The sequence below is a fragment of the Molothrus aeneus genome, chromosome 16 (assembly GCF_037042795.1).
Source record: "Molothrus aeneus isolate 106 chromosome 16, BPBGC_Maene_1.0, whole genome shotgun sequence".
Taxonomy (NCBI): Eukaryota; Metazoa; Chordata; class Aves; order Passeriformes; family Icteridae; genus Molothrus; species Molothrus aeneus.
In genome coordinates this window covers 6,410,549-6,550,813 of record NC_089661.1, presented here as the reverse complement: position 1 = coordinate 6,550,813, position 140,265 = coordinate 6,410,549, and the positions used below count along the sequence as shown (strand labels likewise).

The 140,265-nt window shown below is 40.6% G+C and overlaps 3 protein-coding genes across 4 annotated transcripts; 2 read left to right on the top strand and 1 right to left on the bottom strand.

The window, feature by feature from the left end:
• The first annotated feature begins 29,713 nt into the window (after positions 1-29,713).
• On the top strand, positions 29,714-39,734 carry LITAF (lipopolysaccharide induced TNF factor). 2 transcript variants are annotated; one of them, XM_066560885.1, is made up of 4 exons: positions 29,714-29,925; positions 36,077-36,256; positions 36,644-36,800; positions 37,100-39,734. In XM_066560885.1, the coding sequence occupies exons 1-4, from the start codon at positions 29,766-29,768 to the stop codon at positions 37,206-37,208; spliced, it is 606 nt and encodes a 201-aa protein (XP_066416982.1). In that variant the 5' UTR covers positions 29,714-29,765; the 3' UTR covers positions 37,209-39,734. The 2 variants fall into 2 exon arrangements, with proteins under 2 accessions (XP_066416982.1, XP_066416983.1); XM_066560886.1 differs by lacking the exon at positions 29,714-29,925 and adding an exon at positions 31,935-32,029.
• Positions 39,735-45,821: 6,087 nt separating this feature from the next.
• LOC136563648 (uncharacterized) lies at positions 45,822-114,486 on the top strand. Its single transcript, XM_066561139.1, has 66 exons — positions 45,822-45,867; positions 47,805-47,970; positions 48,529-48,666; positions 49,454-49,643; positions 50,656-50,783; positions 55,773-55,876; positions 57,181-57,346; positions 57,578-57,760; positions 58,477-58,629; positions 59,882-60,026; positions 61,469-61,627; positions 62,366-62,484; positions 63,485-63,766; positions 64,786-64,941; positions 65,385-65,569; positions 66,319-66,501; positions 66,636-66,727; positions 66,909-67,078; positions 67,347-67,506; positions 67,851-67,934; positions 68,475-68,651; positions 69,321-69,476; positions 70,681-70,814; positions 70,923-71,081; positions 71,662-71,842; positions 72,312-72,523; positions 73,048-73,236; positions 74,184-74,254; positions 75,530-75,692; positions 75,804-75,890; positions 76,913-77,032; positions 77,554-77,771; positions 79,428-79,621; positions 80,816-81,118; positions 81,832-82,061; positions 83,075-83,236; positions 83,886-84,236; positions 86,140-86,490; positions 86,978-87,109; positions 87,751-87,900; positions 88,370-88,486; positions 89,143-89,316; positions 90,013-90,220; positions 91,264-91,430; positions 94,017-94,154; positions 94,816-94,978; positions 95,647-95,768; positions 97,143-97,283; positions 98,168-98,281; positions 98,664-98,792; positions 99,220-99,381; positions 101,030-101,194; positions 102,109-102,274; positions 103,538-103,722; positions 104,260-104,352; positions 104,646-104,850; positions 105,681-105,868; positions 106,553-106,650; positions 107,036-107,220; positions 108,281-108,483; positions 108,906-109,095; positions 109,747-109,856; positions 110,067-110,074; positions 111,667-111,856; positions 112,229-112,368; positions 113,610-114,486. Exons 1-66 carry the CDS (start codon positions 45,848-45,850, stop codon positions 113,623-113,625), a joined length of 10,500 nt encoding a protein of 3,499 aa, XP_066417236.1. The 5' UTR covers positions 45,822-45,847; the 3' UTR covers positions 113,626-114,486.
• A 3,616-nt stretch (positions 114,487-118,102) lies between these two features.
• On the bottom strand, positions 118,103-120,385 carry RMI2 (RecQ mediated genome instability 2). The gene is given in 4 exon segments (XM_066561138.1): positions 118,103-118,510; positions 119,047-119,336; positions 119,338-119,470; positions 120,379-120,385. Coding segments are annotated over 4 exon segments (579 nt in total). The 3' UTR covers positions 118,103-118,361.
• Between the last annotated feature and the right edge of the window lie 19,880 nt (positions 120,386-140,265).

Sequence of the window (140,265 nt, the reverse complement as noted above, 5' to 3'; positions counted from 1 at the left end):
AACAGTGTAAGAGCAGTGACACAAATCAGTGTCCCCCAGTGCATTGCATTTACTGTGACAGATTGCATTGCAGTGAAACATCTCTCCAGATAAAGCCAAGTTTGAACCTTCCCTACTGTAGCAAAGAGAAAAAGAAATCCCTTGTTATCTCAACATTTGTGCCAATTTGCCTGACTTAGCTTTGAATTTTAGGAGCACTTCTGCAAACAAATCACAGTAAACAGCTCAAACTGGAAGTGTCAGCTCTTGGGGAGACCAGAAGACACTACATGGCTGATACCTACCCAGAATAGAAATCTAATGAAACATTTGCTTCTGCACTTTAGGATGAACTGCCTGGTGCTGGGAGAGAAGGTAGGGATGGTTTAGAGACAGAATGGGGGTTTGAGTGATGTAAAAAGGGAAGATGGAAATAATCTGAAAAACTAAACCCAAACTGACAAATCAACTCAGCTTCATCTAGTCTCTTGATAACTCTGGTCATCATTTTTTTTTTGCAAGTTTCCTGATAAATTTTGCCTGGATGTTGTTTACACCTCCTGTTTTCCTGGGAGTAAACACAACCTACGAAACCAGGATAGGAATATTGCACCAGAGCAATCAGAACATTTAATATAAGCAATATTTAACACATGAAGGAGCTGTTTTATCTACTACTAGGGAAGACTATTACAGCAGTCTGATTATGAGTAATTGTTTGAGTTGCAATTAAGATCTTCAGATTAATTTCCTGAATACCAGCAATAACTCACTATACTGCAGGCTGAGCCATAAACTGTTCTGATGGTGCTGTTTAAAGGTGTTCACTCTCCTTCAGATTCCTGCAACTTAATCTATCTGTAACTTTCCCCTCTTCCATTTACTTCCATTGTTTCAAGTGTCAAGTAAAGATTTTTTTCTCTTCATTAGGATTAGGTGTACTCTCCCTCTCAATATCTGCAGCTGGACATAATTTGGGTTGATTCTGCTACAGTAGCTGCATTATGCTGTGTCAAATCCTAAATGTCAGAGTATGTGCTTTTTGCTACATTTTAATTGTTGGTAGCATTCTGTGACCAGTTTAGACAGGGGTAGCAGAGATGAAGAGGGTATGAAATGGAAGTTTGTAGGGTAGAGAATGCACTGGTCACCGTGTGAGGATCACATCTGAAGAAGGCCACAAAGCTGCAAGGATCAGAGTTCAGGGTGTGCATCTTGGGGGAGTACCACAGCTAGCAACATATGCAAATCCTTAGGGAAGGGGGACTTTGAAGACCAAGGAGTTCAAGGTGTTAACCCTGCATGGTGAGCAGTGCACAAGAAGTGCATTGGTGCTTGAGTAGTTTGCAAGTAAAATTTTACATCCTTGTTTCATCAGCTACAATGCCTATTTGAGCAGTGCCAAGTCCCTCCTGGGAGGGCAGAGTTATGAGTGCCTGTAGACTGTGGAAGGATCAGAACAGCCTTTTCTCTAGTGACCTGACTGTTTTGTTGACTCAGCTTTTAGAAAATTCTGGTTTTATAATTTTTTATCCTGAGAAATGTGGGTTAAGTTGTATATGTCAAAAGTTCAGTATAAATATGATTTTTGTGGTGCTTTTGTTTGGAATAGCTCTAGTTTAGAAAACTTTATTGCAGAATTTATGCAATGCTAAAGCTGTTCCTACAAAACAGTTTACAGTAGCTGTCAGCATCAGCTGAAGCAAAACCAAATCTGCATTTGTATTCTGATTACCTAATACATAGCCTAATAAAAATAAACACCACCACCTGTCACTGTCTACCCAGCAGCAGCCATTGACAGAAACTGTGGCCCACACTCATATGTTAGCTAATTTGCTGTACTGAAAAAGAAAATCCATTGGTGGAAGTCATGAGAGGGTATTCCAGTGAAATATTTAAAACTAGCTAGTATAAACCTGGTTTTCTTTCTGTCTTCCCCCCCCCCCCCTCCTTTTTCCCTTTCCTTAACCAAAACCTTTGCCCTGACTTTGTGAGGCTAAGGTAATGGTGGCCATGCAAACAGTAGAAAGAATTCAAAGCTTGTTTGACTGAGGAGCAGTGGGTTTTTTGCTCTCACTTTTGCACTGTCTAGGTCACTGCTTGTGGCCCAGTTTTGTTCAGCTCGAGGTGCTGAACGTGATGCTGCTTCAGGTGGTGTGTGCAGTGCTCTCTAAACCCCAGCTGCCAACTGGAACCTTGGAGCTATGTTTAAGTAAAGCTGCAACCAAGAGATTCCTTAGCAGCATGGAAGAGTCAGCTTGAAACACTTTAGCTGCACTTACTATGCAGCCAGCCATCCTAGCCTGGTGTACCCAGAAATTTATACACTTTTATCAGTTCAATTAGGGTGTTTTTGTGAAAATTAAACTCTTCTGTAGGAGGAAGCTTGCTCCTACTCTGTTGCACTCTTTTCAGGGCATATTTATGTTCTAAATGAGTTTTTTTGCCCTCTTTAATTTCCAAGTTCTAAAGGGACTTTGTCATGCCAATGCACTTAAGACATTTTCACTCTTTGCAGACATTACATACATTTGCCTTTCCTTCCAGTTTTTGCATCACTTCTCCCTTCCAATACGCAGAGAAGTGCCTATAAAAAAAAGGGAAAGAGCTGTAATTAGGACACCAAATTACTGGATACACTTAACAGCAGAATTAGAGATCAAGAACTTGGCACCTTAAATCCATCTTGGCTCAGCTTTCTTGGTTGTTGCTGAATCAGCTTAGGGCACAGCTTTAAAATTCAATCAGCACCCTTATTATTATAAAAGGGAAATTTTGTTGGGCTTTTCATTTGGTGTTCCCTCACAAAGACCCATCTCTTCTGGAAAATACCTTGTACAACACCCACATTTTCTGCTCTTGATGTGTTCTTTATGAACAGTTCTTTTGTGAGCTAAAGGAGTCACATGAACTGTACCAATGGCTGGAATCATCACAACTTTACAAAGCAGTGCTGGCAGAACTCGTCAGAAAGTCTTCAAATGCTTGTTTCTCCTCACAGCATGAAAGACTCTGCATGATGTGACCCATTCAAATACAGATGATAACTGGGTTTTTTGCATAAAATAACAGAAATATCCAACTTCCATGTCCTGTAACAGTGACCTTGCCTTTACCTTGTGCCAAATGTTAAAGGTGTCCAAGCTTCTCTGTGAAAAACTTTAGTGATTTGCTGCTACAGGAACTTGAAATAACTCAGCCATTTCCAGCCATGAGTGCATCACCAGAGTCTGGAGTGGTGACACAGGCAGAACAAAGAGGTGAGAGAGGAGAGCATATCAGGACTAAGTGCAGTGACAGGAGTTCCCTTTGGGATCCAGAGAACTCAAGACTCAGATTCAGATCATAGTGTGGAACCATCAGTTCAGTTATTATTGCACAGATTAATATGAATGAAATGGCTTGACTGTTTAATTCTACAGACCCCAACCCTCTTCATTTTTGGAGCTGCTGAGCTCTCTTAGCTGCCCAGGCAGCTGCTGAGATCTCTGTGTGCTCAAATCTTCAAGAAATCCATCCCACTGCAATATAATTCTAAACCAGAATACATCTCTGTTCTGCATGATATCAGTTGTTTTGCCTCAGCTAGAAGAATACACACAAAACTGTCCCAGCCATTGCCCTTTTTTACATCTTCAAAGCAAGTTATTTTTCTTCTCTAACATGGAGCATAAAAATAACACTGAACTCTCTCATATGCTACTAAAAAGAGTGAGAGAGAAGATTAAATGTAAGGAAAGTAATTGGCTCCATAGGAAATGCCTCAATTCCTACAGCATGACAGGCCTTGCACAATCAGGAAAGCAAACACCAACATACAGAGGGAAAAAAGTTGAAAACCAAGATTAGTATTTTGTGGAGGGGAGGGAAATGCAACTTACTGTTTTCATTTCACCACAGTTGTTTAAACAAAATGGAAACACAAAGAAACTGTGAAATTTTTATATTTCTAAAATGTGCAATAGGATTCAAAGTGAATAGTGTCAGATTACTATCATGAGGAATGAACTTGTGTGCTGCTGTGCCTCACAGATATGGTAGACTGCTGACATCAAACGAAGAAATGCAGTGAAAATATAGCATTTATGTGCTGGATGAAAAATGATTAATTTATGACTCTGCAGCTTTGAATGTCCTGACTCTCTTTGAACTGTCAGTTTTCAAAATGCTTTCCAGAGTGCCTCTTTTATTTATCCTCTCTGCACTGAGCAGAGTGTGGAAGTGCTTTCCCTTTTCCCTGTAACTTGCATCTGATTGGAGGTGTGAAGACCAAAGAGAAGCAAAACTGTTTGAAAGAGTCTGTAGCAGCCCGGGAAATGCCACAAGGGCACTTCAGACACTTCTGCAACCTCTTCATCCTGATAAGCCAAAGAAGAAAAGCCAACTCAGAAGCTTTAAATTCAAACTTTTCAATCTATCTTTCTCTTCATGTAAATAATTGTTTCTTGACACTTCTACCCAGTAGTCTGGATTTACCTCCACAGACAGCTCAAATTAAGTTTATAGTTCTTAAGCACCTTATTTCAAAATAACCTAGATAGTGGAACAATGCAGAGACATTGTCTTCCATATGATGACCAAATTATTTTTTCTCATCATTTGATATCTACATAACAAAAGGACAGATTTCAGAAAACTTGTAGTGTTTGGATTTGGTTTAGATTGAATGTCTTTTCAGGTGGAAGCAGCAGAACAGGGCATTTTAGGGTATCCTCAGTGACATAATGCAGCAGGCTGTATATATAAAAGAGTATCATAAATCAGACATTGGAGGTGGTTCCTTCACTCAATAACAGACATAGAGTGGCAATCATTCATGCTGTGAGGTAGCTCAGAAAGTCTCTGGTCCAATCCACTGCTGAGAGCAGGGCACATTGCTCAAGGCCTTGTCCAGTCAAATTTTGAATATCTGCCAGGCTGGAGATTGCACAGCCTCACTTTTAATATGTTCCAATGTTTCCCCCTCACTGTGAAAAATTCTTTTTAATGATTTAACAGAAATTTTCCTTGCTGCAACTTGTTAATTCTTATATATCTGTTTTTTCAGCCACTCTCACAGCTGAATGGAGTGGTTTACCTTGGTAGCATGTCACAGCTCTGTGACATAAGTAGCTCTGTGCAAGCAAGCAGCCTATCTCCAGGTAATATGTGCACTGCAAACCCTTAATTTTTATTAATCTTACTTACCATGATCCTTTAAAAGAATGCAAAACAGGAGGGAATAATGGACTCAATAGGTTTTCAGAAGTCTGCTAATTCATTTCAAAGACTGAGTATGGCAGTTATTATTTTGACAGATGTTTCCTTGTTTTGTCCCAGACTAACCATTTGATTGCTAATTTTAAAAGATTCTCAAGTTAATAGTGTGCTGACAACCTCAAGGGAGGAAGTGAGAATTGTGCTTTCTTTTTCTTTGACAGGAAATTAGTCAAGGTTGACACACTGGCAGTTCAATATGGCACATGTTCTGGCTAAAAATTGCTGCTTATTTCTGTTTCTCCCTTGCATGCTTCTGTCAAAGGCCCCAGCAAGTATACAACACTGATGTTCTCAATAACCCTGCAGTTATTAGTAAGCATTTAACTGATTTGGCTCCCTCTTTGGAAGTGAAGTACACATTTATGAGAATAATTTGGAGGTTTGAACTCTTGTTCAGCTGTCTCTGAACTCAGGTGGAAAGGCAGAAGAAGCTGGTTTGAGATTCTGTTCAAAAGCATGTCTTGTTTAATCTAATATTAACTTCTTCTGTACCAAGAAGTAATAGCAGGGTTATTCTGTCCTGCTAATAGTGTTATTTGCTGTGTTTCTGGTGGCTTCAGAAGGTCCAGACATGAATCTTAAATGCTGTAAACTCATGGCTGCCCCAGCTTCTTGAAGGCAGGAGGCAACAGAGGATGGTGAGAAAAGAAAGATCAGTGCAATAGGCAGTGGTGAGTGCAACAGCAGCAGCTGTATAGACTGGCTCTGGTTTAAAACCACATGTTAGAATTTTAAGTAAATGTTTGGCAATATCCATTGAAGAATTTTTTAAGAATCCTTTCTGTTCATGATAAACACAATGAAGGAAACAGTAGGCTGCAGAGGTGAACAGTGAAACTTGCTGAACAGCTCAATATGAGCAAACTGCAGATCAGCTCTAGGAGCACATAAATTGAGAGTATGAGCTGAAAATAAGGTAGGGGTAGATTAGGAAATGGTTTGGAGAATGAAGGGAGGAGAATCAAAAAAAGATCTTTCAGGCAGGTTTTGACTGAATCATTTAAAAGATAACCAGGGTAAAAAGTGTTGTTGAAGGAAGTCAGTAGCATAAAGAGACTGAAATTACAGGTTTAATTATACCCCTAATATTACGGGAAAAACAAAAGTAAAGAAAAATTCTGTAAATAAACTAAGTCCAGAATGTTTTAAGACCACTGTTCATGGGAAGTTTTTATAGTGCTGCTACAAGGGACAAGGAAAAGAAAGTGGGAGAAATGAAAACATTTGGAGCAAGGTGATTTCAGTGTCATGGGTTTATCAGTAGGAGCTGAATAGTGAGATCACCTTAGAGAAACTGTGGAAGCTCCTGTAGCAACAAAACAACTGCTAGAAGCAATTGAAAATGAAATTGATTGCACAGAAAAAAAATCAATGCACAGAAGAAGGACTGAGTAGTGAGGGGGAAAAAATCTACACATTCCTCTAGACCTCATTAATCAATTTCCTTCTTTGAGTTATACACATAAAATGTTATGCACTTTTCTCTAGGGCTGTAGCAGTGCTTGCTGAAGGAAATAAAGGCAGCATCTGGCCTTGTATATCCAACACTCGTGGTGGTGTATAAGGGAGTACTGAAGAAAACTTGTTTACCAGCATTTCATCTCCCTTTCCATTACCTTTTTTTCCCCAGGAGGTAAGTCAGTGTAAGTTTGACCTTTCTTCTCAGTGGCTGGTTCCAGCCAGTCCACCACAGGAGTTGGAGTGCTTTCATGATTTCCTGCTGAACAATACCTGGTGATCTGATTACCAAGTATCCAAAGCAATCTGATTAACATGTATCAAAAGCAGCAATTTTGAATGATAAACAAGTAATAGCCAATACAAAAACATTCACTGCCAACAATTCTAGTATTATCTTTGAAGCCTGAAGAATTTCCTCAAGATTTAAATTTATTAATGACATTTCTTTCTGCTGATCCAACTGGATTCAGTTTGTCATGATCAAAGCTCTCTGGGTAAAAAGAGAATGAAAAATGAAGAGAAGCAAGCAAACACTTTTTCTTTCCAGAAATCTGATCTATGTATCTAATTTGTTTAATGTATCCTTCAAAAATGTTTATAGGCTTTTCTCATTCCCCTCTGTAGACTTTTTACAATGAAGGATTTCTCTGTCCTTATTAAAATAACAGCAAATTTATTTAAAAAAATAGGAAAGTCTTTGTCATGGTTTGACATCTTCAGGGGGAGCAGACTTATCCTAGGAAAAGCAGCTGCTTTGCAATCTGTACATCATCATCAGAAAGGCAGAAATTTATTGTATGAACAGTGAAGTTTTGTCTAGAAAAATATACTATGTCAGAGTATCTGAGTGTTATTTCTGGTCAGAGTCTTCTGAGAGTGTAGGATTTCTCTGGACACTTCCTCTACACTGAGGGAGGGTAATGAGAGGCTCTTCTCTTAAATAATGCCGTTCACTGGTTTGATCAGGTTTTTGCTTTCTTTAATTTGGGTTGTAGTGGACACTGTAGAAACTGCATGCTTGGGTCAGACAGGGTGAAGCAATGAGGACTTCAGGTCCAATGAGTGCTTATGCAGGATTTTGGCTGCTGGTCCCAGGCTGCTGGTGTTTGTGCAGAGACACTGCCAGGATCCCCCAAACACACACAGAGAACACAAAAGCTTGAGGCATTAGCTCTACATTCCACGTGCCCCACTAAGAAATCCTGAGCTCAAACTGCTCAGGTCAGTCCCTATGTGCAGCAGGAGTCAGGTTTGGAAAAGCCCAGGGAAAATGATTTCCCAAAGGACCAATGGTTTGGGTACCTCTGTTTCCAGAAGTGAATGTGTTGTACCTGAAAGGAACTCATCTTTCAGCACAGCATTCCTCATCCCTGGCCACAGGCACTGGGGGTTATGGTATTGACCCAGGCAGGGTCACTGTGGAAGCCTGGGTGGCCCACAGAGGTGTGGATCTCACACCTGGATTTCAGAGGATGCTTTCCTGAGGAGTGTGTGTGAATTCCCTTGGGTCCAGTGGGCTCAGCCATCCCCTCCCAAGTCCCTGTGCACCCACAGCTTCCTCACTGGTGAGGAGGTACAAGAATAGAAAAGATTGTTGCTCCTGCTGTAATGTTGGAGAACAGTGTGATCCTTCCTTGGGGCCTGAAATAAATGTGGAAGTAGGTCACTTCTCTTCATTTGGATAGCTACTCATAGGCACATTATCCAATTAAATTATTCTCTTATTAAATATTTCCAGAAATTGTGACCTAAATGGGTCTCATTCATAGATAACTGGCAAAAAAGCCTCCCTTTTGATGTATCCAAGAGATGTTTTAACTTGACTCTCTTACAAGTGTGGCAAAAGGCAAGGAAATCCCCTTCCCTTCTGCTGGAGGCATCACTCTTGGCTCTTGTCTAACACTGAGGCAGAACAGGTGTTCTCATTTTGCTCCTAACACAATCTCTATGTGACCATCCATGAATTTAGCTGAAATCAGGTGATCCATCAGTGCTGCCCTTTCCTGGAGTTGTTGTGAGGTATTAGTAAACAGGTATGTTTATTTGCATTGAAATTAGAAATTGCAAAACACTTTGTTAAAATATACTGATGATAAAATAATGCTTTTTTTCAAAGTTTCAGATTAAAAGTACAAAGTATAGGTTTACTGGTTTTGTCTTGTCAGTCCAACAACACTAACAGATGCATGAAATGTGAAAGGTGTATTTCTACTGCTTTACAGTAATATCAGTGAACGTGTATCTGGTGTTTCTTGTGTATATTAAGAATATCTTGAAACTCAAATGCTGATTTCATAGGTATCATGAGGTAACATGCTCTTATGAGCACATAATGACCATTACGACCACATAAAATGTGAATAATCTAAATTGTTGTAAGCATCAGAACACTCTTATTCCTTAATGATCAGCAGATCTGAATAAATGTATTATATTGAGCAGCTCTTTATTATAAACCTACCTATGGGAATTAAAACCCAAGGTGAATAGAGGAAAAATGTCATCCAAATAGATGTGAAGATAATAGTTCAGTCCTGAGCACAGTAGATTCATATTTGTTAAATATTCTGCCTTATAATGCATCATTTCATTTGTTTTTAAGCCAATTGCACTTCAGTTTTTCAGAATATTTGGTGCAAGAAGGGAACTGGATTGGACTTGGAATCCAATAAATATTGAGCTGTGCTGTTCTAATGTGCTTTCTGGTTGTATTCCCTCTACCCTACACACAGAGGGTAGGCCAAGCTATATTGGCTCTACCAATATAGATATTGTGCTCAATAGACCATGCACTCAGGCAATGGAGAGGTTTTTAATTAAAACATATGATGATTCAAATCAAAGATAAACTTGTAAAATAAAATGCAAATTTCAAACACAATTCTGTAGTTTTGTTAGTTCTTTTTCAAGAATGTATTTTAATTCCATCTTTTACAGGACTTTGCCTTTTTGAACAACATATCTCAAAGGTTAACTATTTTTCCTTTTCCTCTCTTGTCTATATAATGTTTAATTCCAAATGTACTGAGAAGTCCAGATCACAAAGAACTTGTATGAGATCTAAAATTCTGTAATTTACTGAAAAATAACTACTTGCTTCCTAATGGTTAGATCTACCCCTCCTGTCATATTATCCTTCAGTTGTAAAGATTTATTTTGCCTGAACCAGTTCCAAACTAAACCTTAGTGCTGCAGTCTCAACAGATGCTGATATTTTCAAATAAAAATGATTAATTTGTATTTTTAGAGAGCATCTATCTCTAGATTTAATATCTAAGTTTGTAAATTTGGAAGGAAGACTTATGATGATAAGTTTCTAAAATACTGCACTGGATCTGACAATTCATTTGCAGAGTGCAGCTCTTGGTCATTCGGGTCAGGTCAGAACTGTAAATACAATCTGCACTAACACAGTGAAAGAGCAGATCTGAACCATTGTTAATCAGTCTGTGACTGAAGACATCATCACTACCTTAAACTTGATGGAGGGGAGGGAAGGGCAGCAGAAAGGAGGGGGAAGGAGCAACATGGAATCTACTGCTAACATTGTCTATGTGACACAGGAAAAAGTCTGATTGTTCCATAAGATTCCTAGAAAATTTGGACTTGGTCAGTGTAAAAGAATTGGCTTTCCTGTGAAGGGCATTACTTGCCAGACTAACCTTAAAATATGTATCAAACCCAAAAGAAGTTACAAAAAAATAGGTGTGAAAGAAAAAGGATTTCATTTTTTAAATTTATCTACAGAACTTTTTAAAGCCTGCTGTATGTCACTTTCACCTTTCAAGGACTGGGATAATAAAGCTATTTTTATTGTCTTGCCTCTCTCCTCCACTGCCTAAAATATCCCAGCCAGCAATGGATTAGCATTTTCTGCTCCACAGAACTCGATAAGAGAGCGTTCGGTCTGCAGAAGGTGCTGAGAACTTGCCTGGCCCTGCTTTACAGGAATCAGAAGTTTAGGGCTAGGGGATTAGGCAGCAGAATCAATATACTTGTTCTATTTTTGCCATGCTATAAAGGACTCTAGAGTCTTTTAAATCAAGGGGAAAATTTGCCATATATTTTTGGTACTATCACTGTGTAGTTTGCTTTCTGTGAAAAGCAACATCAGCCCTGCACTTAGCTTTCAATCAGTGCCTAAAGGGACAATATCTTCATCTGCTCCTTTCTATTTATGGCATTGCCAAGGGCAGCCCTTTGACCACTTGCCAAATTGTTTCTAAAGATCACAAAAGACCTGCTCAGCTTGTTGAAGTTTCATTTATGAGTTTCTAATTTTTTGAGATGTGGAAAGAAAATTTAAAATTGAGTCCACTGTATTATATCTTCAGCGAAATAACTTCTTGGGGTAGATTTTCAACATTTTTTCCATTAAAAACATTTTAAAAGTATCTTTTCATTTAAATGAGGCTTTCATTTTTAAATTATGTGCATAAATCCATCATCATATGTATTGCTTTTAAAAAGTTCTCAGGACATGCCACCTGTAATGGTGCTTCAGGTGCAAATGGACTTAGGAGCTTGCCAAGGTATATCCAGGATGGGCATCTGCTTGAGAGCCTGTGGCATTCAAACTGGGAAGTGTTTGGAGGCTGTTTTGGGACACAGTACCTGGAGTAAAGATAAATGCACACTGAGTTTGGAAAGCCTCATCTCCAGTCTGACTGTCCAAGATCAGGGTGAAGCCATCTTGAACTTCAGATTTCTGACAAAACTTTTATAAATGATGAGTAGATATCAGAAGTGCTGGTGCATTATGGTATCAACTTCATTGACATTTGAAATATTTTTGCATCCAAACGATCATAACCAGGTTGTTGTGCTTAAAGTATAAATATGAACCATATTAAAATAGATGTATTGATATCAATTTACTCCTCAGATAAAATGAAGAACCACAGCTCATTTAATGCAAGAGAGAAAAATGAATTGGTAGTTCTTTATGGCTCCCAAGTGGCAGCTAATTTCAGCTGATGCAAGCAGATAGTGGGTATCTCACAGATGGGCAAAGGGTATGAAAGTTGCTTCCCCTTTTGAAGAGGATAACCCTCACACTCACAGCTGGAAATAACTAACTTTTGGCATTGCTTTATTTCAGTGAATAAATCTTTGTAGGAATGCAACAGACCAAATCACAATGAACAACTCTAAATTAGACACTTTGTACTCTACACTGAACATGTAATTACAAATAATAACTCTGCTGCTGTTTGAATCTTTCTCTGATAATGTGCATGTGCACACATTGTCATGGGATAATTACATATAACATTGTAAATGGCAGCTGCTTGAGGGATATTCTTCCATTTTCCAGTCTGTTTCTCCTCAATCTCCACCAAAAACTTCAGTTTACGTGTGGTACAAGCATGTTATGCAGCATCTGTACACAGCCAATGCCACTTTGGCCATCTTGTACTGTGGAGAATATATTTCACTGCTTTGGTTTAATCCACTACTCTGTGGGGAAAAATGTAAAGCCAGAAAAAAAAATAGCATTTGCCCTTGAATACAATTCTTACACTTCCTTTGTATATGGAAAACTGCATTTCAGGCTGGGTAAAACAATTGTCTTAGTTTCGTAATTATCTTGAACTGATTGCAACATTTTTTAAATTAAAGTGTAGTTGCTTTTCTTCATTTTTTTAAGTGTCCTTGTTCCACTCCTAGAGGGAGATTTTCTTTTCTCAACAAGCCTTAAAAAAACTATTTCCAGAATAGGATTGTTGAAGATAACCAGTAAATGGCAGCGTGTGTAGCTGCAGCCTGCAGTGCCCAGGGAGCCCAGGCTGCTGTGTTTGTGCTGCACTCACAGACTGCCTGAGGCAGAAGCACAATTGTCTCTTTGACCCAAAGACTAGATTAGTTTTTCATTTTCTATCCTGCCTATTTTTGCTGTCTGGCACTAGCCCCAATGGCTGGAGCAGTTTATCATCACAATGTCTCAAACTCAGGTTCTGATGTTAGTTCTCAGCACTTTTAAAATCTTCTGCCTCCTGAGTTTGTCACTTCTTCCTGTATTTGCATCAACATTCTGGAGTTACTGCACAGATCATGAGGCACATAGCTAGCTGCCTCCTTTAGGCAGGGCAAAGTTTATCTTGTGCTGGCAGGTCTGATGCTGGCTGCAGCTGCAGATTTGGCTCTTGTCTTCAAGAGAAGGAATCCTGAGTACAATTTATAATAATAATTTCTGAAGCACGAGAATCTACCAGCTGGTGTAGTGCAATAAGGTCTGTGCTCACAAGATTTTGTTAATCTCTTAAAGACTGCATTAGCATTCTGTTCTAGTGTGTGAGGACTTTCACCTGACAGGTACTGAAAGTGCTTTGTCAGAGTAAAACCAAATTAAAGGGGAAAGAGGGGAAGCTCTGTCAACTTCACCTGTACTTAGTGTGAAGCTTCTAAAGCTTCTTGCTTGGAAAGAAATTAAGAAAAACTCCACAAACATAAGGATAAAATGATATCAAACAGCTAAGTGCAGGGGATGAAAGTTCATTAGTTTTTTCACAGCATTTTGAAGGAACTCTGAGGCAGGCTGCCACTAATACCATCTCTTTGCTAATACTCCTGTCATTATGGCATCAAGCTGAAGATCTGAGCAGTTGTGCAGGAGCTCCTCAGGGAGAGGAGGTGCAAGACCCCATTTCCCAGCCTCTCTTTTCAATAGGTAGCAGAGATTGAGGCTTAATTTAGTGCACATTGTCATTGAACTAAACTGCTGGTTTAGTACTGATTTCAGTGGAGCAAAAGAAGGCCTAGCAGTTCTGACTGCAGTTATAATATATGGAAACAGAATAGATACAGCTGAGGGCAAAATTAATTCCACTCTTTGGAGAGAGGGAGAAAGTTGTACATTTGCAATTACGAGGAACCAAAACTATTTTGAATTCGTCACAGGACATTCGATAGCACAATTTAAGACTCTAACATAAATAAACTCTGCTTGTTCAGAAATTTGTATGCAAGACAGCAGTAAATAGGCTGAGCTAGCAGTCCTGTAGAAATATTTGCATTCCCACCAGTTTCAAAGCATCAGTCTTCTACCATTATGTGCTTGTAATAAACCACTATTGAAGGCTGAATTTGAAAAATAAAGTAGAAGATTATTTCACTGCTGATGCAGGACTAGTTGTTTATCCAAAACAACATCTACTTTCTGTAAGTGCATCAAGTATCACTGCTTTAGTAAGAAAGGTATAGAGAAGTTTGGTACTTTGAGCAAACCCTCAGCAGCATTCCATGGCTGATTTCTGCTTTTGTCATACACTTTCAAGCACAAGATGCAAGAAATACTTCTGAATTCAAAAGTACTCTTATCAGAAGAGAGCCGTGTTTGTTCTATTCATCACACAGTTCTTGTGTAAGGGGAAAACTCATGCTGCAGTTTTGTGGAGCTCCAAACACAATTATTTGAGAAAACTATTCCCAGCATAGTGACTTTCTTGCACAGAACTGATGTTTATTTATTTACTTTTATGATTTTGTAGATATTCAAAATTTCTGCAATTTTGAAACAGCTCCAAGCTATTTCTCCAATTTTTCAATCGCAATCTCTACATTTAGGCACTAATGCTTAATTGAGCATCTTGTGGTGGTACTTCAGAGATTTAAATAATTCACACAGATTGTCAGCATGCTGCAATTGCTTTGAAATTCACTTCCCATTAATGTTTTTGCAGCTAAATAGAGTTCTTGGTCTTGCATCTGTATTCGAAGGACACACAGTCTTCCTATAGCTTGTGACATAGAACTCCAGCTGAATAGTCAAGGAATTATTTAAAAATAATTATTTGAGCAATCCATTGTATGATGGAGCACAAAATAGGATCAGATCAAGAACTGAATGTGCAGTTCCCCAGTGTCCTGAGAGCCCTAACTACCAGCAATTAGAAACTCTGGCAGCAGCAAATTGCAAATGTGATTAACCTTAAATGGAAACAATTTTATTAAACTAAAGATCTGATTAACAACTGAACTGCACAATGCAGATTTTCCAGCAGGGGTTACAATACTACCAAAACCTACAATTTAATGCTGATATGAGTTAATTTGTTTCTTTGCATAAGTGCTGTGGTAAAGAATTTTTTTTTTTAAACCAGACATGTCCATCCTTAAAATAATTCCTAGTGGATCTATTGTTGCTAGTCAGTGGGCTGTGTTGGAAATGACTTACAGACCATTAGAAAAAAAAGGAAGATGTGAACTTCTTCCCACTGATGGGCATCTCTTGCTTTCTGGGGCAGGTATAGCAACAGGTATTGCTGCCTCCCTTCCACTCTCTGTAGTGATACTACAAAATGTCCACAGTTTATTTCCAGCATCTTTCCTTTCTGCCCAGCAGAATAAGGGAACAGTCCCTGTTTGAAAGCTGTAAGAAATTCTGAGGTGATGTACAATACTGTTCCATAAATTCCTTGCCTTGTTTTTTATAAAGCCGTTTTTACATTCAGAACTACCCAGCCAAAGTGTGAAAAACAGAGAGAGATAATATCTTAGCCAATGTCTAGTGCAGTCATTGCTTTTATTTGTTCAGTCTGTATATTAGGCTTCTCCAGAGAACTCATGACACACCTGGAATCAAGATTTTATGTAAGAATCCCCACAGATCTAAACCTGCCATGCTCAGTTTTATGGAACAGGGAATGAAGGCACAGCTCGTGGGCAGGGGAACACCACAGTCTATGTATAAATACCAGTAAGAGGAGACCACCTTCATTTGTAATTTCTAGGGATGTTATTCAAGTCTTCTTCCTAATAGCCATATTCTATACAGTTGAAGAACTCTAAAAAGAAAAGATTTTACCATAAATTGGTACATCCTCACTTTTCCTATAGCATTTGGCCAGTTTTCTGTGGAGTTTAGGTAGCACAACATTACCAGTGTTTATGAATGTGTGTGTGTGGGTGGAAGCAAAGTCCTGTTTAGCATTTCATGTAGAAAGTGAAATCTTTCTGCAATCCATCAGCAGAATAAAATGTATGTGCCTTTTGATACTTCAAGGCTTGTTATCACAGTGCAGTGATGTAGATTTTGACATACACTGAGCTTTTCTTGTGGGGAATCCAATTTTTGTTTTGTGTCTGGGTGAGAGTAGTTGATTCCTTCCAGAGGAATGAATGGAGCACTGTGTGTGTGGTGCAGGGATGTCCAATCCTCACTTGTGAGACTTCTGGCATTATAAGAGCCTCTTTTGTGAGGGGAACAATGTCCCTGTGCCACTGCTTTCCCAGTCCCCTGGGCAGTGCTGCAGTCCATGCAGTCCTTCTGCCACTGCTGCCATGTGTCTGCTGCCTCTCCATTCCCCAGCTTTTTCTATGGGAAAGGAATCTTGTTCCTCATTCAGAAAGCTGGGAATGCAGCTCATTAGAATCTTGGCAGCATGAATGAAGCTTGTCATTTAACATCAGATCTCATTATGGCTCAACAGAAGATATAAATTGTCAGATAGGGAGCAAACCCAGAACATTATGGATTTAGTAGTCTCTTTTTTTTCTCCCATTTTCATCTTTGGATATGAAATAGAAGAGCTTAAACCTCTCACTGAAGTGTTTTTGAAAGTGATCTAATTTCTTCTAGATCTCCAACATTACTGTGCTGCCCTCTTTCTGCCAGAGAATCCAAAGGGCTTAAGGAAATTAAGTGCTACAGATATGATGCAAGAGTTGCTGAATAGCAACTCCCTTAACTCCCTTAAGGAGAAATGAGTAATATTTATACATTTTCCTTCAATTCCCAGAGAGTGTGTCCTGGACATCACATAAAGGATGCCACACTTCCTACCAATTCTGGGATGAAATTCTTTGAGCCTTAAGTATTGTGCAAAATCCTCCTGTCAAAATCCTGTGCACATTCTGGAAAAAGGCACAATTTGCTCACTTCCCAACTGATAATCCTCTCTAGCATGTTACTGTTGAATTCCTTAGATTTTGAATTATTCCATGTTATAGTTTTAGGCCTGTTTTACACCTCTGTGTGATGTCATCCCTACCCACATACTCCCAATCCTGTAGTCAGACTTGCTGCTCTACTTCTTTTTTGCCATCTTTTCTAAAGGCACACATTCTCTGTATATATAACTATATATATATATGCAGTTACAGTTGGAGAAAATGCTTTGCTGGCTTCTGTGTAGTACTTCTTCCTGATGAAAGCTAAGAAGACTGCAGTTGGGTGAGATATTGTTCCTGGCAGAAGATTCTTATTCATTCCCTTCCTCAATCCATGCAGATCTCCAGGACAGGCTGGCCCTCATTCCCCAACAATTCCTGCCTCTGCTGGGGGCAGGCAGCTACTGCCTTGCATGAGTCCTGCACATGGGAGGGAAGGTCTTTTGGGCATTCCTTTAGTCTTCAAGGCCTTGCAGGGGGAAATCTGCAGTAATACTGTCAGTACTAGGAGAGCTATCATTGCACATTGATGCAATCAGGCACAATCTTTCTCTTCATTCCCAAAATGAAGGAATGAGGAGAGAAAAGAATCCTGACACAATCTGCTATGACCATTAGGCACTGGTAGAAGGAAGAAGGTGCTCACTACCCCTTTTAGTCTCTGTTGTAGCCAGTTCACTGAGTTTTAATTAATATAAAGAAACAAAATCAGAATCAAGTAAAAACCAAAAACATGGCGAAAACTAGCAAGCTGAGGTTATATTAGAGAGAGAGAAGCTTTATCCCCACAGTTCAAGTTGCAGATACAGCTATGTCATCTATATATAGATTTTAATTTCCTGTTAACTGTGTCCATTTCTGCAATACCTTCTATTTTAATAGGTATTCTTCTGCAATTATGCTGTATATGAGGTGTACTCATGTCATCCATACTCACAGGGGCAAAGTTCAGCTTTCACAGTAAATTGAAATACTGAATGTCTGTGAGTCAAGTGACAGAGCTTCACTAGATGTGTTTAAGCCAGTGTTGTCAGAAAAACTGGAAGATCTTTTAATGAAAAAACACCAGTTATGATTTTAGTTATTACAAGGAATAAGCTGTTTACACTTGTTCAGCTTGTAATTTTTGAGCATTTTGAGTACCAGAAGGTGTATTGATATCTATAGCTTAGAATAAATAGAATTTTGAAATTACTCAAATCATACTGAAATAAAATTTTTAAGACTCTGAAGCAGCTTTTAATGTTTAACCATGAGTATCTGCAGTAGCTGGGCTGCAATGAGACAATCTGTAGAAATTAAATTTGTATCCTTGAAGTGATTTCCACTGATTTAACTAGATTGGATATGATTAATTTTGTTTTAATTAAAACTGCAGTTTAGACTCTGTAGCTTTCCTGTGTGAGTGAGGCCTCAGAACTGAAGGTACACCAGAATGCAAATCTCACCCAGCCCAGACATTCAACATCACTTGTTTTTAAATCTCATCGTTCTTCTTACAGGATGAGGAGGTGTTAAAGAAGTGCCAAGTCACAACACAAGACCCATGGTTAAGTCATCTCTACAGTCCTGCAGGACTGAAACTGGCAGTGTCATCTGTCTTGCTCTGTTTCTTGCAGACACACTCTGGTTTTTCCCTGAAGCAAACTGTGCTCTGAGCATAAGGCTGGCTGTGCTCTCTTCAGGGCACCTGTGTTTTGTTGGAGCACAGACTTCAAGTGCTTTTCACACCTGCCAGTCATTAATTAATGCAGTAAGTTGTGACTGCAAAGAATGGAACTGCTGTAGAAAGGTGTGGCTTCCCTCCTTTATTAAACAAAACACAGAAGAACAGAGTTTGTTAAAGGAAATAACAAATTACAAAACCGAGCGCTTGCTACAGGATCCTGTCTCTGGGCACCTGTTCTGTGTAGTTTGGGTGATTGTATTAACAGTTCAGATGCCTTAGATGCCTGAAATTAGGTGGGATGAATAGGGGTCTAAACCTGTTTCAGCCAATGACCTGATTTGCTATGGCTTCTGCAGCTATTAACACATAAAATAACTGTAGCAAAGAGAGAAGCTCCAACAAATAAGCCGACGCTTAAGGTTTATGTCAAATCAAGAGTCACTGCCATTTTCCCTGCATGCTGGATCATTGCCTGAGGTCCAAGTGTTGGTGCAGTGTGAGCACTGCAGCAAGTTCTGTACTGTCAGCACTGATTGCTGTGCAAGGGGAATGAACAGTGAGTTCTGACTGAACAGGTACTTGAACTGGCTGAGGAGGGAAGCAGAGCCCTGCCATTACCATGGGTTCTGTAAGTAGGTAAGTAAGTACTGGTGCTTTATACAAGTGCCTGTACTTACAGCAGAACTCAATCTATCTTTGCAGTGGTGGTGGTTGTGTGAATGGGGACTGACATCAGAAAAGCTTCACCCTTTTTATGAAAAGCTTAAGTAATTTCTCTAATCTGAAAAGTACACCAAGCCACTAATGCAGCCTTGTGATTTCATTATATACCATGCTGCCTAGCTATTTTGGGCAGAATCAAAAATGTTTGCAGGCCATAACTATGACGTGGTTTATACAAATAATCTGATCATTAAAAAAAATATCTGTAAGACTTAAATTGATTTCATCAATGGTGGTCCAAGCTGAATTGCCAGCATCTGTTTTTGTTAGAACATCACTAAAAAAGCCATGCCAGTAATTCCCTATGGTCACCAACCACTTAGTAGAAAGGATAGGTTATTAGAAGAGGTTATTTTAGCTATTTAGGCTTGGGTACTGGGTTTGGAAGGGAAGCTCTTCCTTCTGCTTTCAAATGTTTTGTCGGCCTGTTTCATGGAGTATTAGTATTCTCTAACTCCTGTGTTCAGAAAATGCATATGAAAACGTTCATTTTATGACTAAACCTCTAGAAAGGGTAAGGTATTAACCTGTATACAACCAGCCTAGTTGTATGAAACATAACAGAGAGGTATATGAGATGTCTCTGTAGTGTTCTTTCTGGTTTTTGTATTTGACAGTGTCAGCTGAATGCTATGGGTATGAAAAGAAACAACTCTTCAGGGCTTTGAAGTTCTTTTTGAAAATTTTGTCAAGTTTTCCTAATACCAAGCAAGCCTAGTAGCAGATGTTGCTTTTCTAGGCTAATACATATCCAGTGTACATTTTTGTCACTACTGATGGCAGCAGAGATCCCTCATGGTGTGCTGCTTTCAGTGAGGTAGGGACAAAGGACAGGATCTGATAGCCCTGCTGTAGGGTTGACTCATCCACACTCCTTGAGGTCCTGGAGATTTCTGCCCTGGGATTTGCTAGCACAGCTCATTCAATCCAGTGTTGTCTCCTGTGGGAGGAAAGCAACGCAGGATCTGAAATTTATCATATCCACTATAACATATTCAGAGGAAAGGTATTTGCCAATGTTTTGGTAAATTTCAAAAAGATTGTGGCTCTCTGGAATTTTAAGTTTAAAGAGGCTTTTAAAACATTAAGCCTAGTTTTCACATTATGGAGGGGTTTAAATGTTATTTAAAACATTGCTAAGCAATTATGTCCTAGATACAAACTACCCAGATCTCCCCTTGCATGTAAGCTCAGCAAAGCTCAGTATGTTGTGGTGCTGCTGGCTGCAAGGCATTACCTGGGCATGTTTGATGGGGAATTACACGCCCTAGAAAGAAAATTAATAAAGATATCTGCTCTCAACTCCTCAATTCTCTATCTACTTCTTCCAGTGATTAAAAAGCACATATTTCAATATATGCAATCCTAACACTTAAAATGACACAGTCCATTTTTTTTGTTGCGTCCAGGACTTCAATAACTCAAGCAATTCATGGGAGAGTGGCAACATTTGTATTATCTCTTCCAGATGAGCTGAAGCAGAGTAAATAGGCTGTACCCAGCTCTGAGAAAGCAGCTCGTTTCAAAGGGGTCCTTTCAGCTGCAGGCCATTATGTCATCCCCTCTGAAGAGCTGCCCAGGCCTGCAGCTCTGGGGGAGCTCAGAGTGTGTCCTGGGCTGGCTGCACAGACTCCAGGGTTTGCCTGCAGCTTAGACTGCTGGGTCAGTGGCACATTCACACTGGAGCTGCAGGTGAGAAGCAGAATTGTTAGAGATGCTGGCAAGGTGGCTGTGAAAAAAAGCATTTCTATTGCATCCTTTAAGAATTCAAGGTGGTTTTATGCAGCTGTTCTTTGTGGCAATACAAACAAAGTTCCATAGAATGCTGTGTTCTTGTGACTCGAAATGCATCTCCTGCAGTCATTTGGCTGAGGACTCACCACTGGAGTGTAAAGCTTGCTAATATTAAGATCTGTGATGAAATGTTACTTCCATTACTTTTGATACATGGGCTTCATCCGCTTTGTTCACTGTGGCATGGTACTGGTAAACATCCATCTGTGTCTGATACACAAATTCCTTCCTAATTGCAAAATATGCAGAAGCAAACTTAAGGATTTTTCACCCCTATGTTTCTTAACCCTTTCTTGTATCTCTTTGAGTAAAACTTGCTTTTTTTTTCATGAGCATCTTTTTTCATCTTCATTTTAACTGGTGATTTCTCTTTCATCTACTACTGTTATGTGGCACTTCCATGATAATTTTAAGGTTCAAAACATTAGCAATTTTTTTTTCTTTTGGACAAAAGTTTAGTTTATGAGAATGTGTAATTTTAGTATCTCTTTAACAATGAAGTTTCTCCATATTGCTGTGTCTGTGGGTCTGGTGTCCAGACTACCCTATAGACTTCTAAAGGGAAAGAAGGAGGAAGATATTTGTAGGTGGTTTCAGGAGAATCTAAGTAAAAGATTAACAAACTGAGATTGAATGCCCTTGGTAAACAACTGGGCACTACCATGGTTAAGCCTACTTGTGACTATGTTACATTCCCTTTCAAACTACTTATTTTTTATCTGCTGGAGGTTAATCACTGAATTAATGTTCAGTTATATGCTAATGAAGAGAAAAGCAAGGCTATAAATTAGCACTGAGTTTAGATATGGTCAAGCAGCATGCTGAATTACTCAGAAGCATTATCTGATGAGCTTCAACCACTTTGGAGGATAACATTCTGTATTACTGGCAATCATGAATGCCTTTGTGTGTTTACTTTATATATATATATATATATATATAATTTCATGGTCTTAAAGCAGATCTTGAACTTTGGTGTATTTAGTGTCACTTTGAGAGAAGACTGGGGAGCTGTCAGAGTAATTACTGTGCAGGAGTCACACAGTAATTTTCTGCAAATAGGTTCTTTAACTTGCAACCTGTGAAAATCCTGTTGACAGCAGGGATCCTTGAAAGCATAAATTCCCTTCAGAGCACGCATTTAATGGTTTGAAGAAACAACAGTACCTTGTGTAGCTCAGGGCAGGCCCTGTGTAATGGAAACAGAAGATTGGTGCTGTGAGATGAAGCAGAACAAGGCTGCAGAGCCAGAGGCTGTCCCTCCTGTGGTCCCACAGCTCTCCCACAGCCAGCCAGGGAAGAGCTGCTGTGCTTCCAGAGGTGGGATGGCATGGAAGCACAAAGTGGAAGAGAAAGATGACTGGAGAAGCTGGAGTTGATGAAAGATCTTGTCAGGAGTAGGAATAATATCTCATGGATAGTGAAAGCACTGAAGTGGAATTAGGTTCACTTTTCTTGCCATAGTCTAATTATTAATAGTTGTTATACACTTGTGTCTGATTAATAAAGGAGCTAAAGAGGGTGATGGTAGTTCTGCCATGCTGATGCAGATGGAAAGAAGGAAAACATAACCAAGTTCACATAGAGGGAATAGCTTGGAACATCTGGAATTACTCTATTTGTAGAAGTTTAAAAGATCAAAAAGGAGCATGGATGATATGGAGGAGAACAATGTTTTGCAGCAAGGTAGCTATAAATTGCTCTTGCTGCTGTGGAAAAACATAGATCACATTCAACTTGGAAAGGAGAGAGAAATTGATTTTAAGAGTAATGTGTGTAGTAAAGAAATAGTTGCAGGAGTCCAATGAAATACTGTCTGTCCTAATAAATCTTTGCTGTCTATAGGTAGTATTTTGTTTGTCTTTCTTTTGGAAGTTCATTTCAAATGCAGAAATAACTGCAAGTTTCTGTTATGAAATGAACTTTTGCCCTTTTCTGGTGCTTTTTAAAATTTTTTTTGTGAACCTGAAAAACCTGGATCTATTTCCCAGTTTCCTTTTGCACAGCTGCTGAAAGAGCAGAATTGCAACTGCAGCATTGTCAGTTACAATCCTGGCAGGGTTGTTATCACCCATCCAGCTTTCCCTGTGTAATTGGGAATTCAGTGCAGCTCTTGCTGAAGAAAGTTGGAGTTTTTTGAGTTTCATTGAGATTTCACAGGTGCTTCAGATAATCACAGCTAAAAGCATCCAGTGTGCTTGTACTGAAGCAAAGACAAGCAGATTTTTCCCTTTTTCAGGTCAGTGGTCCTCAGAATAATAATGTATGAACACACAGTCTCAATTCCAGAAGGATGACATTGCAAGCTTGAATGTCTGCTGTTGAATTCTAGCCTCAAATAAACAAATTCTAGCCTGCACATAGGGTTTGAACTGGAATAAATGCAATATTTTGGTCTATGCCTTGCATTCAGAACCTGAAAATTGATTCATTACTATAATAAAAAGATAAGCTTTAATTTCTTAGAATGTTCATTTTAGGGCACTGAGAATAAAAATTAAATGTCAGCAGGAGTTTAACCAATTTGCCCACTGTAATTCCATTTTATTGGGTATATTTGACATTCATAACTTATCTGAAAAATATCGACAGGCTGACATTTAATTAAAAAGTTGTCACATTCCTCTGCATGGGCAAATTAGATGCTGATTTCACACTGATTTAGCATTGCTCTTCTAGGCTGCTCTTGCTGCTGACACTTGTGTCATTCCTCTGGGTATCCAAACCCAGTGTCTGAACCAATCAGCAATGGCTGAACATTTAATAGTTTCTTCTGGAGTGCTATTAATTTTATCTTCCTATGAAGCACTGTTGCCTTCACTCTGAGTTTTTCAGGTTTGGTCAGTCCTTTAAACCCTCAGCCCTTTCCACTCTTGCCTGCTTCTCCTGGGCAGTAGGCTGGTAAAAACCAGATGTTTGGTAAGGTTGTAATATTTCTCCCTGCAATGCCTTTGCCTCTTATGTGTGACTTAACCTGGCTCCAGCCACCTGAAATCTCAAAGAGAAAAAGGAGTTCCCCTGGATGACAGGCATTTTCTGTTTTCTATCTAAACTGAAATCTGCTTATCTCTGAAGCAAGCAGATTTTTGGATTATATAAACAAACCAAGAAAATAATTACAGACATGTTTTCTTCTGTGCTTGCCTAGAAGGACAAAGAAATTAAGAAGGATAATTACCATGAAGGTTTTTTGCCCCACAGATGTTACAAAGCACATTTCTGTGTCTGCATCTTCTGGACACAGTGCCTGCCCTCTTGTGGACAAGCCACACTCTGAATCCTTGAGATGAATATGTAAAGACCATAATATTTTGTGTATGTGATATTTATAGCTCCATGCAAACAATCTTTCTTCCTGGGGACTTATTTTTCAGTTGAAGTTACTTGAGTTTGCTTGGTTCCCTTACTTTTGAGGATGCTTGATTTCCTCTGCTCCACTTGTTAAAACTATCAAATGTAAAATTCTCTGCAGTTTTCTATTTAAGTAAGTTTGAGTCAATAACCTAAAATTTTTATCTGAGAACCAATCAGAAGTAATTCTGAGAAATCTATCAAAGCAGCATAATTGCTACATGCCAACAATAAGGAGAAAATAATTTTAGAAATTCCCTTACTTCAAATCTGAAAGCAAAAATATTCCTCTTACTACAGACATAAACAACTTGTACAAATATTATTTGAAATTAAGATATCTATATTCTTTATTGACCTCTTCTAGCTTGATATTTTCTTGGTAGAATTCAAGTGACAACTCTTACATCATTCTTTAGTGAGTGAAAAATCCTTTCCAAATGCAATAAGGATTCATTTTATGGGGAAGGCTCTAAAACCCCCAGTATTTGTCAAAATATTACGCTTGCTGAATGAGATAATTTCCCTTTTGTAAAAGTCCTTTGGAAACAGCCCACTGCCTGTTTTTCTAAAATTTGTGGTAAACATTCCCAAAAACAAGTATGCAAAAGTTTAAAAAAATTGTTACAAAGGTGATGCTTTTGCTGTTAGATTGAAAGTACAGTTCTTACAAGAAACAGCTTCAGCTGTTGGTCTGACTTAAAATCTAATTTGGACTCAATTTTTTGTTTAAAATAAAAAATACTGTAATTCAAATTTGATTAAATGAATAAAAGTTAGTGGATGGATTGTCACTATTGTCACTCCCATCTGATTAAAGAAACATTAAGGTTCATTGTGCTGGTAGCTGTGTCTGCCCTGCAGGTGGTCAGAGCCATTCCTGGCTTTAGGGCAGATTTCTGAATGCAGTTCTGAACTGCTCTTGCAGAGACACTGGCAAGTGGCTGATTGCCAAGCCCTCCCAGCACCCAGGTGTAACAGAATTAGTGCCACAGAGGTGGCAGCTCCTTACAATGGATTTGTGAGGCAGCTCTGGGGTGCTGAAAGCTATCGAGGAAGTGGTAAAGCAGCTGGGTCAGATTGAGAAATGAGGGTAACACAAGCTGCTCAGAGAACTGATGACTTACTAAACAATCATCTGGGACTAAACGCATGTGTTGCAAGTGTTTGAAGGTTCTAAAAGAGCTGGCTCTAATGACAATTCATGAGGCTGTGGACAATGTGATAATCATAAGGAACTGTGTTTGCTGACCAGTGCTGGACAGTTATTTATAAGCTGGACTAAACTGAGCCATAAATTTGCAGAGAAGCAGTTTATTTTTAGTTACTGTAGATTCTGTTGTGATTGTGTCACAGACCACATGATTTTGCTGCAGGGCAAATTCAAGAGGAGCTGTGCATACAATCAAGACTTGCAAAATCTCTGCACCCAGCAGATCAGCCCGCTCTCCTCAGCCTACCTGAGGCTTTCTAGTTCACTTATCTTTATTCCAAGTCTTTGTAAGCATGTTCAGTTGTTTACTGATTGCTTTGTTCATCACAAAGGATCAGTCTGAAAAGACAAAGGTTTCATTTCAAACAAGGCGTGTCCCAACATTTGGCATCCAGTGTAACAAGGCACTCAAGGCTGCGCAGCAAATTTGGAGAAGTGTTTTCTTACTGAGTAGCAATGGCTGCCGAGATTGCATTTCACCAAGATTAGTCATCTGTTTGGTAAATGGCTGTCAATGCTCACACTGCTGTTGCTGTTTGAGCTCTGTAGCTGTGACATTTGTACCCAGATGATGATAAGCTTCCTGGCTTGCTGTTTCCTACAGACAATCAAGTGACAAGATACAACATATAATGTGTGAGCTTCTGAAACAGGAACTGAGCCTTTCCAAGCTGAGACTTGAGAGATTCACTGAAGTGGCTTCAATGAAGGCAGTCCTGCAGAGGTGGGCAACTGAAATGCTAAACACGATGTCAAACCTATCCTTAAATCATAGAACCTAGTAAAAATAAGAAATTATACCCCAATACATAAATCAGTATCGATAACTCATAAAGTGAGCGAAGCGCAAGAAAATAAATGCTTACAGGCATCTGGCTTTGCACATAATGTGTGAGGGATGCTAGAAACAGACTTTAAGAGAAGGGGGTATTTGAGGCCTGAAGGAAAGCCTTATTGGATAACTATGAATTTTTAGTAATATGGTCTCAATCTTTATGCATATTTCGGTATTTCTTGCCTATATCCCAACTAGATCACAATAATCCTGGATTCCAGACAACAGCTGTGTGAATATTCTATCAGAATTAAGGACAAGAGAATACTGTATCACTCCTTACTCACCTTAGATCCACAGAGTTGGATTAAAGCACTTCATGAAAACATGTCTGGCTGCTGCCTCAAGCAAAATAGCAGGAAGCTTCACTGTAAGATTTAGATCAGCGATTTCAGGGTCAGATACAAGAGCTGGCAAGGCTGATTTATGCCAAGATTATACCACAGCTTGGCCAAACAGCAGGTCAGGCATTATTCTGGAGGAAGGGTAAGAAGAAAGGATTTTTTCACCACTTCATTCAGCAATGACATCAGAGCAGTGGAAATCATGTTTCAGTTCTGTCTACAGGAAAAATGATCAGACAGCTTTAGTTTTTAAATCACATCATTCCTGTACCCTGTCAAGGGAGTAGGAAGATGAATTTGAAGGGTAAATGGTTGGAGAATCATAATTTTCCTCTCTGTTTTGTCATGGCATTAATAGATAATCCATCAAATAATGGATAACTTAATCAAGACAGACCTGCTGTTTTTAAAGCTGAAGCTTTTCTATCATAACCATTTCTTTTTGGTTGTTCATACTAGGAGAACCATTACTGGCAGTGAGTGGTTATTCTCCTCATAGTCCTTTACACGAAGTGCCAAGTGTTCTGAGAAAAAGAAATCTGTCATTACCTCTTTTGACACCACACTTCTGTCTCACTGTCTAGGGGAGATAATATGATTTACATACTTAAATATTTTGCTGTTGTTTTGCAGTCTGGCAAACTATGTTTTGGCAAACTATGCAAAACTATGTTTTGCAGTCTGGCAGCTGATATCAGTTGTTATGATGGTCAAATAATGCTACAGGAGTTGGTAATTAAGAAGGAAGCAGTACTAGAAGGACAGCAAAGTACTAATATTCAGGTTTGGATTAATTTCACAATTCTGTCAATCAATTGCATTCCTGGGAAATCATCTGCAGTTTTAGACTAGATATACTGCTTCTGTTTAATGTGATAAACGACACTGATGTGTGGGATCCTGTTGTCATCTTTGAGGTTTCTCATGTGAACTTCAACACTTGTATCATTGTACCAACTGTTGAAATTGTGGTGGAGTTTTTGTTCTGTTTGCTTAGCAACTTGAATCAGCCATTGCAGCAGTGAAGAAAAAAACAAACATGCTTTCAGATTATTTGACTTGATATATCTACCTTCCTTCTCTTTAAATCTCTTTGTAGATTGATTATTGCTCTGAAATTGCATTCTAGTACAACTCCATAAGTATCTAGTATTGCTGAAATGATCAAAAGTCATAGAAATTCTTATCTACCTTCAACAAATCAGTATATGCAAAATGGCATACGCACATAAAAAAAGATTTATTTGTATGTGTGCAAGTCCTGTGATTTCCAGGCAGGAGAAATTAAAGGTGAGATGAAGGTTTACTTATTTTACACGTTATTGAGACCATATTATAGTATGCAAAATATGGCTAGCAGGCTTTTAAATGTACATCAACTTTTAAACTTCAATTAGCTTCATTTACAGAAGCCTACTGCTGTAAAAGCAAAGGCTAGTAAATCCAGCATGCAATTATTTCTGGGGTTAAACTGACATCTGCTGGTGTTCTGCAACAGTGTGTGTGCAGTCAGTGTGATGACAAAACATCCACTACATGCTTTGTACATTTCCACGGTGCTGTTAGCAGCCCTGGTGATGACTCAGTACAGCAGAGAGAAGCTGAACAGTGAATAGAGCAGGTGGGGCTGCTGATCACACCGTGCCACGGGACTGGGATGGAGCAGAACTCTCGTGGTTACATCCTGCTGCATTTGTGTGTCAGGCTTCTGAAACTGCCACGGGGCCCTTTTTACTTAGGATTTTTTAAAAACAAGTTATGTTTATAATCTTCAGGTACACAGCTCATGGGGAAGCCGGGCTGGGGGTGAGATAAAAAGCTGTATCAGTTTCTAGCCACATTTCTTCCTGCATGCCTTGAGCGGGCACTGGCCGTGTCCCCCCCAGTCACCCAGTGTGCCACAGGAAGGGAACTTCTGTGGGTGCCAACACACAGGCACAGCAGCTTTAGGGGAGCTCTGTGGGCTTCCTGGGCCTCACCCAGGTTGATTGTTGGGCTGCACTTCTGTTCCATTAGACTATGAAATTTGGCACAAAATAACCCCACTTGTGCTGGAGATCAGAGGGGCTGAACGCAGCTGGCCTTAATTTCTGATTATTATCAATTTGGCATTCTAGTCTGGTTGTGTTTAATAAGAACATCCACAATCACAGATTCACGAATAGTGCTACTTATTGAAGCAACAGGAATACAGATTTGGGATTGCTGTTGATAAATGCTGTTAGTGCACTAGCACCAGCCAATGGTTAATTAAGCTAAATTAGCTTCAAGCTAAATTAAAAATTCCGTTTTTCATTACATTTCACAGTTATTTAAGCTTAGTTTCACCCATGTATGGTCTGACACAGAAACATGAAACTTACTAAAGAGGCATCTCTCCTTTGGGGAGGAGAGAGGAGCAAAACCATCCACTTTATGGAATGGGGTCATATTCTCATCCTCTACATGGAGAACTCCAAATATCAATTTTATATTTTCAGATAAATAGAGGTGAGACTGTAGTCAAATATAATTGGTTACCTGTTGCTTCCATCTTAGATAGTGGGGAGGAAGGCACTTTCTCAGTTGCATGCTGGTGGATGTTTCATAGCTAAATGAGGGATAATGAGGATTTCAGTTACCTTTGGTCAGGCTGAGTGAGGATTAATGGTTGAATCAAAGGCAGAACAGAGGCATGATATTTCAGTATTGCTTCCTCCTCCACTCAGCTGAGGCAGCAGTAAAGGTCATCCCACCTTTGCTTGATCATCTTCATTCCCATCAGCATTTTACAACTGCACATCATCATCACAGAATCATAGAACAGTGTGGGTTGGAAGGGACCTTTAAATATCATTTAAAGTCCAAGGCCCCTGCAATGAGCCTGCATCTTTCAGTAGACCAGGTTGCTCAGAGCCCTGTCCAACCTGGCCTTGAACTGTGACAATTGTTTACCACCCACATTATAAGTCTCCTTTTTTAATATCTAATCTAAACTGACCCCTCCTTCCATTTAAAATCATAATGTCTTTTCCTGTTGCAACAGGCCCTGCTAAAGTTTGTCTCCAATTTTCTTATAGGTCCCCTTCAAGTACTGAAGTAACAGTAAAGCCACTCTGAAGCCTTCTCCAGGCTGAACATCTCCAGCTCTCCCAGCCTGTCTCCACAGCAGAGGTGCTGCAGCCCTTGGCACATCTTCATGGCCACCTCTGGACGTGCTTCAGCAGCTCCATGCCCTTGTTCTGCTGGGGGCCACAGACCTGAATGCAGCCCTGCAGGTGGAGTTTCATGAGAGTGGAGCAGGAGACAGAATCCCCTTCCTTGACCAGCTGGCCACACATCTCCTCACAGGACCAGATTTCTACTGCTAATACAGCCTGCTGTGTGTGGATAAGGGGGCTGAGGCCCTGTCTCCATACCATGTGTGAGTACACTCTCTAGTTCACTGAGGCACTGGGCTGGGAGCTCTACACTTTAGCCCAGACACCATGAAGGGCTTAAGCCTCACTCAAGTCAGGTGTAATACAAGCAAGTGCCTCAGTTCATCCTTGCCCAACCAGCCTCATCAATTCTCCATAGCAAACCTGCCAATTTTCCACAAGCTTGTCACTGAGAATCAGGAATAAAACTCCTTAACACCAATGTAGTATTAAGAGGCAGGGCTTTACTTTTGGTACCTGATGGACAGGATAACTCTGCCTAAGGTGCACGCTTGGCTCAAGGTGGTACAAGTATTTATTAGCAAGGATATACATATTCCTCAGGAAAGTGTTACAGTTTGTTACTTTAGGTGGCCACAGAGCCCACTGTCTGTGTTGGGCTGATTTGTTCCACTGAGCACTACGCAACATTCCATTAATTGTGACTTCTGTGTAATTGTCCACACACTCACAAGTGCTGTGGTGGCCTGGTCAGCCACAGGCTGGCTAAAGCTGATGCTTCTTTCACCTAGTACCTTCCAGCAAAAGGACAGAATTAGCAAATGGTGAGAAGGAGGCTGGATAGTGAGAGGAAATACACTCACTTACCAGTAAATGGATGCCAACTGCCTACTTGGACATTTGGGGGAAACAGTAGTAGGGCAAAAAGGAGAAATGTTACTGGGGTCCCCAAGAAGGAGCATGGGCCAGCCTAGACTAGATACAAAACACAACACATGAGAGAGCATGGCAGCTGGAGTGAGAAGGCTTTCAGTTGAAGGCCATGCCTTATTTCACCCTGGGAGATGTGTTCAGTCATGGCTTCTCTCTTTTGTGGCTCCTAAGCTGCTCATAGCCACCTGGGGAAGGGGGTTTAGTTAGTAAGAGAACAATTATTCCAACTTTAGTTAATCCAGGCCAACAAAGCCCAAATTACTCAGGTTCTGCTCCTGAGAAAAATAATGTATTATGTGATTTCTTGGAAATGGTGTAAATTTATTCACCTATATGTCTAGTTCTAATCTCAGTGCTGGTGAATCACACTCCACACTCGTGTCCCTAAATCGGGGGGATTGGAGCATTCATGCCCTCAATACTCTCAACATCTGATGACATCCCCAAGCACCCATACTTGCAGGTGAATCAATAGATTACTGTGACTGCAGAGTTTCCTGTTGGGTTTATTGTCACTTTGGGTAAACTTTCATCCTATAAAACCTGACTCCTTGCTCCAGGATTTGAATTGAAGTTTTATGCGTGTTCCTTAGGGCAAGGTTCAAGAAGAGATTTAAATACAAAACTAGGACTTTGATGGATTTTGGATGTTTTCAGCCAAAAGGCCTTATGAACTGTCCCTGCTGATAACCCGCAGAGGTTATCAAGTCCCTTCAGTCTAAGGTAGATTCACACAAACCAGCGTGTGAAGCAGTCCCTTTTGAAGCCCGTTTAGGGATCTGGCCATAATTTACTTTTGTATTATCCTGGAGCTGGATAGAGGAAGGATTGACATACTCTCGTGTTTTCCAAAGACTGAATCCAATTCAATTGCTTGTAAAGGCACTACCTAAAATCACTGAATCTTGAACTTGAAAGTTTTGTTCATCATTTTATGCGTTCTTGTATGTTGTCTGAAATATCTGATCTGGTAAGGTAAAGGGCACTGTAGAATTAGTGATTTCCTTGCCGTGTTACAGAACGCGGTGCTTGGCTGCGCTGCTGACGGGGCAGTTGAAGATGACTGGTTTAATCTGAGCGAGCTCTTGGCGAAAGCCGCGGAGTTCCCGATGGCCGTGACTGCGAAATGCGCCAGGAGTGCCTGTACTTCCACAGGCTTTCCCCGTTCCCTTCCCGTCCTGCCCAGACACGCCGCTGCCGGGAGCCGATGGCTCGGGGGAAGCGGCCGAAGCGGCTGCCGGGCAGGGCCCGGCCGGGGCCAGCGGAGCGCCCTTCCGAGCAACCCCCGCGGCGCCTGCTCGCGGCTCTAGGGGGAAGGGGAGGAGGAAACGCGGGTGGGGACGGGACGGGACAAGCCCTGCTGACGGTGGCCGCGCCCGGGCGAGCGGAGACGAGCGGAGAGGCGAGGAGGGCTGGCGGGCACGGCTCGGCACGGTAAGGGCTGCCCGGAGCCTGGCGGTGCAGCGGGCAGGGCAGAGCGGGGCGCCGGGGGGGCTTTGCTGCTCCGCCGGGGCCGCTCCCGGGCCCGAGCGCTGCCCTCCCCGGGCCGCTCCCAGTGCTCCGGTGCTCCGGCCCGGCTGCGGGGAGGGGGAGAAGCCGCGGCTCTGAGGCTGGTCCCGCCCCGCAGGAGCCCCCGGGGCACCGAGGGCAGGTTGGGGCTTCGCGGGCCAGCCATGTCCCGAGCGGTGCAGTCCCGGTCTCGGTCCCGGGACGGTCCGGGAGAGGCCGTGGGCGACGCCTCCTGCCCTCGGCGATGCGGGCGGGGGCCGAGCGAGGCCGGAGTTTCGCTTTCCCGAGTGTGGCAGGCGGAAGGTGGCCCTTTCCTTAGGGAATGCTCCTCTCGGAGCGGCCCTGCCCTGCCCCGTCCCGGGGAGGGGGTTACTCACAGGATGAAGCCACTCGCAGCATTATTCCAAAACTATTGATTACTTGATAAAAGTAATACTCTAGCCTCTGAAATCGCTCCTGCCGGTGGAACACACCGTGCTTCTTCTTTTACTACTTTTACTTCTACTTTTATTACTGTACTTCGCCAGTATAGAATTCAATGTGACCACAGTGCCGTTGGTTCTTCCTGAAATAATATGTCATAGTCTTTTTTTGTTGTGATTACTGGATTTTATTCTCTCAGAAATGACTGGGAGATTTAAACAACTTTGAGATAGTATTTCTCAGCAGGTTGATAAACTCGGAAGTTGTCCAGAGTTCAGACGAAGTTGGTGGTCCAAGAAGGTGCTGTGTTAGGGCTTTGCACTGCAAATATCCGAGTGCTCTGATAAACCTGTATATCCTGTTGGGTTGTTAAAAGCTTCAACCTGTATTTCATTCTCGGTGTTGCTGACCGGTAGCTGTCTTAGACTCTGATGTGCAGGGAGCCCTCTAAACCACCCCTGGTGTTGGAGGGCAGCTTGGGATTTCTAGTGAAGAGGACTGCGTAGGAATTGTTTAATTTAAGGATTAAATTATGTCAAATTTTAGCAAGAGATTAAGGGAAGAGCATCAACAGATTTGTTTGGCCAGACTAGGTTAGGATAGCTGTAATTGTAAGCAGTTTTTTACTGGTGGGGTTTTTGGTTGGTTGGTTGGTTTTTTACATACCAAGCAGAGAGGTGGGCTATTATCTTCTTTTTCCCTTGTCCCCTGCCTAATTTTCCAGACCTGGAGTGTGAAACACACTTGCACATTTGCACCGGCTGTATGAAGTGATGGTTCAAATATCTCTTCAGAGTTGACATTTAAAGCAGAAGGGATATTAAAAAAATGAAATTGAAAAGCTGAAGTTGTGGTTACATCTACAATATTCAGTAATTTGAAGAGGCTTTTTTGTAGTCCCAATGTCATCTTGATGTTTATTAGGAATTTTTGTTTCAATAGGTAACTTCAAGGAATTCATACATGATTTTAGTTTTTTACCATTCACTGTAGTACATTTTACATGTTATTTGTGCTACAGATGTGAAACTTTGAAAAAAAAAGAAAAGGGATTCCACAAAGTGCTGTGAGGACCTGAAACCTGTTCATGTTTGCCTACAGAAATAGGAAAAAAAAAAGTGAAAGTGCAGAAAAAGCACTGTGATCGCTTTTAAACTGAAATGGTTGTTCAAAACCATTTGGTGGTAAGAAATGAGCATGCAATGTAATTTAAAATCAGTAAATATCAAGACTTGAAGTGTTCATGCTGGAAGTTATATAATTTTGAAATCTGTGAAAGGGCATCATTCAATTTCTTACAACTTGCTTGTCAGTGAAGCAGAGCTGAGGAGCTGAAGTAGCTGTGTGTTTAACCCCACCTGGCAACTGAGCACCACACAGCTGCTCACTCACTGCACCCCTGAAGAAACTGGATTGCTGTGAGAAAACTCAGGGGTTGAGATAAGAACTGTTACATAATTGAAATAAAGTAATAAGAAAAGTAATAATTTAATAGTTGTAATGAAGAGGAAACTAACAGAGAGAAATACAATCCAGCAAGTGAAGCAAATGAGAGCAATTGCTCACCAGCAACCAACCACTGCCCAGCCAGTCACTGAGTCGTATTTCCCTACCAAAAACCTTCCCAGTTTTATTGCTGAGTGTGATGCGTTATGGTCTGGAATATCCCTTTGGTCAGCTGTTCTGGCAGTGTCCCCTCCTGGCTTCCTGTACACCCCCAGCCAACACCAGCACACCAAGTGGGGCCAGTGGATTGTGATTCAGCTCGGTAGCTTAGTCACAAGGAGAAAACTTCTCTTTTCTAAAGAAATCAGATCAGTGTTTTTTTTAAGGTATAGCTGTGAAATACTTGTTGCTACAAAAACTTACTGAGTTTCAACACCTTGGACTGCTGTCCTGTTTCCTCTTCAGTCTGCCAAAGCTGCAGTGTGAGTATGAGAATAGTGGGAAGGAGCAATGTTTGTCCCAGGCTTAGCACAGTTACTGCTCCAGCACCTGTAGGCATGTCTGTTCTTCTGTACCACTCCTGGCCACAGGGCTGTAATACCCACACTTGATTGAGTACACAATTCCCTTTGTAATACACCTTTCCACATTTCTTCTCAATCTGCTGGGAAGACTGTGGGACTCCTGAAATATATAAACATTGGTGTTTGCTGGTGTATTCCCATGCCTCCAGTGCAGCTGATTAGTCCTGTGTAACCTGGAAGAGTGAACAAACCTGTGACAAGTTCTTTATGGAAGAGTTTATAGACTTCACTGAAATCCTGATGAAAGCTGTATTGTGGGAGGAAGGTAATCAACAGTATTCCAGGACTTTTCCATGCTCTGGGAGAGTGGAATGGCTTGTGTCATTGTTGGGGACTTGTGTCCTCGGTCTCACCCAACCTTTGTGTGGATGGAGTGACACCAGTCCTAAACAGACACACCCGAAATTCTTTCTCTTTGCATATTGTCTTTCATACCTGCAAATTGCATCAGTGCAATTTCCCTTCTTTTATTCATAGTAGTAGTGCTGTGGGTAATTGGAGCTCCTATATAACTTTCATAGCACCATAGAATTAGTATTCCAAGTACAGGTTGCCCTTTCCCAGACAGTACTGAGTGAAAAGACCGGCATGTATCCAGAGGGATCGTGTGTGCAGCAACAGAATGGAGTGTGGCTCTTGGAGACTTGTCTGATGGTCCTTAGGAGGAAGGGGGAAAGGGAGATGCTTGCTCAACCTTGATGCCATGAGACCTTGTTCCACAAAGAAAATGGTGGGCAGGCTACAGGAAGTGGGTAGGTGGGGAGGAGGAGAGGAAGTCTGCATTGAACCCACAGTAGTTTCTTGGCAGTGGTCAGCAGTCCTATCCTCTGCAACAAAATAACAATTGGTGGAGGAAAATTTGCCCTACAAACTCATTAAAACATTGCTAAGAAGCAAAAGTGGCAAGGGTGGATATATTAGATATATTTAATGGTTGTAAAAGCTTTGAGTTCAGTTGGATATGCTTAATTGTTTGGGTTTTTTTTTTTCCTTCAGAATAATTACTTCTTTCAAATTACAGCAGAGGTAAATGGTATTTTTTAAATATTAAAGTTTCACCACAAACCAGGCTCATGTTGGTTAGCAACTACCATGTGGCCTATCATACTGCTCTGTTTTTCAGGTGAACAAGAGAGATTAGAAATTGTGTTCTTGGAGAATTGTGAGACTTAGATTGTTTAGTATACTAATAAAGATGCCCCACCTCCCTGCTTTGGTAACTAATAAAGATGCCCCACCTCCCTGCTTTGGTATTTTTAATTTACAAAGGAAGAATTGGTGTTGGGGCAAAGTGTAAACAATTCCCAGTGAAAAAGAATTGGGAAGTAGGCAACAACAACAGTGAAATCAAGATTAACATTTAATACTATCAGAAACAAATACCAGCCAATAATTTTATGCTGGTAAAAGTCCCTTTTAATCTAGTTATCTTCTTGCTGTTGAGTTGAGCCTCATTATTTGTCAATTGCCATTAATAAATAATACCTTTTGTTATGATTTTCTCTCTTTTATGTTTTAGATATGTCTGCTGCCAGTGCCAATCCTGTCCCATCTGCACCACCTTCTTATGAGGAAGCTGTAGGAATCAATGTGAACTATCCTCAGCCCTATCCTGTCCCTGGCCCGGGACAGAAGCCAGATGGGAAGGGAACGAACCTTCCCCCACACGTGGGACAGCCTCCACCAGCAAATAACCCCAGTAAGCCTCCAGAACTCTTCTGTACCTCATGTTAAGGTGGTGTCAAAGTGGTTGTATAATAGGTGTTGTTAGAAGAAGAAAAATTGGGGTTCGCAGGTGTTCAATGCCTGCCAAAAGTACTTTTGAAGAGAATAAGATGAATCAATTATTGTGAATCCCTCAGTGTGCAGTGATATCAGTAACATAATTTGGCTTTCTGCAGTTTTTAGTGCAGCTTTATTTTTAAGACAGTGTATTTCTGCATTAGGAAATGCCATGGTTATTTCTGTCATTGTGTATTTCATTGTTCTGAGCCCTGAATATTTCAGTTATAGATGGTTTAGAGGAAGTTGATTGCTACTCTTTTTTCCTGTTCCTCGTGGAGTAACCAGCCATTCCTCTGCTCAGTTACTGTTCAGACGGTGTACGTGCAGCAGCCAGTAGTGTTCTATGACCGCCCAGTTCAGATGGTCTGCCCTTCCTGTAACCAGGTGATAGTGACACGTCTCTCGTACGACTCAGGAGCTTTGACCTGGCTGTCATGTGGTGGCCTCTGCCTGCTGGGGTAAGTCAACTCCAATTTGCCCTTTTACCTTGACTTTTTTTTAGCTCTAACATGTAACAGAGCTCTGAGCTTTCTCTGTGTGGGACCTGAGCCTTCAATTAGCCTACATCTGCATCTGTGTCCCATCGGCCCTTAAAGCAGTTCTGGAACATTACAGTAATGGGCTCCATAGCCATGTGTGTTCTTCCCAAAGCTAATGGCACCAGTTGTACTGATTGCTTTTGAACAAAATACATTTTACCTTCTTGTGTGTAGAAAAAGTGGTAAAGCAGTGTTTTTCTCTTTTTTTGCCTTTGCAGGTGTATAGCAGGCTGCTGCTTAATTCCCTTCTGCATTGATGCCCTAAAGGATGTGGATCACACCTGTCCGAAATGCAGTGCTCTTGTTGGCTCTTACAAACGTTTATAGCCAGAGTTTGTACATTGATTGATGAAGTTGTTTAGCACCTCTACAAGCCGTCTCTGAAGCTTTATGGAGACTTTCCATTTTTCTGTGCATCCTGTCACTGGAAAAGAATAAAAATAATGTTTATTGCTAGATGGTTTGAATACACAATTGCTTGAGAGGAGTCTCACTTAGGTCTGTGTAAAGCATACCTAATCTGTATGGGCCACTCAGTCCAGCACCAGTGGAGAGCAATGGAGTGTTTCCCTTTTTGCTTAATACAGAACAGGTTGGTGATATTCTTCAGTTAATCTTGTCTCGGGCATGATGCACATTGTGCTTGCATTGAGACTGTAAAGTCTCAGCACAGAAGAAGAGGACATGTATGGAGAACTATTTAGGCTCATGCTTTGGCAGCAGCACTGTTTACAAACTTGCAGGGAGTTGCCTCAGGGACAGGTGTTCCTCTTTGAAAAAAGAAATCTTTTGTTGTCATCTTTTCATGAGCACTAGCATTCATTTTAAAACTTTTGTAGTTTGAAGAGAACCAAACCTGAAGGCTTCTTCCTTCTTGGAGGTAGCTTTTCCAAATGGACAATTCAGGTGGTTGTGCAAAAACAGTGAATGAATCTAGTATCTGAATTTTCTTGCCAGTTTCAATTCTACTCATGTTTCTAATCTGAAGTAAAGATGTTCATATAGAAGATATTTGTTCAGTGGTTTTTGTTAGGCTGCTGATTGAAAGTGTGTGAAGTGTTTTCTTCACACCAGTGGAATTGCCCAGAGAGCCTTGGTTAGAGCATTGGAAAACTTCCTTGTACATTTACGTAAGTCAGCTGACTGACCATAAACAAACCTCAGCCTTATCTTAAGGCTCAAATTCCACCTGAAACACATAAATAAAACACAGACTTTTAGTTGTTGATCTGCTCATTAATTATTCTTTCTTTATTAAGAAGGTAAAGTGTGTGATAAGGAGTTTCTCTGATTTTTCTAAATTAAATGAAAGATGAGTTCTGCTTTTAGAAACTTAAGCTGGATATGCTTATTTAAGATGATAATCACAAAAAATTAGGGAATGAGGCTCTGAGGGTTATAGTAATTTCTGTGTTATAAGCAACTGGATCAAACAATATTTTGATGCATATCACAGAATCCAAACTACAAAATCAACTGGGTTAGAAAAGACCTTTGAGGTCATCATATCCAACCTGTGTCCTAATGCCACCTTATCAACCATACTGTGGTGCTGGATACCACACACAAGCTTTTCTGAAATACCTCCAGGGACAGTGACCCCACCATCTCCCTAGGCAGCCCATTCCAAAGTCTGATCACCCTTTCTGGAAAAATCTTCTTCCTAATGTCCAACCTAAATGATACCTGTCCAGAAAAGGCAGACAGGTGTTTAAACAAGGCTGTGTTGGTATTAATAGCTGTAAAAGTAAAAAACTAAAATAAATACAAATAAAAAATACTGCAATTACTGTTCTTGCCAAATGTGCCTTCTGTATATATTTGGTATAAGTTAGTTTTTCAAAAGTCTTTCAACACTTTATGTTTGAAATCCAGTAATTTTGTAGATCGTGTACAATCTCTAGTCCTTGTCTTAATTAGGTTTTGTAAACTGATGCTGCTTGTGAGCCAGTCTGCAAGTGATTTAAGAGCTTCCTTGTGTATTTGGAAAAGGTTTCTGGTCTCCTCATGCCATAAGAATGTACATCAGGAGCTACTCACTGGCAAGAGTATGATGGAGATAAAAAGCTGGTGGTTTTGTAGCTTTCCATGCTGATGATGTGGTACCAACAAGTGCTTTTGTCTGCTGGTGCACCACCATAGTGCTCACTCTCTGTATTCTGAAGGGCTTGGGTGATGCTACATTGAATTTTCTGTTCTGGTGACATGAGCAAGTCCTGTGCCTTACTGGGTGTCACAGAAAATGTGCTTCTTGTCAGTTTATTGTCAGAGCAACACAGAAAGAAGCAGTGAAGCTCGCAGTGTTTCCAAAATTGGGATTTGCTTGCAAGGTGGAAAGGATTTTTAATTCTTTTAGTACCTTGTCAGTCTGATCTGGATAATCCTGCTATATATTCATTTGGCAAGTCTTCCAATTGTTATTACCTTAGCTCCCCTTTTCTCTTCAAAGTGATGATTGGAAAATCTGAGGTGGTGGCACCAGAATGCAAAACACCAAAAAAAAAATTTTTTTTTGATTTATGTGGACGGTCCATTGATTCTCTTTAAGTTCCTTGTATGGATTGAGAATAGGACACACAATGTTGGCAGCTCTTCCTTCCAATTCAGCATTTTGCAAGGCTTTCTGCTGCCCCTTCTGTAGCTGTGTTTCCTTAAATGCAAAGCCTGTGTTTGTTCTCTTGTGTATGAAATAATCTACAGACTGTGCCAAAGTAACCTGCTTTGTTAAACCTACCTTGGACAAACAAGTGCAGGATATAACTTGCTTTGTGTGAAAGCACTTTGTGTTTGATTATGTTGAAATTACAGTTTATTTTTAAAACTGACTCTAAAATAAAAGCTTTGTCTTTCCTATCTAGTGCTTGTAATTGGAAAATTATAATATTTGGAATGTTTCCAAACACATGGATGGCTGAAATGTTAAAAGAAGAAACGTAATTACAGGGAGAAATTTTTCAGAGTCTCACCTGGGCCAAGTCTCTGATAAATGGCACCATGTGCCATGCAGACCAACTGTCCCACACAGAGCCACACTGAAAATGTGTTGTTTTCCTGCAACTCGGGCCTAGAAATATTTTTTCAATTAAAACTTTTGGGTAAAACTTCCACTTGCAATGCTGAGATTGCAAGCTGAGAGGGCAAGGTCGCTCCTGAGACTCCCTTTTCTCCAGGCTGAGGCCCCCCAGCTCCCTCAGCTGTTGCTCATCAGAGTTGATGATGAGCTCCACTGCACGTCTTGGTCAGCAGCAGCAGCTCAACGTCCTTCTTGGTGCGAGAGGTCCGAAACTGGACAGCGGACTGGAGGTGCGGCTCCATCACCCCGTTTCCCCGCAGCCATCCCTGACCCATTCGCTCTGCCCGGCTGTGCCTCGGGCTCCTCGGCTGCTCCTCGGAGCTCGGAGGGCGAGTTTGGGGCCGGTCCGCCGGGGAGCGGCCGCTGCCAGAGCCCTGGGGCGGACAGGTGGCCCCTCCATCGCTTAACTGCGGCTGGGAAAGCGCCCTGGAAAGTGGTGGTGCCTCGCAGCGCTTCGCGGCGTTTTCCCCACAGGGGTGGCGGGCGTTCGTGCTGCTGCCTCAGGCCGTGCCCGGCGCTGTGAGGGGCCCCTGGCCGCGGGCTCCAGGCGGTGCCCGGTGCTGTGAGGGGGCTCAGGGACACACCCGGCGCTGTGAGGGGGGCCCCCCGCCGTGGGCTCCAGGCGGTGCCCGGTGCTGTCGGGGGGGCTCTGGGCCGTGCCCGGCGCTGTGAGGGGCCCCTGGCCGCGGGCTCCCAGCGGTGCCCGGCGCTGTGAGGGCTCCGCGGGCTCGGTTCGGGGCCGTAACCAGGCGGAGCTCCCGGCCATGGGAGGGCTGCGAGCGCAGGGAGGCGGAGGTGCGGCGAGCACACAGGTGGGTGTGGGACCCTGGCCAAGGGCACTTCCCTCCTGCTTTCGGCTTTTAGGGCTAACGTCAGTGTTACAATAGTATTAATTTAATATTATTTGTGGGGCTTATGCAAAGCGGACTTTGCCAGTTTGTTGTAAAAGCTCAGGCTTTCTTGGCAATAATGGTGAACAGTTCTCTGGTGTCCAGGACAGGCTTACATTGTGTGACAGACGGTACTTTTTATTAAATTCATTTTCCAAACTTGAGTACCGTATCCATTAAAATGAATGAATACTTTTCTGAGACTTACAGCCAGAGTGGGTCTCTAGTGTGTCATAAAACCAGTGTGTTTCCAGCACGTGTCAGATTTTCTTCCATTTTTTACGATTATCTAGGACAGTAATGTGCTGGAAATTTCTCTTCAGGAGGTTCTTTTTCTGCGTGTTTTGGGGGTGGTGTTTTGATTTTTTAGAAAAGCTCACCTGGTGTTAGGTAGGAAAAAATCCTTACAAGATGTTGAATCTTGGGCTCCATCCTGCACTTGCCAATCACTACATGAGGGATGTCACCTGAGTCAAGTGCACAGGACACTTATGTGATATTTTATCTTGAAGGTTTGACTTCAGTCTTCATTTAGATCCTAGCTGCTATTCAGGCATTTTATTCCATATTTAGATGTTTCAATAAAAACTGCCCTAAATCTGTGATCTGCTGAAAACAGCTGTTTGAAATATTTTTATCAAAAAAGCCTTAGAGTTTTGTTTGTAAATTTCTTTGTTCTTGGGCCTATGAAATCGTCAAGATTCAAGCAAGCTCAAACTTATAAATTCTTGACTGTTCTCATAGTCCTCCCATAAGATATTTTTCTTCTATTTTTATTAGTATAGTTTCTTCCCTAAGAAATGGGAAGCTACAAAGCTAAAACTTGAGATTAAAATGTAAATTAGTTTATTTTAGAAAGCCCAAGTTGCTCTCTGCACTGGAACCAGTGTCAAGATGAAGCAGAAATTCTCTTTAATTTCAGTGTTGATGTTCCTAGTGAGTTTGATGAAAATTTTATGCTTTAAAGGTTTTTTTTTCAATAGCTATGTGAAATATGTTGAAAAATCTTATTATATACAGTTAAAAGTCAGACTGGTGTGGAAACTGGGTAATAGTAGTGATTCAAGAAAAGAATTGTCACAATATAGCAATTTTCTGGTAAATTCATCATGTTTTTATGTTCCTGCCCAGTTATTAACTTTCCTGCTTCTATCCTTATTGCTGATAGTAGACCAAGAGCTAGATGACTGCTTACATGGAGTACATATTATGCCCAGATGAGATGTAGTCCTAAATTAAACATTAGAATGAGTACCAGACTGAGTAGCTTAGCAGAGTAAAAATGGCAAACTCAGCAAGTAAATTTCCACAAATAAATCTCTGAAGCAGTTTAAGAATAAGAATATTCTGAAAAATCACTGTGAAGGCAGAGGAATGCTTTCAGTTAGTGCTTTGGGCTGGTTCTAGGAAATTTGAGCTGCTGTGTGAAATACGTAGAGTTTTGGTTTTGTTTGTTTTTTTTTTTTTTATTTTTAAATTGCGTTTCAAACCTAGACTGACTCTGACTTTAGCATTTGGCAGGTCAGGGACTTTGATAGAGGGGCCCAGATTACATCATGGAGTACTTTATTAACTCTTTAGACTGGAGTTGCTCGCTCTCACCTTCTTTAGTAATTGATATTTGCAAAGCATGCTTGAGAAGTTCCTTTCCCTTTAACAATTGTAAGCATTTCAAGAGCAAATGTTACATGATGGAGGAGCAAGTGCAGGCAAGAGGATGTAGAAGCACAAACCTAGCGGGGGAGAGTAGTGCCAGTGACTGGGATTATTATTGAAATTTCTCCTTGTGACTCTGGCTGGCAGGGAGCAGTAGCTCAGCCTAGACCAGAGGGTTTGCAGCAGGAGGGAAGGAGCATTTGCCTGCCCACAGGCTTTCCTTGGGAGGGGCAGGCACACAGGCACAGCTGAGCTGTGGCCGTGGCTCAGGGCTGCGTGGGCTCAGAGTGCATGGGCAGGGTGGGAAGAGCCCTGGGCCAGGAAGAGGGGTCTGCCTGGGAGGCCTGTGTCTGATGTGTTCTACCAACCTGATTGGTACCAGAAGGATGGTGGTTCTGTGGTTTTGTGTTATTCACACACAGTTTCACTCATTTGAGGTTTGGGACTTCGGCGGGATGAGCTGCCTCCAATGAACTTGCTCGCTCCCAATGGAAACACCTTCCCTTTACTCCCAAAGCTTTGGCTTTCATCCTATGTGCTTTTTGATTGATTAATTGTCAAGAGTGATTGCTAGGGTGGCTTTTACATTTGTTAATTTAGGTTAAACTCACTGCATGGGATTGTTCTGAGCATTTGCTCCATTATGATGCCATATACCTATTTTATTTTCCTTGCAGTTTTGTGGGATTTCTAATAGATTAACTTCTCTTTCTCTTCTTTTGCAAAAAGGCTGAAATGCTGTTGGGGATGGGATCAATGGTGATGTATCTGTCTCTGCCCCTTACCACAACCTCCCCCTCCCCTCTGCAGGCTGCCCCTGCCAGAGCCCCTCCTCTGGCAGGAAGGGGAGTTGAAATAGTCAGCTCCTGCTTTGTGAAGGAAATTTTCTTTCAGTGCCTTGCTCAGAGGTGCCTTTGAGAGCAGAACTGATGTGTTTTTGTTTACTTCTGGTCTGAGGAGGTGATTTCGATGGCCACAGGGTTGCTCGCCATCATTTTACTCTGTGCTGTTGTGGCTGGAGCTTCAGGGAGTAAGTAGAAGAATTTTTTTTCCTCTGCTAAGATTGATCTCACAATGCAGAATACTTCTACTAAGAAATGTTCTCACTGGCAAAACTTCAGAGAATTATGTTACAGCTTGTAGGTTTGTAGTAATTCTTGTAGCAGCTTTGTCTGGATTTTGAGTGTAGTGTAGCAGTTTGCTTTGCTGAGCTCTGTGGGTGGTACTGGGCAGGTGGGAGAGCACCCTCCTTGGAGAGGATGCATTAAATAGTGCACCTTCCCCAAGCATTCTGGGGAAAGCAACAGAAACAGTGAGATTGTGTCAGTCTCTATACTTGATAGAAAAACTCTCTTGGATTTATTAATTTTTTTGAGGACCATGCTTTGATTTCAGTAATTTCACTGAAGTTCAGAAGCAGCAGGTCTGTGTTGAGCTGCACACAAATTTGCAGCACTTCTCTGTTCTGTTACTGTCATTGCAGGATCCTCAGAGAGGTTAAGTTATGGAGCTTCCTGTTTTGCAGAATGTCCAGGTGAGTAAAACAAGAAAAGAGGAATTTGAAAACTTGCACAGGGATATTATGTTCTGAGAAGAATGATATTTATCTCTGAGTGATCAGCATTCATGGAAGTAGCAGAGAAGTTCCACCAAGGTTTACCAGGTCCACACCTGCCTGTAGTTTGCATTCTGTGAACTCTGAAAAACTCCTAAGCATTAGAGCTGAGCAAAGGACTAAACCAGTGTGGGACTAAGCCCAGCCATGAGTGTGAAGAGCAGATCTATTTCATCCTGCTGTGGTGAAAGTCCTGCTTTGCTGCTCTCTGAAAGGTGCTGGAAGAGCATCGTGCTGTAAATGCTTTACATTTCTGCTCTGCCCTTGGAAATCAACTTCTTGCCTTGAAGGAAATTGTGAGGTTAGTGCTTGGGAGAGGGGAAGTCCTTTCACCCTCTCTACAGGAGCTATGGCTGGCAGGCAGGGTGTTTTCAGAAACCCAGTTCTTTCAATTGAAAGTGCAAGTGGGAGCAATCTACATATCCATCCCTTTACTTAGCTGATTTCCATGGCTGAAAGATTAAAAGATAGAAAAAAAATAGAAAGAGGGGGAAGTTTAATAGGCTAAAATAACACCCCCTTTTTTTGTTTATTTCCTAGGACACAGTGCATTATACTTCCACAAAAGAGGTAGATACAGCTACAGGTATTCAGCAGTCACCAACACATTCCTGCAGGGAAATAGTTACAAAAGTAGTGGCATCTCTCTGGACAGCACAGTGATCATTGAAGTATTGGGGAATTGCCAGATGGTTTTGAAAGTAAGTATTGTCATAATTGTTTGAGTGATTGAAATAAACTGATGTGGAATCTTATTTTTCTTTGGGATTATTGCTACATTTCAAACATTTGTTTTTCTTGTAATTAAAAGCCAGTTTGATTCTGGATCTCATAATTAGAGTTGCAGTATTTCTTTGATGCACCACAACTTGAAATTAGGTATTTGCCAGTTTTAAAAGGCAGATTAAGAAATAATTGTTTTCTTTTCTAAGTGATACAACAGTTTCACAGTTTTGTTATATGAAGTACAGAACTGGAAGTGAAGCCAATCCTTGAAAGGAACTTGGTTTACTTTAAAGCACTTTGATATCTGTAGGAATAATTTTAAAATAGCAAGCATTTTAAAGAGAACTTGAGAAACTTTTATGATGTGCTGGATTGGTGCCATTCCTAGCCCAGTGTAAAATTCAGTCTTGTACCACTCCATTCATCACAACAGGAGATCTGTCTCCCAGTGACAAGAGCAGCAGGAGTTTCAAACTGCAGAGCTTCTCCTAGGGTTAGCCCTGTGGTAGGCCAGGTGGAGAACTATAGGGGCAGCAGGGAAAATCAACTTCTCAGCTGCCTGGGTTTTCCTTCAGGTTAACAGAGGGGGTAATTCACTGGTTTTGCTGGGGGCTTGACATGTGTCTACTAAATACACACACGTGAGGCCAACAAAGAAGAGCACAGTTATCCCTGTCCTAGCACATGGATAAAAATTAACTGGTTAGTGATTTGATGGTAAAAGGGATATAACACTGCTGTATAAAATGGGTTTAATAGTGAATGAAACTTCTTCACAGAAGAACTTTCTGGAAACTGCCTCAGATATGCCACCTGAAGATAGGGCTAATGCAGTTTGGTTGCAACACTGAACCTTTGTTCATAGTCTGTGATGTTTGGTGGGGATATCGCTATGTGATAAATCCACAAGTTCCTCTTGACAATGAAATATGTTGCCTATAATCTTTGCTTCTAGGTGCAAGATGTACAGATTAAGAAAAGTTTTGCATCCAGAGAGGAGTCTCTGATGGAAATGGACAGTCTAAGGTAGAAAACCTTCTAATTGGTCTGTTTTTTGGGGTTTTTTGAAACTATGTGGCTTAGGAGCAGCTTGACTGGACACTGCTCACTCTGCTTTGTACTCTGCTTAGTTTTAGGGGTTTTCTTTTTTTTTTTTTTAGATGAGGATCCAGATATGAGCACCATAAGCAAAAATGAGAGAATGAGAGGCATTGGTGCAAACAGGTTTTTCTTCAGCATAACTTTCATCCCTTTGTTCCAATTATTTTGAGTGCAAATTACTAGGCCTCTAGCAGCATGTGTGGATCACAGCTCTCAGAGCTGGAGATGTTACTTCTACAGGCTCTAGAGTGTTGTAGTACATTTCAGAAGTTCTTGGTTTAAAAGATTCCTGTAAGGCAAAACTTTGTGGTTTTTTCTTCCAAGGTATTTATAGTTCATTTATTTGTCCAATGAGATTTTCTTCCTTTTCTGTTTTTGGGTTTAGTAGCTCATTCATAACATATGTCAGTGTTTCTCATTGACTTGCCAAGGTATAGTCTCTAGTATAGATGGCTATACAAAAAGATCTCAAACTGTGGAAGTCTGGCATTTTCCCAGAGAGCTGATGCTTCTTGTCTCATCAAAAAAAGCGCAGTTCTGTTGTCTGATTAAGCTCAGCCTTGTAATCTTCCTCTTTGTCCTGCCACTTGGATTCTCAGCCTTTAAAGAACACTGAGAGCTGAGGTAATTGACTCAATTCAAAGGGTCAAAAAGAGCAAGCTTGGGGTAAATGCATTGCTTTTTATATTCATCAGGAAGAACTTTGTGTTCTCCCTATGGGCAGTGGTATCAGAGTTCAAATGAGTGTACAGGCACATCTTCTGTCAAGTTATTTGCAAGATTTTCATAGCAGTAAGAGCAGTTGTGTATTGTTTGCAGAGAAGCCAAAAAAGAGAGGTAGGAAAGAAAGCATTCAGTGAAGCTTGGCTAATCAGAATAATTATTCAGACAAGTGAGCCTTATTAGCATTTGCCTCAGCCTATTGTGAATATACAGTAGTCTAGCTTGTCCTCTGAACATGCATGTAATCTCCACAGATAGTAGCAAAAACAGGCTCAGTTGCCTGGGAGTTCAGAAACCCTTATCTTACATGCCCAGTCTCTTCTGGAAGGACTTTATCCAGATGTTGTATATTAAAGTTTTACTTTGTGACTGATTGACTAGATGAACAGTTAGTGTCCCAGTTAATGTGCTGATGAACTGTCTGGCTCCTTGTATGGGAGCTGACCATTGGGCTACAATAAAATTCTTCCTTTGGATGTTTTTTTTCCCCATTTAGAGGGAATATATATGACTAAAGTATGTTACATTAGGAGTGAAAATCAATGTTAAAATTGATCCCTTGCAAAGGTAGAAAATACTGTACTCTCAATCTGGGATAGTAAAAGCCATTAGGAAGTGTACTAACGGCAGGGATTGGGGAATAAGTTTGGGATAGAGCCTGAGTATTCACACCTAGCAGAGCAGGAAGACATGGGTTAATTGGGAAGCAAAGTTCTTGTGTGCATCACAGCTGAAGAGGCGTGGTGCAGTTACTTTGCAATTCAGACATGCCTACCAAAGCTAAAGGCACTTTAAATAATAAAATGGATTTTCTCTCTTAATTAAACAAGAATCATTGCCATTAAGTACATTTACTTATAAATAATTTGCCAGGACTGCTTTTATTACGCGTTGCAGTGATTTTGAGAATGATGTAATTATCTTGAGCAGATTTGTTTTTAGGGTTTCACAGGGTTTTTTTAAGGACTCCTTGGGTTAGGCTGAGTTTATGAAGAATAGAGGCTTGCTGTAAAGAATAGAGATACAGAGTGAGACAGATGCATTGTGGAAGAACAGCTCTGTTGAGGAAAATCTGAGTCTAATGTCACAAATCGACTCGCACTCTTTGAAGCAAGAAATGATAAACTTTTTCATCACAGAGAAATACTGGAACAGCATCCTCTTCATTTTTCTTTCCATGATGGGAAAGTTCTGAAGCTCTGTCCTGTGAGGAGTGAACAGACCTGGGCACTGAACATCAAGCGAGGCATTCTCAGTGTGCTGCAGACAGCACCAGAATTCTCTGCTGGTGCTGTTGTTGAGGAGGTGAGTCTGTCAGTCATGCTCTGAGGTGACTTCTAGCTCTTGTACATGTTAAGTCTACTCCACTTGTAAATAAATTAAGGGTTTTGTCACTTGGTTCAGCAGATAGTGGCAGTCATCTGATTGCTTCTTGTGACTGTTCTAAAATTATCTCGGGCTACTGCTGCGTGTCAGTGCTTAGAGATGTTCTGTAGCAGGGCTTGGCACACCCATACATAATTGAAGTTACTCTGCCTAGTAATGCTCTTCTGAATTAATGCTTCCCTGCATGCCCACAACATTTTAAATGGAAAAGCATATGTCTGTAATTGTCTGATTCAGAAAAACGCAGTGAAAGTAAACAAACCAATAGAGCCTGGCTACTACAGACTTGACCAAGGCCTTTAAAATTATTTCCCTTTTCATGGCTTTTGTGGCAAAACTAGTCTTCTGCAATGGAGAATTTAGATCTCTGTTGTTATTACAAAAAAGGTAATTATTAAAACTAATTGCAATAACCTACACTATCTCCTTGTATTTTCTGTGTGCATGTGTGACTCAACAGTGTATGTTTGTTACTAGGTGGATGTCCTGGGAATATGCCCAACCAGGTATCAGCAAAAGGGTCCCATTCTTGTAAAGACAAAGGACTTAAACCTCTGCTCCCATCGCTCTTCTGGTTTGACTTCTGTGCAGTCTGTTGTTCTTCCACATGTGTCAGTAAGTTTTGGAGAATGACACTGACTCTTGCTTTTGACTCATTTGAAGAGAATGTCTGCCCAAACTCGGGTTCTTAGCAAAGAAATGGTGAATATTATTTTCCCTGTAATGTCTGTTATTCACAGAATTTGTTTCAATGCAAATTTGCATTGTAGTTGATGAATGTTAAAGTATAAATGCAAGAGGCTGTTAGCGCCTGAGTTAAACTCTCATTAGACTACTTTACAGTGGTAAACTGAAAATAGTCTGTGGAAGGGAGGAATTGAGAGCTGTAAGAAAAAATACATCAGAAAAATAAGGTTATTATTTGTAGAAAACTTTGGAAAAATAGAAGATTTTCTAAATATCAGACTGCAACTTTCCACTGTGGACAGAAAATACAGTCAATGTTTGGATCTTGTGCTATTTTTGTTAGGTGAATATCACCTGTTTCTTGTGTTGTAGTAGCTATTCATAATTTATCAGACTTTTACTTTTTTCTACTTTGCTGACCAAAAATCTCTGATTAACTTTGAGGCTTTGTGAATTGAAATGAATTGACACCATTTGATCCTGGTGTCAATTAACAGCAGTTAAAAAACTTCTTAATAGCAGTTTTTTTCAGTGTTGAAAAACTAGGCTAAAATTAGGAGTGCATTAACCTCCACAGGCTGGGCATTGTCACAGGTGTGGACAAGAGACTTCCCACTATCCCAGAACTGGAATCCTCTGTGTAGTTGGGAGAGGAAGGCTTGGGTAGGCTGACACAGGTCATCAAAAATCTTCCTGAAGTATCTGTTTTTCTCAGTCTGAACAGCAGATTGTGTCCTCCCAGCTGGAATGTGTCCAGAGCATTAGGGATGGGGTCCTGGAGGAGGCCAAATGCACCGAGTCCGACCGCGCGACGCTGCTCCCTCAGCAGGGCAGCGGGGCAGAGACACAGACCCGGTGTGCACTCAAACTCTTGCACGTGGAAACAGAGACACTCTACAGTAAAGGTAACTGTGCTTCTGCTAAAGTAAAGTAAATTCTTTTCCTAGAAAAATATTGTGACTTTGTCTTGCCTGTGAGAACTCTTTGCACCCATGATTTTCACCTTTAATGGATTAAACTGCTTTAATGAGGATGCTTTTACAGGCTGGCCTGAGCTGTCCCTTCTTTGGGGGCTTGGGCCTGCCATAACAAAACTGTGTGGATCTCCAAAACTGGGTAGGTTTCCAGCAGCGATGGTCTGTACTGGCTAGCTCCCCGTTACCTGCTTTACATACCTAGTCCCCTTGTATGCAGAGCATCAGCCTTCCCAGGTCTGTGGACAATTCCTAGTTTTTATATAAATGGAGACTAAATAATTTTAAGTCCTAATGGAACTAAGGACATGCTATGTCTGAGAACTGTTTTAATTTTTGCTCCTTCTTTGCCCTATATGTTTCTCCTTAGGAAAATTATTTTACTGAAGTCAACAAGTGGCTTGCCTGAGGAATGATTTCCAAGTTGAACTCTAAATGTTGAGGAACATGTCTTTTGTCTGTTTCTAAATAATTGCTTGGTTCTTTTTTTAAAGGAACCCCCAAATTTCCAGAACACTTTGTAATTATACAAACGTAAGATGATAGAATTTTTCCTCAGGAAGAGGTTCAGAGCCAAGCCATTTATTTTTCTTTGCATTTAGATCTCCTGTTCACTTTTTGGGGGGTTGAAGTGTGGGACTAATGATTAGATGATGTTGGAAAAGGTGACAAATGTCAGGGCCATACTAAGAGATGGATGGGTGAAAAATAGGGCTTTTTTTAATGTGTATCTTTGTCTTGTTTCCCTCACTCTTTCTTTTGGGTTACACTTGTCTTTGTTTTGTTGTGTTCTTAAATTCAAGCTGACTGCACTCATGTTAATATTCATACAGGGAGAAATAAAGGCTCAGAGAGGAAGTTTCCCCTTGCATAAAGGGTTAATGATAGCAAATGGCCAACAATCACCAGAGATGGGATTTTTCCTTTATGTTCCTTATTCCAGGGGACTCTGAGGATCTGTATGTGACTGACATTCTCTATGAAAGGGAGGTAACTAAGAGGGAGGTCACTGGAGCAGAAGTGACTGAACTGGTGTGGAAGCTTTGCTTAGCACACAGTGCAAGTTATGAGGTAAGCTGTACAGCCTCTGCTTCCTTGGGAGGCTCTTTGTGGGCTGAGAATTCTCCTGCACAGATAAGAGGTGACCAGGAGAGCAGCAATTTTCAAATACTGAAGCCTTCCATTGTTTTGGACATTTTTAAATGTGGAATTAGAAAAGAGAAAATGCTTTGAAATGTTGCTTTCTTATATAAACAGTAAATCACACTGAGGAGTTAAAACATACTGTAGCCCTCTGATTAGGCTAAAGCAATTTTGACCTATATTCTAAATGAATCTGAAGGAAAATGTCCCAAGTTTTTGTTTTGCTGTGAAAAAACAAAAGCATAGAAAGTATCTGGTTTGGGTTGTCACTGGTGGTTTTGATACTTTATAGTAATACACATCTTTTACAGTTTTGGTGTGTAATACTGCCCCTGGCAGTGCTGTTGTTCCATGTTTGTTGGAGTTCTGCCATCCTTATATTGCCTCATCCCCTCAAAACAGTTGGCACATGAAGCCCTTGCCTCTTGGTCTTGGCTGGCAGGTTCCTTGTGCTTCTGATGAACTCTGCTAACAACCATGGTGTTTTCTGGGGCTGCTGCTTGGGTCCAGAGGGAATCTCTGCCCCCTTGACCATTTTCATTGGTGAATGCTGCTAAGATAGGGTGGAATCTTCTGGTCATGTGGAACAGGCAGTGGCTTAAATATTTTTCATGATGACCATCATTCTAGATGAGGGTCTGCCTGTCTCCTTAGCTCACTTGGGTGTTGTATTTGGCAGCAGCTGAATCAGTCAGTAATTTTCTCTGTGTTTGAAATGAAGATCCCCATCTCTGAAATTCAGAGGTTATCAAGAACACCTGCTATGTACAATACAGAAAGATCAATGGATGATGGTGCTTAATCACTGTTCACCTGAGATCAGCTGAGGGCAAACACAGGACACTTCATATCCCATATCCTTCAAATAGAGTGGTTCTTGCTAGTAGTAAAGCTCCTACAGAGAAAAATAAGGGAAAAAATGTAAATGTGAAAACAGAAGAAAACACTCTTTAAGTAATTTTTGGTCAGGATATTACTAGAAAAGAGGTATGGTCTAATGGTAAAGGCACTAAACAGGGCATTGATGGCTCCATGAATTTGCCACTGATGAGTTTAGTCATCTCATTGCTGATATATTTCCTGTCCTCTGAGCTTCTTGTCAGACTGTTTTACTTTGGAGCAGGGTTATTTCCTGTGCAGAGAGACTGAGATCTCTCCTGTGAATGCACATAGGTACAAGTGATGTTAACAGAAAGCTTCAGACCCAGCGTGGAAGGCACTCACCTTCCTTGTTTAGATAAATCCTATGTCAAAGAACAGAAGCTCTTCCTGTCATTCCCCTGGGCTGGACACAGATACTGAGGGATGGAGGAGAGGCTTTATGGGGACTGGAGACAAGTGCAGTGCTGGATTGCAGCTCTGCAGTGATGTCCTGGGTGTGTTCATCCTTCTCTTAGTGTCCCCTGTGATTCATGAGCACAGGTAGGTGTTCATGTTTTGTGTGTGAGACTTCAGGGCAAGGCACAGGGTGGAGCAGGATAAGTCACAGCTGCTGAAACCATCGCCTTCAATCAGCTGTGATAAATTCCAGCCCCAGACCTTACTCCCAATGTGTTAGGAGTTGGGAGTAAGGTCATAGCTGACCTGGTATCACAGCCTGACTAGAGCCTGGGCATGGGGCTGAGCAGAAAGCAGCAGGTGGCCTTTGTGGGTGTTGCAATATTTGGGATAAGCTTTTGTCTCTGACTTATAAGCAGGTCTGCCATCTCTTTTAGCTGCATGCTGTGGAGACTGGGGCTGTGGAGGGCTAAGACAGTCATACAATAATGGTTGGTGCTAATATAGAATAAGAGCAGACCTTCCTCTTGGGAAAGGATAATGCTTAATTCCATGTGATTGTCACTGTACAGCAGTATGAAATAGCATTTAGGCACAGACTAGAAGGTCTAGTCACATACTGCCTGGAAAATGTTGAAGAAAGAAATTACTCCTGGAGATCTGAGAAACTGTGTAAATCCTACCTTCTATGGAACATTCCTAATTCAGTGTCTCTGAAAGAATGGGAGATGATTTTCCCCAGTAACAGTGGGATGTCACTTCTGCCTCCAGAAAGGCTGACTGGCTTCATGTGTGGGAAATTTGGTTTTTCAGTCACTAAGATTAGCACAAGTGGCTGCTGTCTGTGCCACTGCCTAAAAGAGAAGTGAATTATTCATCATGTGCCTGTCCCAGCACAGGGTTTGATTGGTTGTCAACCATTTTCACTGTTTCAGGGTGTTCTTTCTGTGTGACCAGACATTTCAAAGAGAATCTTTATCATCCCTCATTTCAACCAATGAAATGTCCTTTGGGCCAAGAAAGAAGTTATGGGAATGCCCACAGTGTTGCTTGGGAGACAGCTGCACTGTTATGCATGTAGAGCTTGTTTGTCCCTTTATTGTTTGACTCTGAATGAAGTGAGATTATGCATTTCTTTCAGGACACAAAACCAAGAATAAATGGAAGGGAAAACCTCCAACTCTGGGGAAAACAGTGAAGGGATGAGAAAATGGAGGTGGAGATGGTGTCAGTTCCAAGGAAGCAAAGTTGTTGTTTAATTTTTTAATGCTATTATGAGACAAGATTGAATTTCAATGTGGATGTAGATTAGCTAATGGACCATTAAGTGAACAAGCTGCCTGCTGACAAAGAATGGAAAAAGAGATGGGGAGAAGGGACCCTCTTGAGAGAGGCTGGAGAGAAGCCTGTCACACCACTTCTGCAGGGGCTGCATTTCCAGTGCCTGGCTGGGATTTGGTGCTTGGTCAGTAGCTCTGGTGAATGTGGCTGTGTATGCAAGAGTATGTCAGATTTGCTTTGCCTTGCTCCTGGACCCCAGACTGACCCAAAAAAGTTTACTCTCAGGGCATGATCTTTCATTTTTGTTTGGTTCTGGTTTTTGGGGTTTTTTCCTTGTAGGGCATTCTAACTGCTTGCTTTTACCTAGTTTATTATTTTAAAATACAGCAGGTCTGAAGGTAGAAGGATAATCAAGCTTCTATGTAGAATAAAAGCCAGGCTTTCTTATGTTTCTTTCAGAGGTGGGAACAGGAGTCAGATTTGAACGTAGTTTGTTATTATGATACTACAAAGAGAGGAATTTGCAATGACAGCTCAATTTCAATGCAGCCAACCTTAAAAAATGAAAACAGCCCACCTGGTCAGAGAGTTCATTCTAAAGATTTATTAATAGAGAGTAAAAATAGCTGCTTCTCTGCAAAATTTTGCATGGAGTTATTAGATGAGAGCTTGTCTAGTCAGCAGGTGTGAAGCAGAATGAAGTCAGTTTACAGTCTAAAATTGTATCACCTGAAAGTAAATCAGTCTGGCAGTTTTATCTTGACCTGTGCTGCAGCTCCAGCTGATGGGCCACCTGGGCTCAGCAACAGCAGCTGCACACACAGCTCCTTGTGATGAGATCTGTGGGGATCCCCTGCCCCCCAGTAGATTTGCCTGTGGAAAAATGCACTAGGGCCCATGCTTTAGAAATGCTTTCAAAAAATTATTATTATTCACTAGCTCTATAGTGTCCAGGCTTGGAATTTCTTTTTAAAATAGATCTCAGTGGTAATGAGGGAATGGAATGGAAGGGAATGTATGTGGATCTATCTGAATTCTACGTATGGAATTATGAATGTTAACAGAATTAATACGTAGGTGGGGCTTCACATACAAGAACAGGTTTTAATTTGATTAAATTATATATTATTTCTAAGAATAATATAAATCCTAAGAGATAAAAACATAAACTATATCTTTATTGGAATCTGACAAATTGCTCCCTCAGCCTATCAAATGAAAGAATAAGAAATTACTCAGCCTTCTTACTGAAAGACAGCTTCTTGTTACTGAAAATGGCATGGCAGTCTTAAATTAAGATTGAATGCTGGCACTGGGTTATTCCATGTTTTCATTGTTTTTGGGAGTGGCTCCTGGAAGGAAGTTCAGAAGGTGAAATTAGGTCTGTCCCCAAACCTTTGGAAATGTGACTTAGTGAAATTAGACTTTGTTTGTATGATTTTTATGTAAAGAAAAATGTTTTCTTTGGAACCATAAATTTAGTCCTATGTCTAGGCCTTTCACATCTGAGGTGAATAAAGCATTGAAGTGAATCTGACATGGATCACGTTTAAAACTTCCACATTATAAAGTTCAGTTAACATGAACATACAGGATATTCTATTGAACATTCTGCTAATTTTTCAAGTAATGAGACCCTATCTTCTTTCTTCAACTTTGGATCAGGTCTCAGAGGAATACATCCATGAGCTATTTGGCATTTAAAATGCCCGGAAAAATAGCTGCTGTATGATGTAACAATTCCTCTTAGTGAGAAAGAACAGTTTTTCTGTCTCTATTTTTTCAGCTAATTCTATGCTGCATGCAGAGGTAAGGACACTTCTCCCTGGGCTTTTCCCCAGTAAGATGGAATCATTTCTCACAGCCCAAGGGTTCTCAACTGAAACTCCTAAGTGTTGCCCAAACCTCAGTTAAATGATCTTTCACATAAACCTAAGATTAATATACAGTTAGCTTGACCATTTTTTCATTTGTGTCAAAGCTGTCAGCAGTTGCGGTCATAAATCAGGATCTTGCCATACAGTCTCAGAGAAGATTGACTTTCTCTTCTGGATTGTAGCCACACTGTTGCATTTTGGCTTATTATTAATTTGTATGCCAGTGGTTTGTGTGGTGGTCACTGAGAGCTGTTGTCTGAGGGACTGACTGACATCCAAAGCAAAAGCCCTTCTCCATATACATTTGCAGTCTGGAGAGAAAAGCAAATGAGGAAGGATTGTAAGGACACAGGGAAGAAAGAGGGTTCAGTCTCAGGTTACATTGCAAATCAATGGCAATGCCAGCATAACCTCGTGCTCTGTTCTCTGAAGCTGGTTTCTGCACAGCAGGAATATTACACTTGTTGTTGTGCACTTACAGACTGCAGACCTTTTCATGACTCTCGTGTTTGAGCTTCGACACCTTTCGCTTGAGGCCTTAAGAGCACTATGGCAAAGATCATCATTCAAGTGCAGAGACAATTGGTAAGTCTTCTTTAGTAATTGCATTCAAAAACATACAGGAAAAAAATGTTTTGCAAATATTTAAATGTTTTTAATCTGTGCCCAAATGTTGGATTTAAATTTGGAGCATTTTAAAGGAATAATTTGTATTGCAGATCTTGTTTCTGTGGTGGGATGACATTCTCTCCTCACTGAACGAATGTTATGCACAAAATAGATTTGTCTATTCCCACAGCCAGATTTCCTGTTTCCGAAGCAATGTGAATGGGAAACCTGAGTCATGGCTTGGATGGCAATTGTAGAACTGTGGCTTTGAAGATCAAGACCTGACTCCTCTGCCTAGTCAGGAATAGTTCTGATCTAATGTTTTGAGATTATCAGAAATACTAATCCAGTATTATTAAAATCAGTACATTCCCTTCATAAAATTGAAAATAATGCTGCAATTCTTTTACTTGGTTTCAGTACAAAATGTCATCAGCCTGTTTGCAATTAATCTATTGAGAAGGTTTATGTTCACTACAATATCTTTACTTGATGCACAAGGAGCAAATTTTATTTTGGGTTAGGTTTGTTCTCATCCTTTGATAAATAGTCAAGCTAATATTCTTCAGTATTAGATAGTAATTAAACTACTTTGCCTCTTTTATATTACCTTTAGACTAATTTTACTCAGGACATGGTTATTAAATTTAGGAGTGAAAGAGAATCCCATGCAGATCCCACTCTGATTCTTCTACTCCATCTAGTTTAACTACTTTCTAGTTAATGCAAAAGTGTCCTTCCATCAGTATAGGAGGCAGGTACAGAATATTTACAGAAGGACTCTTAAGACCTGAAATATATATTGTCTGTCATGCTGGTGGAAGCTTTCCCCTTAGATAAGGTCTGAAAAAGCTCAGGAAGTAAAAGCTGGTCAATTCAGTTTTAATGTTTTAATATTTTAATTGTTACTTATGCTACAGAAGAAATGAAAGGTAAAAACCACCTTAATAAAAAGTCAGTGCTTTAAGGTACCTCAGTCTTTAGAAGTCAAAGCTGGGATATGATGTGACTTAATTCTCAGGGAAAGAAACTGAATATTTTCTTGAAAATCTGGTTAGGTACTATTGAAACACCAATGCACTTCCATCACATCCTGTCTGAAACATATTTCTATAAGGCCACTATACCAGAAGTTAATTTTGATTTCTGTGGAATCTGGAATTTGCTAAGCCACTGGACACTTATTTACTTTGAAAGAAGCCCATCTCAATGTACTTGTTATGTGATTCTTAAGTATTTTGGTCATTTTAAGTTTCCTGTACTTTTTTCTTGTGTTACAGGCAACCATTAATAGATGCTCTCCCATCTTGTGCCACAGAGGCATGTGTTGTCCTAATGAAAGACCTCATAGCTTCTGGAGAAGTTGAAGAAGACAAAGTAGAATATTTCTTCTGGTCATTTGCATTCATTCCTAATCCCACCTCGGGCATGATTGAATCTCTTGCTGTGAGTGGATGTTGTTTTTTCAATTTGTAATTACTCTAGGTGACTCATAGTTTTTGTGTTTTACAGGAACAGTCTTTTTCACAGATTTATACAAAGCTCTGTCCAGGTAATTTTGTTGAGGTTGAATTTGAGTATGTAAATATTTTGATACATTTATAATCTGTGGTATGTCACAATAGTCATTCTTATTATTTTTCTGAAACACCTTGTTCTTTTTGTGGTTGTTTACAGCCTTTGCTGAAGTCACCTAGAGCAAGCCAGAGCTGCTTCTTGGGAGTAACTGCTCTTGTACATCGGTTTTGTTCAGCTCACAGCTCCTGTGGTGTTGTACCTGCTGTGCAGAGTGTGATGAGGACTCTTGGGAAATTTTTGGGAGGAAACTGTACTGTGCAAGATGCAGAACATCTCAGCAAGGTATTGGTTGTACAGAGGCACATGATAAAGGGCTTTACTTTTCTGTTCCCTTTATGGTCTAGAACCTGTTTGATGAAAATGGTATTCATTGGATTTCCAGACAGCCATGAATACAAGCTTAGTAAATGAATATTCCTTGCTAGAATGAGCTGATAAAACTTTGTAATCTGACAAGTAGAACGTATCAGTATGGGTATTCTTGTGTGTGGAAATAAAGAAAAGCCTTGGATTTCCTGATGAAGCAAACTTCATACCATTGAGCAATGTGAAGAACACATATCTGTTGACAAATTATTATTTTAATTTAATTATTCTGTCCAGAATTCTATGTTGAATCACTAAAATGTCAAAGTATCTGTGATCAAAAGGGACAAAATATCAAAGTACTTGAAAAACCTTTCCAGTATGTAAAATTTGTGACTTTTGCTTTTCTGTTGCAAAATATTTAAAAAATATTTTTGTATTCCCCCAGGTCTAAGGCAGGTTCTACTTACAAGTGCCACATGGTGTCAGAATAGAACTGTGGTCCATATGGGTCTTGTCCTCCCAGCAAAGCCAGGGTATAGGTGGTACAATAGGGGCTGCAGTAAACTCCCCAAATCACTATTAATCATTTTAAACAGATTTTTGCACAGAAAATGCTAGTGCCATGAAATTCAATGTACAGCTGCCAGCACTTGCAGAGCTCTCTGTTCTACCTTGCTCTGCATTTCCAGATGCAGCTGGTGTTGAAAGCCATCGGGAATGCGGGGCTGGCAGCGGCTGCGCTGGCTCCTGCTCTGAGCTCGTGCGCTGCCCTCCAGAGCCATCCCATGGAAATCCGCCTCGCCGCTGTCCAGGCCTTCCGGCGCATTCCCTGCTCACTCAGGGTGAGTGATTTACTGCCACACATTTGGGACTTGTTGGAATAGTTACAAAATGCACAGATGGATAAGGAACAAGTGTAGACATGTTCCAGCAGAGCCCCTCTGCTGTTGGAGAAGAGGGTAGAACCACCCAGATGAGCAAACCTATAACGAGCTTTGCTACAGTTGAGGTAACACATCCAGTGTTTGGGACTTCTTAATTAGGCACTGCAGTTGGGTGCCTTCTGTCTGCAAGGATTATGGCTGAGAACCCACAGGACTAGATTTTCCCCATAGTCTGTTTCACTGTTTCATTCTCTGAAACATAAAGTATTAATGTGAGAAGCTCGTTGTGATTTGCAATACACTGCCATAGTTAGAACATTTTGTTAAGTGGTTTAATGGAAGAAAGTTCAAGACTCGTTTATCTCTAATACCTTGATACTTCGAAGAATGGCAATGCCAGGAGTGCTGGCCTGGGCAAAGTGGGCAGCCCTGCTCCAGAAGAACAAGAAGCTCCACATGGACTTGCACTTGGAGAAGCACCTTTCTATGGCTTTTCAAAATTTAATTTCAACATGGATTGGTGCGATTCACTTGTTCTGCTGTTATGAAGCTTGGTGTTGCTCATTAGACATGTTCAAAGTATCAAGTCTGTATGTTGTCATATACCCCCACCATTGTCTAGCTGAACTGAGTGGACTGGGGCTGTTAAATGCTAATAAACATGTTAGTAGTATCAGTCACTGATTTCTTAATTCCTGGCAGTTCACAAAAGAAGTTATCTTGGTTGATACTGGGGAAATATTGAACAGAATAAATTTGTTGCTAGCCTGCTCTTTGATTGAGACCAAAAATAATGATCTTCATAGACTGTGAACAAGGCCATGGCCATTGTTGTCTGTGTATTGGCTGTAGCATGAGAGATACAACAGACAGGTCTCCCATGTGGTGGAATGAAACCATCCTTAACAGTTGTGCTTGCAGGGGAGGCTCTGTGTTGCAGAGTCCTGTATAGATTTGTCTGTGTAGGATCCAAGGTCATAATGACAATTTATTCAGGAAATTTATTTTGTGGATAAGGTAGTATAGACAATATGTACATACATTTGTATCCATGTTACACAAAGTGGCTTTGTCAGATATGAGGCTGTTTAAGGTATAAATGTAGCAATAACTCATTGAGAACAAAAAACCCACCAGGACCTGAAAGTGCATGAGGTGTTGCAGGGGAGTGAATCATAATTGTCTTTATCTTTTTGTATTTTTCTCTTAGAATGCTATATTAGTTCAGCTGTATCAAGCAACCAGTGAAGATGTGGAAATAAGAATTGCTGCTTATTATATAGCAATGAAATGTCCACATGAAGAGTTATTTAAAGAAGTACAAAAGACTTTGCTGAAAGAAACATCCAGCCAAGGTCAGCCAAGCATTTTCTGAAGTCTTACATGTTCCTAATTGATACTTCAATGTGACATTCACTTTGCAGGTGTAATGGTACCAATCTGTGTCAATTTTTATTTAATCTCAATGCTTTGTAGATTGTTTCTAAATAATTGTTTGTATGATTGTGACATTTTATATTGAAATTGTGATACTGGTGGTTTAGAAATAGTAAGGACTGACTTTTCATAGAATTAGTTCCTTCTACTGGCAACATTTTATTCACTGAAGGCTCCTGAGGAGGATGTATGGATGCTCAGTGCATTAGAAATACAAATTCATGACTGCAAATTGCATTTTGTTGAGAAAGAATCAAGTGGCATAAAAAAAATGTTATGATATTCTAAAATGGTATCACCGCGTTCAGTGAAGGGTACCTCTAGAATAATCCTTGCATTTACATCTGTCAAGAAGGAGCAAACATGAGAAGGGTATCTGTAAGATTGTTTGCAAGCAGATGAAAGCAGGCTCTGTCTGCACTGTGTCTGGATCCTGGCCAGCTCTGCCTTGGAGCTGGGATCCAATTCCCAGGATGTTATGTCCAGACCCGTGTCTCCTGCAGTGATTGTGAGTTCAGGCTCAGCATTGTGTTCACCTGCTGATGTGGCTTGTGGTTTGGAGGGCACTCATTCCTCTCTGTTCAGAGAGAGAGATATTGCATCCACCTCCAAAATCCTGTCAAGGTGTACCCTCAGTGACTCCTCCTGGTGACTTCATGCAGAAAATTTAATTTGTGTGATTTATGAAGGAGCTGTACAAGTCCATCCAAAATGTTGTGTGTTTCAAACAATTTAATGCAGTACTCATGAATATTCTTAATTTCCTTCCTTTGTCTTTTGTTGATGTGACAGCTAAATAATTTATTATATAAACTTTTGAATAAAGTTTCTATAATATAAATAATAAATAATATCAAGTGATTTTGAAGGCATGGGGCACATGCTATCTTTTAGTTCCACATTCAGAAAATGAAATTTGAAAAGAAGTTGTGTTGTGAAAAATGCAGTTACATCAGTATTCAGTGTCTGTGCATTGAACTACCACTGGAGCCTAATATCTTTTATCTTTGGGAGACAAAAAAGCCTCTATTTAGGAACCACACTCTAGAACATATGGGAAATATTTGCCCCCATGACACAGCACATACATGGCTGAGCTGGGACTCCACAGTGTCATACAGAAATACTAATTCTGAATCACAATTGTTTGATTGTATGTGCCTTTTTTTATTTAAGGGGCTGTTGCAATAGATGCATCAGACTGATTTTAATCATGCTGAAAATGAATGGATTCTGTTGTGGTCAGGGGAATGGCTTAGAATTAATGGTGGTGTATATATATAAAAAATTCCTGTATCTGTTTTTAAGACTCCTGTAATTTTTCTCTGATTTCCACATCCTTTTCTTTGTTGAATTTTAGTGGGCTCCTTTGTTTGGAGTCATCTCTCTCAGCTCCTGGAGACAGATGACCCATTGAAGGAGCACCTTCGAGATTCTATTCCTGATGAAATCCTTAGCAAAGATTTTGACTGGGAGACATGGAAATACTCCTCATACTCTGATGTCACATTTCACTCAGGTATGTGGAGTTTTAGAACTTAATACTTTGTAGCATATGGATTGTTAACATCCCACATGGCTTTTCTGACCCTTTACATATTGTTCCAGAGAACTTTGATTTTTATGATTTAATACTATCCAAATATGCAAATGTAAGCTTGATTCTGTTTGACCGTAATTGGAGCATATGAAATATATTTCCTGCAAACCAGATACCATACACCTTTGCATCTTGTGAGAGAGGAGACTAAGAACCAATGAACACTTAAGATTATTTTTGTGAACATCAACTTTTAATTCCTTTCTAAGTTAACTTCCTTTGCAGCAACAGGGGACTGGGATGTTTTTTCTTCTCCTGATCCATGTGCTGTCCTTGGTATAAGAAAAGAGTCAAACACTAGTTCCTTTCTGTTTTACTATCTGTTCATTTATTTTTAGTGCAAATGCTAGATGATGTTTTTCAGAGTTACGTTTTGATTTTCTGTCCATTTCCTCCAGTGTATTATAGATACTTTCCTTTTGATGTTAGTGAGATAATACCCAGTAATATCCAGTAAATATGGAATTCCAATAACTGGAAGTTACTTACAGTAATGCCTTTGCTGTATTAAAAAGTTAAATATTTTCACCTGTTGACAATGTTTCATTCACCATCTTCTTATTTAGTGGAGTAACAGTTTTCCAAAGAATTATGAATTTTGCAAAATATTTGAGAACAGCTGATCTCCAGCTGACAGACATCTATTTTCCATTGCAGCTGGTGCAGGTGCAAATATGGAAGCATCAGTGGTCTTTTCTCCTACATCTTTTCTACCACGATCAGTCATGACAAATTTGACTGTTCACTTCATGGGACAGGCTATAAATCTCCTGGAGGCAAGTTTATGGATTTTTTAATTGTGGGAGTTTTTTATCCCCCTCCTCAAGTGACACTTGGAATATTGAAGTACAAAGAATTTTCTGCTTTCCTGTTGTAGTTCCTTTAGCAAAATGTGCTTTTCACTGCTGTAGCACAGTTGCCTCAGACTGGTGAGTCCTTTGTGTAATGGGCTTAGTCAAAATAAAAGCACTATTTGCTAGTGCCATGCACTAGGAAAGTGACTAATACTCAGTTCCTGTTGATTCAAATGAAACATTAAAGTCAGTGCTTCCTGAGACACTGCTCCTGTTTAGGATGGTAAGATTTCTTTTCCTGATGTACAGTGGAAAATGGATTGCCTTGGGACACCATTGCTTTAACAGATAGATACAATTGTACTTAGCTGAAGTTACTGTTCTAGTGCCATTGACCTTCCAGTGCTTGGCACATTTCAATGAGCTGCCTGCGACCTCATCATCTTTACCTGCTGTGCCAGGTAACAATGTGCACATGAAAGAAAGAAAGTATTTAATGTAGCCTGCAGGTCTCAAGTTTAAGCTTGCAAGAGAACAAAACTTTTTTTCAGTGCCACATACCCTGGATTTATGTATGTTAGTCATTCTGTTTTAAGCAAACTTCCAAACAGAATCTTATTTCAGAGCATGAAAAGGATGTGTTAGTGTTTTCCAGCCAAAATACAGTTTTTAACATGCCAAAATAGCAGTATCCCCTTTTGGCCCATTATGGTGTAAATGGACCTCAATACCTGAAGGAAAAAGGATTTTTATTTTGGACTAAGCTTTACATATCTAATTTTTTGGGGAAGATTTAATACTGGAATATCCAGTATTGAATGCTGAAGGAGGTAGAATGCCAAACTTTGTAGGCTGTGATCTTGCTTGGCAAATCTTTTGTGTTGGTTATATCTGGTTGTATATTTGATTTTTCTGCTTTAGAACTGGCCATGGCCTGTACGTGTCACTGTTAGGCTTTTCACTGCTGCATGCTTTTCACTAGGTTGGTGTACGATTGGAGAATGCTGAAACTCTCATAGAGAAGGGTTTTGGGCCGAAATCTTCTACTTTCAGTGACTATTTTTTTGGAAACGCTAATGAAGGAAACCACAAGTCAGAAACTCCAGTGGAGACAGCAGAGAAAGTCAAGCAGAGGAACCCGACTTTGAAGCAATATAGCCCCAGTGATCATCTTGTGAACAAGTCTGGCAAGCCAAAGCTGAGAAAAACAAGCCAAAACTGTCTTGGTAGAAAATACAGTAGGATGAATGAGTTAGTCAAAAAGGTAACTGAATCTATAGGTCTTGGAAAAATTAATGACATTTCCCAGTCTAACACAGGGCCCCATCTCACATCAGACAAGTGCTCTGGATTACTGTGACTCCTTTCCATAAGCACATGTAACTCGTCCTGCTTACTTGCAGAGAACTTAACAGCTGCAGAAAGTATGGAGCAGCAAAGAGCCAGATCTTTAGGGTTTTTTCAGATTGTTTTATTGTCTCAAAACAATGACAGTCAGCCATGGGATTATATTGCCTGTGTTTTGGGCTTCCTCTCATTATTTTGAGCTCTGCTCCCTTTATGCTGATGTCCTTTTGTCAATTGACTGCTGTGGCACTGTAAACAGCTGCTTGATGTTGAGTTCCTGAGTCCTGTTATTTGCAATCTGACTTCCCAGTTTGATCTCAGATGTTACATTGACACCTTGTGAATTTACTCATTTTTGGAGAGAGCTCTGTTTTATGTACACAACAGGGAAGCTCTGAGAATTGACTTCAGTTGTTGATGTATTAGCTGGAAAAATCAGGGACTGTGATTCATTTAGTTTGTCTTAGATCATCTCTCTTCTTGGACTCGTCTTCATAGGGTTTCTTCTTAGAGAGTAAGCTCATGATATTGTGTTGCTGTGCTATCATAGAATTGTAAGGACAGAAAATGTAAAAGTTTTACATCCTAGCAGTTTATTTAGCAATCAAGGCATCCCTAATGTTGTTTTGAGATTGATTTTTCAAAGCTTCATCTGTTTGTGGGTATGTATTGTAATACTTCTCCTTTGGATGTCCTCTTAAGACTGGACATGACCAGTGTTCATAGTGGCAGGCAGCTTGTGTGCTGTGGAGCTGAAGTGTAGCTGGAAAGAACAGCTACTAATCCAGGCTCTTAAGTGGTCTCCAAAGTACTTGTAAAAGGGAGCATAATGTTTCTTTACTGATAGCATAGGCTGCATTGAGGAATTGTTAATTGTGAGTTTGAAAGGAAATTATAACACCCTTCTTTTTGATTTCTTTTTTTTTATCATGTCAGTTCACTGAGAGAACAGTAAGAAAGGAGGCGTTGAAATGTGAGCTAAGCATGAAAATCTTTGGAAATGAACTTAGCTTCTTAAATTGTGAGGATTTCAGAAAACAAATGAAACATTATTCCTTAAATCTGGCTGAGTTGGCCGTCAAACTTCTGAAGGTAAAAGGAACCTTTTTTCTATCTGAAAGTAAATATCTTGAGAAACTGCCTTCTGACAGATATGTTAAAGATAAAAAATATTACTTGTTATTTCTCTAAATTGAACTCTAAAAGACACCAGCGTATATTTGGTTTAAACAGCATTCAGTACATTAGGCCAAAATTTGTTCTGCTGTTTAATGGTTCTTACTTCTCTCATTCAAATCCATCCATGCTTAAATGCAAATTCTTTTTTTAACTAGAGTAGGACTGGTGTCTGACTCATGCCATGGCCATAGCCAGGCTTTGGGCTGCTTTCTTCTTTATGTCCCAGATCAGCTCAGGTAAAAACATTTCTACAATAGACAGATGCAGTCAAAAGTTATATCTGACAAATTTATTGAATGCTAACTCTATTATGCAAAATAATATTCTGGGTTTTGTTTGGGTTTTGTTCACCACAGGGTCAGGAGGTCCAGTTTAATAAAAGGATGAGCTTGGCCACTGAAGAGCTGCAGTTTCCAGCAATTTCAGGCTTTCCTGTTCAACTGGCAGTCAATGCCTCAGCAGCAATCAACATAAAAATCAAAGGGAATGCCGATTTCAAACAACAGTCCAACTTCTTTCTAAATGGATATATCAAGCCAAGGTATTAAATGCTGCAAATGTATCCCTTCACATGTCCCTGATGTAAAGTAGCAATTCCTGATGTGAAAGTTTTGTGCATATTAATTAATTAGGAGATTCCTGAAGAACAAAAGCAGTCATCATCTTTCTGTTGCTGAATGGTTGCCATGGTGTAAGGGCAGCAGTGCTTTCCTGTCCTGCCTGTCTGATTTTGAACTCTCACTGTGTTATTCCAGTACTGGTTTAAGCTGACTATTCCTCTCTGTCTCTAGATCAAACTCCTGAATTGTTGCATGCAAATGATTTTTTGGAATGTTCTACATGTGACAAATGGATTTTTCTTGATCAAATAATGCTGTTACAGGTTATGGATGCACAAACCAGTGGAGGATTTAACCCTGTGTTTCCTTACATGGCTATTTTAGCTTTTATACATACTGAATAGGTTACTAAACTTTACTAAGTGCTGTACAGACAGAGAGAAACTTGCCCTGTGATACTCAGTTCTAATTGTTTTCCCTTCCTTAATATTTCATGCTGAAAGCTGCATTCAAATCCCCTCCTTATGAGACACAGTAAAACCATAATCCATGTTTAAAGTGTGTGTTGGTGTACATGCAATCTTTTCAGTTATTTCCTGAAAAAAAATAGTTCATGATTTTAATCATAGAATATACTGTGTTACAGCATCAAATGCTGTATTTATTAAAAAGGTTTAAATTAAGCGCTTTAAAAAGAAACTGCATTTCATGTACATGAATCTTTCAACAGTGCATTTGTTCAGCTTTCTGTCCAAATGGGAATTGTGGGGACTCTGGGACAAGCTGGCCTAAAGTGGTTAACAGGAATGAGGACATCTACTAGTCTTGATGGGGGGATCCAGGTGAAGAAAGGGAAAGAGCTCAAAGTTTTCTTGAACACTCCAGAAGAATCTATGGAGATAATTAATTTCAGGTAAGATTAAGCACGGGCATCTTCAAAAACAGTAACTGTTAACTTTCTTAAATATAACTGACAATTTTGTTTAAATATTGCTGTAACTTCAGCATAATTGCTTTTAAGTTATTGTTCAAAATTCTTGGTTGTAGCTCTAAACTCTACTTCAGAATTGTGGATGAGACAGAAGATATAGATGTCTTCCAAGACCACACAGAGACCAGGTCTTGCACTTGGGAGGAAGGTGAGTCCAGCTATTATGTTTTTCTTACAAAGACATTCTGAAATATCCATAACAGATTGTTTTATTCACTAGAGTTTCTTTTTTCACATATTATTTCTAAAAGGTCTACAGTGCAATGCTCATTTTCGTGTTTCCTTTGTTTGCTTTTCTAATTGAATGTTCAACTGTTGTCTTCCACTAGTATCTGAGATTATTGGCTGGCAGCTGTGTTCTGCAATGTCCTATCCTGACCCAGCCAGTGGTTTGGTTTTCCCCCTCAGTGGACCTTTGAGAGTGGCTGTGATATTAACTAAGCAAGACAGAGGCCTGCAGCAGTACGTGGTGGAAGCTGCCTATGACCACATAGCTCAGGTACCACTGGCACGTTGGACTCTGCAGTTTGCTATTCTGGTGGATCTCAGCACTGCACATTCAACCCTCTGCATTCCAAGCTCTGTGTTATTATTCATTCCATTCCCAATATATGGGAAGATGGACACAAGTTACTGATGCTGATAGGAGGCGTATACTCTTTTTATCTACAAAACAGCACACACAAACAATCTGTTGTCTCAGTGTGAGAGATTGTTTTGTAAATGGTGTGCCAATGAATAATGTGATTATCCTTTTTTTCTTTCAGGAGAATTCATGGATCCCTAGTGAAGCTGTCTTTCACTTCTTCCTTGGGACTCCAAAGTCAGACTTGAAAAGAGATATTGGTGTTGACCTAAGTTTTAGTGTCCCACAGAAGAAATTCAGAATCCAATTTATACAACCTAAGAAAAAAATTGAGATCGATGGTAGGTTTTTGAACTAAGAGCCTGATCATCAGCTAATGTCAGTTAGGAGAACTTCATTACAATTAACTGAGAAGTATCAGCATATTTCACTCACTAATCTAATGCTGGAACTGCATTATTATGTGATAACTGTCAGCTTGCTGTTTTAGGTAGCAGCCATTCCCAATGGGGTTTGCATCTTGGTTTAGACTATATTTTGCACAGTCAGAGGTTGAGCTGATATTTATGTTTTTAATCTCTCTGTATCTATTGTTTATAACAAGAAGAGCTATCATTTCAAGTACAGTCTTATGAAGCATCACTGAACAGTAAAGAAAATGTAAAGAGTTTTCTTTTTCTCCAAGGGAGGATTGAGTTTTCTAAAAATTCCCGAGTTGGACACCTGGAGCTGATAGTGGATGAGCGAGATGTGTATTACATTAAGGTATGTTTGCATTTCATGAGGCCTCCTTGCAGCATGAATACTTACATAAAAGCACAGAAAAGAAAGGCAGGGAAAATACACAGATTGAAAAACAGTTTTGTGGGCAATCCATCAGAGGAATTACCAGTTCTCCTTATTACATATTTTTGAGATAGACTCAGTGCTAAATTTCAACCTAAATCTCTGTGAGACTGCCAGTATTTTCAGTAACACCCTATTAATTTCTGGCCTGGTATTGTAACATTCATAGTGATTTCAGTCCTAAAACCAGCAGAAGCTGAAGGAAGTAGCATCTTGCACCACTGTGACCTCTGTGTAACTGGAAAAACAAATCCATCCTTCCTCTCCAGTATTTATCAATAGCAAGTTTTAGGCTTTGTGGGGTGTGGGAAGGTTTATTGTTAGATGTATAGGAAAACATGTCTTTTCTTCCTCCTCTCATCTCATTTCTGAAACACCCAAGTCTATACTATTGCTTTCTTAAAACTTATGTTGCTGAGCGGCTTGGGGTTTGCTTTTTGATTTGTTTGTTTGTTCTAGGTAGTGGCAGATTTGCAGATGCTGAGTGGAGAGCAGAGATACATGACCCAGCTGGAGGTAAAGCTGATAAAGCAAAGCAGTCCTATCGTTTTGTCAGGAAACATCACTAAACAGCTTGGCAAGAAGATAGCTTTTTCAGTGTCTCTGAATAATTTGTTGAAGGATGCTGCCTTTCTTTCAGGTTAGAGGACAGTAAGTATTTGCCATATAAATGCAAGTTCTGGAGCTGTTATTTGTTAAGGTTGAATGGTTTTGGACATTTATTCCTTCAATTTCTTTCAAGTCCATAAAGACTGCTTTTTAAAATTACTGTCCTGCATAAATTAATAAAATATATGTATTTCAGGATAAAAGAAATTTTAAAATAAGTCTGTTTGGAATTACTGTTGGAAAGGGTAGAGGAAATAAGATGAAAGGAATTACTTGATAAAAACATGCCAAAAAATAACAGCTGTTTTTCACTTTTGTTAGTACAAAACAATGCAGACACATATTTGTAGCTGAATGTCTCTTAAGACCTGATGTTCGAAAAATCTTGAAGACTTTTTTCATAAATGAGCTGAGGAAAATACAAGAGAAAGTATCAGAAAGAGAGCCTTAATATTTGTATAACATCACTACATTAAAATTAAAATAATACAGTGAAATAAACCAGTAATTTATGTCTAAAGCTCTCATTTTTGACTGAAATGTATAGGGTTACATAGTACTTTCAAACAGAACTAACTAACAGAACTAAGAAATGCAGAAGGCAGTTTGACCTTTTGGTTTCCCCACTGTAGTATTCCTTTAACTAGCTGAAGTAACTTCAAGTTCTATCACTGCATAATCATTTATCTTCTTTCTGTAGCACTTCTGGAGAAAAAGGTTGATGATAAGGTGAGACAATACTCGTTGGAAGGGGAGACTCACCTGCCAGGTGTTCTTGGAGCTCACGCCGTCGCTCTTCTCCAGCAGCGTGAGGGATTGTGGTCCCATGGTCTGCAGATTAAATATGGACTCCTAGGTACACTGAAAAACAGGGAAAGTAAAAGTACTCTGTATTACTCATTTTTCCTACAAGATTTTCCTCTGTGTTTAGAACACAGTAGAAAGAGTTCAGTTAATTTTTAAACTGTGATCTGAAATTTGGAACAAGTTGCTTTTTTCAGTTGGATATACTTTACTCTTTGAGTCTGCATATAAAAACATATATTTTTAATGGGCTTTTCACAAGCATATCCATCATTAGATTAAAAATCACTTTTTCAGTGAGAATTGCTCCTAATTAATTTGTGTTTTCAGATTGCATGCATGCACTCAATAATATGAGGGGTGGTTTCTAGGAAGCAGCTGGCTTTGCTCCCTTGGTTGCAATGTAGGAATTGTGTTAATTCTGTGAGACAAAGCAGGTGGCCATCAGTGCAGTTATATCAAAGTATTGAATCCTTGTATTAGCTAATCATGCTAAATGTGATAGGGGGATTGTTTATGCTAACTCTGTTGCACCTTCAGAGAGTATGTAGCAATATGAGTAATAAAGTTTTCTTAAACCTATGCAGGCATGACCCCATAATTTTGCTAAAAATGGCATGCTGATCACAATGTTTTATAAACAGCAATCAAAACATACCTGAACACTTGAACACAACCTTAAGATGCCTGGCTATAGCTATGTAATTGTGCAGTTAGATACTTGGAGCATAGTTACACTTCAGTTTAAACCTAGTTTGACAGCTATTCCACCTGAAGTGTTCAGCAAATACTTCCTTGCACAAGTACTGGATTTTTCATTTTAAGAAGTATTCCTACTTACTAGTTGGAACTTCAAATTCATTATTTTAATTTTCTTCTCAGTGTCCAGAAGGGCTGGAAGTTTTGGGGTTTTTTTAAGATGAAATGTCCTGTAATGTCATGATGTTGGGAGCTAGGTGGTAACAGAAAATCATCAAATATTGTGTGATACCAAGAAAGCTGCAAAGCTTGATCGTGAGTAGTTTGTAGTTCTTTTACTTCAACCGGGTAAAATTCTGCTTAAGTAATGAAGTTTGTGCTTTCCTTTGGATTTATAGGATAAATCAACAAGTGTATGGCTGTAAAAATAAACAAATCTCACTTTGATGTCTGAAAAGTAGAAGTCTTGAAGCCAGTGCCAGATTTATACTGTTAACATTTTGAAGGATTAATTCTGATTTACTTGAATAAGTAACTTTGTGATTTAACCTGAGCAGGAGAGGCAAAAACCCCTTGCCACGAGTGCAGCACGCAGCAGAAAGTTCAAGTGGAGACAGGAGCACGGGGCTTCTACAGCCTGGAGCTGGGCCATGAGTTTCACTGTGTGCAGGCTCCCTCCTACAGCCACCAGGTGGGTGCTGAGCCAGGCTCTCTGTGCTGGGCACCCCGTGGCACCTGTGCTCAGGGCTCTCAACATGAGCAAGAGATCACAGCAAAAAAGCAATGCTCTCCTCTTTAGGTTCACCTGAAACATGAAGTGACTGCGTCTTGGATTTCCTCCCAGATGGAAGTGAACTATGGGAAACATTGGGATGAAATAAACAACAAGAAGAAAGTGCTGATCAGCCAAGCCTTTAAGAACAGTTCCAGTTCATCTGTAGTCAGCTATTTCATGGAGGTAATAGTGATGGTTTTAAAGTAAGAACTTCACTTCAAATATTTAACAGACAGACAAAGAATAAATTTTGATTTTTTTTATTACAACCTTTTTTTTTTGTAAGTATGATGTGTACTAATAATATAAGGCAAGTACCCAGACCTAATAATTTTGAGCTAGGTGAGGTCTTAGCTCAGAGACACTCAATCTCTGACATTTGCTAGAAGATAAATTTTGCAAATACTGGAAAAGTTGGGGTGTAATTTGCGCTGAGGTTTTTGCATTATTAACTCATATAAAATGATTGTAGAGATTTATGAAAGCTGCTTTGGTGACACAATGTGGAAGGAGGGCACAGGTTATAACAACTCAGAATATTACAGCATTTTTCTTTTTTAATCTCCTGTAGTTGTAACAAATGCATATTAAAGAAACCTCAGTCTATAATTGGTGAGAATGCATGAAAATCCATAGAGTGAATGGCAAATGTGCAAAGGCAGAAGCTGTGACCTTCCTGCTTCTGTGTGTGTGTGTGAGTAACTTAAACAGCCCTGAAAATGGGATCTTGTTTTTATTTAAATTTGCTTCACTTCTTTTCCAGTTTACCATGCAAGTCCTGGAAAAACAGATGAATTACAGAACCCAGCTGCAGCACTTGCACACCTCTCAGGTGTATTTGCAGAGCAGCACCAACTTTGAGGTGCAGTATAATGACCATGTACCATTTGTGGCTGGGCTGCAGTGGAAGGATGCATCCAGAAATGGCCTGAAGAAGTGGGAAGGTGAAGTACCACAAACCATTTCCAGTCTGTGATTAGAAAAGCAGGCATTGGAAGCTGCTGCCCGGTTTTTCTGAGCAGTTTTGCGTGAGTGCAACAGAATGATAAAGGTATTTGTTGGAAGAGAGAGACCCTGGAGATTGTCCAGCCCAGCTTCCTGCTCCAATCAGGACTGTTTCTAGCAGTAGATCACATCTGTTGTGGCTTTGTCTAGCTGAGTTTTCAAAATCTCCAATTTATCACAGCCTGGCTGGCTGGCTGGCCTCTTCTAGCAGTTCCATTTACACTAGTGAAGGACATGAATTTCATTATATCCAACCCAGAGATTTTAGCAAATGGAAGAGAAAGGGTTGATAGTAGCATTTTAGCTTCATTGTGGAACCCCTGGATCTTATCATCCTTGAAGTGGAGTTAGAATCCAGGTAGTTTGAAATCTCATGTTTCTGTCAGCTTTAATATATGTCCCTTGCAGGTGGGTTCAGTATAGACACCCCGTGGCTCTACCTGTACACAGCTCACAAACTGCACCAGCCTCAGCATTCTGCTTATTCACTGACATCCCAGCTGACAGCTGCAAGAGCTCTCTCCATTAAAGACCTTGTACTGGATCTATTCTATAAAGATCAAGGCAATGAGAAGGAAGGAAAAGTTCACATCTACACACCAGCTACCACATACCTGCAGGTGGGTGACATGGTGCACAGGGTGTATGGCTTTGGGGACAGGGCTCTGTGTATCACTATGCCCTGACTCTGTGGTTTCTAAGCTTCCTCCTAATTTATTTTAGACTGTGCTATGCAGTAGAGGTTTAAAACTGATTTAATCATAATTGCTGTTCATTAGGCAATGTGGTAGACTTCTGTCGCTATGCAATTTGACTTATGTTTATGATTAGGATGTTCCTTTATCAGCTTTTCCTCCTTAGGTCGCTACTGCTTCAGGCACAGTCATGGAGAAATGTGAGAAACATTCTCGAATGAGAAAAATGTGTTCATCAACTATTTAGCTTTTTGTCTCTCCCTTTTTTGGAGGAGATAAAATAAACTTTGAACTCTGTATGGTAATTTGGAGTATTTTGATAATGGAAAAGATGGCACACATTTCTAATAGTTCTTGTAAATGATCGTTCTGTCCCCTCTGTGCTGTGCTGCTGCACAGTGGAATGCTGTCTGTCCTGGCTCAGCCAGACTAATGTCTTTGTTTTTCAGGCATCCACAGTTAATCATCTTGGGAGGAATGTTCTGCATAGCTATAGTGAAATGGTCTCTCTGTGGAATCAGCTCGTGAAGAATGAGATTCATTTGGAGAATAACGAACGAGCCAAACTTCTCTGCTTTAAGATAAAAAGTACGAAACAGGAATTTAACTTCACAGCCAGCTATCAGAATCTGCCAATGGTGAGAAAGAGAAACAAAAGCAATTTTTTTGACTCAGCACTCTCTTCCTGAAAGATGTTATTGCTAGTGTTGAAACTTAAACCCTTCCAGTACTGCATTTATTTCTGTCTGTTTTGAGAGGCTGCAGTGTAAATCTAGGTTCAAAAAGAAAACAAAAACTTGTGTGGCATAGTTTGGGGTACTTCTCACCTATTAGAGACCCCAGACAGTCAGGGAGGAGAGGGTGAAGAGAGACAGTGTGACTAAAAAGAGAGCTGGAGATGTGGTTGCTCTCAACTTGCTGAAGATGTATGAGAGGTGTAGAAGATTCTACTGTCCTGGAGAATCAGAATCTCTTGCCTGCTAGTGAGCATGGTAACAACCCAGGTTTATAAGCTATTTTAATCTCTACATCCCTTCTAGTCTTAAAATAATTTTTGCTTTGCTTGATGTCTGTGGCACAGGAAGGATAATCAGCAGTTTCTCCTCAAAAGAGGTTCTTTGATCAGTTACTTTGGTCCATTCACACCTTACAGGAAGTCTTAAAAAGTTTTTTTCTAAACATAGCTTTGAAAAGACTTTTTCCATGCTTTGAAAATCCAGTTCTGTTTTTTATGTGCCAGAGCTTGCTTATGTTGCAAGTAGGTGCCACTCAAGTGACACATTAATGGGCATTTGTCTTCTGCTGGAGTCAGTTTTCTACTGATGGCATTTTTAATCCTCTGAGAGATTAATGGAGACCTGGACTTAAACTGCAGCAGAAATGGTTTGTCTGTGAAGTGACAGCCTTGCTGCAGCTTGTTGAACAACATAGTTTCCATATTGAGGTTCCTGAATATGAATGCAGTCCATCTGATGCAATTGTCCTTTCCTGTTCTGGTCTCATGATCTGAGAGCAGCCTAAGAAGACAAACTTTTCTGTGAAGATTGTATGGAGAGATTATAAAAGTCTGCCTGTTGTACTGCAGTGTGAAGGTCAGATAAAAGAGCTGAGGAAGGAGAAGATGCTCTATCAAAAACGTGCAACACTCCATTTCAGGTTTAGTATTCTTATTTCTATCTTTTAAGAATGTTTTGGCCTAAATTTAATGTGCATCTTGATGCTCTTGGGAAATGTTGTGGGCTTTACAAAGTGAGAGTGCCACATGGACAGAGTCTGTTCTTTGTCCCATTTGGTTCCCTGAACTTGCTCAAATACAGCAGCTTCATGGGCTGTTTTTTTGCATCCATTAGGTTTTGGTCTCTGTTGAAATGACAGTGAACAAAGCTGTCTCAGGCAACAGCCCATGTGTGCTGTGACATGTTTGCTGGCAGGTCAGCCAGGCATATAGCCTCCTTTCCTGAAAACAGCAGGATTTATGGTGTGTCCAAACTTGTATGTGGTGAGAAGTTCCAAAATCCATATCTGATTCTCTGGGCCATCCATGTGCCTTTTTCCTAGTCCTTAGGTGTTATATAGTCATTCTAAAGCCAGAGGTAGCCTCTTAAAACATGAAACAAATGGTCTTGTTTAGATTTTGGAGCATATTTCCATTTTCTGATGAGAATGAGTATGCTGCTCCTACATATTGGCTGTCCCTGAAATTTCTCTCTTCATTATCCATTACTAAAGCCCAGCCTGAAGGCCTCAGTAAAAACGTGTGCTCAGATTAGAGATATCTGGATAATTTCTGGGGAAATCTCAGCTTTCTTAAGGCAAGAGCTGTACCAGGTATTCTAATATGTATAAAGGTTGTTCAGTGTCTGCTTATAAAGGTTTGTGCATGCTTCCAAGAGGTCTAAGTAAAAGTGCAGAAATATTTAATAAAGTTCATAAACCATTACACTGAAGTAGTAAACTACACCTAGAGCTGTGGAGTGCTGAACATCTGTTGCACAGGATTCTTGGCATGAATATTACTGTTTCAACAGAAAGCATAAAATGTGGACAGGTGAGATTTTCAAACCTGCCAGGAGCTTTTGGACACTCCCTATTTGAAATGAAGTCTTGGCCATGCAGGTATAGAAGGTGTATGTGCTGCTTATGCATGTCAGAACTTTATAGAGCAGCACCTTCTCCCATGCCCTTCCAAGCATTTACCCAATCCAGGATAGAAACTCTATCAAAAATTCAGGTTAGTGTGTGGAGTTTGTATCAAGTTGTCATTATGCTTTGTAGTTTCCTAAATGTCCAGTCCCATGTGTTTTGCTTCTGTACCTGACACCCTGGTGGTAACTGATAATTTTGGAGTTCAAGCTGAACTCCACATGATTTCTTTTTGTAGTTGTCTATTAAGATCTTTTACACTATGTTTATTTCTTGGGTTTTTTCCAGGCATCCTTTTAAAGTGCCTTTTCTGCAGAGCTTCTTTCTGCAGGAGACATTTACTGTTGACAAAAAGCAAAAGCACTATTTCATGGAAACAAAAGTTTTGATAAATGGTCTGGAGGAAACAGTTCAGACTCTCATACTTGGCTACCAACCTGAAAACCCCTATGTGAGTTATCCAAAAACTTCCTTTAGTCTCATATACCAAAACAACCTGCAAATGAGTGGTTTACTGCATATTACTTATGTTCCTTGCATTTTCTCTCAAACTTCTTTTTAGATTTGTGCTGGCTTAACTCATCCTTATAACTACAGGATGTTTCCCAAAGATGTTGAAATGTGTGTTTTAACTCTAAGTCATCAAAATGTGAGTAAATTTCCCATTAGATTCAGTTAGGAGACATTCATTACCTGTTTATTTACACTTTATTGTCTTTTCAGACCTCACTTGCTATAGGTCTTTAGTTTCTCACCACAGAACTGCTGCAACCAAAATGTTCAGAGGGTGATTATGTCCTTGGTACCGCCTTAATTCTGTATAATAATATGTTGTGTAGTAATCCGTGATAAGAATACTTCGTATATTATTTTTTAGATTATTATTATGCATGACTGTTAATAATAAAACAAGTACTGGGACAGAATGGATTCAGGGTTCTCACCCTTATCTAGCTGTATCTATTCATCTTTCTTACCAAATGTAGCTGGTTTTCCTCATTCTCTTGTTTTTCATTCTGAGCCAAAATGTAATAGCTTGAAACTCTTTCATTTTTCGTGATGTGCAGGGATGACTTCTCTGATCTTTCGTTATACACAGGGTTAATACTCAGTGCACTTTGCTTACTCCCATTCTTAACACACAGGTGAAGCATGAACTTGAGACTGTCTTAAAGGTGAATAAGGAAGATGTTCTCAGTTTTCTAGGCAGATATCAGGACAAATCCAGTGAGGCAGATTTTAGACATCTTTTACACATGGATGTGACACACTCATTCCAGGTACTGGGTGGGTTTAATTTTTGGTATTTTTAATGTCTTGCTGACTGTTTTACTGTGTTGTCTTTAGAATTATAATTGTTTGATGCTGGTAAATGTCCTAATCCAATCAAGTCCTGGCCCTGACAAATAACTGTAGGTACCTCAGCAGGTTCAGTTATGTATCAATAATTTGTGTCAATAATGCCTTGTAAGGCACACATTGACCTTTTTCATGCTTTTTTTACTGCTTTCAATATATTTTTCAGTATCCTGGGATATAACTGGTAAAATTTGATACACACATTTGCTTATATGCATCACCCACTTCATGCTAGAAGTTCAGACATTAAATCACATGAGGCAACTGGGGGGAGTGCAATGTTCTGTTCTGATACTTTACTTTGTCAAATAGCTTGAGTTTCCACAAGCAATGGCCCTAAGTGGGGAGCTGTTCTCCAGGCAGACTAAACTGGAACACTTGGACTGTGGTGCGAGTGTAAAAGTAATCACCAACAAGAACATGACTTCACAGGTCAGTCCCCTGTCATCACAGTCTTGTTGCTTGAAGCTTTTGCAGTTTGTACACTCAATGACTATAGTGGAGAGGTGTAAATTGTTAGGGGAACAGTTGACTTTTGATGGTTAGATTTTGTTCTGGCTAGATAGCTACATGGGGTTGGAATAGTTGGCTTGTATTTTGGCTGAAATTCAGAAAACTCTTAATGTCTAATTAAATTGTACTTAAAATTCAATGTAGCTCATATTTTGTTTTGACAGGGTTGGGATAAAAACAGGGAGATCACTTACCCATTACCTTCATAGACAAAACAGGCTCAACTTGGGCAATATTAATTTAATTTATTGCCAAATAAAATTAGTTAGATTATGAGAAACAAAGATGAGAACTAAAGGCTCTTTTCCCCCTTTGCTCCCCTCTCTGCTTTTGTCCAGTCCCAACTTGTCTGCAGCCTCATTGCTCAGACTGATGTTTCAGTATTGTGTATGATAATCTGAGATCCTTAATGTCCTGCTCTCCTTTTTCTCTGTGTGCAGGCCCATGCAGCCCTGAAGAGTGATGGTGAAAACAATGTCAATGGCTCCCTTCACCTTCATTCCAATGGAAGGGAAATGCTGATGCTGGAGGTTGATGTGAACAATGAAAAGAGGAGGAATGCCAGAATTGTTGAATTGAGGGCTTTTCTCCATCAGACAGTCCTGACAAATCCAGAATCAGTACAGTTCCAGCTCGTGGGCAAAATATTTCCATCAAGGTAGAGAAATTGGAATGTTGGTTAACTGGGGAACTGAGGAGTGTTCTGGGATACAAATTTAAATGTAATTACTTTCCTATGGCTGCAGCAAGGCTACCGAGTAATTGCCAGTTCATTTGTTACCCCTATTATTGAAATACTTCTGCTCCTTATGTTTCATAAGTTGGTATAAGTTGTGTTAACGTGTTCTAGATGCTTTTGAAGGACTTTGTATAGAGAACTTTGAGTGAACAGATAGTACAAGTTATGCCAGTGGAAAAGGGAACTTCCCAGTGTTTATTATAAGATTTTTAAAGTATTGGACAAACCTCTGAGCTGGCAGAGATGGGAAATAGAAATTTGGCCCTCCAAGTTTCAGCTGATTTTTCAAATTTCACAAATGTGAAAGTATGCAATGAAGAATTTTAGAATTTCTGCAGAGGTCCCAGTGTTTACCAATTGGATGGGATAAGGAGAATGAGAAAATAAGAGTTAAAGAAATCAGAAGTTACTACAATTTAGATGAAGGACATTAGATTTACTAGTAATACTAAAAATAGATAAAATATTCCAAGAAGGGTATTTCATGTTGTTCTGCAGTATGCTTGCAGTTCTGGGCTTCCAAAAGCGCATTAATTTGTTTAAATACCAGAGTAAGCCGTAAGAGAGAAATTTATTGCAGTTCACAGGAAAGAAAACAGAGCGCTTAAAATTTTTGGAATGACAGTTTGTTTAGGGTTTGTTTTACAGGGAGAATACAAACAAAAATAAACTGTTAAATGTTTCTGGAGAACAGCTAAAAGGGTGCAATCTGTACAGACTTCAGTTGCTGACTGATGGAATGAATCTTACTTCCCTGAACTATGTAGTTTTGTTCTTCCCATGGAGTGGATTTTCACTGAAGTTTTACTTGTCATCAGTCTTTCAACAGGGTTCCAATTTCTAGGAGGGATGTCTAACACTATGAAAATTGGAGTGATTGCCTCACTTTTAGGTATTTTGTGTACTATACTTGAGTCTAGAAAGTCAGGCAGTTTAGTGGATATTTTGTTGAAGGCCATGTGAAAATTGTGTCTCAGTCTTATACTTACAACACTGAAAATGGAGCTCTTTGTTGCTCCAGCAGGTTTCCCTAAAAAGCTGTGCCTATTTCTCCAACACTGTTCAATTCAGGGCCAAGATGCAAAGAAATATTGTTGGTTCATTTACCAAACTCAAATGATGGTGACACTTATAATTATTTTTTAAACTGGATTCTCAAATGCTGCTTTTAAATCAGCACCAAAGAGATATTTCATATTGTGACAGAGAAGGCTTCATTTCCAACTCAAAATCTCTTCAGCTCTTTCTTTTATTAGGAACCATAACCAAAGCATTCAAGAAATTTAAAGAAAAATTAGTCTGCCGATCTGTGAACCTTTACTGAGGAATTTATAAAACATCTGGTGGATAGTGTGTGCTGACTGCAAGGCTTCTGATTGCCTGATTCACAGCACTGGAACGAGTGTCCAGAGAGTCTGTGGAGTCTCCATCCTTGGAGATACTCCAAACCTGACCACACACACTCCTGAGCACCCTGCTCTCATTGATCCTGCTTTGAGTGAGGAGGGGTGTCTTGACAATCCTGAATCAAACATAAAAATATCTTACTAGTGATTTTTATGTCTGTCTTTTTAGACTTCTGTTGTCTTCTGACTTGAAGCTTAATGAAAATAGTCTTCACATGGATTTCATGGGAGCCAGGGAGCAGAAAGTTGGTTTTGTTTTGTCCCTAAATGGAAGAGTCCAACACACTTTTACTGGATTAAAGGCCATACCTCATCTCCTTTCTCTGGATGGATTGCTGAAGTGCAAAGGCAACGTTCACGATGGTACTCTTTTCCTTTGTGTTTTGTTCTAACCTGCAGCTATCTAAGGATGCTGTTTAATTTTAATGGAATCCTTCCTGGGCTGCACAATGTATTCAGCTCTGGGGCCCCCAACAGAAGAGCAATGTGTGCCTGTGTACCACAGAGATGATCAGAGGGCTGGAGCCCCTCTGCTCTGCAGCCAGGCTGGAGAGTTGAGGTTGTCAGCCTGGAGAAGAAAAGGCTCCAGGGAGACCTTAGAGCCCTTCCAGTACCTAAAGGGGCTCCAAGAGAGCTGGAGAAGCACTTTGGACAAGGGGGAATGTCTTCAAACTGACAGATTGGATATTAGAAAGAAATTAGGTTTAGATTGGATATTAGAAAGAAATTCTTGTGTGGATGATCAGACAATGGAACAGGTTGCCCAGAGAAGCTGTGGATGCCCCATCCCTGGAAGTGCTCAGGGCCAGGCTGGACAGGGCTTTGAACAACCTGGGACAGTGGAAGGTGTCCCTGCCCATGGCAGAGGGGTTGGAACAAGATGGGCTTAAAGCTCTCTTCTATCCTGAACCATTCTGTGATTCTGTATAATGCAAAGCAGAGTACTTAGCTCTGCATTATTATTTCATTCATCATTCATTTCATTATTATTTCCTTTCATGCAAAATGAACCATGGGTCATTGGGTTGAGAGTATTTTTCAGTGAACTAACATAATTTGGATTTTTCATGTTTTCCTGGATTGAAGGAAATAGTGGGTGGCCACTTTCCTCTTCTGAAATGTGGGGGCTGACTTGAGAGTTCCACTCCTTTGAATGGCTCCATGGGTGGAGTAGGTCACTGCAGAGCTCTGGAGGGATTGTTTAGCCTGCAATTACACAAGTACTAGGTCACAATCCATCTGTAAATTTTCCTTCAGAGGGAGTGCAGTATAGTACAGGGCCTAAGGGCACAAGAAGCTTGGTGAATAAAAAGGAACAGCTGCCAGAAATACTACAATGCAATTTATTTTAAACACAGACACTCACTAGTAGAAAAACCCTCAACACTGAACTGCTTTGCTCTCTAGATTAGGCAAAATAATCTAGTGTAATAAATGGAAATTTTTCTACTTCCTCCTGGTATTAAAGTAATGGTTAATTTATACATTACTTCTAAAACTGTGGCTATTTCTGTCCCAAGAATCTCTCTCCACAGTAATAATTTCTGCCTGTTACAGGTAACATCAATGTGATGGTCAATCAAAGACTGTATGGACTGCATGTCAGGAACAGGAATGTGTTTGGGAATACCACTGTGCACAATCTCACTGTTGCCATGGTTCAGAATGGCAGTCAGGCAATCCCAGGGGAGGCAAGACTGAAAGGACACCTGGAACTGAGTAAAGAGAAGAAAAGGGGGCTAGCTAGCTTCCAGGTGGATGAGAAGGCTCTTTCTGTAGATTTTTTCAATATCATGGATCATGGGCACAGCAGAGTCAGCGGGACTTTCACACATAATGTCGACTTTTTAAAAGTTGCAGGTAGGAACAAAATCTGACTTGATGGTGTGGTCTAACAAGGTGAATTTATCTAAAAGACTTCTGATCAGTGGAAACAGATGAGTTGTGTTTGCTCACACCAGAACAAAATGTGTTCTGGACTTAGCAGCATTCTCTTTAATGTTGTTGATAAAATACCATAAAATGGACATAGAAATATTTCAAAGAGTTTTGAAATACTTCAGAGTAAATTATTTCTCTCTTGTACATCTGTGTTCTTGCACAGCATCTAAGCTGACCAATTCCTCTAAGTGTAGTTTTATGCCAAGTGTTGTTTCCTAAGCAAAGCTGTTGATTTTCATAAACTGAAGTTATCAGTAATTTTGCATGGGTTCCTTTGGACAGAATAATGCATGGGTTCCTTTGGACAGAATAAATATTTTCTGAATTTTCTGACAGCTGACTACTGGAGTTGGACACAATACCAACTGGTAAATATCCTTTATTAAGAAAAGAAAACTTCTTGATTTCCAGAGTGCATGCCACATTTTAATTTAGCAATCCCTTTTTAATATGATTTTCACCTGATAGGTAATAAACTTCTATAAATATCAGTAAAGTGATCATGCTTTATATAAAGGTGTCTTTTCTCATGAAAAATTACAGAAGGCTTCTTTTGATCTGTAATAGATTTTTGTAGTCTGTAATGACAACCCAGAAGTGCTGTGTTGATTTTACTTCCTCCCTGTCAATAGGGTTGCCTTTGGACGGCATTCTTACAGCCACGTGTGAGCATGGCACAGGAAATCACACCATTGCCATAGCCCTGCAGAGTGGCAGTGAAAGGATGGTTGCTGTGTTTGAGGGGCACAGAGTGGCCACAGAGCCTCCAACATCCCAGCTGTCTGTGAGCTTAAAGCACAACATCTCAAAGATAAAGGAACATGGGATCCCTTTTGTTTTAGAAGCTGCTGGCTATTATGAGGTAAGAAGAGTTCTGCCTGTGAAAGTTTAATTTCTGGCAGGACCATTTGTGTATATATAATAACTCTAGGCTTTTTCTGTGCACTCTATATATTTATTTTCGAAGCTGCTCTGTTTTTGAGATGTACTAAATTACTGAGTGAAAGAAAGTTATTGTCTGGCTCCTTGTCATACTGTGGACCTCTCATCTGAGCTCTTAGAGCTGAATCTAGACTAAATGAGATACTCCATTCAGTTCTCATTTAAGTGAAATGCTTTGCTGCATATGAACATATGTCTTGTCCAATTTTATCTTTCCCCTATAAATGGGAAGTTGACCAGCAGGCCTAAGGCTTGCATCTGGTACTGGATTTAACTGGTCCTGGTGTCATCCTTTGGATGGCTGCTGAAGAGCAGAACAGTGTTTAACATGGCTTTCCCTTTGGAAATTCCTACCCACAGAAGCATTGTGGACCATGATTCCTGATACAGTGTTGCTTGGCCACTGTTCTCTGTATCTGCATTTCTGCTATAGATCTGTGAATGTTACAGCTCTCTTGCATTGCAGATTATCTTTTCATAAAAGAAGGGTTCAAATACTTTGCTATCTCAGACATCCTCTGAAAGGCTCAAGTCACTCACATGCTTATATTTGGGTGGCTTCAACCACTGTGGTAGGGTGAGACACAGAGGTGTGCAAAGAATTCTAAAGAGTTCCTTTGCCTTGCTTTTTAATAGTTCCAGTGCTTTAATTGTGCCTGAGGGGTCAAATCCTTCAGGGTGCTGAATGCTCTCAATATGTTTTGGAGCCAGAAGGAATTACTGATACACTGCATTTAGAAGGTCTGGCATAACACTACAATCTCTATTTGAAATGAGGCTGCCTTGATGAATTTGCACTTTTATTTTACCAGTGCTGCCTCCCTGACACGGGCTGTGACGTTTAAGCACAGTGTAACACATTCTGCCTTTCCCAGTTGTTGCTGGGATGTTGTTGTTTGTTTCTTTCCATGATTTGGTTTCTTTTGTGCCTAGAATTTCTCCAGAAAGATTGCTGCAGGGATAACAACCACAGTGGAGACAGAGCAGCTCAAGATTGAAATAGAGAAGGAAACCACTGACACTGCTATGGAAATTTCTCTTTCACTTCACCATGACGTGGGAGGACTGATGGACATTGTTCCATATGTACTAGAGGTTTGCAGAAATCCTGCCATTTATTGTAATGTATTTAGTGCACTAAACACTAAACTGGTTATCTTTTTGAAACAGAACTCTAACTTTTAATCTATGTTTTGGTGCCTTCATCCATTTGATCCTTAAAGCAGCCTTGTAACTTGCTCCTTTGAATTTTAGTCCTACCTGCTTTTCTTCATTTTCTGAATGTGCTTTGTTGACAACATCAACAGGTTGCTTGCAGTGGAGAATCTGCTAACAAACAACTTTCTGGCCTTTGCAATGGTGCAATTGCATTTCATCATTTTGAGGTATTTGCTTCATTTATAAACTTTGCTCTCAACAGCATAGTGTCTTAACTACTATGGAAGGAATAAGTACTGAAAGTGTCAGATATGTAGAAATGGATTTGAGCTTCCTGGAAGTTTTGTGTGCACTTTCAAATATTTTCATTAATAAGTGCTTTGGGTTTTCCTCCTGTTATTTCTATTATGGAACTCCAAAATAAAGATTTGAGTCCATCTCTCTGTTGGTTTCAGCATTTATAATTATGTAAGATGAATACAAAGTGGTGTAGGGAACAGTTCTCTTCAAGTAATATGAGCTTTTAAAAACAGTATGTGACCTGACAGGAAAGCAAACTTGACCACAGTTTTCTGTAATTTTTCAGACTCCAGCAAGAATTTCACTGAATGGGTCAATATTTACCAGCAACTTTACTGTCATCCTCTTGGGACATGTTTCCTTTCATGGTATATTTGCCTGCCTACAACTCTATGCCACCAGTAACACCCATCCTCATTTAGAAATCGACTTCCAGCATTCTTTGCCTTCACTTCATTCTCTGGGAATTGCCAGAGAGAACCAACTGAAGGTGTCAGCCATGAGAAGTGACAAGTACAAGGGCATCCTTGGTATTGTCCTTGGGCCTTGCACTTTGGAAGCTGATGGGGAAGTGAGCCTGGCAGGCAATGAGACAGGATGGGCACTTGCCTTTACAAACAAGTGCGTCAGTCTAGAGGTAAGCCCAGATTGTTGTTTTCTGCATGCCCTTCCAGTCTGTGTATTTCAGATCACTGAGTCACAGAAAACTGTCTCCTGATACATTTATGGATAGGCCAAATTTGGTCATTAAAGTTCTTACAGAGCAATGAGTCAGAGCATTTGCAGGGGGAAGTGGTAATTTGGAGTAATACAGTGGTAGGTGTTGCCATCAAAATGTTGCTTAATAATAGTTTATTGATTAAAAAAAACCTTTTGTCCTAAAATCTAGTGAAACACATGTCCTTTCAGTTTGGAATTGTGGAGGTTAAGATTTTTCTTCTACATTAGTTATGAGAAGATTATTCGAGGATTTATTCTTCTTTCCCCCCTCCCCCCATTTAGCTTTTTTTCAGGTTTTTTACAGAGAAATTTCTGATTTCTCTCTGAATCAATCTGTCTTGTATGGTCCTTTCCAAACACAGATTGTTTCAGAAAGAAGGAATGCTTTCTCATGAATTAGGAACAAATGAGCAGACAGTTGCTTTGCTTTTTGTGTTTTAAATTGTGTAATCTTTTCTGTTGCAGAGGGTGGGATTGCCTCGTGCTGCAGTCTTGGGGGGCTCATTTCAACAGAACATCTGCAACGTGGGCTTGTTAATGAACCTGCAGTGTGATGGCAGAGCAGTGGATGTGCAGATAGACACCTCCTGCCAGCATGAATACACACTCCAAGGGATGCTCAGGCATTCATTTCCCTGGCTCAGCCAGCTTGGGCTGCCTTCTGAAAACTCAGTCCTGTTCTCTGCAGCCACAGACTCCACCACAGAGGGCATTTTCCTGCTGCAGGCTGGCAGATGCAGACTGAGGGCTAGAGGAGATCTCTGTATTCAGAATAAAGCTGACTGGACACTGGAAACAGAAACAGAATGTCAACTTCTGCAGGTAGCTCTGGGAAGCTTTTAACGAGAGTTTGGGGATCAAATGAAAGCCCTGTGGGTTTTAGCTAACATGACACTGCTGGAGTGTTGGGAAGGCACTCTAAGGGCACGCCTGTCCCACAGCATTAGGCAAAGGCAGTGCCACACATCCTGCTCCAGGTGCTCTCTGGGACTGAGATCAGTTCAGCCTTTGCTGATTGTTGCCTTGGCAGGCCGACACTGCCCTCTAAGGCTGAACAGTAATATCAGCCTGAACTCTGCCAGAAATACATTCCCTGGTCTGTGAGCATTCTATCAAAAGAGAACTTCCTTGGTTTTTACAGTTAGCCTCACTGACTACATTGGAAAGAATGACTATTGCAAAATCTGGGTTTTTTCCTAGATGTTCATAGGCATTTATATTTTGCTTTCAAATCCTCAAACTGAGTAACTTCCTCAACTACAAAGTGGCAACGTAAAAATGACAGCAAAGTTGTTGAGAAAAAGGAATGAAAACCCCTTAAAGTATTAAAAATACTAGAATTTTCAGTGTTTGTAGAAATCCTTTGACAGAATGGGAAGAAACCTTTCATTTGGGATGTTGCACAAGACAAGCTGGAAGTTTAATTATTAAAAAAAACAAACCTTCTACAACCAGGTGCAAGAATGTCTGTTAGGCCTATGATTTTTTGTACATTAATTTGTTTGAAAACTGAGATTGGTGTGGTCTGGATGAAGCATAGAATGTTTAGTAAACTTTGCCAATCTGAAGAAACAGGTATTTTGTGTTTTTTTTGTAAATGTAAAACTTGATAAACATGCAGAAGTTGTGAATTCTGCAGGACAGTCCTTAAATCTTCCATCAGGTCCTATTCATGAAAAATCACCATCTTTCTTGTTTAGGGGGAGAAAAATGGCAGCTTGGGAGATTGTAGGTTTTGTCTCTGATATAGTATCATATAATATACACTTGTCTTAAAGTGTTTGTATATTGCAAAGGATTTTTTGTTTAAATCTTGATAGGATCTCAGTTTCCCAACTCAGTCCCGGCTCACAGGATCCATTCAGAAGGACAAGTGCCAGGCAGAGCTGCTCTCTGTCCTGGAAACAGGAGGCAAAACCGCCCGTCTTGAAGTGAGAGCAGAGTGCAAGCCAAAGCTGGCTCTGGAAATTCAGTTCAGGCATGACCTCCCCCAGCTGAGGGAAATCCCAAGGGAAAATGAGCTGTCCATCACTGCACGGAAACACTTAAAATATCTCATTGGAGCTGGAATGAAACTGGGGGCCTGTGAGCTTCAAATGAATGGGGACTTTGACCCTGAAAAGAACCTGCAGTGGAAAATGCTTATAGAAAACAAATGCCAAACAATTCAGGTATGGAAAAGAATTTTCTCCTTTAATGTTGAATTTATACATCTAAGCTAGTATAATGCTTTATATCTGCTAAAGTCAAAAGACAATAATCTAGGTACTTCAAAGAGGTAGCAGAGAAATAATAAAAACATTGTCTTTAAATGTTGCATCTTACTTCTGGAGCCAGTCATTCACTGTTTTTTCATATGGCATAAACCAAATTTTCTGTTAATCGGTACCTGCAGATAATGGACTTTCTTGTACTAGCTCTGATGTATTTTCTAAAAGATGGTGGAGAACTCTGAAAGGTTTTTCTGTTCAGAAATTATGATTATTCAAAGCTGTCTCCCAAGATTTCTGAAACATCCTGTATCTATGCTGCCTGATATACTTGATTTTACAGCTAGGTGATTAAAGTTACTATTAGGAATTAAGTTTCAGAGCTATAATGCATTTGTAGTTAAGTGCTAAAGTGGTGATTTTTAAAAGTTTTTTCTTTCTTTTACAGGATCTTGGAGCACCAATGAAAATTGATGGCTCAGGCTATCTCTTGATGGATAAAATGAACCTAGACTCACAGACACTGATCACTGTTGATGAAAGTAAATTCCGAGGACTCTTTATACTAAAAGTCACTGATGTGAGTACCCTGCAGGCTGTTGGAGTGTGTGAACAAAGCACTCAGTAATGTACTCTAACCTGTGTTATTTGGAACAAAGAGTCAAGCCTAAGTAATAAATGCCAGAATAAAAATGAAATAATAAAATCTTTGAAAATCTGGCACCTTCAATGTGCAGTAACTGATGCATAGGATAATAGGATATAGGCTCTTCCTGAATAATTTCCTTGTTATGCTCTTTATGTGTAAATTTTTGTTGTTTGTATTCTACTGTTGGATGTTCTTTACATCACTGTGATTTAGCCTGCAAAATAATAGGCAGTGATTAATGGAGACACTGCTGTTTGTTTATTCAGTGAGACAGCAACACAGGGAAGGCTGTGAATCTCTTGCTTTTCTGTTGACAATTACAAGTTTGGATTCTTTTGTCATCAGAGCAAGAGAGCAGAGAACAACACAAGTACCTGTTTCCTCAGGTGCTTCACTTTCCTGCCATAACTGGTAATTCCTGCATGTTTCTGTGCCATAGAGAAACAGCATAGCTAGTGGGAGTTTAATTCATGTAAAATGTAGGACAGACAGATTTCTGGTCTGAGCTCTGTACTGCAGTGATCTTTGGGTTCGACATGTGCTTTGCTCTCTGTGCTGTGAAATGTTAACAGGAAAGGCAAGAGCTGGATGCAGTGCTAACCCATAACATCCAAGGAGCTGCTGACATTGGCATTCCCGTGAGGATGTTACTTGATGTGATATCAGAAAAAACCAGTGACTTCTATAAAGGATTTATTCATTTCTGTGTGAACAATAAGCAAGTAAGTGTCTTCTCCATATGAGTCATATGTGAAATAGAAGTTGAAGTGAGGTAATTGATTTGGTAAATATTGTTTCTGCAGACAATCCAAATGCAATACTTAGCTGGGGCTGGGTTAGTTCTAAAGGCTTTAATTAAATGAAGGCAGTATCTTTCAGCCAGTCCTTTTGTCCTTCTGTGCAATTGCTCCTTGCAACAAATTTGACATCAGCAATGATCCTTGACTCTCGTTCGTAAATGATCTCAAACCTTCCTTATCAAGAATCTTCACTTGGTGCAGCATATTCCCTTTTACAGTATAAAGCTGTGACTTCTACAAAAATTAGATAATTCTTCACCATAAAGTTTTCATTGTTTTCGTAATTTTACTCTAACGTGTAATTAGTCCAATGATTATGGTTATTCAGAGAAGTCTCCATGTCAGAGATGTGCCACAGTTAACTTTTGTCATATTTACTTGAACTGAGCAGATTACAGAAGAACTGAACTTTGTCCAGAAGTTGGATGTTGTGTCTCTTAACTACAAACTTACTCATAACATAGACACATTGAAGACTTTGCAAATAAAAGACAGGATTGAGTTGCAGGTAGGTTATGAACCTGGAGCCATGGCACGAGGGGGACAGCAGCTGGGGGAGTGAGATGGCAAAGGGCAGCAGGTGCAGATGGGACTTTACATGTTTGCTGTTTTGGTGAAGGGGAGTCCAGGTGCTCCCTTTGTTCTTGAGGGGAGTCCAGAAGCTCAGTTTGTTCTCATGGGAGAAAAGTTTAGACCAGGACTTTCCACAGGCCTGGGGCTGGAGGTTGCTCCCAGTGTGGAGTGAGAGGAGGGCACTGCATCTGTGGGTCTGACAGAGCTGCAGTGTCCCCTGGACACACAGGGCAGAGGGGAGCATTGCTGGGATTTCACTGGGTCCTTTCCAAATGGTATTTTCCTTCTGAAATTCCTATTGCCATTGCCATTACCTGGCATATTTTCTAATCTGATAAACACAAGGCTTATTATCCATGTAACTGAATAGCATTAAAGCATGGCCATACTTGAGAATACATGTTAAATGGTTGAATTCTAAAATAAAAGGGACACTTATAATTATGTTGTGTTGTGTTATAAAATGATACAAGATGCATCTTTGACACCTCTTTGGGGTTATACTGTCTCAACCAAAGAAAGAACCCTGACCAGCAGGAGCTTTAACTTCTACAATTCTGTCTCTTCACAATTTACTTTTGTTGCATGCAGGCTATCTTGAACCTCAAAGTCACCAGGAGCTTTAGTTTAAAAGTGCTTTATGGTGCTCACCTAACAGCTCTTGAAGGACAAATTCAGGAGTTTGACACAAGTACCAATATAACAGGGAATTTCCATCACTCTTTGCCATGGCTGCTACAAGCCAGAGTCCCATCATCTTTACAGGTAATTTTGGGGTTTTGTTGTTTTGTTTGTTTGTTTTTAATTATAATTATTGTCTTGTATAAGGATGTAATTCAAGTTCATGGCTTGAATGAAAACTCCCATTTTGTATGGTACAGGATGGAAGCTGAGATTTTCTCATATTTACAAACTGTGGATGCCTAAAACCTGAACTACTTAAAAAGCAAGTTTCTCCTTGACTGCTTTCTGAACGAGATTCTTCCATTGTGATCAGTGGTAGTAGAGTGGGTACTGTTGATATTGTAACTCTACAGGACAGCTTGAGCACATTGCACCAGGGACTGGAGTATTGCTCCTGTGCTCTTTAATGGGAATTTTATACTGAAAGAAGTATTTCTTTGGGTGCTATTTTGAGAGAAGTATTGGAGTAGCTACTATCTGTAAATATTGTCACTAGGTGTATTTTAAGTATCCTTTATAAGAAGGAAGTTGTGTTTGTGGGATAAAAAAGAACTTAATGAAAATTTGCCATAGATCAGTAAGGCTGGCATGGCTTGACATTCATTCAGTTGAATGAGCTTCATACTTGAAAGATGATTAATGAAAGACCAAGAGACATTTTGTGAATGTAGACATAAGTGCAGACTAGACAGAACTTTCTTTCACTTCCATTTATTCCTGTCTTAAAACTAAATACTATATAAATATTGAGGACTTATATTTACATGTCATTTTTAGATAGATGTGGTTTTTCAAGGGAGAAACACTACTCAAGAGAGATATGTGCACATTGCAGCTGGAGAAACATCAATCACATACATAATAAACTCCTATTATGTTGGCCACCAAATGGATCTGTTCTGCCAGAGTGTGCACAGCAGTGAGGTACTCCAGGCTTCTGGCTACCCTAAGGCAATCAACTTGATTTTCAGTTTACAGAAATCAGGTGGGTACCTGCCATTCCTGGCTGGGTTTTTATTCTATAATAGCTCTATGAGGATGTTTCAGCTCTTCCTTCAACAGGTTACAGACTGACTAAGATTTGCTGGTAGTACCTAAAAAGAGGCTTTATCTTGTTTGTAAGTGAACTTGTCATCCTGAAACTGCATCTGTGATTAGCTGATGGAGCCAGCCTACCCTCAAAGCTTGCCCTGGCATAAATCCTGTCTGCATATCTCTCTCACACTGTGATCAGATACCTTAAGTGCTCCCATAGGGAATATGGAATATATTCATGGGAGTATATTCATGTTGAAGAAAACAACTGTGAGAGCACCAAAGGGCAGGAATTACTGAGGTTATCAGGCACTGAATCAATACTGATGTGAGTGGCATCAGATCCTTTCACCCATTCAGAAAAAAACAACAGGACAAGAGGTTGTTCTCAGGACAGCCACAGTCACCATGTGATTTCCACCACAAACCCACCATTTCTGTGGGTTTTGTCTTACCTTAAAGAATTTGCAGGGTTGCATGTCCCTTATCTCACTTTGATCTTTTAGCAGTTTTGTATTTTCCTTTTCAAAAATGAAAAGCTGGTAGGACAATGGGGAAAGGTCTTCAGGTCATGCTCTTTGGGCATTGTTGAGCTGCTGCAGCTGGAACCAAAGGAGTCACTGGAGGTCAGAACAGCTCAGAGCTCTTCCCTGGAAGAAGCTGTTCCAGGCCAGGGATGCAGTTGGCTGTATGGATTAGTCAGCTCTAGCTGCACAAACACATTCCTGACAGGAACTAACTTGTCACTTAACACTGGATGTGGGTACACAAACTCTGTTACCACAAGACTTTGTAAGGACAAAGTTCAAGGACATCCAGAAAAACTCTGCCCTCCTCCAACCACTGGCTGAAGTTCTTATAATCCTGAATGATGACTTTGTTTTGATGAATGTATTAAGCTAAAAGCTGGCTGGGTTGATGTTATGCAGGCAGTACTGAAATTTCTCAAAAATTAGCTGCTCAAATTGGCCCTATTTTGTCCCTTCTATATAGGAAACAAAGCCAAGACTGTCTGTGAAATCCAGTATGATGAGAAAGATATAACTGTGACTGTGGATGTTGACACAGACTTGGAACTCTTTGGTATATTTGTGTTCATGGCAGAGGTGAAGCATTCAATATCACTTCTCCATCACCTGGGACTTCCCTTCTTTTTTAAGGTAATGCACCTCAAAACTTTTGCTGTGCTTTGATGAAAGCTGTCACTTGAGTTACATTTGCATTAATCCAGAGCACTTCCAGTGGCCTCAGTGAAATTACTCCAGGTTTATATATAAGTGCAGCTGAGAGCTGACTTGGCCCAATTTATCTGAATCCTCATTTAACTTAAGTACAAAGCTAGTGGTCTGTTTCTAAGGAGCCTGGTCAGGTACCTGAAATCCCCATTTCCAGGGTTAATCATTTCAGGAAGGCATGTATTTACTGTCACTTTGCAGCTGATAGGGCTCATAAAAGTAGAAAGAACTTTTGGTAGAAAACATTTCTCCTCCATACCTAGAGAACTCCTTGCCTTGGCTAAACCACTTGTAGCACAAATACCTAAAATGCTTCAGTGTTGAATAAACAGAAGTAGATTTATATTCCAAACTACTTGATAGGATCAACAAAGGCTGTGTCTGTTTATCCCTTGGGAAAAAGAAGCATTAGTTGAAATGTCCCCTTTCCTTGTGAAGGGTAGTACACAGAAAAACATTTCCAAGTGATCCACCACCTTCTCTTCAAATAACAGGACATGTAGCTAGGATGCAAGAGTAAAGGTCAACTTTCCTGAACATAAACATTAGATCAATATTAAACCTGCACATTAAGTATCAGTGTTTCAAGGGAATATTTACTGCCAACCTTTTATTGTAAGGTATAAGAAATTTTCACTGCTTCTTCCTCATTAATATTTAGTGAAATGTCTTTTCTCCTCTAAATGTTTGAATGAAAAAAAAGAAAAGCAGAGATGGTAATTTCTTGAGGTGCCTTATTCGTTTATGAGTATAACCAGGGGACTTCAGAAATTCCTGTTCCCACAGACTTTGGAAAATACCAGTGTTGCTATTGAAATGTGGGAAATGGTCCTCATCTCTCCCAGAGAAGTTCTTTAGCATTTTCAGGATGAGGCTGCAGATGATGCAGCAGCTGTGGGAGGAATGCCCTGGAGCAAAAAAAATGGTGGAGCCTGATCTGTTTATTTAAGAAGAAAATAAGCACAATTTCTTTCTGGTAGATGAAACATGAGATTATGGGAGACATAAACAAGAACATAAACAAGCTTTAGACTTAAACCAGATAAGGGTACATCAAAAGTAACACTAATATTTGTCAATAATGCAAATGAGTAGCTATGGAAACACACACAAAAAAAGGAAAACCTCTCATGAGGCTCTTGGTTTACATCTAGGAAGCATCCAGAAGGCCTGTCTGGAAGATAAACTTCAGTCAAGATGATGGTTTTGAGTCAAGACATTGTGCTCAGTTGAATGATGGGTAGAAGTTATGGCATGTGATTTGTTTATTTTCCCCTTCCACAGATGACAATTCAAGAAGTCATGACTGAGAATGAAACTGAGGGTGCTCTGAGGCTGACCTATGAACAAAACAAAAACTTCTCCTTTTCCATCAGTAGAAAAAAAGACCAGCAAGGGTAAAAGGGTCATTCTGAGCACTATAAAAATGTCATTAGGCCACTGGTTTCCATGGAATACAGTTATTGTATTCATCACCAAATCACTGATGAAATGGGTAACAAAACTTGGATAAAGTGAGTAGTCACACCAAACACTCTGTAAACCTCAGGGAGTTTCTGAAGGGCAGCAGACAGATTCTTCCCCTCCCAGCTTGGGACCTGTCTCTGCCTGCCCACACAGAATCCAAGTAGCAGACAGTGAAAGAGTCATAAAACTCTAGGCCTGGACCAGACAAGTACTTAAAAATATAACTTAACTTGACATAAATATTTAAATCTTATTAAATTGTCTTGGCACAGTTGAAACTTGTAAAATTATGTTGACTTGGTTTTCTAAGTTGGTGTCAGTATGGCTGTATCTGCACAAGATTGTAGGCTTTTAAGGGTGTTTAGAGGTGTGATATTTTGAGCCTTGGGGTATTTCATATTTTTCTTAAGTTTCTAGCAAAAGACCTTTGCACTGAAAAGTCTTGTAAGTTCTGTTAAAATCTGTAATCATTGTAAATTCTAAGTTTATAAACCGTGACAGTGCTTGCAAAGTCAGATTCCAAAATCCATTTCTCATTTTTAAAAAGCTGATGAATTTGCTATGGCAAAATGATTTCTGGCTCATTTTGTGTGAATGTATCAAAAACTGGGAGCTGGGTAAGTGTTCAGTGGCAGGTGCTGCCGTTTTAACTCTAAAAGCTGTGGCAGACTTGGATGAACTAACTCAGATGAACTTGTGCTGCCAGCAAGAGTGGATTTTGTAAAATATTGTTGAACAAGAAAACATTTCTTCCCTTTAGTGAAGAGTTGAATATAAAAGCACTCCAGACTCATCCCTTCTTTCTACAGTACTTCCCCTGTGCAGCACAACTGTCTTCTAAGGTAACTATCTGCAAGTAATCCCTTGCATACATCACTGCAAAGTAGACTTGTCTAATGTATTAGGAGTCCAGCTGCTTCATTTCTAGTACTAGTATCTCTAACATTTTTTTATTATTGAGGATGTTCCTGTTTTTAAAGATGTCAACAATTCCAGTCTTTCCTTTTTCTTTTTTTTTTTTTAATTTAATGGGAACTTGAAAAGGTAAATTATGATATGAGTGAAGCAAAAGGCAAACTCTCCGTCAGGATGGAAAAAAGGGATTTCAACGTTTCAGCAAAGCTAACTTTGACTGGAAGCAGCTACACCAATGCCATTGAGGTGGCACAGACCATGGCCCAGGTTGGTACCATCCACTGCTAGCAAAGGCAGGCTGTGACAGGAGGGCACTCAGGGGGTGGCTGCCAAGCAGGGAAGGACAAATGCAGCTCCTGCTGTGTGAGGTGTTCTGCCCTTGATTTCTCCAGTAGCATGAGCAAACATTTGACTGTGGATTACTTTGAGTTTATATTTGTTTGCTCCTATAGATGGAGCACTCGTATAGGATTTATAGGAAATAAGAAAAATAATGTGCTACAAACTGAACCAGTTTTTGTAATGCAGGTACCACACATCTCTTTCTCTAAATAAGAAAAGACATCACAAGTACCTATTGTTGTTTGTGCTATCTGCTGGATTTATTTTGTAATAGTAGGACTCCTGATGGTTTATTCTGTGACATAAAAGAAAATCAAACTGAATAATAATCAAAGACTGTTGTAAAGGGAATACTCAGCTGTTTATGTATGTTTCATTATTTGCAAAGACAATTTTCTGTAGAAATGAAGACAAATAGAAATGAATAGTTTCTTGTACAAGAGCAGTGGGCTTAGAGTATCATTGTACTAGACCTTTAAAAACACATTCCTACAGACCCCATAGGACTTTGGGGTACCAAAATTACACTCAGATTTTACCTTCTCAGAGAAACTGGGGTTTAATGTTTGCCCTCTTTTAATTTTAGTTAAAAATTCTTCCAAGGCAACTTGTGTTTATGACAATTTACCAAAAAGGCAACAGAACTCATCTGCTGAGGCACATTGCCCTGTGGGATGGCAAAGAGATGAAGCTAACAGGCACTTACACTGGACTCTTCCCAAAGCTGCCTGGAGGCCATGGCATTCAGGGTAGGTTTCTCAAGTCTTTTACAAATGTTCAAAGCAGACTATAAAATAAACTACATAAATCTGATTTCAAAATGCATGTCCATAGGGTTTCAATCCTGGTTTCAATTTAGGTCTTCTAAGGTCTTATTTGCTTTAAATTCTTTATAAGTCTGGCTGTTAGAAATATCCACTTCAGAATTCTCTTTCTGCTTTGTAAATATGGAACATAAAATTTGAGTACTGGGTGCTGGAGGGAGCACTGGTCAGACTGGCTGCTACCTTGAGGTGTTAAACCTTTATGTTGAGACTTGATGATGTGAAAATAGAGAAGATAACTGCACTTACCTGTTAGAGTGCTGTAAGCTGTTCCTCTTCCAGTGTAAGGCCATCTCAGTTTCACACAGATTATTTCCCTGGTGGTTGTTGCTGAAGTTGCTCTGGGTGTAGCTGTCAGTCTTTTGCAGGTAACCACTGTTCTGCTGGTCGATAGAGAGAGGATTCTGTTCTCACATTTCCTCATGTTGAGCACACATCAGCACACTGAATTCCCTGTGGCTGCTGGGTAGGGGTGTGTGTGTGAGCAGAGACCACATTTTCCTGGGAGCCAAGGGATGTCCTGCTGCTTGTGGGAAAATGTCCTGGGAAGGGTCATGATTCCTGGTGGGAAATGTTGTTTGTTTTCCTTGTAGTGGAACTTCTCCATCCTCTCTCCATCCCTTTTCCACGGCATGCTTGGGCCAACTTATATGTGAAACATTCAGCACGCAGTCACCAGGATGTCCTTACTGTCATTTGGAATGAGAAGGACAAGGTACAGTGGCCCACAGCAAATAAATGTCAGGAGGGTATCAAGAGGGTTTTTTGGTTTTTTTGGGTTTTTTTGTTTTTTAATTAAAAAAGGCACTAAGCAAGCCAGGGAACTTGACTATAAGGCAAACTGTCCCCCTTCTTGGATGTATAAAAAGTTCTGCCTGTGAAAGCTGAGTAGCTGATATTCTTGTAGGAAGTATTTTCAGGCCATAGATTTTTTTGTTTGCAGTAACTCCACACCTTGCTGCTTAACCAAAGGTAATGAAATGCATCAGCTTCAAAGCACTGGGTGAGGGCCTCTGAGAGTAAGTGGGAATAATAGCACAAATGTCATGCTTAAAGCAGCTTATGGACAAAGAAATAAAATCTAGGACAAGTGAGCAAGTGTGAGCATTAGTTGAGATTGAGAAGGATGAAGAACTCCTTGCATGAGTATAATACTGGGTTTACCCACACAGAAGAGGACACATACCTTGCTTAGCATTTTCAGCTTTATTGATTCAGTCAAAGCTCTTTTGTATTTCATTCTTTCACTCTCCTCCTTATTAGCAAGACTTACAAATGTGGAACAGTTGTAACCAGTCTCTGTTTTCATAAAGTAAGTCATCACTGTTTTTTAAAAATATAAAAAGTGAAAAAAAAAAAAAAGAACTTGGAGAACATAGGGTAGGTTGATTTCCAGATGTAGTTAATTTGGGACACTTTCCTGACTTGCTGCTAACTGTGCTATCTTTATATGTACATCTGAAATGCAACAGCTTGGCTGAGTATTACATTATTTTCTGAATAATGGAAAGAGAGAAGGCAATGTATAAAGTATGCTACCACACATAAATGTGCCTGCAAAGAGCACAGAATTTTTTGATTCCTTTAATAAATGTTAAAATTCCAAAATTTACTTTAGCAGTTGTACAGAATATATTTTTTTACTACTTCTTAAATTACCACAACTATTAAAATCCCACCGCTATCTAAATTACCACAAAAATATTTTGCTCTGAAAAACATAGCAGAATTTAGTTCCTGATGAAGCAAATGCTTTTTCTTGGGCTTTAACTTTGCAAGCCATGTCCAATGATTCTGTGGCAGTGCAGCCTGCAGTGCCTAAAGATGAGATCAAAATTAAGCTTCAACAAACTTAAGCATTGTTCATTATTCTAGTAAAATACAGAGAGTAGTTCTGCTTTGAATTCAAGCAGCAAAAATTGTTCTAATTTTACCATTAATTTGCCTCACTTCTTCAGAAAGGACTTTACTGTGCATGTAATTAATCTGAGGACAAGGTACAGGGAAATCTGACTGGGTGCATGTTTGAGGTCAGTATGTGAGAGGTGTTTCATTTGACAAGTTCCTTTCCATCTGTTATGTGGAGCAGATATCAGTGTCATCTTCTCTGAAGATTGGAAGGCACCGGACAAGCTACAGAGCCACTGTTGCCCACCCATTTAATTACACTCTGAAGGAACTGGAGGTGCATTCCCTGTCAGAAAGAAGGGGCAGAAAGTACAACCAGCAGGTGAGATCATGAGGCTGGGCTGCAAAACTCACAGCTGTGATGCTGCATTGACTGTGAGTGTGCCTTTCATCCCTGAGAACTGCAGAACCACCAATCATCCTGAAAAATGTAGAGAGCACTGAGTTCTGTTATCTCCTTGTGTCCAAACCAGCAGCATTGTTTCCTAGCCAACAGTCTTGCACTTTTAGTATTGACTCATTTTGGATGGGAGGAACCCAGAAGTGCCCAGGAACCTGCCAAGCAATGAAAATGATGCAATTTTTGTCCATAAAGCAATGAACAAACTTCTATTGTGCACATACAAGAAAAACAAAACAAAAAACCCCCAACCTTTACAATAAAACCAAACCAGAAACCCTTTGATACCCCTGTGAAGAAAATGTAAATTTTTACATTGTATAGGAAATTGCAACACGAATGTAAAAATGTGCAAGACTAGAAAGGCTTTAAACTATAGTTTTGAAATGCACTTGCAAAGCATATATAGGGAAAAAGAGGAGGAACAACTCCACAAATCATCCTTCCAGATCAAATGCTACAGTATAATTTCTGTCTGACAATGCACAATACTCAGTATGGTTCCAGAACCATATTCAGAGGAATAAATTCTCTTGTAGTGTCATTATTACAGTTGTGCCATTGGTTGCTTGGCATGACAGACCCCAGGGAGCTTCCAGAGAGGGTGACAAAGCCTTCCATGGCCTTGGCTGTAGAAATGCAGCTTCCCTGGGTTTGTCTCAGACCTGGAGCTTCCAGACCACTGAGTTCCACAGTCTGGACATGGCTCTGTGGCACCTTTCACAGTGGCTCTGTTTGCCTCCATTTCATGGGGATCATTCTGCTGGTTCTAGTTTGCTGCTGGACAAATCCTTCTCTGCTTTCAGCTGCAGGTCTCAGGGAATGCTGGGCAGGCTGCTCACCTCCAGCTGGGGCTGGAGGATAAATCCAAGATGGACATCACCGCCTGGGGTGGCTGTGTGACACTCTCTGCAGGCCAGGTATGAGTTTTACATGCTGTGGAAGGGATGAGTGTAGCTGAATTTCTGTGTTTGATCCTTGATGATTTTTTTTCTGTACTTGTTACCATATGAAAGCCTTGAAGTAAACCTTTTTGTGTCTCAGAGGAAGAAAAATAAATGCTGTGAAAAATTCTGTTTCATGATGCCAGACATGGTTGTACTTGGACTGCAGCTTTCCCTCAGGACAGAGCTGTCGGCCCCTTGTGTTTCCTGGCAGAGCCTGAAGCAGGGTTTCATGGGTACAGACCATCCAGGGTTCTCACAGGGTGTGTTTCTGTCCAGGAAACCCACTGCCCAAGGATATACTGAACACTTTTTTAAAAAAATTACTTATATGTGTCAATTTTTTCCACTTTTCCAGCTTCAGAGAATATTAAGCATGGACCACCTGCACGCATGTGGATCTCTAGAGCAAAGACCAACATTGTTTAATGAATACCTAGATCTGAACTGGGATGACAAAAAATTCAAACACAATTTCACATATGAGGTAAGAGAAGGCAGTTGTATCTGTTGACTCACCAGTTTTGTGGAAGCCGTTCTCAGTAAATGAGGAATTATTCTGGTTTTAGATGTAATGTTGAGTGGATTTTAAGAAGAGTATCATTATTTTGCTTTACCTCTTACATTTTTCTCTACACAGGAAGAAAGCTAAATGGAGCATGGTTAAGAAAGAAAGGGTTCTTCCAAACTAGAGGCCTCACCTGTGCCCTAAATTTGCAAAACTTGTAGGATGGGGACTGGTAACAAGGCTGATAGGCCAAAACATTGTCAAATGGAAATTTTATGTTCTGGAAATGTTACATTAAAATCCTGAAACTACTGGAATAACAAAACCAGCCCAGGGATGGGATGAGTGGGCTCCAAGGAGTGTCTAAGATCTTGCTGTCATCTTTTGTTTTCTTGGTTCATTGCAGAGAAATCAACTCTTGTATCCTGATAAGTTTCAGTTAGAAGCTGTTCTGGAAAATATTTTCCTGACCCCATGTGCCAAACAGAAGATTCTGGGTAAAATAGAAACAAACTACTACTCTTGCCTGGATTACTATTCGAGCTTTAAGTTCTGTGACCTTCCACATGTAAGTCTGACTTAAACACACTGAACCTATTTCAGTTTAAATGTAATTACTCATTTGGAAACTTAGTTCTCCTCAGCTGTAACTCTTCAGAAGACTTACCATACTTCTGTAGCTTAAATAAATAAACAGTGTCATTTGATGGACTGAGATAGACCGGTTCTGTTTGCTACTATAGTGTATTCTATAGGTCCTTTTATGGTTGTAAACTCTCACTTCCTCCATGTTCTTTCTTTCCTGTTCCTCTTTCAGAGGTATCTTAATTTTATGTTTCTGGAGAATACCAAAACAGGCTCATAAGTCATCAAAAAGGAGACTAGAGAGGAGTAAAAGTGCTTTCCTTCCCCTGTGGGTAAACGTCTGCTGCTTTTTATGATTGTTGTGCTGGTAGTGATGGATTTTTGAATCATAATGTAACCTTATTTTTCTATTACACACATAAAGTGAAGGCCCACCCATGATCTTCCTTAGGTGCATGCTGGTCCTCACAGTTGCTTGTAGACACTCACACAGAACTTGGAACCTGCAATAAATGTCTCTCTCCAGTCCCCAGTGGCTGAAACACATCTTGGCTTCCTTATTTAGTGTCAGAGCAGCTCATGCTCTGTTAACAACAGGAAAACTTTTTCCCAGACCAAGGTGTGATAGAACCTGTTTACAATGCAAAGGATCTATATACCTGTCACTCCAAAAGCAGGTACCTCTGTACTTTTGGATCATTCTCTTCAAAGGTATCATGGTTTAAGCCTAGCTGGAAATTAAGCACCACAGCCACTCATTCAACTCCCTCTCTCCCTACCCTCTCCCTGTGCAATGGGGAGGACAATCAAAAGTAAAACTTGTAAGTTGAGATAAGAACAGTTTAATAATTGAAAACAAAGTAAAATACAATAATAATAGTTACTACTACTAGTGAAAAGGAAAAAAAAACCTAAATGAAGTGATGCACAAAAGAATTGCTCATCACTCTCTGGCCAATGCCAGACCCCCCTTCCCAAACCCAGGTTTGCCTGTTCCAGGTAACTCCCCCCAGTTGATGTCCTGGACATTATGTTCTGGGGGGTGGAAAATCCCTTTGGCCATGTTGGGCCATCTGTCCCAGGTGGATTTTTGTGCACCTCCTCACTGGCACAGCAGGAGAGACACACACACACACACACGAAAGTCCTTGACTCAGGATAAACAACTGAGCAAAACCAAAACATCAGTGTGTAACCAACCCCATTCCCATTCCAAATCCCAAACTGTACCAGCTGTTGAGAAGAAATTAACTCTATCCCAGTAGAAACAGGACAGTATTCACCTCACTTCCCATGTATCCCCAGCTTTATCAAAATCTCTGGCTAGAGTAGCTGAGAAGTGTAGGAGGAAAAAAACATTGGACATTTTAACAAGACATAGTTCTCTGCAGCTGTTCCTCTGGTCTTGGGGTGTAGTCACTGAAGTGCTTTGTTAGAGCACAGAAACTGAAGATGTAAGGAAGACAGTGCTGTGAGGAGCAGGGAGGTGTGCTGGTTTCTGAAACGACAAGTTCTGTTTGTGGTGTAATTTAATGAGAATGCTGCCACTGTACAACTTCTTGCTACACAAAGCAGAGTCCATTTGTTTGGAAGAATTTGGAAGCTTTAACACCTTTTTTGTGCATACATAGGTAATTGTTTTATCTGGAAAGCACCAGCTCAACAAAGATGACATCATTTTGCAGTCAGAGGGCAGATTCCACCTTGCTGATCATGGGAGAGATGAGGGGTTGATTGGAATATCCATAAAGAATCAGAGCACTGCTAATGTGAAGAACTATTCTCTGGAAATTGAAGTGAGTTTCTATTTTATTTTACTGGCACTGGGGTTTGGTTTTCAAAGGCCTGCTGCCATCTATTTCCCAAGGAGATCAGGTGCAGGCAGTGACTGTAAAACAGCAGGCAACAAAACACTCCCGGTTTCTGTAGTGCTCTCTAAAGGAGCAGTTAGGCAGCCTTCATGCGGTGTGACCGACAGACAAAGGAAGGCACCGACAGGAGTTCTCTGTAGAGCTGCCACAAATAAAGCAAGTGTGTTTCTAGTGGAGTGTGTCAATTTTAAGAGGCACAAAACAGCTCATATGATGCTCATTCTGAGACAAATCTCTTCTTTTTCTCTCCCCTCCCCCCAGTTTTGCATTTGCTTTTAATTTCCTATGAAATTAAAATGGTGGGGAGACAGATGGAGACAATGGAGTGAGGCAAAAAAACTAACGGGGTTGGGACCATCCTAACTTCATTAGTAGGAATGTAGGTAGTCAGGCACTGAGACAATAGATCATCCCTTAACAAAATTATGATGATGATTTAATCAGTAACAAATACTAAATTATTTTTCCATTCCTCTCTCTTTAGAGAGGAGGGAGATAAAATGAGTATCAGCTGCTGTGCATGAGCTTGCTTCATTCTGTGCTTTGGAATAAATGGCACAAATCAGCAGCTTCACAGAGAACTGACTGGGACATTATGTTTCTTTCATTGCTTCCATTAAAATTTTGTCCACAAGTCTTGTGCTATCCAATCATCCAGCTCCTGGGCCAATCACTCCTGTGCTTGTGCCTCTCTCAGTGAAACTCCTGCATAGTGCACAAGCATTGGGAAACATTTCCCTCACCACTTGTGGGAAGCACTGATATTTGAGCACCATCTCTGAATGATCATTAATTCTGTGTGGTGGCTTTGAATAAATGTTTTTCCTTTATGGCTGCAGTTAAAAGCCTTCGAAGATATTTGGCTAGGCCTGACAGGAACTGCTGCTTCCTCATCTGCCCAGAGCCAAATCCTGGTGGAGGGAATTATTGATCAGAAAGAGAAAGTAAAAGTAGCTGCTTCAAAAGGAAAGGAGTGTTTTCAGTACTACATGGGGTATCTGCAAGGTATGTACCTCACTGACCATGCTCTCAGCCACAGGACTTTGTTTTAGGCCATCCTGCAAACACAAACACCAGGGAGCTGGACTTGATGATCCTGCTGGGTCCTTTCCAATCTGCAACTCCCAGTGTCACTGCTCTGAAGAGACAGGAAGAAAGTCGTGTCTCTAGCACTGAGCTACTAATTTCATTCAAGCTATGGTCTTTCAGATAAAGAAAAGCTGAAGTTTAAAATTTGTTACAAAGCTCTCTGTGTGGGACACATTTTTGTACTATTAGAATAGATGGTAATAAAAGATAGAATTAATTTCATCTTGATTTAACCATCTTAAAGTTTTGTGCATTAAGATAATCATTGCATTCCAAATTCAATAAAGGAAATGAGAGAGGCACCTCCAGAGACAGACTGTACCACATGCTGTATGAACTGGGATGTGTGCGATCCCTGCCTGCAGGGGACTGAATCACAGCAGTCAGCTCTGACTGACAACAGAGAGGAAAAAAGGCTGTTGTTTCAAGTTATGCCTGAAATTTAGATGAGTAAAGTGAGCTGCAAGAGGTGAGGCTCATCCACATTTCAGCTGCAGTTAGAGTCGAGTGCAAACCAAATAGGTTTGGTGGTATCCCAGTTGTCTCAAACTCATGTTGCTGACAATCCCAGCCCTAGTTTCACTTATGGATTTGTTATTCCACACTTCTGCATGGGAGTTTCTCTCAGGTTCAGGTCCTCACCTGTATGTGCTATGATGTTTTGGAGATTAGGACCATTAGTTTGTGAATCACTGAAGTCAGAAGTTTGTAGAAATGACTCAACCCATTTCTCTCAACCCAGATTCTACGTGTACCCTGCCAACCACTTGTTTATGCTCATTTTAGTGCTTCTGTAGAAACGACTTGTGTGTGGTGGGTGGAACTGACAGGCTTTCATTTAAGGGCTGAGCAGTTTTGAAACATCTGCAACAAAGGACACTAAAGTAGAAAAAAAGGCCTTGCAAACCAGTATGACCGAGAGATTTAGATTTACATTAATCCAGTGCTTCCTTTGCAGTAGCAAATCTATGTAATTCATTAACAAGCACACAGAAGAGATCAAATCCTGACACTGATCTAATTGTCTCTTGTTTATCTCTTCTGTTTTGTTTTAGTTTTTTCCTCCACACCTAACACACTCAAGCTCTGATTGATCACTTAAGTAATTAAAAACTGGCTTTGAAACAATGTCTGTCAATGTCGTTCCTGTAAATGAAGGTTCTTTTTTCATTCCTTAAGGGGATTTGGAAGAAGGAGTGGAAATCAGTGCTTGTTCTGATGGGAAACAGATGGCTGCCATTAACACCTATCTCAGCATCAATGGTAAAAGGCAGGAAAACGTGGGACAAGTAACTCTAGCAGCTGCTAATGGAAGCTTGAGTTTTCTGGCCCGTGGATGTGCGGATCCAGTTCTTAAGGCTGAGGTGAGACCCTTGAGTGGCTGTTAACTGCAGCGTGATTTTCCCAGAATTTTATTTGTTATTTTGATGGAGCACCTTCCATGCATGCGAGTTTAGTGAGTAACCAGGCAAAATTATGCTATGTTTTAATTATTTTCACGTTGATGTGAGAAGTTACCACGGTGAGAACTAAGAAATTCAGCCGTGCCTAGAGATAGAAAATACAGGACCCTCTTCTAACGGCGGATCCTCTGAGGAGGGTAAGTAAATCAAGTGAGAGCAGCAGTAACTGCTCAGCCTGTTGGTTACAAGACTAATGATCAGAATCCTGAACGTACTTTCACTTTTAGTATGGCAGGGTTTCACATACTCTCTGCTTGGGGAAGGCTTTTTACCGTTTGCCTTTTCTGTTCTCTTGTCTGCATTGAATAATGCAGAAGTAGTTTCTCCTAAGAAATGTGAGGCCACTGTGGGTGTTTGCCGGCCTTTAAACTAGTACAAACGTTGAATGATTTGGATCTCGCACAAGCAATTTTAAGTAATGAATTCAACTCCTCACAGAACAAGCTTAATGAAATTGGGAGCCTTTTGAAAGCCACACTGAGTGAGAAGATAAAGAAGTTTGATGGATACCTGTGGAGATTCAGGAGATCAGTAAGTATCTGTACATGAGCTGTGAAAACACCATGAAGTGTTCATGCAGTGTTAGTTAAACATTATGATATTGCCTGCAGCTGTTTTGTTTTGCTCATACATTTCAGTGATTACTCCTGTGCTGACCTGTACACAGAGACAAAAAGCGTTTAATGGTGGAGATCGTGTATCTCTGCACCAATTCAGACTTGCCTCGCAATTCTGCGCCAAGTCAGAATTGCCTCGCAATGAAGTCAAAACTTTGCTTGAGATCACTGTGTTTTTAAATTGCTTCTTTTTTGGAACCCCTGTAGGTGCAGCATGTTGGTTTCCTGTCTGAAGCAGCTGGCTGGCCTTCAATGGCCTTGCAAAGGGCAGCAGGATTCCTGCACAGCGGGGCTACAGCTGTCACCCAGGTGTGGAAGCAAAGTGGAATTGGGCACATTCTGAGAAGCAGGATCCCACTTTACCTGGAGAAAATTCAAGATGTTGTCCAGCAAATGCAGAATGAATTACAAAGTAAGCAAAACAGTGCAAAACAAGAAGAGGGACAATGTCAGTGCAGGTCAAACCAAACTTCAGTGCAAACTATAAAACATAGTGGATAACACAAAGGTTTCTATTTTGATCTAGCAAGAAGTGCTGAGCTTGGCTCTTAGTGTACAGAGTGGGAGCCTTGATGCAATAAGCTCTAAGAAGGCTCTCTGTGACCACCTTTCTAATGAAATCAGTGGTGAGGCTCTTTCTTGGTCACAGGAGGCTGGGTTCAGTTGGATGAGAAGAGAGTCCTTAATTCCTAAGCTGAAGTATTTCTGCTAACAGTTCCCTGGCAAGCCTTTCCTCCCAAAGGGCTGTTCATATCCCTCCTTGAGTTTTTAATGCTTGTACTAATTGGATTTCACTTGATCTGTTTTTTTCCAAGCCTATCCAGTAGCCACTAATTCACTGTTCAGCTGGACTGTGGCCCATACTGAAACCTTTGAGAAATGTGGTCAGCTGGAATTAGCTGTGAGAACCTTCAGCTCTCACAAGGGTAAAACTTCACTTAGCCCTAGGCTATTCCCTCTCAGAAGTTGAATTTGGTTGATATACCATGCTTGAAATCAGTTGTGACCAAACTGTCCCGTTGCTCAGCAGCAATGTATTTATAAGGGGTCAGGGTCAGAGCTGAATGGCTCTTTCAGTTCACAGCTGTACAACGTGCCTGACTGCCTTGGAAACACAGCTGCCTCTTGTGCTTTTCTGTGCTCCCCCTTCACTTCTGCTGCAAGTTGGGTGGAAACAAACAAGCAAACAGCCACTTGGTACCAAACCAGCTAAGGTTTGTCTCATTAATGTGCTTGCTTCAGAGCCATTAGCAACTCTGAAAGACGCCTACTATGATGTAACCTTGAAGCCGCTGGATGAAGTCTGGAAAGAGAAGACAGAAGAGCATATGAAGAAAATCCTGGCTTTCTTACCCAAGATTGTAAAAGATGTGTGGCTAATGAAACCAATTCAGATGGCACTAAAGGTTGTGAAAGCAGGCTTGGATGTGGTTGGTATAACTCTGTTCTCCATTTCCAATTCAAGGCCTACAAATTTAAGTCTCAGCTTTGAACTATGGATACACAAAAATAGTTAACCATTTTTGTTTATGGAAATAGTGCAGTTGTCTTTCCACATAATAAGCTTGTGCACAGCTGATTTACTGTTCTTGCAGTATTTGTCCTGCTTTGAAAGAGTACTTTTTCCAGCTAGAAGAGAGGTTGTTTTACTAATTCTGGTTGAAATCACAGCAGGAGTAATCTCTCATTCATGTAGCTTTTACTTTTCTTACATAGAGAGGAGGAATTGTGATTCCAATAAACAAGTGTACAAATATATCTAGGCTCTTCTAGTTGAAATGAAAAGCCTAAAAGATATATCATGAGGCTAATTTATATTATTAAAGATACCAGTCCTTTCTAAACTACTGAAGCACATTAACTTAGTGAAGCATTGCTACACTTTAAGTCATGTTATTTAGGAGGAATATATTTCTGTCCATTGGTGTTGTGACTAGAGTCTGTCCTCTGGATATTATTAACCTCTACATGACAAGAGGCTGTCAGACAGGAGGCAAATGCAAGAGACACTGAAGTAGTATTTTGCATTTCTTGATTTAAAACTCATTTGCAAGTACTGACCCTGCCCTGAAGTCACACTGAAATTGCTTTTACAATCTGTGACTCTCCAACAGGCCACCCAGCAGGCGCTCAGGGGGGCAGAGGCCACGTTCTCCAGAGCTGTGAGCAAGATCCGGAAGCCCTTGCTGCACCTGTACAGTTTTTCACCCAGGTAACCGATGGCTCTGCAGGATCCCTGCTCTGGGCAGTGTTCTAAAAGGATGTGTGCATCTTCCTGTCAGTGTGCAGCTGAGGGTTCTGGACAGCCACCCAGCCACTCCTTGCTTTGGTCACATCACATCCTAATGTTTATTTCTGTTGGCTGCCAGACCCACTGTGTTTGAAGGGAGCTACTGGGCAGCAGGCAGGGTATCAGTAACTGGTAACTGGCCAGAGGTGACCTGGGGAAGTGCAGCTCCTGACCAGAGGAGGGTTGTGTTTTGTTGTTCTAACCAGACTACAGTTCTTATGAATATTTCACTTCAACATTTCTAATAATAAAACAACAGCATTTCATCAGTTCAGCAGATAAGGAGTGTTCTCTTTGTATTCTACAGGAACTGTTCAGTGGCAGGAAAGCTGCCAGTACTACCTAAAGCAGACCTGTCCCTGCAGCTGGCAAATGTTACCACTTACCTCATTGGAGAAAAACTAATGAGGCCTCTGCAAGACCTCTATAATCTCAACATCCTTGCAGAGTACTATAGAATCAAAAGGAGGATGATGGAGAGCCCCTTTGAATGTAAGCCCTTTCAAATTGCTGCTTTGTTTTATACCTGGGTCTATTTCCACTGTATAGTACTGTATTCTAAAAATTGTATCTGGAATAGGAGTTTACATAGAGATGGTCACTAATTAATAATTTTCTTATCAACTTACATATAGTCTTTCTTGTAAGATAGTGATGATATGTATAAGATCAACACTGGGCAAAGCTGGCATGCAGTAACACTGTTCTACTTAATATTCATGCAAATTTTGTAACTCTACACCTCCTACTCTGGAGACTGAAACAGCAGGTGGTATTTATCTGCCTTATCCATATGCTCTTGTGAGCTGATACTATGGTTCACTGCCACTCTCACCTGCTGGCTCTGTGTCCTTGGCACAAAGGCTTGGAAACTGGTGACTCCACCTCTGCTGCCTCTAGGATGAGCAAGCTCAGCCCTACCAAAGCTTCATCCACAGTACTGCCTGTAAAAGTATTGCTAAATGCTAAAGGAATGCACTAGCAGTCCTAACTGTCCCTTAGAGAGAATGGCTTTTCCAGAAATCCCTTTTTAATGGTTTCCTCCCAGTACAGAGAGACCCAACAAAGGCCTGTGAAAGCAGCTCCTAGTGACCCAATAATCTGAGTCATCTATCAGCAGGGTTTCCTGGATTGCAGCTGTTTGATGCACTGATTTGGAAGGGTCATTTTTGGAGACAATTTTTGAGAATTAATATTCTTGTGTTTTCTGCATAAGAATGTATAATGTGTGTTTATAAATATGACTGTCAAGTAGTACAATGACAAATCAAGATGAGCTCTGAATCCCAGTTCAAGTTTATCAGAGTTTTATGGTACTCAGGTAAATCTATAACAAAAAATTAATCATTAAATTGTTTTGTTTCTGAGAAAAGTCTTTTTGCAGAGCAACTACATTGTAACTAATTAAAATATAAGTGTAGTAATGTCACTGTAATAAGTTGAGAAATTATTTTAAGAGTATGACAACAAGAAGCTGTGTGTTGCAGTATGTGCAGCCTTTACTGCTCTGTGGAAAACTCACTGATGTTTCTTCTGAAATACCATTCTCCAGATCATGCTATGATAGTTGGGAGCAAGCATCTTGTGACTTTTGATGGAAAAATGTATGATTTGGCATCAAAGTGCAGTGTTCTTCTTGCCAAGGATTTTGTTCACAGTGCTTTCACTATAATACTAAATGAGGAAACTAGGAACTCAAGATCACTGTATGTGGAGATGAATCAGACTGTGATCACCATCTACCCACGACTAAAGGTAGGACGATCAAGTCAAACATTTTTTATTTTTGGCGAAAATTTTCTTCAACTGACAAAAAAATTTTTAAAATATTAATGCTCAAAATATAGATCAGAAGCACTCTCAGCCAATGGCTTTAAAGTAACAGCTTCTTAAAAAGAAAATACCTCTCCAAAACAAAACCAGTTTACCTCAAGGGCTGCCTCTTTGCTCTCTGTATATGACAGAAACTTCTCAACTTTTCTCTGACATGGTCTAAGCGAATGGCACTGAGAGGGAGACTTTGTGCTTTTTGCTCTTGCAGAAGTTTAACACTACCCTGTTCTTATTCCCTTAATTCTGGGCTAAGTAGGCCTCATTGCACCTGCAAATCCACTGTGCTTGCCTGTGACTGAACTTTCCCTGTGACAGGTGTGAAACTGCATTTTCATTTAAAACAGATATCCAAGATGTATAACTTCTCCTTTACGGAAGAGAACTGCCAAGTCCTGGATCAATCCCTTGAAAACAGTACCATGAATGCGAAGCAAGGAATCAACAAAATAGAAGTATCTGATCAGAAAGGAGTTTCTGTCTCTTGTGACTTTCAGTATGATCTCTGTACTGTCACTCTGGCTGGGTGGCACCATGGTGAGCATCAATCATGCAGCTGTTGTCAGCTGTTAGTCATTTTGCTATCTCTCTAAATTATCTGTATTACTGGTAGTACCAGCATCTGTGCTTTCACTTTTTTTTCCCCCTCTTCATTTATAGACACCCTGGAAATGGCCCTAGGCATTCCCAGTAATTGCCAAATAGAGCATGGAATGCACCATTCCAGGGAGAAGAGCAAGTTCTGGGTTACTGTTGAGTCAATGCTATAAGGCAGACAGAAATCAGAGGCAGAGGTACTGCAGTCAGCCCAGCCCCAAAATGTCACTGAAATCTGCTCTAGAGCAGGCTTAGCATGTCAGACCTGCAAGACAACTACAGAGGGAGGCCCAAAACCTCACAGAGGTTTTGGTATACTTGGAATGCATTCATGTAGCATCCATGTAGCCTACATTATTCTAAAATTCACCCTCCACAGATCAGCAGAGAATGGATGTGATGCTGTGATGTGCTCAGGAGCCCATGAGCAGCTGAGACTCGAGATGGCAATGCAGGCTGGGCAGCTTCCCCTCTTCCACAAGAGAGCTGAACCTGCTGGACAGAATAATCAGAGCCCAGAGACAGCTGCTGTAATAGTCCTGCACCTACCCCTGACAATTCCTATTTTACTCCATTTCAATTTTCTCCCAGGTGTTTCAGCTGGGCTTTTTGGTACCAATGATAATGAAGCTGGGAATGAATGGATGGTGCCTAATGGTTCCTTCACTGACAACGTGAAAGAGTTCACGCAGAGCTGGCAGGTAAGGAGCTCAGGGGCTCCTGTGTGCAGGGCTGCTGCCAGAGGGCACTGTCTGACACGCTGGGCTGCCTTACACGAACCAAAGCTCGAGAGTGAAAACAGCAGCACACTCCATTGTTTTGCTGTGTCTAAGCAAGGAAAAGGTTGCACATATTTGCTAAAAACTTTTCAAGAAATCCCTATAAGTAGGCATTGAATATTTTTGGCCTAGGTGGTAAGGTAAAACATAGAGGTGGCTGTTGCTGATTTTAGAAGAAACTGATATTGGAGCTAAGTATCTTTGATGTTTTCCTCCTTAGAGCACCTTTCCCTGGAATGCAAGGACAGGTGCTACTAGGTCTGGGCCAAATCTGTACGTTCATCACTGAAGATTTCTTTAGAGCTGTTAGTTCTAGCTGGGTATGTTGAGCCTCTTAATTTTCTTTGTTCTCATGCTTCACATCTCATCAATAAACAAAACTTTAGAAACAAATCTGTAAGTATTTGAAAGTAAATTTGTTCTCCATCCCCACAGCACTAAGTATTCAGACCTTTCTGGAAGGTTACCTGCTGCTGTCAGTTACTGACTTGCATAAAAAGACTCCTATAACTACCATAAATAAATGTTGTAACAATTTTATACCAGTACCGTTATAGCTCTGCTTAATTCATGTATTCTGTCATCAGCTGCAAATCATCTAAATACACAAATGTGCAGTTGTACAGAACCATTTGTGAGTGCAACCTACCAAGAAAAGTAGCCTTAACATGCTCTCAAGCCATGTTGACAGGAGGCTCTAAAGCCCTTCCAAATCTAATTTTAAGAATCTATTACCAAAAAGAAAAGGAACCAGCATCTTACTACCACAAAGATTTTGTGACTCTTCCATCTATCCTGTCTCACAGATGTCTGAGTTCTGGAAGCAGAAATCTCATTTTCAGTCAGTACCTTACTGTAAAACAGAGAATTGCTTCATGTATCTTCTTGCTGTTGCAGAGATACAATTAATGAGCTTGCAGCCTATATTTATGTTAATAATGGGGCAGGATCCCAATGTGACTGACCATAGGCACGATTTTCTTTATTGCTACAAATATTAACTTCTAATATACTCATAAAATGCAAAACTCCCCAGAGACATTGAACAAAAGAATCAGTTAAAAGCAATAAATAAGAAACTTAGGGTGATACAGAAGTAGGGCAGTCCCGAGTGCCCTTTAGGGGCAGAATGGCTGCCCTTGCACTATTGATTGGAAGGGCTCACACTGAACTGTGAACTCTGACTGCAGCTTGTTCCCAGGAGCTTTATCACAGCCTTTGTCATGCACTGACCTTGCAAAGGACGTCAGCAGAGCTCCACCATCACAGGGCCAAGGCTGCACAACAGGAAGGGACAGTGTCTGACTCCTTCAGGATGAGGGTTAGCACAGTGTAAACTGCCAGTTCATTTTCCTTAGGAAGTAAAGTAACTACAGTTTACACTTGCTTAAAGAACTTCTTGGTGGTGTGGTTTTATTGTTCTTTTTTTTTAAAGCCACCTTTACCTATGAATAATCCAGCAAGGGTATGAAGCTTTTCTTTTCTCCATGAGAAAGATCTAGTAAAAGCATAAGTTTGACCTGTCAGATCTATATAAAAGAGAACTAGCCAACTACCTGCTATGTCAGCAACTACACACCAAAATCCTTCAGTGAATAACAGAATCAATAGCAAAAGGAAACAAGATCTAATCTGTGAGGTGCCTCTCAATATTAATGAACAATAAACATTAGAGCAGGGTACTGAGCTGCCCATATTGCCCTTCAAACCAGCTCACACTGGAAATCTGAAGAACTCATCCTACCCTGATGTGCAAAAAAAAACCCCAAAATACACCAACTTCAGTAATTCTGTTTTCCCAGGTGAATAAGTGCAGTCTTGTACAGAAGAAAGAGAAGCCATGCCCAATTACAGCTAAGCAAAACATCTGCAAAGTGTTCTTTGAAGAACCACATTCACTTCTTAGGAACTGCTTCAAAGTAGTAAGTAGAACTTCAGCCAGAAGCACTGTCTTAATTATGTGTCATACTTCCAAGGAGGTCACATAACCATTGCAAGGATTTAGAAGTTTAGTTGCAGAGAACTTTAGAAGTAATCGAAACAGCAATCCAGACAGAAAAGGTGTTTTTATCATCATAAATAAAAATGGTGTTTTTTGGCATCCACAGAGTAGTGGCATGACTGCATTGCTCTTTAGGATACGGGTCTAGAATTTGGAAACAGAAATAACCTCTTCACCATTAGGAAGGAAATAAAGGTTTATGAATGGTCCTAACCAGGCAGGGGGGAGGGGACACAACCCAAACCTCTGGGTTTTCCTGCACATCCCCCCTAACTCCTCCCTTTGTGCCCAGGTGGAGCCCGAGCCATTCTACACCATGTGCACACAGGACACCTGTGACTCCCCGGCCTTGGGGGCTGCCTGCAGCTTAGCAGCAGCTTTTGTTCATTTGTGCAACCGGAATTTTGTCCCCGTGGAAATCCCTCCACAGTGGTAAGTGTCATTTCTTTTACCACCCTGAATATTCTGACTGCATTGCTCCAGTACTTACATGTCTGTGACGCAAGAACACATGAGAAAATAAAACTAATTACCTGATTTCTTACCCATTAAGGAACGGACTAGTATTTGCAGATGGGTTTGTTGGCCATAAAATAAAAGCCTAGAATAAGAACACTCACTGTGTCTGTAAGTGCATCACATCACACTCCCACACACTGAAACAATGTTGCCTGAGCTGTTCAGGTCACTCAGCTCTTAAGCAGTGGATGATCAGGACATTTCTGGGCAGTGTCTTGTAGGCAGCAAGTGGTTTTAGCTCCAGCAGTTACAAAAACTCTTCAACATATAAATATGAAATACTGAGACAAATTTTGTTAAATCTGACAGAATATTCAGTTGAAAATAAAGTTTTAGAATAGCTTGGTAGCTGAATGATTGCAGTCAGTGTGTGCTGCTAGTTTGTCTTATCCCATTTCTGAGGAAAAGGATTGGAATGAAGGTGGACCACAAGCTCAGTTGACGAGAACATGCTAATAAAGAAGCAAAATACATTGGGGACGTACACATGAATCACCATACTGAAGACAAGAAATACTTTTTATCTATTTAGCTAATTTTATATATCCAGTTTTGGACACCATGTTTTACTTAAATTGTGAACCAGTTGAGAACAGTCCTGGGGAAAAAACTGAAGGGTTGAGGAAAGACATGAGTTAAATCTCTAAACATGTATACACTCTAAAGAGAAGGAAGTTGAACAGACCAAACTAAGGGAGAATTAGGTTTAACACAGTGAAAGAGTCTGGTTGGGTTACTCACACACAATAACTGATAACCAGCAACAGTCATGACAGCAAAACAGAAAGTGGCTGTCAGCAGAAACAACCTCTGCACTATTTCCTAGAAATTCATACTTGTCAAGGATCTTCCACTGAAACAGCTGAACTACTCAGCCCTCATAAACTTTAGAAATAATGCTGCCTTTTTCCTCCTAAATGTGAATTTATCAAACATGAGAGAACCTTACATCTCTATTTCGGTTTAGCGATCTAAGATAAAACCGCATCTAAAATGCTGGAGTACTTTCCCCACAGTGTTTTGATGTCATAAATATATCTGATGCTATTTTCCCTTCAGAGATTTTTTTGTATTTCACTGTAATGAGAGCTTGCATTACATGTGATTTGTACTTACTTATCACTTACCTGGAGTTCATCTCTTCTTCATTTCAGCTCGAGCCAGTTCTGAATGGCAGATAGCAGCCCTGAAGATGGAAGAACCCTTTCAGCACCCAAACCAGAACAGTTATTTTAGGCAGACAAGCTAGAGGCAAGAACAGGGAGAGAACAGTAGAAGTGTGAATGCATTAGTGTTACCTGTGAATATAGTGAAGTATATATGGTATAAAAGGAAAGATTTCCACCCAGAACCCCTGAGGGCAAGAGGAATTATTTCAGTATATTGACAAGAAAATATAATCAACCAGAAGAAATCTGACAGGAAAGTATCAGTTACTTTAAAAAAATTCTCCCATTCGGTGGCAAAATTGCCTCTCCACAAGCCTTGAACCATAGCACAAATACACTGAAAAGCTGAGAAAAGCTCTCTTCCAGCTCAGATTAGTACAAGTGGACTACTTTGTAAAAGTAGCATCATCAGCTTAGAATCAGCAGAGATGCTGACTTCTTTTTTCTCCAGAAATGAAACTCCACTGTTCAGCAGTTCTGGAGAAAGTTATCTATCTTTTCCAGGGAAGTGCTCCAACACACAAGAAGGCTAAGATAGAAATAAGATGGGTAAATAATGGAAAGCAGTTAATATTTTTTTATTTTTATGCTGGTTGATTTTTCTCTTATTAATGTACACACTGTTAAATGAGAAACAGCCTTCTTGGTTTCTGTGCACCAGTTTCACATTTTCCCTTTGTGTCTTTAGAAACCCCTTGTCAGCAGTGAGTTGATGTGTTGGGAAAAGGTGACCAATATCTACCCTACCCATGAAGTAACCTTAGGGTGTTATTGCTGCTGTTGTGTGAGTGTCTCACACATGATGAATCCCCTTCTGTGTTGTAGGTCACTTGATTTAAAAATTGCATCACCTTTCTCCACACAGTGCCTGGAATGCAGCTATTCCTTGGTGAAAGGTAACGCTGCAAATGCAATGTTTGTGTAATATGCAAACATTGAAATAATGGTGTTTGGTACTATGACATCATGCTAATAAACATTTGACTGCTTATTTTTACGCTGGAGTACATTTTTATTGATTATTTGTAACAACAAAGTTGCACTGACCTCTGCAGAGAGTTGGCAGTGGCTGGGTTTGGCTCACAGAAAAAGCAAGCAGCTGCCTCTTATCTCGTGTGTGCTGCTTGCAGCTGCACTCGCTTTCTGAACACTTACTCTCTAGCTTGGTACAAATGAAAACATGATTCCTACACTAGTCAGGAAAAAATCCTGCAATTTTTAGGATTCCCACACACATCAGATGCTAGAAATCAAATCTTCCTCTGTAATAATTTTATACCTGCACCCTTGTAAAAAGCCAAAATAGTAATAAATATTTCTGGAAGCTACAGAATATTTATACCAGTTACTGATTAAAAAAACCATATAATTTTCTCCCCAGTCACTGAATGTCACTTCACCCCCCCAGCTAAGCACAGCAAGAATCTCTGAAAAATGTCCTGTGGTGACAGTTTCAGAAACAAAAAAAAAATATCAGCAAGTAGAGGAAAAGATTGAGAAAAGCTCAGTCAGCAATACAGAAATACAGGAATTTAACTAAATGCTAACTGCTGATAACAACACTGAGCTGACTGCAGACACCAGATCTCTAAAAGCTGCATATAACTTATCACTGGTAATAAAGAAGCCATTTAACTACCAAAAAACATTTTTAACTGCAGCCATGTCACTCAGTCCAGTTGTTTGGTATCTCTGAGCTGTTCCTATGTTCTCCACATGCACAGTTCCTGTCTAGATACTCTTCAGAGTCAGGAACTTGTACAGGCCCTGGACACACCTCAAACCCTGAAGCTCAGCAGGAGCCAGACCCAGGCTCACTCCAACCCTAGAGCCACAGGCCAGCTGGAAACCCTGCTGACCCCTGGGCTGGGCTGGACTCCCTGCTGACCCAGGGCACTTGCCTGCACACAGGGCATGTATGAGACACCACCGGAACTGAGCAGGGCTAACAGAGCCACCATCAGGGGTGAGAGAAGAAGAAAAGAAAAAAAAAACTCCAAAAGACCCCACACTTAAATGAAGTGCTCAGGTCATGTTCATAATTGGAGTTTAGCACTGATTTATAGCTGTCATGAATAAAACCTTATCTCCATGTTTCTGCACTGGCAGCTGTGCCTCTCCTCCCTGTCTGACTCTGCTGTTAATGCAAAGGCAAGGGCTCTGTCACACCTGTTCACCAAATACCTGCCACAAACACAGCAGTGTCACAGGCCATGAGATTCTTCAACTGTGTAAACCTTTTCATGAACCACTAAAACCATCCATCCAGACTGTTTTTAAGTATGCCTTATTTGCTGCATGGTAATGTCTCACCTGGGGAATTAAAAAATGGAGCCCACACATCACCCTCCTGCCTAACAGGGGAGAGAGAGATGGCAGCCCCTATCAGCAAACACAACAGCAGAGACAGGGGGGTTGGGGAAGCCCCTTCAAGGCGTCCCTGGAGGGAGGGACAGCAGTGTCTGGGCAGGGCAGTGTGCCAGCTCCACACCAAACAGCCCTCGGGCCAACTGAGACACCTTTGTGATTTCTCATGGATGAGAACCTCTGGAGAAGAATCACCTTGGAAAGGTTTGACTGAAGCATTTATCAGATCAATCCATCAGCTTCAGTACTTCAAAACTGGCTTTTATCTCTGCACTAGGCCTGGCTTTACCAGGAGTAACCTTTCAGTAGATAACTACTGGCAACACTGCACATTATTGAACACCTTGACTGAAGTAATCCAAACTATGCCCTGCATAGCTCAGGGGTCTCCCCACCACACCACACCCAGGAATTCCTGCCTGTAACTGCTGCTGTGAGGGCACTTTGAACACACCTGCCCACAGCAGCTGTCCCTGCAGAGCACACACAGCTTCAGTGGTGCTTCCCAGTGCAGTTTTAGTGCTTACAACTCACCTCCAAGATGTTCTTTAGAGAGAACCCCACAATCTATAAAGGTCACAGAATTTCTACATATTACACCAACCCCAAAACAGATGTAACAAGAGCTCAGCTTTGACCTCCTCCTCAACACAGGGCTACAGAAGCCCCTTATCCTCTAACTCCTCAGTTACATATTCTGCTATGTAACAACAACAAAAATCACAAACTCATGTTCTAACTGCAGAATTTGAGACACAAGGTGAGGAAAAGGGAGAATTCCCAGTACCCAGTAAAGCCCCACAATGCTTAACTGTGGAAACCCAGAAGCAAGGCCCTTCAGCCCAGCCTTAAAACAGCCACCATCAGCCTCTCATTAGGTGAAGTACAACAGAGCTGGGAGTCAAAGCAATCTCCAGCAGCCTATTTAGAAATACAACACTCACACTGGCTAAAAGAGTCTTTTGCTTTGAACTCCTAGGAAAATAATTTTAATATGAACTAGTTACCAGCCAATATGGCAGTCACATGGATTATTTCTAAAGGCTACAGCACTCCACAAACAGATTTTTTCCAGAATTACAAAGAAATAAACCCAGACTGCCAAAAGTCTTTATCTTTGTATGTCTTGGCATTTCATCAGCAGGATCTCAAAAGCACAGGACTTCCACTATCCAACTGCCTATGATGTGGTCTGGTTTGGAACACCAAACTCAACACTGGAATTGCACTCTGAAATCCAGTCCTTAGTCTGCAAAGAACTCAAATCTTTAAAGGGTGCTAGTTAGTTTCCACATGTTTTGAAAACCTAGTCCCACAATTAAAAAATTTAATTAGTACCATTTGATTTTCATCTTAAATTGTAGAGCATTCAATCAGAGAGGCTCTTCTCTTCCAATATGCATTCCTAATTAACATAACTCTATTGCTGGACAATACAGTCCCCAGTCACAAAGCCATTGCACACAGATATTGCAATGCATTTGTCAGGACCCAAATTCTCTTTAGACAAGATGGAAAATAAAGAGTAGTAACATTTCTACCTTTTAAGTTTCTTGATGTGATTTCATAGTTTGATTTTTTCAGAAAAGGAATTATAAGAATAGAATATAATTTAGAATTATTTAAACAATTAAAAATAGCATACACTGGAAGAAAAAAACCTTCAAAAAGAAAAATGCACTTAGGGACAGAACACTTGTTTCTGGAGGTAAAAAGTATTTACATCCTGCACCTGAAGAGCCTATTCCAAGGAATCCAGCATCACATCTTTTCATTAACTTCACTTCACTGGAACAGAGGGGTCATTACCACTTTCAGTATTTCAGAAACTAGAGAGGTATTTTAAGTACAAGACACTGCTAATTGTTACCAAGAGACACCTGTCTTACAAGCAGTTTACAACCACAGTGATTACTGAAATAGAAAACACAGGTGAAAACAATTATTTCCAAGCACAGCCTAAATGGATTGAAACACATTTTGCCTTGATGCCAGGTACTGAGTTCACCCTGATAACAGGGGTCCTGTGCAGCCCTTGCTGCCATGAACACCCTGCTGTAGAACAACTGCCTCAACATGAGCCCCCCTAAACAGCAGCTAACACACACAGAAACAAACATACAGGCTTTTTAATAGCATGGACATCTTAATCAAAACATCCAATAGGCACTGCTCAAATATGTTGGTATGAAAACACTGGGAGACATAAACTGTGATTTTTGTCAGATAAGCATTGGTCCCTACGCTTCACTGAGCCCAACTTCTCACTTTGGTTTACTCCAGGAGTGGCTACACAGAATAGTCCAATGTTCTGCACCAAAAAGCAAAAGAAAACAAATTTCCAGTTCTTTTAGGCAGAAAGTAAAAGTATTAGGGGATGACTCTGTGCAAATCCTCCACTTCAAGGTTCCACATATTCTTATGAATGGGGTTTTCAGAGAGATCTGTCATCTTTATTGCTCGAAGAATGGGCTCGGGACTGCAGGACCGCACCACACCCATCACCATTACATACTTCCCTAAAAAACAAGTAAGCATTAAATTTAATTAACCTTTGTATTATCATTTAAATTCATAAACCAAATTACTTAAAGCCAAGTAAACAGTGCAAATTGAAGATGCTGATATTTGTATGAAAACTCAATGAATGAAGATTGCTTAGAACTAAATTTCAGAAAAAGGCTTCATTATCTGTACAGTCACTTCTACGGCATATTTAACTACATTTCCACATACAGTAAGAGCTAAACACAAAGTTGTCGTGCTGTGTGAGTGGACTGAGGATAGGTCAGAAGGCTGAAGTTTTAAGCAATGGGCCTTTTTTGTACTACAATTCCTGCAATACTGCAGACCAACACTTCTCCATTTGAACTGGCAGTTCTGATGAAGGGAAGAGAAGGAAAATAAAGCAAGAAAGTGAAAAGAAAAATCGGAGAAGAAATCTCTCTCCTGGTTCAGGGCCTCCTGCAGGGGGCCAGGCACGGCCGCGGGGCCTGGCCGGGCGAAGGGGATGAGCCGAACCACGTTAGAGCGGGGGTCCCCCCGCCCGCGGTACCTGCGCTGAGGCACGGCCGGCCCTGCGGCACCTGCTCCACGCCCAGCACGGTGAAGGCGCCGCTGCCGTCCTGCAGGCGGGCCGTGCCGCCTTCGGTGCCACGCTGCACCTCCAGCACGGTGCCCTGCATCCACACGGCCCGCAGGGACAGCGGTGCCCGGCCCGCCGCCGCCCGCCGCAGCTCCCAGGTGCCGCCCGCGCCGCGCTCCGCCCGCCGCAGCTGCGCTGCCAGCACCTTCACCGGCGGGCCCGGCGGGCCCAGCGCCGCCCCGGCCATGCTGAGGGCGCCTGAGGGCGCGCAGCCGCTGAGGGCGGGAAGCGCGCGGGCCGACCCGCCCCTGAGCGGCGGCAGCGCTGCAGCTGCGCAACGGCCTGCGCGGAACGGGAGCTGCCGGGCGGGGCGGGCGGCCCACGCACGGCGGGGCTGGGAGCGTGCGGAGCGCAGGGGGTGCCCCCGCTGGTTCAGCCGCCCGTCAGTGCAGAGCGCAGGGGGTGGCCCCGCTGGTTCAGCCGCCCGTCAGTGCAGAGCGCAGGCGGAGCCCCCGCTGGTTCAGCCGCCCGTCGCCCTCGGCTGCACCGTGTGCCAGCCCCCCGAGCCAGCGCCCCTCACCTGGATCAGCCCAGAGCCTGACTGGCCGTCATTTTACCTGGCTTCAGTTCAGGAGCGGCCCCTTTCGTGCAAAAGACCGTGTGAGCTGTGCTCGGTGCTCTGGTTCGAGCCGAGGGTGCCGCTGAGCGCTGCCCCTGGCCCCTGCCGGAGCCAGCCCGGCTCCCCCCCTGCTTAGCGGCACCGGGACACGGTGCTCACTTGCGAGTTGATGGAGCTCCGGTTTCGTGAGAAAACAGGAAAATGCACATGCTGATTTTCCCAGGGATGCTCTTCTGGCGAAATCCGGAGCATAATGCACTGAAACCATGGGCAGTTTTAATATGGGAGACTTGAATTCCAAATCTTTAACCAATTTATATACTGTCTGTTTATATTACCGACAGGCAGGTTCACTTTGCTGTAGTCTGGTATTCTTGAAATGTTATGTTTTCTTTTGGGTGGGTGGGTTGATATTTAATTTAGAAAATAAGCCAAGAAATAAGCTAATGAAGAAACAGGAGGATGGAGCAAAGACAAGAATCAGGAAAACCAAAGGCATGGGTTAATTACTTTCACAAGTCCTATTACCTACAAAAGTGCAGAATTGGTAAAAATACACTGATTGCAATCATTCTTCTTTAGAAGAGCTTTTGTTCTCCATTAAAATAGGCAGTTACTTTATTTTAAAAATCTGTTTTTTCCTGAGTAGCAAAATACATCAAAAGACCTTTTTACCTACTCACCCATCATGTTGTGAATTATTTATTCAGGTTTTTTTTTTTCCAAATATATTTTCTGTTTGGAGACATTCTGTAAATGGGACCGTATTCTTTTTATAGTGTAAGGAAGCAGTTAATTTTTTGTTACCACTTACAGTAAGAATAAAACATAATATTGGTAATAACAATAAAAACACTGACATCTAAGCACAATACAGAACCATGTAATCTGGCAATCAAATCATATAGCTTACAGGAATAGAAAGACATTAGATGGTTACTGTATATGAATGCACGATTTGAGCAAGGCTCACAGGAGAATATTTGTAATTTATGCCCTTAAGCTGCAGTCACTGGACAGCATCAATATTTAGTTTCACATAAAAAAAATCAATTGTGCCAAATATTGATAAAAGTATTGTATTCCTATTTGTTACTGCATAATAGGAGTGTCTAATGCTTATTAAGCCATTAAATCTACAGATCAAGTCAAGACCCCTACAAGAGTGTAATCTTCAGGAGAGACTAAAAGGTCCCTTTTAAAAGATTTGCCTTCAAGAAATGGTGTTGTAAAAAGGGCAAAAGCACTGGCAACCTGCATCAAGAAATGGATTTGTTTTCCTAAACCAGAAAATCCTTATCTTTCAGTAAAATGCACAGTTATGCTGAATTATCTGCAAAGCTCTTCTCCAAGACCTGGTGCAGCTCAGCACAGACACATTCTGCAGCTGCAGGGAAAATGTCTGAGGCCTCAACAGACTGATCTGGAGGTGACCCCACAGTGTCATCCTCTGATTTAAGGATAGCAGAGGAAGCTCAGCACACACTTGGAAAAGGCACAGAGTTGGTGGCTGGCAGGCTCTAAATTACACTGGATTAAACATGAGAGCATGGAATGCGAGAGTTTTGGTTTGTATGGATTAAAAAAGAAGGAATCAATCTCCTGCCTGCTACTGCAATATGCACCTCACTTCAAAGCAATCTTCAAGGACATTATTCCTCAGGCTGACACACACGAGATGGTCACAGTGTGGGTGAAAAAAGGTCAGACTACACCTAGAGAGCACAGTCTAGATGGGAGCAGGAGTCAGGGCTCCCTCAATTACACTGGCAGGGTTTTGTTGGTATGGTGCCAAGAGAGCTTAGAAAAGAATTTGACCCCAGATCTCTCTGAAAAGAGATTTCCAAAGAAGCAGCAACTTGAAATTTTCTGTCGAGCTCAGACTTCTTTGTGCTGCCACTGACAGTACTACTTAAAATGGAAGCAATTCCCTGCTTCTCTCCCTAATTTTGGTAAAAGGCTGATATTACAGAAGCAGAAAAATCCTTCTTTCCCTTGGCCAGGAAGTCTGATCTTTTACAGCCTTTCATTCTACCTGAAAGAGTTTTTAAAAATCCTAGTCCATTGGCCAATGTGTACAGAACAGGTTCTTCAATTTTATTTCTCTTTCCTAGTACTGAGAAGTTACGATAATGGATTTCAAACAAATTTTAAATTTTTTCCCTAGGATTTGGAATCCAAGTAATCATAAAGTTGGTTTTTTTAAAAATTTTATTTAAAGTATTTTGTATGCTCTTGCTTTAGAAATAGATCTAGCTAGGAGCTCCACAGCTGACTGCAAGAAAAGTCACAAAGTGTGGAACTGAAAAATACATAGGTCATGGTTATGTCTGAATGGCCCATAAATATCCATAAAACAGACCTGTAAAAAAACCCTTGTCTCTGGTCAGCCCAGAAACTCCTAGGATTCACAGGATTCAGAACTCAGAGGATGTGATTGGAGCAGGTCAACACCTTCTCTATTCTGGCATCTCCAGCAACAATGCCTGCCCACAAGTCACAGAGTAAACTGCAAATTATATGATTGAGCCTTTCATATCCTCATGCAGAAAAAGGAAGCAGCACATGGGAGCTCAGCATCACTGAAGGAAGATGTGAAAACATCCTTTGCAATAATTACTCTGCAAGTGAGGGCCCTGAGACTGTCTTCCTTTCCCTGGTATTCATATTTGACCTTTAAGAGATCTGTCCTAATTTAGACTTATTTTCTTACATTGCACACAGAACAATACATCACAAACACAAGAATATAAAATTCCGTTGTTCCTGGTGTTTGTTTTGTATTGCATAAAAGATGCAGTGTGGACATATTGACTGAAGTCTGGAAAAACATCCTTCAAGGTTGTTTTTTTTTAGACTACCTCATCATCACTGAATTTAATTAATGATTTGAAATTAATGGATCAATGAGTTGAAATTAATGGATTAATGGGTTGGAAGTCAGTCGTATTTACATCCCTAACATGAGCATCAGCTGCTTGTAATTTGTGCTTTGGGGCAGAGCAGTCTGGCAGATGGATACTAAATTGTGTTCGACCAGGAATTTCAAAAGACCTGGAGCCAGCAAAGGCATATGCTGAAACAGGAGAACTCTAGGTGCAACCTGCCAAGGTTTTAATTAGGAGGTGGCTCTGAATTAGTGGTATTTTAGATGTGACTTGGACAGGGCAGGTAAATGTGAGCAACAGACATCAGAACCCCACTACTTACAACAAGAAGAAGATTCTGGCCTCTCCCATGGTGTCATCAAGCCAAAACCTGCAGTTAGAGTGACAGAGGAATCACTCTAAGATATGGTGACCTAATTTTGTGGCAAATACCATCAACCAAAGCATTAGCAAGGCATCCCCAGTGCTCTTTTTCTTTGAGAACCTAATATAGATGCTCTGCATCACATGTGAGCTTGTGCTTAGTGGAATCTATGGAGGATTATGGCAAGAGACTTCCTGTAGCTGCCAGGAGCTGCCAGCTGCACCCAGTGTGTGGAGAGGAAAAACAGCATCTCCTCAGAGAGTGGGGGGGAAACCTCAGCTTGTACAGGCAGCCTTAGCATGAGAAATTATTTCACTGCTCCCACTGGCATGCAGACTTAGCCAGTTCCTGTCACTCACCACACGTCCCTGCCATGGGGCCTGCAGGCTGTAAAAAGGGCAATGCTGTCCTGCTTAGCTGACTCATTTCATTTACAAAGAACACTTAGAGGAAATAATTAGAGAACTGCAGTTGTGTTCTGCAGAAGTGGGTGTCACCTGTTGGTTTCTTTCCATGGTATATAAATGCTGGCGTGTAAATTAAATAAATCAGTGTTCTATGGAATAGGAATATAACATGATTAAAGAAAAAAAATTAATGAATCAGTCTTTACTTTACCAGTATTGTTTGCTGCTCTGGAAATAGTCTGCAGTGCTGGCTTCCAGATGGGCTTATTCAAACTCCTGCACAAGAAAAAAGAACTCTTTAAACAGGAAACATGAATGGTATACAAAGCATTAGATCTTCATCCTGACTGAAGCTGGGCCAGTAACTAGGAGACTTCAGTCACTCACCTTTTTGACTGAATTTCACTTTTTAAAAGAATTGGCTATTTAGCAAAAGTTTAACAAGACTGGAGAGTCCCTATAATCAGGGTAGGGGAACACAGATCACAGTGCCTTCCCTTGGCAGCTGCTGCTCTTGCACAAATACACCACGCTGATTAGCATGGTCAGCATCCAGTTCATTCAGCAATGTGACAGAAGAATAATTTTCCTAAAGAACAGTAAGCAGCAGAGTGACATTTTACTTCCAGAAACTTAAAGTCTGAGTTGTCAAATAGAAATCTACATAGAAGCCAGTAAGGCTGAGAAGTTACAGCCATTCCATTGGCAGGAATCTGTAATAATCAAGGCAATATTCAAAAATCCATGAAATGAATTTCTGATGCTTAGTAGGGAGACGCTTTTAACTAATAGTCAAATTTTCATGCAGGCAAGATCTTTCTCAGGTCCAGTCAAAAATACTGCCTCTCCCTATGAACTTTATCTTGTTTACACTAAAAACATCACAGCTACAGCACCACATTGGATTCACAACAAACAACTGAATGACTGAAAAAGCAAAAACAATATAAAGAGGAAATCAACAGCAGTGAAACTTAGTTTGAAGCTGCTCAACAATAGAACTTACATGGTTTTGTGTACATAGGTGGACTGGGACCTAAAGCAGCTTGAGTTTCCCGTTTCTTATTATGATGTGCGTTCTGTAAGGCAAGATTCAAACCCAGAAGTGCTTACAAGCCTGGATGTAGAATGCATTTATTGCCATAGCCCCCACAAATAGCAGCCTGCTCCCCAACTACTGGCATGAGTGAATGAATGAATGAATGAACAAATGGTGACATGTTAATAGCAGTAATTTAGATGAAAGTCACATTAGTATATAAATATACAAGGCCTACTTATCTCTTAATAGTTCTAGGAGAAGATATAAAATGTCATGTTAAATCACAGAGTTCTTCCTAAATCAGAACACTTAGTGTATAATTGATGAAGTATGTTTTCACATTCTTAGGGTTCTTTAATTTATTAAAAAAGTCAAAAGACACAAGACTGCATGAACCAATGGGAAGACATCTCATCAGTTCATTTTAGAAAGACCTCTACAAGCCATATGGAAATGTCATGTTTTAAAATACAATTTGACATTAAAATGTCACAAACTGCCTCCACCTCTTGATTTAAGTCATTTTAATCACAGGTTTTAGTTTGTACAGCACCTTATGTTAAGCACTATGCTGAAACTCTCTAATTTAGACCCCTCTCTTTCCCCTAAGCCCAGAATATGCAAGGTCAAATATGAATTTAATGGAATGAAGGTCAGAATTTTATTGCTGGCATTCGCTGTTATTGAACAGTCATCACTGGCATCTGATCCATGAGCATCTCAGTTCTCAGCTTTTGTGAAGGCAAATACTGGTGCTCCTAGATTTTAATCAGCACCTCCAGTGAGACTTTAAAACCTCATGGTATGAACCAAACAGGGAAACGAACAAACCAGAGGAACATAGAAAGAAACTGTGAAAAGGACCTACTTCAAGGAGTAATATTAAAATAACTTTTTATATACAGGTAAGCTGACCTTTCTACTAAACTAAGGGTTGTGTGAAGTCTGCAGTGAGGCAACTATATATCTACCTGAATATATTTAAATATTTACTGATTCCTCATATGAAAATATTTGATTTTTATAGAAGGCTAGAAGATGGCATATAGTGTGCAACACAATGGTTGTATCTGAATGTAGCTCTATATAGGGCTGCCTTCCAAACTAAACAACAAAACTTGGACTTGAAATTCAAATGCAACCAAAAAAAATGACTCATCAGGGATCCAAATATATTGAAGCCAAAAACTTAGCAAGCTTTCATCTTGTCATGAAAAGCAGCAGTAAATGATAAATGCAGACCCAGTACACCTTATTTTCAAAACCTGACAAGCCCACAAAACCAGACTTGCAGTAGTGCACTCTATTGCAAAAGCCATCAGTGCTTGTTTGTTCAAAATAGAAACTGTCAATACTGTAAGAGCCAAGCAGGAGACATCAGTTCAGTGCAGATGGTGCCTCAGACTCATGCAAATGTCACAAAGTGTCCGTGCAGAGCTGGCAGGACACCATGTGCACATTTTTGGTTGCACCTTTGGAGTTTTGATGTTTCAAACATCAAGCATTTATATTCAAGTAATTTAAAATTTTACACAGGAGCATTTGAAAAGCTGAAGCTCTGCTACAATTTGAACAACTACAAACAGACAATAGATGAGATCAGACAATAGACACTTGAGAATGGAAAAAGGCAACACGTGACCTTGGATTTGCAAGGCAGATCTTGGGCTCCACTGCCGGTTACAGCTTCATTTATGAGAAATCATCTTGACGAAAGTGAAAGGCACATGGTTTTTGTTCTTATCTACAGATCTCTGATTTGCCAATACTTTATCTAGACTACTATAAAAATAATACTGTGATTACTAATAACCACAAGATGTGTGTTAGGTATTTTCATTTTTGTTCTTTTCATAGATTTTTAAGGCAGAGGGAGACTTGAACAGTTGACCCTACTGTTTGACACAGACCATTGGTTTATTTGCATTCTGGTACCTCTGGGTCTTCCTTTGCTGAGAATTCAGTGGTGTTTCAGTCCACTGCAGACCACAAGAGCTTCCAGCACTCACCAGTGGAGCTAAGGAGGCTGAAGCATACTCACTACTGCTTTCATGCTGCCATTTAATGGAATCACTTTTACATTCATTTCTGGCAAATGAAATACTTGAGTGTCTGGGGATAGCAAAAATAGTCTCCAGGCCCCTTTTTTTAAGTCCATCCCGATTTGTGAACAGCAGTTAAGCATATTGATGAAGGAATTAATACCTTTGGGCAGACATTTTGCAAATGCAACTGGGCTGGCTCCAATCACTCTCCATTTCCACTGCTCTTCCCTGCCTGGAAAAAAATAGGCATTCAGGTATGTAGGTTAGATTCAGAATACATAATGTGGATAGTTCACAAACCACTTTGGCTGGCCCAGTTAAATAACAGCATATACTGCTCATAAAACCAGTGCTGCTCAGTATCAATCACTGATTCTTCTGACTGAAGGGTGTATTCCCTGTTTTGATGGGTATACAGTGCCTTCTGAAAAATGCTCCACACTTCAGGCCTCCTGTGGTATCAGCCTGAGTAATGGTCACTAGCAACTTCCAAAATCAAGGCTGGGAGGAACAGTCCTTAAGAAAGTCTCTGAAGTTTACAGTCACAGGAATGTTCATTGACATAGTGCCACATTTTACTCAAAACTGGCAGTGTTTGATGAATGTCCCTTTTGCTTGTGGCAACTTTCCCTTCTGTTTCTTAGAAATGTCATTCTACTACCCTGGGTTCTGGCTGGACACATGATGTCTGGGGAAAACAAAAATTCCAGCCAAAGAAAACAGAACTGAAAGTAACTGGAGAATCTTTCTCATTCATCTTTTGAACTGTACAATAGATAGATGCATTTCCTTCTAAGGTCTGCCTTTCCCAGAGGTAAAGCAGTAAAGCTCCACCAGTACTTCTGCAATTTCCGTCACACAGCTGTGGAGTGTTGTGAACTAACATTTGTAAAGAGTAATTGTAAAGTCATAAAAAGAGCAGTGCCATGAAATTCTTACTCATAAACTGTGGTAAAAGTTTCTGTCCTTGAATTCCAAGCATTTTTCATGTTTTGCAATGTCCTCAAATTATAGTTTATGGTCTGTAATCTTACATGAAGCTTGGCTTAATTCCTGGTAGATGAGTAGGAAAGAGTGTATTTGTTTATTATTTCATCAGAAAAGCTGCCTTAGGAGCAATGCTTTCATCTTTCCTGGTATCTGTCTCTTGCAAGCTCATACTGAAGAACATGGTTTTCATTTGCTGCTTTTCAGTCACACATTTATATTGTCTATAAATGTCTGGATATGTAATGCCTCAGCTCAATAGCTCTCAAGGTGTATCTTCATGTTGCAGCTCTGCCTAAATGGGCAGACTGTGCATTTCAGATGGTAAGAAATGAACAGGCTCTGCATGAAAAGACCTCTGTAAAGAAAGAAGTTATCTCCTGGGTCAATCCCTGACCTACATCCCACTGAGTGGCAGGAGGGAACTTCTGCTTGTTTTTCCAGCACGTGTTCTAAGTGCTACAGCTTGGCTGGGCACAGTTTGGCCTCTGGAAGCAGGTTAGCTCTGATCATGCAAGTACAAGAGTCCTGTGAAGGTGGGGTGAGACCCCTAAACTGCAGACCAGAAACTCTGCAGTGTACCCAAGCATGTCCATGCCTCGGCAGGATGGTGCTCCTGCTGTTGCAGAGCTGACCCTGGTTACCTACTGCTTGGGACAGAAGCACTTCCTGATACTTTTTTCCACCCTCCTTCCTCTCTTCTTCCTTTAGTGTACACAGACCCTGCAATAAAACTTTCTCAGTCAGAAGGAAAGGGAACTCTTTATTGCATTGAAATTATAAAGCAACAGATGACTTGCACCTGGGAGGTACTGCAGCTGCATTTCATCAGCCAGGAAATGTTGCATAGTCACAAAATGTTGCATACAGGAGAACTGAGACTACTTGTTTTTAACCCTCTGCCCTGTTGGGGCATCAGTTTCCAAAGACAGACTGGGTTTTCTTACTTCCCTAGAACTCAGGGCTACTTCTTTCTGGTCCAAACCTGTTGTTAATTCTAACATTTATTTGGCTACTGCAGCTAAGGCTGAATAGTCATTTAACTTCATACGTTGTGCTTAGAATATATTCTAGGAAACTTTAATTAGTTCATGCTTTCATCTGACATACACTTAAATTTTTAAAAGAATGTTTTTTAATATAGAACACCAATTCAGTATGGTTTTCCTTCCCTCAGTGTTGCTAGTTTAATGTTTATGGAACAATTGTCACTATTTTTTCCATCAGAATCTAGTAATAGAGGCTTGAAGTATTTCTCATCTCTTCAGAGACTTCATTAGAGACATTTTCTTAAAGAAGTATCATTATTTTTTCAACCTCCTCAGTTTTATCCAGCAGTTTACTAGTGAGATCTTTTGTGGGAATGTGGGTGCTTCAGGCTTCAGTTTGGGGAATCAGGCTCAAACCCCTTCCTGGCATGGACTCAAGGACATGCTTCTCAAGCTTATTTTGAAATTAAATTGAAATACCTCACACCACAAACCCATAGAAGGAAACATTCTCTGGTCTTCCTGTGAACTTGCTTAGTTCACAGAAAGGCTTTCAAGAGCCATTGACCTACAGAAAGAATGGGCCTTGCCTTTAGGCCTGCAGGCTGGGGCTTTGATTTAACAGAGTGAGCCTCTGACTTCTGTCTCAGCTTCAAATACCACTTCAGCAGCTTATCTAAGAACTGACTAATGTGCCCTAAGTTAACAGCTCTCTGAGGGGTCACCAGAATCCAGTGTTTCCCAGCCACAAGTGACTGCTCTAGATGTTAAGTTCCCAAATACTTAACAAATACTCCTCATTCCCTCTCAGTGAGAGGAGACTGCTCCTTACTTGTTAGGACAACTGCAAGAAAAGGGAGAAACTGAAGTTTGACTGCTCTCTGCCAAGCAGGGGCACAAGTCTCACTTTTCCACATTCTGAGGAGGTCTGAGTACAAATCAGCTGCCCCAGCAATGTTCTCTTGGCTCGCTCCATTTTTAAAAGACTGCCTTTCTTCAGAAACCCATTTTTGAACACCTCAAGGGAGGAAAAGCTTCAGCTCTGTAGGCAATAGTTCCTTACTGGCTGCTTGCATGGCACACTGGCTGCTTTGGATCTCCTTTCAAAGAAACTCAGTGCTCTCAATGTACACCACAGAGGACCATAAACAGGTCCAACACTTTGTCTCAGAAACCTCCAACTTTTCTTGGGCAATGCTCAGTGTTGTGACACACTTCTTTTCTGGCTTTTAGCTTAACTAACTAGAACAAGTTCACCAGGCAGTGTGTTTCAGAGCAGGGCTGAAATCCATGTCCTCATTCAATACTGAAGCTGTTGGCTTGTCTTTCCTTGCTGTGCCTGTTTCCTGATCTGTAAGTGTAAAGCTGGTCCTTGTACAAGGGTTTGTCATACACAAATGACAAGTGTGGTTTAACCAGCACATCACCTTGTCTTTCACCCAGTGACCTGCTCTTGTCACACTTGAGACAAGCAGAGCAGTCAGAAAGACAAAGCACATCTCTGCAGTTTGGATTGCCTTGGAAAAGCCATGTGGGCTTCTTGCAGTCAAACCTTTCTTGTTTGCTGCATTATGTGAGTTCACTATAACAGAGTGTAATGATTGCTGACAAAGAATGTAAATAATACATACAAGAAATAGCAGGGGATGAAGAGGGTGGACACTGCTGAAAATAACTTGGATGATAAAAGAATCAATTGAGAAGATGAATATTCAACACACTGACTCATTCAGATGGAATAATTTGAACAAATTTGCAGTGATCATACAGACTCTTCTCTAAAACATAACTTATGACAGATAATGATAGATAATAATAGAAAGGTAGTAAAGATCTTGTGAACTCTGAGCCTGTAATTACTTGCACAGTAATAAGATGGAATGCTTTTAGATGTCTTCAGCATGCAGGGATGAAAACATAGTTTTTCCCTCCAGCAGAGGGGGCTTGGCAGTAAGTTTTCTAAACACAAAACCAAATGATTTCTTCAGAAATTGAGTAATACTAACATTGAACTGACTTTTGTAGGAACTTGTGTAGTATTATAGGTAAAAACAGAACTTCCTCCAAACGAGAGATTTAAATATAAACAGACACAATTCCAGTGAGTTTTTTTCTGGCTATCTTGGTTTGCCTTATTTCTCAGTGTGGCTTTTCTATTTCAGCAGAAAACCCTTGCAGTTACACCTGACTGGCAGTGTGAAAGTTCCTGTTAAATCTGTCCCTGTAAAATACTTCAATACATGCACAAGAAAAAAACAGAGAAGGCACTAAGGTAAAGTCCTGGTGGCAACTTTCCCAAGCCACAACAAAGGTGTGTATTTGAAGGCAGAGCATGTCTTCTGAGTAGTCCAAGAGTTTGCAGTACAGTTATTTGAGGCCATAAACAATTGACATAAATCTGGATGGCCAAAGAGACATTGGCAACCTCACAATATGGATGAGACCAAAACTGTGGATGTAATCCAAGGCTGAACAAAAGCCCATCTGAAGCTAATGCTTAGTGTTAAGTTGCACACACATCTGAAGCTTAGTGTTAAGTTGCACACACTGTTATGAAAAGACAAAAGAGTGACACAAATTTCCCTTTAAATTAAAACAGGCTTGCTAGTCATCTGGTAAATTCCTCTTTTTCATGATTAATTGGACTTGTCCCCCAAGTACTGTTTCCTCGCTTGATTTCAACTCTAATAGGGAAACAATACAGGCAGGTGCATTTGAATACCTGGGATTATATTCTCTTTATTATTTCTGATGGACAATCTTACTCCACATGCAACTACTTGAAAATGGCACTGTTTAGAGCTGTTCAAAACCTGATTCTTTTACTTCTAATGAGAACCAGCTGTCAGTTTTAATGACAGATTCTGGTAAATGTAATTTCACCTCTGTGGCTCCAGCTTCTGTTGAAGGAAATATTGAAAATAATGATGCACAGGAGTAACTCAAAATGAAATTCGTGCCAGATGTAGCAAAAGGTGCAAATGAGTCACCATGACCAGTAAGGGCGCAGCACTTTCCCTCCCTGACGTGGGCACAGGCTGTCCTGTCACAGGCACAGGCAGCAGTCACCTTGCTGGGATGGGATGCAGGATGCTGGGAGGTGCAGCACTCCCAGACTGGGCTCTGCCCACTCACGGCCCTCCCTGGTCATTCTGGTGAGCTCTTCTCAGAAGGCAGGATCTCAGCACCCACTCTGCTTGTGGGGCGCCACCCACGTAACCCCACAATCTTCCCTAAGTACTATACTTAAAATGAGAGTATGTGGGGGAGGAAGAGGAGGAGGAGGAGGAGAGTTCTGGTCACCTGGTGAAATAAAATTATCATTTAGTGTGGATATCAGAGTGATCAGGAGGTTGTCTATCAACCCTCCTATTTGGAAGTGGATGTACTATGTACTGACACTATTTCTGGTATTTCTGGTAGAAGAAAAAGGGGGTTAGGGCAGTTCATGGGGAGGAAGGGGCTGGGGCAGGTCACTGTGTGTCCTAGGTCCCAGCTGATGGCACCAGCTCTGAAAGATGGTTGAGCCCCAGCCCCTCCTGCCTTTGAGTCCCTCATCCATGCCACATCTCCAGCACTTCCACCCACTGAAGTCAGCTCCCCCTGTCTTTGGACCCGGTGACCTTTGTGTCCCTCACTCCACTTCTCCAGTGGCAGGTCCCCAGTGCCAGCCACCCCTCAGCTCCCTCTGGCCTCTGCAATAATCTGAGCTCCTTCCTGGCCCCAGCTCCTCAGGTGCACTTGGGCAAACCCTGACTCCTGCTTTTCAGAGGGGAGGGTTGCAAAGCACACCAAGTCCTCCATCATTCACTTGACTGAGGGAAAGCAACTGAGAGCCAGCTTTGGTAAGGCCATGACCCACAGAGCACTGCTGTGGGGGGCACTGGAGGGGACTGGGGAAGAGAAAAGAGAAGAAAAGTGGGCAGTTATAGGAATTTGAAAGAAAAAGAAGAATGTACTTTGATGCTAATGACTTGAGTCAGAATACAAGGAGGCTGAACTTCCCAGAAAGGAAGTTCACTAACAAGGAACCACAGATAACCTTCAGATGCCAAACTGAAAACTCTGGAGAAAGTAGACAATTCTCAGAAGGAAAAAAGATAAAGCCCTGTACAAACTATATTTAATATGACAGAGAAAGAAAGCAAAAGTCCAGCAGACTGGATCTTGAAATTAAAAGAGGTATTTGTTAAACAGAAATTAAAGGGTCACTTAGATAACATTGGGCTGAAAAGCAGAAAAAAATGGAGCAGAGTAAATTTGAAACCTGGGCCACAGGTATTTGTTCACACAGAGCAAGGTCAGATGGGACAATGTTCCAGCACTATTATGAAGGAAACCAATAAGGAGTAGCTGGGACTAGCACAGAGGGAGTACAATAAATAAAATAAAGGACTGTGGGGGAGAAGAGACAAGGTAGAAACAGAAGTGTAAAGAAAGAAGCAGCATAATAAATATTATATGGATAAAGAGGGAAAAAGAACAGCTTATTCTAGGTCAGTTCATGGAAACCTGCAGATCTCTCAAATCTGTTTCATTAATTCCCAATGCCAAGTTTAAAGTTGTGTGTGTACACAACTTTTCACATGGAAAGGCAACTGTCTGTACAAATTCAAAATTGACCACAGAAAGCATTGTCTCAATGGCAAAGGATGTTCCAAAACCATGAGCCCAGAGGTGTAAAATGACATGTGACTCCTTCAGACATAAAATATTCTAGTGCAAGTGAGAATTGATGCTGCCGATGTAAAAGCTACTAAACATTGCTACTGCTGTTACCTTAATATGGGATTCTTCTGTCTCAGTTCATCTTTCCATAGGTGTTAACTCTTTGAAGGAACAGTGGGTACATTAGAAAATGTATTATAAACAAATACATAATTATCAACCGTCTCCTATTTAGCATATTTACACATATACTCTTAAAAAAAAAAAAAAAGAAGAAAGGTAATTCTGAGTATTCTTGTGCATGAAATGAAAGCAAGAAAAATCTGATTTTTAGGCCATCAAGAGATGCATGTAAGAGCCCAGTAAAAGTATGAGAATATAAGGCCTAAGAACTTTCAAGTGAAAGATCCAAGCAGACACATCAATTTGCAGGTGTGGGTGGGGTCACTGCTAACCAGAGAGGTCTGAACAGTCCTGTTGGGTCTACTGTGAGATCATTACCTTAAGACAATAAAAAGTAATGGGTCATATTTGACAATTCAATCCCTCCAGGGATGAATGGAACCCCTCTTGGTATGGTGCAAAAAGAGAAGTAAAACCACCCAACCAGAAAAGGGTGTCTGTGCTGAGTTCCCAGTGACTGCAAGGGCTGACTCACAGTGGGTTCTTGGACATGCAGGGGAGTTTTAGCAGGAAACCGCCTACCACTTTATTTACAGCCCTCCTTCAGCTCTGCCATTCCACTCAGCTCGGGAGATGATTTTATCATTCTGCATGTTGTGGATGCAGTTGCACACTGACACTTTCCAAAAGGCCTCATATGTTTAGTGTTGGTTTTTCATGAGGTTTCAATATATTCACTTCAGATGGAAGAAACACTGCCCCTTCTGCCTCCTCTCCATTGACTCAGATTTGTTTGAGTCATCCCTGACCTGCACAGATGCTTTGCATTGCTCAGCTCTGTTTAGAAACCAGCACGCTAGCAGTGAGCACAGGCAGATGCAGTAGCACAAAAGCGATTATCTTCAAAATTTGAACACTTCTGGTGTCTTGTGATTAATTTTAAGTAAAGCAGGAGTTCCAAGATCCAGAAAAGCAGGGGGAACCTCAGTTCTGCCAGCCTATCCTGCCTCGACTCAGTGATTTCCACATTCAGCACCTGGGAGAGTCCTGCACTCCCACGTGCAGCACATTATCTTTTTGGCTATTAACATAATTAAAACAACAGTAAGTTTGTATTTAAAAAAACCTGTTCTGGAATGCTATGAAAGTTTCTTCTTTGTAGAACACAGAATTATCTATAGGAAACCATATAAAAAAAAAAATCTAATTGTAAACTCCAGCCCTTAAAATTGAGACAGGGCCTTCCTTGTGTTTCCTGCCAATTCTGTCCTAGTTTTGTGAGAGCTGAGATCACACATTTCCCCAGCACCCCTGTGTCAGTCAGCGCACACATGTGTGAGTGGGCAGATTTCAGGTTGCATATGCAAATATAAATCTGATATTGCCCAGTTTTTCAGTTCTTGGCTTTGTAACCATGGTGTGTGTACCAGGGTACAGGATGGCAGGAAGGCTGTGGTACGTGCTCTACTGAAGTGCAAACTCCTAATTAGGAGAACAGAAGAGGAAATGGGGCAACGATTCTCTGGAAGAGTGATGGGCTCTCTGCACAGCCTCATGACTGCACTGAAATCCCATTTTCAGAGGGGAATGGTTACTAAATCCCCAGTGATGAGGAATTGTCTCCAGTCATGGAGTGCTCCTCAGTGTGGTAAACCCAGAGTAGAAAAATGCACAGACCCTCCCAAATCTGCTTCTGCCTGCACAGGCATCTGTCACACTTCCCCAGCCCTGAGAAGGGAGCTGAGAGGAGATAAGGGAAGAAACAAAACCCAAGAAGATACCCATTTCTGTCTGCATATAGCAGTATGCAGAATAGTTTATGTAAATTAGAATCAGCCACAGGACTTCTGGGAAGTTGGCAGTGACACTGTCAGTGTCTCAAAGTTAAGGTACGAGTGAAATTAAGAGAGGAAAGTCTCTTAAAGCTGTTTCTAAATAACCAGTACAAACATGCAGTTCATACAGCAAGAATTGCTTTGGCAACCTACATTGGCAGCTTCAGACACTTGGGATCACTTTCTCTTTTTTATGCTGCACAAAACTCTGCTTGTGGGTAATTTTTTGAAGCCAGATTCAGCTTTAGCCCTGCCTTTGAAGGTCACATTTGAGAGATCATCATAGGCAGAGCAGAGGAAGGATGCTGCATGAATCATGAGAGATGATCTGTTTGCCAAAACCTGCAGGCTGTACTACTCTTGGCATTTTGTGCAGCAGGTCTGTCACATGAAGAGGATTCACACATGCCCTGAAACAACTCAATGAGTGTAACTCCCTAACAGCCAGTGGGTTTTACCTCCCCAGGCTCCAGTCCGGGGTTTCCCTCTCCCCCCAGATCACAGCCCTCCTCCTCTTCACCCACCATCACAACCACAGAGGGTTCAAAATGAACAGGAAATAGCCACACTCAGATCTGCCTGCCACCCGCTAGGGGAAACTGGGAATTCACTGGAATTCATGGAACTGGAGGCAGGTCACACACACATTATGCCCCTGATGCCACAATTTATCTACACAGTTGATATTTTAGAGTTTCATGTATGTAGTTCAGTTTCCCTGACATTAACCTTTGAAAAAAAGAAAAAAGAACAAAGAAAGAAAAAAAAAAAAAAGAAGAAGAAAAACCCACAGCCTTTTGGGGGATCAGAAACCAATTTCAGGAAACATTACCAACTTTGATGGTAAATGCAGCCACTGAGAGTAAATGCATTCTTGTGTGTGTGTGTGTGTATTGGACCAAGTTTTTTATTGAATTTCCTAGAAACAGAGAAGTAAAAGTGTGGAATGCTATGACTTACTGCTGGAATAACACAATGCACCATTATCAGTGGTGAGCTGTTTTTAGTATGGCCCATGAGCAGGCAACAAGTCAGGGCTTTTTGGATCCAGGCAAGCTGTTTTTTCCAGCCCTGACACCTGGAACCCTCCAGTGCAGGGATCTCTTGGCAGCCCTGCCTGGGGCTCCCCTGGTCTCTGGCCCAATGGTCAATCAATGACTATCCTGGGCAAAATGGGACACTAAGAAAGGAAGGATAAAATATGCAAGGAATAAAAAGCCAGAATTAAACTGGAGGAGTTAGGCAGTGTCCTTTAAGTTAACTCAAAATTTGTAATGCAAGTGCATCTAGAAGAGAGCTTTGAATGTCTTTGTCCTTAATCTCTTCAAAAATAGGCTATTTTTAGCAGTAGATCTAAGGCCAGGACTGCTCTGTTGTGCAATCCTGCTTTTCCATGTTGCTAAAAACTTCTACTTGGAGATCTCTGCCCAACTGCCACTGGCAACGTTTTGGATGCAGAAGTCAAGTCTGCACGTGAAGTCGCATTTGCATTCTCCTATAGCCACAGCACATCCATCACATTCCTCATAAAGCAACAGCACCAAATACAGAGCAAAATGTTCACCTTGCACAACAAAGAAAAGAATTTCTGAGACACTTCCTAAGAACACTGTCCTATTGTTGCTGTGTTTATACACCACTGGAACAGGAAATCTTCTGAAGGGCTCTGATGAAACTCCTGTCAAGTCTTCAGCAAAAAAGTCTAAACTCGAGGAAATTTCCTGCTGACCAGAGCACAGACTGTGAGCATGGACTTGGGAAGATACTGGGGCGTTTTTAATGCAGCCAGAAATTCTGGGTGTCTGGCTGGCCTCTGAAGCTCAGCAAACCTCTCAGGATATGCAGGACCTTGTCTGTAGCTGCTCCACCTTTGCCAAGGGTAAGGACAGCACTGTATGAGGATTACAAAGGGTCTAACTGCAAAAAGTAGTAATTTAACCTGTTAGTAATTTAACCTTTCTTACAGACCCAGGAAGAGAGTATATAAACCTATTTATGTGGGAAGACATGAGAGAGAGCACAGTATTTAAATTTACATTAAATTTACATTCATACATTTATTGGTATTTCTCGCTGGTACTGTAGTAGGTGCTTAATTGTATCTATTTGCTTATAAAAGCTCTTGAGGGAAAAGGCCCCAACACTTGGTGTAAGAAGAATTATATCTGCTTTTTCTTTGCAACTTATCACACAGCTAATCTGAATTTTTAAACTGATGATTAGAGAAATCTAATTATGGAACTTCAGCTTAGATATGGACTAAATCAGCAACTACCTGAAGGCTGTTGAATTTATGTTGGATGAGGCTGCAGTGTCAGCAATATACAGACAATTTTGTTTAGAAGTAAATCCTGAAGGTCATGGACACAGTTTTGGTACTGCTGCAAAAACTGAGAGGTAACTCAGTCCATACTCCAGTGGTGTAAGACAGAGACAGCACAGGGCAGCTGGAGCAAAGAACTAAGGAGAAATACAAATTTAAACTGTTCTCCTATAAGAATAGCTCCAGTTACCTTTCCAAAAGGCTTTTCTGTCAGTAAAGCTGTATTAGAATCACTGGGGGTTTCAGGCAGCACAGGTCACAACCCACATGTCCAGTAAGTTTTAGAAGGTAATCTTGGCAAGCTCAATTCAATTATGTGATTAAGGGTAAGGCTTCCTCCAGACTCATTATCAGAAATTTTGCCAGTATTTTCTTGTGACGTTATTGTGACCTGAAATTGTGATCTGCAATTGAAATACAGCACAGCACTCATTTCCAGTTTAACACAAGTGACAATAGGACTTCTTGCACTCTCAGAGGACAAAGTGGCCCTGGAAAAGTGAGTCACCATGGACAGAAACCCTCCCTACAAGAGCAACTCTCTCCAGTGAGGTCTCTCCAGAACTCCTGTAGGAAATCTTCCAGGCTGGGCACTCTTCCCACTTTCATATTCTTAATGATCTAATTTACTGATAGAGGACATCAAGGCCTGCATTCTAAGCTACACTAATTTTACACAACATAATATTTCTTCTCAATTAATCCAAAAGTATGTGTGGTGAGGTCTGTATATAACTTATAAAGATATTTCTAAAATTAGAAAATGCTTCATAAATATCGTTGGATGATGTTTCTTTATAATCAGATGCCAAAAATTCTACATTTAAAGGACTTTTTTTATCTTTCATCAGAAACTGTCAGCTTATTCTCCCGATTCCTAGAAATTTTCCTGGAGCTGGAACATGGTGAAACGAATCCATTTTGCTCTCAGCTTGTTGAGTTCACATGTAAAATTAGCTGAGGTTTGCAATAAATCTGGAGAGGAAAAATGTCTGAAGAAAAAAATCCAATTCTTTTTCCACAAGAGCAATTATGGTGGGGTTTTTTCTTTTTCTTTTCTTGGCAAAGGAGGAATTAATATTTGTACTCTGAAGAAAATTATTGATCCACCTATCAGGACTTATCCTTTCTCTAGGGACAGAGGAGGAACAGAAATGTGGATAATTCCTCAATACTTTGAAGAACATAAGCCAATAATAAAATCTATATTGGACCAATATGTACAGTAGAATAAAAGGTGCACATTCAGTAGTTTCTGTTTGTTGGGTATAGGAGTTCTTAGATACTGAAGAACCAAATGTATTCCATCATCAGAAGAGTTTGGTGGTTTATGATTTGGGATTTGACTGCAACTATAAAAAAGATCTGTCAATGAAGGTAGATTACAAACACAGCAGGAATACAGAGGCCAGCATATCATGCCCATGGAAGATCTCTTCTCTGAGTATTAGCAGTGATTTATTCAGATTTAGTCATCCAGGCTTGATGGATTCAAGTTTTAAAAATCCAACTAAATCATCTGAAAGTGCCTTAGTGAGTTGCCCACCTGGACCTGGCTGAGATGCTGCAAAACACTGCTTTGCCATCAGCTTCTCATTTCTCAGTTTCCAGTGTGCTAATTCTGCCTCCTGCAACAGCACCACATCACTCTTTATCCTCTTTCAGAAAAAGACACTTTTTTCTTTTTAATTTGGACTGTATAATCTCTCTACATTCAAAGAAATGGAACTGAAATTTGGATCCATTTGACTATATTAAGAATTAATTTTATTCAACTTCTGTGGACTGAGAACCAAAGATGAGGGAACACTTGAATCATTTCCTTTACCTCACCCCAACCATAAAAATCTCTCCATGTGTTGATTATGCCCAAGAATAAAATGTGTTCCTTTAGCCAGCACTGAAAGCTCTGTGGTCCAGCAGATGTATCTGGAAGCCAAACTAGCTTAATATTCTTGTGCTTTAACATCTCCAGCCCAGTATTTCTTGCTGCAGTTCCCCTGAACAGCACCCTGCTACCTCTTCAATTAGCACCAACATTATTTTTAGGGATCCAAAGTTCCTTCATCAGTTGTGGAGTGTGCACATACAGACACACTCACACACAATCCAGGAAGACAAATTTGTCATTTGGATGAAAAAACCATCACAAAGCAGGCTGCCCTTTCACAATATTTTTACAGCAATTTGAGACTTTCCCTTTTTTTCCCCCCACTCAACTAATTACAAAGAAGGATGTCTAAACTACTGAAATGCAGAAAGCCCAAACCACATTTTCATGTGGTTAAGTGCTCAGCATTTGAATTCATGAGACTAATGTGAATCTTGATTTGACTTAGTTAATATCAACAAGGAACTTCCACTGAACATCAGACAGGATCCACTTAGTCTGGGCTCAGGGAAACCACCATTAACTACCCTGAGAAAGTAATTAACATAATTCAAAATAAGCAATTCCAGAATAGCCAGCTGAGAAAGAAACTTTTCTCATAGCCTCAGACAGTTAATTTATTGGTTATTTGAAAAATAGCAGTTTATATCTCTTACAGTGAAGTACTTCAGACAACATGGACTATTCAAAGGAACTTAAGGGACAGAGAGGCTCAGCTGTTATGCAGCCTTAGTCCACAATTAAGCTCAATTTGCTTAACTTCCAAACCTCACAGTTCTCCATTCTAGCCAGCACACGTGTGCACATCCTTTTTAGAAGGCAAAACCACTAATTCCTCTCATCCATCCCATCTGGATGGGATCTGACTTGGGCATTCTCTGCAGAACAGCACAAATTCCAGTTCAGACAGAATTAATTATTGCTGTACCAAATGGCTTGCCCTTGTCTAGGCAGATGCTTATCAAGGCTTGATAACAAATTGGTGACAGCCTCAAAAGGTATTCTGTT

Coding starts and splice junctions, on each gene's coding strand:
- LOC136563648 (XM_066561139.1), top strand. CDS start 45,848: ATGGAAATGGACAGTCTAAG. Junction 83,237..83,885: donor TTGTTCCATATGTACTAGAG/GTTTGCAGAAAT, acceptor GTAATTTTTCAG/ACTCCAGCAAGAATTTCACT. Junction 104,851..105,680: donor AATGCAGAATGAATTACAAA/GTAAGCAAAACA, acceptor TGCTTGCTTCAG/AGCCATTAGCAACTCTGAAA.
- LITAF (XM_066560885.1), top strand. CDS start 29,766: ATGCAGCCCTGCAGGTGGAGTTTCATGAGAGTGGAGCAGGAGACAGAA. Junction 29,926..36,076: donor GCCCTGTCTCCATACCATGT/GTGAGTACACTC, acceptor TTTATGTTTTAG/ATATGTCTGCTGCCAGTGCC. Junction 36,801..37,099: donor GGTGGCCTCTGCCTGCTGGG/GTAAGTCAACTC, acceptor TTGCCTTTGCAG/GTGTATAGCAGGCTGCTGCT.